The 131,687-nt window shown below is 40.9% G+C and overlaps 2 long non-coding RNA genes across 2 annotated transcripts; one reads left to right on the top strand and one right to left on the bottom strand.

Moving 5' to 3' along the window:
* Nucleotides 1-28,610: 28,610 nt before the first annotated feature.
* LOC121070427 lies at nucleotides 28,611-118,972 on the bottom strand. The gene is made up of 3 exons (XR_005820081.1): nucleotides 118,837-118,972; nucleotides 34,688-34,810; nucleotides 28,611-28,737 (listed from the first exon to the last, which is right to left on the bottom strand). It is a non-coding gene; the product is annotated as an uncharacterized LOC121070427 (long non-coding RNA).
* Nucleotides 46,094-55,673, top strand: LOC121070425. The gene is made up of 3 exons (XR_005820063.1): nucleotides 46,094-46,243; nucleotides 53,787-53,844; nucleotides 54,559-55,673. It is a non-coding gene; the product is annotated as an uncharacterized LOC121070425 (long non-coding RNA).
* Nucleotides 118,973-131,687: the final 12,715 nt, after the last annotated feature.

Below are 131,687 nucleotides of genomic sequence, written 5' to 3'. Positions count from 1 at the left end.
CAGAACCCGGCAGGCCTTTATTTCAGCAAACAATCAAAATAAATCTTTTGACTGTATAAGCAGTATTCAGAATGGCCCAGCATGCAGTAGCACCTCACAGACATTCGAACAGAGAGTTGCCTTTTCGTATGGTTTTGTTTTTGGTTTTATGGCTACGCATATAGCCAAATGAAAGCAATGATTCCTGGTTTGTGGCACACAGGACACTATGCCCATGTAATCTTCTGCCATCCCTGAGGGGCACAAGGAGCCAACATCATGTTCTACAAAATGATAGGGAAAATGTGTGATAATGTCAACATCACATACACTACCTTAGACCTGTGGTCTATAAATTTCCAAAGATTCTGGGCTGCTGTCCTACGTATTATCAAGGTTTATACAGATGTTTGTTTTCAATTATGTCAGGTTCCTGACCTCAAAATCTCTTGGTCACTAGCTCATTTGGGTTCATGATGTGCTGCACTAGTAAAGTATACATTTTTCAAGACATTGCCTTCAAGTTTCCAATTTATAAAAGGCATTAGAAAGTCTCTCTTTTTTCTTTTTCTTCCTAGCTCTTTAGTTGTACATTTTTGACTGTCACTGTATGCTGTTCATGTATTTTCAGCAAGTGTCTCAGATTTGCACACATCTTTTTATGAGGCTCTTCCTTTCAGGTTGAACTCTATGAATTTAAGTTGAATGCACAAAACAGATGGTTTAAAGGATTTGTATGTTAAAAACCATAATGGCTAGCAGGTAAAAGTAATATGTTAAAAATCCACATCACAGACCATGGAACAGGCAAAGACAAATAATAAGATTAAAGATTAAGAGTATTAAAAACTTGCCAACCATCTGTCTTCAAAGATTAAAAGTTTCCATAACCTCCCCTTTATCTTCCTCACCCAAGCACCTCCAACAAATGCATGTTTGAGGTAATAGGAAAAAAATGGATTCTACACAGAGTTTAAATATATATATATTAAAAAAAAAACACAACTTACAATATGGAAATTATTGGTCACATTAAGTCTTTTATTTTAAAGTACTTAAAACAAATAAACACGACAAATTTGTTAGCTCTGGAAATTGTTTATAATGTTTGTACAACTACTGTACATGTTTATGAAATGGCAGCCAAGGAGTCCAGATACAGATAAAGTTTACAGCCACCATCTTCCATTCAGTCCTCAATGATTTAGAAAACCTGTCAATTGGAGTTTGGGTTCTAAAATGCTAGATCAGCATCATGGAGTGGTTTGCCACACTATTTCAGTCACTTGCAAAAAATATATGTGTAGGTTAAGTATATAACATTTCATAAACAGATTAAGTTAGTAAATTTGTGACTAGAAAAGGAAGGAAGCATTGTAAGTGCAGAAGTGTAATTCATGGGTGAGTAGTACATTGTAACTTATAACGTTGCAGAAACCAGGAGAAACAGCGGGAATGTGCAAATTCCCCCAAGTGGTTTAGAAGCATGTATTCCATAGAAAATTAGGGATATGTGTATTCCTAAATCAAAGCACCATTCCATCAAAACACCTTCTGAGAATTGTCATTTAAGAACATGGCTGGACAAATGAAAATCTAGGAAGAACAACCAACCCTGAAGAACATTTCAGCTATTGTTACTCCTGTCTCCCATTAAAAATATTTGCAAACTAACTATGCAGAGTGCTGTTCAAATTCATATTTTCCTCATTTTGCTGAGAAACTCCAGTTGAAACTTGTCATTCTTGCAGGTGGCACCAATGGTAGAAAACAGAAGTTCTTGGTGAAATTTGTGATACGGAGAAGTACGTGTTAGACAGTTGGGCTAAGACATCAGGGAGACTCACAGTACATCAAGAAAACCAGTTTTAAAAGTGACACATAAAGGTGAAAAGTCACTCCACAGGAGACATAAGTGCTGTGGTCAGTCCATAGCTGGTGGGGAGCAGAGGCAAGGAAGCTGAAAGACACACAAGGTCCCCTCTTCCCTAAGGAGCTAGGCAAAACGTCTAGGGTGATTAAAGGCTGTTCAGACTCCTCATCAGTCTTTCCTGACCCATTCCCTTCCCTCTACAGAGAAAAATAATGGCTCTTCAGTTCTTAACTTGAGGTACTGAAGAAGCTGGCCAGAGCATCAGTACTTCAGCCTGCATGTGCCAGGGTGAGTGTTTCCTCAGCTTCTTCAGAGTCAGGCTGAATCTGTGATGAAGTCTGTAACAAAGAGCTGACTACAGGCCAGGTCCAGTGCTACAGAAAGCCTCTTTCAAATCAGTGCAATTACTTGCATGAGTAACGAGTGGGTGTACTAAGAAAGATTGCATGGCTAGCATTAATAACAAATTCAACAGCCTTCCAGACTTGTACCTGGTGTTACAGAACCTGAACGTTGTAGGATTTGCGCTGCTCTCCACGGGTAACCCAAATTAAAGACAGAAATAATAGAATTATCTCTATTCACAACAACAACAACAAAAAGGCTGCAGTAATTGATTTCTTTTCCCATCCCCCAGGACTGGATGGCTGTGTGGAGTATGCCTTGTAGCTTTGCTGGAGTAGCTGGAGAGAGAGGCATTGGAACAAGAGAAAGCCCAGCAGCATGAAAGAGAGCTCAAATGATAAATATGTATGAGTTCATGTAAAAAATAAACTTGATATTAATATGATCAAAATCTGAGATGGAGATCTGCTGCTGAGTCATGCAGAGGACTCTGCCAAATGCCTCAGCTAAGAAAGTATTCTGCATGAAGTTGAAAGCGTGCCACAAAACAAAGACTTCCAAATTCCACCCTAAAAAGCTGCAGTGATACCATGACATTCTGATCCTTCATTCTGTTACTTCAAAGAGATGTTAGCTCTTGCTGGCAAGTTTCCTAGGCACTTTCAAGTAAATGGCACAGAAAATGGATAAATAGGAAAAAGAAAGGGGATTGGTGGAATTCCACTGCAGAGTAAAACATAAATATTTTAAAGAACACATTCTTTGGGCTTACTCACCTGCTCACTTTGGTATGTGCTTTTATATATATTTATACATACGCATATATGTATATAATTTCTCTTTCTTAGGATGTTAGACACAAGCTTATTATTCTCCATTATTCTAGGCATGCTTGAGGCTATTTCAAAGATTTTTCAGCAAAATACTTAAAATTCCAAATGAAATAATCAGGGGAGCTCTTAGTTATGCGGATTATAGGGGATGCCAGTACGACTGATCATTTACATTAATCTTACTAGGACTCATTTATTTGCAGCTGAAACAGAAGATGGATTTTCAATGTGATGTATAAAGATTGCAACAATGGTTATGTGCATTGTTTTGATAACCCTTCTGAATAATTGCAAAAAAAAAAAAAAGCTGAAGGTCTGCAATAGTTTTCAAACACAAAATTAACCAAATATAATAACAAGCTTTTTCTAAATATATGGAGGTCCATATAGCACTGGTTCAAACACTGTCCTCACTCTCTCTGAAAATTAATGCATGATTTGTTCATGGCTTTGTAAGTAAGCAGTTGCAATAAATGTTGGCTTTGTTGGGTGTCACTGTGTACATGCATTGCATCAGCAGCTCAGTTATATATTTTTAAATGGTCAGAGTAGAGGCTGCTAAATACAGAGGGCAAAATTTAACTCTAAAAGGAGGTTTCCAGGCTTTCAAACAATAAACAAATACTCCTACAGGCTTAGAGTAACCACACAATGCTTAATGGTCATCTATTATTATAAATTTAACCTCTCAAAGTCTTTCAGAATTTGTATTTTAATGTTAGAAATTTACTGCATCTAGGATCCAAAATGCTATTTTTAAGCTGCACAGTGTTACACTGCTAAAAGCCCTGCTGACCAACCCTTGATTTTCTTGCAGTACTAGCCAAACCTGTCTATGTAGCAATTGTAGTAATGATTTAGATGAGAAGAATGATGGGAATAAGCAAAGCAGGATTAAAAATCTCTTAGTTAATCCTTTTTGTTTTTTTAATGTTAAAATGTGCGTGCTAAAAGAATAATGAAGTGGACCTTTCATTCTTGATCTGCCTTTCCTGGCATACAGCAGGTAAGTTTTGCAATTTCATAAACACTACATAAAGTTTGGGGGGGAAGAAAAAAAAAAAAAACTAATTTACAAATGAAAAATTAAGAGTGTTTACCAAAGCCTAGGACAAACAGGCACTGGGAATCAATGAAGGGAAAAGTAACAAATGCATTTCCTGTGGGATGATGAAATGCTACATCATTCTCAAGAATCAGCCCTTCAACAGCTGAGGCTTTCCTTTCATTAATGCCAGCTATATGCATTACTGGGTCAACTGACAATACAATTTTAATCTGAATCAAATATGCATGCACCAATGTGCTACTGTTTCTTCTGAACTACCAGGAGTGTGGGATGTAGTGTTAAAGAAGTTTTATACTTTTAGCTTACTATAAGTTGATTGCAAGCAAAAATAATAAATAAATAAATAAATTAATAAATTTAAATCATCATGTCCATTATAAAGCTGGCCAGAAAAAAAAAAAAAGCTACTGCTTTAAAACAATGTTAAATTATTAGGTGGGATGAGTTTGCACCAGACTTGTATTTTTTATAATTTGTGCTGGTATCTTTTCTGATCTGTATTTAAGTACCCTGAAGCCAGATTTACCACCCCATGGAACAGTGGCCTGGCCTCCATACCTGTCCTTTCTTGAATGGCTGTTAGGTAGCTGTAATAGCAAGAGCAATGCAAGAGAAATAGGTGATTCTTGAGAACACTTGAAGGAATGGCATTGATACATATGCTCAGAAAAGAAGTGTTCACCCCTTATTTACTGCTTGGCATTGTAATGATACTAAAATGGCTCTTCCAAAACTGGATATCATATACTGTAGAAGTCTATAGCATGGTCAGTCTCTGCCTCAAAAATGTTTATGAACCAAATAATCAAGAAAAAGCATATTCTAAAGAAAAGATCTTTATAACATTAAAGACTGAAAAAACACTTAAAACCATCCAACCTGCAAAATGTCTCAGTGGTGGTTTAACTGGCTAGAATATGTGATTAGAACACCAAAATCTCTTGTTGAGTTCGCCAGGTGATTTGGAGAAGCAAGAAATGGAAAATCAGGTGTGCTGTTTGAAGGTGGTATATTTTATTCATATTAGAAATTTCTGATCAAATATAGAGATTTCCCATAAAGAATAATGAAGAACAATGATTTTTTTGGTAGAAATTTGAGTTTGAGATTTTCAGGACAATTCTTATTTTTATAAAAATCCTTCCTTTTAAGCCCGTCTACTATAATCACAAACCTTGAAACTATAATAACAGCGTAGTTGCAAACATATAAGGTTAAAAATGTCATTTGTCTTTAGGATGAAGGTGAGGGTCATCTCCTGGTATGTTATTTGTCAGCTACCCAGCAACACGATGTCCACAGTGAGTCTAGAAAGATCACCCCTTTTATAGCCTGGCCCAAGGCAGAAGCGATGAGCAGGCATTCAGTGTTTCTTTTCAAGGCATTCAAATAAATCTTTCAATAGGTGTCAGATATTTAAGTCAGGCCTCTTGGATTCCTTGCAGACAGTGAGAGTTTTACTGCTGGCCTCAGTCAATATTCCTTCAAATCAATATTCCAGTCCACGCTAAGGGAAAAGAACTATTACACGTGATTCAGGGCTTTTCTGGTCAACCTGACTTTTGATCCCCATTAAGGACTGGGGTCTCTGTTAGGTAGGAACATTGTTCAGGACTCTGTTCTCATGGAAAGCCAGATAGTACGTACATGTAGATGTCACAGACTGTGTGAGGCCACAGCAGTGGGCCTGGGTGAGTGTCGCAACCAGAGTGACCCCAAGGCCCAGTTCTGAGGTCTTCCAAGAAGGCCTGGGCCTGCCCATAGACATGTATGGGATCTAGGAGGAAAAAGCTCAAGTCTATTGAGAGTCACAATCTTACACCTTAAGTACTGGGATACTAGATGGGGAGCTATCTCAGTCTCACTGGGGGGTTGCAGAGAAGGCCACTGAAACAGAAATGGGGCCTTGTGAAGTGCTGGGCAATTAGTTGTACTGAGTAATTTAGTGAAGTGATCCAAGAGTCTTGTGTTATAAAGGACCCATTGATGCTTAATTACTATTTTTATGAATGTAACAAAAAGCAAGTATTAAAAAGTACTCTCAGATCTGAGCAGAAAGGATGGTGCTGAATGACGTTACTAACCGGAAGTGTATTTTAGGAGTATTACAGAGACCTTAAGCTGAAGTTGCAGTCAGGAATTCAAACATCACATTGCAGATTGTTATTAAAGATGTTGGTTTCCTGACATCTGCTACCCTACTTACAAAGAACAAGTGCTGGCTACTGTAACTGTCGCTGCATCGTGAAAACATTTACAGATGATTAAAACAGGTCGGTCCATTTTTCTTTGCCAAGAGCCAGGTTATTTTCTACTGAGAGAAAGCTATGTAGAGGCTGGAACTTTGCACAGTTACTATTTGGTATTTCTCACTGACCACAGAGGATGGCTGGGATTTGTGGCTCTACCAGTTACACTCTTCTGCACCCACAGGGCAGTCAGACCTCACAACACCTCTGTCAGCCTGTGGTCACTGGGGCAGGCGTCTGGGGCTTCTGTGCTTTGCTCCAGAGGTATCCTCCAGTCATTTCTTTCTTCTTCCAGAGGCTCCCTCTGTCATTTCTTTCTTCGTGGTACCACTGGGAACACCTGCTTCATCCATGGTGGGTTATGTCTGAGAGCTGAACGAGGGCAGATCCTGGGGGCTGCTCCCCCATGACAGCATGCCTCCATCCAGTGACAACGTCCATCAGGCAACCCGCAAGGGGAGTGAGACTGTCACTAGATAAATCCCATTTCCATTCCATATAGCGAAGGATATTTCTTAGACAGAAATTTTTTGAAGCAAAGGCAGCCCAAGAAACAAAAATCCAATCATCCAATGCCAAGCAAAGATGCTGAAACAAAACTATGATTGCCTGATATACAGATTGAGCAAATGTGTCCCAGGGGTCCCGGCTAAAGCACGGGATCTCTGAGCCATCCTCACCCTTCCACCTCTACCAGTGCAACTCAAAGAGAAGACCACATGATGAGAACTAGTGCCTTTATTGAGTACCTTTTAGCATGCCATTTATCTGGAGATATTTTTTCTCTGTTTTTCCCCATTGTCTTTAGCAATTTGCATTTAATGAGTAGCCTACACTTATTTTTATGGCTGATGTTTCACAGCAGCAAATAAAAAATACTCAACGGCATCTGGGCAGCATGCAAGTGGATCCTTATCCTATATTGAACCGGTCCTGGACTGACTGCCTCCTGTTCTTTCTCCTCAGAGAGCGGGGATGGAGCTGCCAGAAAGGCCTGCTGAGAAAATAAAAGGCCGTTAGCCATTGTGGGTGAACTTGGTCCCTTTGAAGAGACATCTTTGCTGTGGACTTGAGGGACTGAGGATACTGTGCCCTGCACTCGTTTGTTACAGAAAGTTGAGACAGTTGAACAGTGCCCAACAAATTCCCGGGCTGCCGTGTCACCAACCTCAGCCTACCAGACAGCATGGGCGAGCATGCATCACATGCAGCACCCAGGCATCTCCACCCCAACCGCTTGTGTCAGCGTTGTTTCACATCACCTTTGCCCCCAGCTACATTCAAACACAATGAGGTCTTGTCACACGTGCATTTTTCGTTACACAAGCAATTGTTAGTTCATCGGCTGCCTTTTTACCCTCTTCCTGCCTCCTGAGAGTCTGCTGTGAGCAGAAGCAAACTGCGTTTTCCAGCAGCTGAGGAAGGCAGCGGTGGGACAGCAGGGACCTGCAGGATGGCAGCATGTCACTCAGTGTCAGAACTGGGCAACGAATGGGGGCGGTCGCTGCACAGAGTGAATGAGAAGGGCTATTTAGGGGAAATAACAGAAAGCGTTGGTAACAACAAGCATACTTTCAGTCACTGACAGTCAGAACTGTCCTTACATAACCCCCATGGAGGCCCCAGGGCTTCCTTTGCATTTGTGGAGCAATTAACAAGTTGACATCCTGGTCTAATAAATAACCTGGACGTAATAACATAATTCAGCCATACCATACTCTTATAATGCATATACATGCACAAAAGGGCTGATTTAAGAGGATGTGGGCTGTCTTGATTCCTGCATTCCCCAACAGCTGAAAACTTGACCATTTGGCTTTGGTAACGATCTTCGATCTTTCAGTGTGGTATTTTCTATGCACGGAATACATAAATACCTCTATCAGTACATCTGTCTATATTTGAAACAACAACAGATACGTTTTCTCCTGTCAGGTTGAAAATTTTTTATCTATTTACTTTGTTTGCTCTGCCATTGGCAATTCCTAGACAACGACAACAGAAATGTATTTCTCACTTGACATCCATTCAGCCTCTTTCCAGGAAGCTGTCAAAGACTTTTAAATGTACTCTTACTAATTCTTTTTCCTCATTCCACTGTCTTGTTGACACATAGTCCTATGCTCGTAAAGCAGGATGAACTGCTGTACGTGTAGCTTGTCCATCAGATGTGCAAAACTAAAGGCAAAATGGAGTGTACGGTTCCGCCAGTTCAGGAACTGTTCTGCTCTGTTCTCACTAGAAGTCAGTTGCCTACCAGAAGCACCTCCCCTCTTTGAACTTTGGTGTAAAGTTCAGTCCAAGTCTGTCTGCAGACCAGAGATCCCTAGAAAGGTACAAAGCCAAGAAATCTACCATCTTTCAAAATTATAGCCATAATAGGAAGACACAAAGAATAAGACTCAGGGGGCTTCTATAACTAGCTACAAATCTACTGTAGTCATTCTAGGCTTGCTGCAGCACACAGGCTGTGAGTCAGAGCTCCCGAGGCTTACAGTTAACAACGTCTCTAAAAGGGAGAAATGATCAATATCATTTTTCTCAGTGAGTGATTAAGACTGCTTTTAACAATGCAGTCATGCATGCCATGTACTAAAAGGGATGATTCATTAGTTACTGGGAAGAGGAGCATTTCTTTTCTCAATTCAAAAGCCAGAGGGATTAGCCAATGTCCCATTAGCATGGCTGATTAGCATGTAGAGAGGAGAGGAAATAGTGGCTACTTTTGTCCACATCCTCACATCTGCAGTGCTCTTCTCATCAATGCAAGAAAGAAATGTGGGAATTTTCTATGCAGCTGTGACATGGTTTGATTTGCGTAAGTCTGACACCAGAGGTGGCTGCTGGCAGCTCCCTCCTCTGCCCTGTAGCAAGCCCAGAGCGTGGTCCTCATGGCCCTGCCGAGTGGCCCGAACAGCCAAACCAGTTGCTCTGCCCACCCCTCTCTGATGTTGCCCTGGCTCGTACACAGGAAATTTGTTCATTCTGCTCTTTGTGGGGATTGCCTCTTCTGAAATTTAAAACAGTTACAGGTAGAACTGGCAAAGAGGACAATGGCAATAATGGATTTCTTCTTATTTGAACCATACAGTTGCTGAAATGAAATTTATATCAACTCTTCCCAACTTCCCATCACCTCAAGCATGCTAAGCATAACCTTCCTTTTTGAGATGGTGTCATGTGTACAGTAAATAATATGCCACTCCCAAGTATTTTTAAGTTTGGGTAGCTTTGCATTGTAAGGCACTTTGCAACGCCCTGGTGGTGCAATACAGTAGCGTGGTGGCATAACCATTTGAAAGGTAACGCTGGAATTTCTTAACATTCTTCCTCCCATGAGGAGAAATGAGGTTGTCAAAGCCTGCATGTGAAACAACTCCAGCAAGTGGAAACTGGTGTTGCTGTCTCTTCATCACAACACAAATTTAATCTATGGCCAAGTACAAAGCATTTTTTTTTTCTGAAAAGACTGATCAAAATTGTCACATGTAATCTCCTTCCCCCTTTCTTTGCCCAAACGGCAGATGCAAGTATGACTTACATGCAGCTCATTTTGCATGCTACTAACTGCGGTCTCATACAATAATCCTTTGGACACACTGTACTCAGCAAACTGGCAGCAGTTCCAAGATTGATGTATGTGGCAGACTTCTGGCATCAGCTTAAAGACATTCAGTGTCTGCAATGCACGTATACATACAATGCCCTTGCATCCAAACATAACCACCACTCTACTCCTAAGCACACTTACATCCTGGACTCCACCAATTGCATAGAAACCCTGCATCATTCATCCATGGGTAACCTGTTGTACCAATGCTTCTCTCTCTGCTTTTACTCAGTCTTTACTCTGACCTAATCCTGGCTATCCTCTATGCCTTTCACCCTTCTCCCCTGTCACAGGTTGCCTCCTTGGCTGCCACAGCACCAGCTATTTATGCAGAATGATTTATATTCTTCTCCCTTACTCGTGCTTCTAATTTTCTTGGAGCAGTCTGGGTAGGATGAAAGGAGATATAGCCTTCACCACCCACAAGAACCCTGGCCCATGTAAAGTGGTAGCAACTCCAAGGGGGTGGATAAACTACCCTTACATATGAGCCCTTATATCCCTATCCCTAACTTATAGCCCTTCCCTCCCCAACTATAATTATAGCTATATACTGCCCTGAACATGGTCCACCCTAAAATCTCCTGTGATGGCTGGCAATTATTACCAGCCTTTCATTACCCAAATCCCTTCTTATTTTGCCTTGTTGAGTGCAGAGTGTGCTTCCCATATTGATGGAGTTGAAGAGTCTCTGCAGGTGTCTGTCTAGCTGAGTTCTTGGTAGAATAACTGCTTCAACACCACAAGGACTTTGTTTCATATTATTAATTATGTAAGGGTACTTAAATCCTTGGCTACACAAATTCCATACAATTCCAAACGTGCAATTTGAAGCAAATATATTACTAGGCAAACAAGAAGCTCTTTGGAAAAAAAACAATATATATATATATATCAATTTTTAATGAATGTCAAGATAATATTCTAGTTTAAAACAAGGATTTTTTTTTATGTTTGAAGGTCAAAAATGTCTCTTGAAAAGCAAACAATTGAATTGAAACATGACCAAGATCTGTTTTAATTAAGTAGTGGAATATATTGACCAAAAGAAGGCTCTTCTGTGAAAGTTTCTTCTCTAGTCAAAAAGCTTAATCTCCTGAATATGTCTGGTGTCCAATGTGCACTGTGCATAAAATCATCCTCATAATATCTATCTATATAACCATTGAAGAACATTTTTTTCCATATTAAATCAGAGTTATAAATTCCATATGTGAGATGTTATGTAACTTACATTATTTTTTCTTTCATTATGCTTCAGCTTTCACTAGAAGCTTCAAAGACAAATAAATCGTTAGTCATTTAACTGGTGGTATATAGATTTGTCAACTTTGGCAGTGTTTTGCTTTTAAGCTTAAGTTAAAGCAATTCATTTGTGTCCTAAGTGACATAAGTACATAAACTTCACTGCAGCAGATCTCCAGTAGTGCTCAACACAGAACAAGGTCAGACCTGGAGAAGGAAAAATGAGCACAACACTGAATGACTGCTAAGATTTTTTTCTGTAACTCAAGCAAGCTTGTATGTTACTCTCCTGACATTTCCTTGGAAATGCCCTCAACATTTTAGCTAAAGCATTTCCTGCCTTCTCCCTTCTGATCCCTGCAATAAACAGCCAGAGCCATTTATTTATCATTGAAAACTTCTGAACAATTTATTTACATTTGCAAAAGTAAGAAGGAACTGAAAACAGTACCATTGCACTGAAAGAGTTTGTCAGTCTTTTCCTAGGAGTTAATACCTGTGCTCTGCATAATGGAAAAAGTGCCATTATTTTAATCAGTAATTCGGTGAGATGGTTACTCCGCCACTCTCTGAAAGGTCACCTGTGACTGTTAATATATAACTCACAGATGTGTAGTTCTTCCCTAACATGTTATTTCAGGCACTGCAGGGGAATTCCGTCTGATATCCACGCCAGAAAAGAAGCACACTGGCAGGTGCACTTTCACAGAGAGGGACTTCAGCTGCAACACCAGCTTGGGAACATCTTCCTCCTGTCCCTGCCTTGCCTCGGGCTGCTTCTGCACACTCATGCAGCTCTGCAACTCCTGTTGGGGCTAGGCAGGTCACTGGGCTGATCCAAATTACAAACCATCTTTTTTATTTACAGGATATTCTTAATCCAGATTGCTTTTGTTATCAGAGTGACACCAGAAACTGCAGTGTTGGTGCAACTGAGGAGGTTGGGCCCTGGGACGCAGTGGGGAGAAAAGCAGTCAGGATTGCTGGCACCACCAAGGAAGTGTGCCTTGGTTCGGATGGTCTCTTCCCTTAATAAAGGCAAAATGCAATCAAAAGCGTGTTGTCATAATACCATTAACAAACAGACAATTCACACCAAAAAAATGATAATATATTGGTTCAAAAAAGACTAGGATTAAACAGTAAAACTTGTTCCATATGTGGCTCCTGCAGAAAAAGTAGCTCTATACATGGGTGTTAGACAACATATATAAATACACAAACACTTGTCCACATATGTATACACATAAACGGTCAAAAATCATCTCTAAATTTAAAACAAATGCACTTAACGAGTTTTCATCAGCCTTCAAAGCCTGCATGTGGCTCTGATCCCCTGGACACCCAGCTCATGAAAGCAACAACCAGAAGAGCCTATAGAGGGAGCATGTCGCCCGCTTTTCCTGAGTGACAGCCGTTTTCAGCTTGTGATAACCCTGAGAGAAGGACAGCCAAAGACAGGGGATGAAAATGTCTTAGGGAGCAGTCCTAGGGCCAGATCGAGTTACCCTGCAAAGAGGGGGGGCAGCAGCAACACCTACCTGCCCAGGGCATGAGCACGAGAGCTGCAGCTGCCCATCTGCCTTATTTTCCTCCTTCACACATCTTCAAGTTCACACCTGAGCCCTTCAAGGAGTCAAAAATCGCTGTGATTTCCCTCTTCTGAAGTCATTGGCCTGTCCCATCCCAGCCTCCTCTCTGCACATTGCAGGATGGAGATTTCCTTGATTAGAAATGTAGAAGAATTTCATCCCCCAAAGCAATAGAGAACTGCCTAGAAATAAGGGAAGAATGCAGTAAGTAAAGCCTGCTATTCTGTTGAACAAAAAGAATAATTAGAAAATGCATAACTAACTGTATGTCACAGAAAACATAAGAGATGCAGTATGAAGCAGAATCAATATTAATGTGGCATTCAGAAGACAGAATATACAGAAATAGCACAGAGTTGTTACTGTGACTACAGCCTATACGCCTGAATTTCAACAGATCAAATATTATGTTTATTCTAATTTACATGACATTAAAAAAAAAAAAAATCTAAAAACCTTTAACCCATGGATACAGTTGTTGTCAGCCCAGAAAGTTATTAGTTATTTGTTCAACTGCAAAGCCCAGAATGCCCAGCCTAGCCAGAACTGCATTTGCTGAGCATGACACAGATCTGTACCAAGAGCCTTTACCTTACTTTGTTTTTTATTGTCCAAAAAAGAATAGATAAGGCTGTTTTATTTTTGAAAGAGATAGGGAGCTGTGACCAAAAAAGTCTGACAGAAAGTCAATCTTAGCAAACAAACCCAGATTCGATTCAGCCTTTGAAATCAAAGGACTAGCAACTGAAAAACATTTGTTTGGAAGTAATCACTTTTATAGGATGTGTAACTGAGCAGTATATGCATCCGCTACTTAAATGTAACTATGAAGAAATGAGAAACTGGCACACAGTGCATGGCAAACACACATGCTACTGACTGTGTCATACCTGTGAGTTCTCTGCGGTAAGACTGGCCACCAGAGTGTGCACCAGCTAACTTGTGTTTCTGTAAAACTTAAGAACAGGCACAGATCATACAATATTTATACATTAAAATTATACTAAGAGCTCTCCCCCCACGCACTAAGGTCTAATAATATTTCAGTGTTTGCCTCCTGGGGAGCAAGAGCAGGTTTTAGGATTGCAGCATAAATAGTTAAGCACAGGTCATGCAGCAGTAGAACAGAAAAGGAACGCTCTATGCCCTTCAACTCCCAGGCACTGCAGCATGAGACTTTAAAAAAAGACGGTGTTACTTTTAGTTAACTAACCCATGTAATGGGTTACATCTGTTGATACAGATTTGCCTTTTATTTTTTTTCCTTGCATTATTGGAGAGACACAATTTGAGGAATATATTCCACACAGTGATGTGATTCAGCAACTTTCTGGAAAACATAAACGCAGCCCTTTTTTCGGTGCACTAATGTAACACAACTGGCAATAATTTCCTTCGAATTGAGCTTAACTGAAAGCAGGCAATGTACGATGTAACCTGAAGCTCCGTGGTCTTGGATCACAGTATCATTTTTCATGTTCTTTTATATGACTGAGTATGAGCTGCACATACCCTGCTGCTCATACCAGGCCAATGACAACAAACACGTTGCTGTAGGAGCTGTTGTGTTACCCAGAGCAGCTCAGCAAACACATTTTCCTTTTAATCTAGATTCTAGGTAGCTTTTGTCCATACCAACACATGAGGCTGTTGGTTCTCAGTATCTCCCAAGGGCATATCCACAGAAAGGTTATCCTGCAGTTCCATGAGGGCAAAGTCCCCTGCCATGAGGTTGCCTTGTCTTTTTTTTTTATTTTTGCTCAAGGGCACAAGATTGAATGGGGCTTAGTAGCTCCACTGTAGAAACACTATATAATTTTGCATATTTGGTATTCTTTACCCAGAAGTGCTCCAAGTGTGAGAAATCAGATGAGAAATCAAAAAATATTTGCCTTAAAGGAACAAATTCCCACTCTCTGATTCTGTGACATGAAGAGCAGTATAAAAGAGTTTAGGGAGCCATAGCCATGGTACTTCAAGGCCATATTTCCCATCTAAAATATCCCAAGACTTGTTTGTCCATAGAATAGAGGAGTCCTGTCTCCAGGTGGGCACAATGTGGTAGCTAGCCCTGGTAAGTGCTGAGTGCCTGTGGTGGGATGCACTCTGCTTCTTCTCCACGCAACACGCAGGAGCGATGGGCGGCATATGTCCCGCATCCCACCACCCCCTTCCTGCCCTGTACTACCAGAGAGCTGTGGTGGCAGCTCTGCAGCACCCACAGCTTTGTGCAGAGCGGGCGCCACCACTGCTGTGATCAGCCTGGCGAGGAAAAGTGCTGCGCAAGCGTTAGCTGCTATTGTTCCTGGCAGAGCTGCGTGGGGCGTTTGCAAGCAGTGCCTGTGGGGCCGGCTAACCACTAACCAGCTGGAGCCTTTGCTCTTAGAAGCACCAAGCAATATTCACCAAACATATTCCCATTTGAAAAAAAAAAAAAAAAAAAAAAAAAAAGTCATTCTGACAACAAAGTCTTCCAGTGACTAAGCGACCAGCGCGTTCCTGGCATTAAATAGCTGGCAGAATTTCTATCATAAACACTGCTATCAGGCCATTGCAACTCAGCTGTAAAAACTTGCTCCAGGCTGATATTTGGCAAACAAGAGCCAGCAAGATAATCCTTTTTTAAACACATTATCCTACTTGAGTAATCTACAGACATGGGAATTGAGAAGTCTGCAGACGTGGGCCCCACAGACACCTTTGCTGATGTTCCCTGCTGATGCAGAGAAGGGCAACAGAGGGAGTGAGCACCTGGCCATCCCAGAGCTGTGGCACCAGGGCTTTCCTTTTACCTCCAAATGCCATCAGTGGTTGAGACACGGGTGCTGGGGAGGCACAGGGCAGACAGAGCAGACAAGCTGCAGCCAGTGAGGAGACCCACAGACTTTCCCCAGGAGAAAAGCCCATCTCCCAGGGATGCACACATACAGAGACACTGATCACCTTTGTGAAGAGAGCTGCTGGAAACCCAGAGTCCCACCTAGCCATAGACATGCCTTCTCCCACATCTGGTGTCACCAACTTTCCCACAGAAGTGATGGAAAAAATTGCACCTATTTCTGTATCAGAGGAAATGCCTGCTGTTACTTCAAAGCAGATTCTTGGTCATAATGCCACAACTCTACATTGGTTACCACAATCCTCTTTTATTTCAAAAGGTTTCCTGGACTGTGCCACATCTGACGGATGTTTTGGTTGAAAAAAAATGCCATCCACCAGCCCTTCTGAATGGGGTTTGGCAGATCTGGGCAGAATATCCTCAGGACAAAAACGTGGTTAAATGCAACAGGGCTGGAAAGCTCAGCACTAAACAAATGGTGACAATGTTTTTTGTGTCCATCTTAAAGTGTTCAGGATTTATAGTCAGGAATACTCCTTTCATTGATTTCATTATTAAAAGTCTGTTATAGCTAAGGTTTTTTTAAATGCTGATTCTTGTTTCCAAATGCCCTGAGGGAGCAACAGCCACAACAATAAAATTAGGAACCCATTACTGAAGATAAAATTAGAATAACTAAGCCCAACACTGTGCTGGGAAAATGCAGTGTTAAAATGTACGAGGTAAAATGCTTTCTAACTATCCCAATGTTAAACTTCATTTTGTCCTTGGAATGGGCAAGGGCAGAAATTTGTGACAAGCTACCACGTCATTAAATGCAACTGCATTTTCTGCAAGTTATGTGCTGATTCAATGTTGTTTTTTCTCAGCATAGCTAAAGCCAAAGAGGCTTAATGAGATGGGTTTCATTAATTTTTAATTAATAAGACTTCTTTCTTAATGCTTTAAATGCTTTTAACCCTCCCTTCCTCCAGGATTTGGATTCAGGGAAATACTGAGAATATAGATGGGTTAGCTTTCAGTCCTGTTTACACAGGAGATCTGGAGGGATGTCTGATGCAAAAGCAATTCCTTGGCAAGAGTGGAGAAGCCTTCGCTATCACAGCCACCTCAACGGCAAAAGCGGCACAAGGTGCCAGAAATCCACCTACCTACACTGGGCAACAGCTCAGAAAGATACTTTGTGGTGAAATTTCCTAATGTAGGTAGGAGCATGTTTCAGACCAAAAACATCTCCGTGCTCTGGATTAGACTTCCATTGTCACTCCTGAACAAGTGCCTCCACGAGACAGTCTTACACTGCCCACGTACAGGTTGGGCGGGCTGGAGGATGATAATTCTTCACAGTCACAGTGAAAAATGCATTGCCTTTTTTTTTTCTAGGAGAAAAAAAAATGGCATATTTGCAAAACCAGAATCGTGTCATAAAATCCAAAGTGGGATGGGAGAGGGGAGTTGCTCCAGTATTCTCCTTCATATGCGAGGTAATTCCCTCCCTCCTCCTCCTCCTCCAGCCTCGAATGTGTGGCTGTCACACACTTTCTAAGAAAATATTGTGAAATACATTCACCAAACATTCTGACACTGATGAAAAAGAATCACTGAAATGAAAAAATATTGAAAATATTTGAAAATATGAAAACACTCTGTTGAGAACATTGCTTCACATAACGAACAGCTCATTTGCTATTCCTGGCTGTTGGAGTCTAGCTCAGTGCTTTTGCAATAGATATTTTAAAATAAAAGCTAAATAACATGTTTGTCTTATATTGCATACTTGAAACATTTGTGGAAACAAACAAGCACCCTCTCTTTTCATGCAGTAGTGTCTATAGGTCTTGAAACTAGTAGATAGACCAAATACACAGGAGTTTCACAAACCATTCTCCAGCAAAAATCTGCGCATAGGAGCTGACTCCTTATCTGCACTTTAATCAACTGAGCTTATTGTTAAAGTTTTACAAAGCAACCCAGCAGCAAGGTGAAAGATGAAGAGATTATTGAATAATAGATAAGAATATTTTTAGTCAGCTCAGATGTATTCATGTAGCTGAGAACACACTGGGAAAAAGCCCGCAGAAAGGCACTGGCTGGATTCCAGCAGAGGCAAACCTGCTGTCAGTGCCCCACAAGGGCCGGGGGCCTCCTGGGGCTGGGGGCTCCCCGTGGCTCCACCAGGGCAGGGCCTGTCCCACCGCCCAGCCAGGAGCAGGGCATGGATGCACCGGACACCTCCCTGGGGATGGGGATGTTTTTGCTTTCTTTTCATTCAGAGCTTTATAAGCTCAGCAATCCTGCTCTTCAATTTGTAGCAGCAGGAACTGTAAACTTGTTCCCGAGCTTGTTCCTTCCCATCGGGTTTCATCAGCTAAATGCAGGGGCAACGCAGAACTTTTAATGCTCAGGAAAGGACCCTCCCCAGGTGCAAAAGAAAGAAATGAGCCAGTGGTCTGATTCCAGCACTGCTCCGCTTCTTGCCCTGCATCCTTTAACCAAGCTGGGATATTGCTCAGTTATCACAGCCTGAAGAGACAAAGATTTTTAAGGAACTTTTCACTGCCTGAGCCAGCCCACTCCCTATTGTCTCTCCATTTTAATGAAGATCACAGAGCAGTTGAAATCTTTGATCTCACCACAGATCCTGAGAGCCTCTGAAGAAGTGGAGGTATAATAACATAATTCACTTAAAAGATAGGGAAGTACTGACTGAAACTGCATCTACTGAAACAAAGTGCCAGTGAAAAATGAGAAGTCACTTGGATATTCAGAACTTCATTTATTACAAACCATTTCCGAAAGGAACTGGCTCTTGTGTCCCCGGGAACAAGAATAGAGGAACCCCTACACTAAATCAGGCTTGGCATCCAGTACTTGCACAGAGCCCATCCCTCCGTGACACTGCGCGCAGAGTGCAAATGCCCTCACCTCACCTCTTGTGTAACTGTGAGATTATACATAACAGGAGCCTGAAAATCTTTTGAAAGACAGTTGTAAACGGGGAAAGCTTATCTCTACTTAATACGTGAGAAGCACTGTCCATTACAGTGTAACGGTATGAATGCCTCACAAACACTGTACAGTGTGGAAAGACCCAAATTTTGGGAGCAGAGACGACCATCAACCCACACCACCAAGGAACTCAGTGCTGCTTCATTCACCCAAATGTTCTGGCAGGAATTTTTTCCTGAACTCTATGCTGCCCTGTAGCTTTACTGCTGAGTTAACAAGTTAGCTTGGATGTGTCTAAGCTGTACTTTGGGTCCTGGAGAAAAAAAGCAAGTATGAACTGGAGCCTGAGACTGCAGCAGAGATGTAGCCCAGCATTTTTACTGCTGTCCTGTCCAGCAAAGCCTTTCAGCACACACAGCTGTAAGGCTCGGAACAGACTTGGCAACTGTGTTAATTTGACAATGGTGAAGTGTGTTTTGAGCTCCCCGCTGGACTGGGAGTTATCTCCGAAGCATTTTATAACACAGTAGAGCTTCAGAAAACAGAAAACAACGGTTATTGAGTTTCTTTCCTCTCCACCCGGATGCATTGGAACTAGGATGTTTTGGCATAAAAACCAGACATATTAAAGCAATTGCCAGAGGACATCCGAAGTCCCAGCAAAGTCTTTTTTGAGGGGTATTGACAGGTACGAACAGGGTACCTATGCCAAGGCCAGAGAAGCCCAAGTGTGAGGTGACAGAAGGCAGGGTGCACAACTGCAGCTGGTAGAGCAGGGAGCCCCAGGTCATCTTCCTGTGAGGGCTCGGCCAGGTTGCTGTGCCAGGCACAGAAGGCTACTGCAAGCAGCCCCGCTTAGCAAGAAAATCGTGATTAATAATTTGTGGGTTATATTCTCCCATAGGATCTCACCACAGGTCTTGCAGATCACAAGGAAGCGTAGGACTCATCTGCATGCCGACCCACTGCTTTTGCAGCTGTTTTGGTCCACTGTCTGCATCTTCTGCTTCCCAGCTCCCCCCAAGTGAGGTTTTGGGATGGATGAAATACTGAAAATCTCCCTGTCTGCAGACTGCATTATTTGAAATGGCTGTGCTAGCTGATCTTCACCTCCTGTAATTGCACCATTTGGCATTTGAAGCTGTGTTTTTATTTCTGGGGAAGAATGCACATGCCTCAACTCCCTTTCTCAGATGCGCCACCCCACTACTTTTCCTTTCTTCCTTAAGCTACAATTTGGTATTCTTCTAAGTGTGCAAGATTGCCAACAAAGCAGCCCCTGCTTTCTCCCACTCCCACATCACTCCCAGATCATCTGTTTTACTGTGCCATCATAAATATTTGTGTGGCCACGTGGTGAACCAGATCAGGGAACTGATCCAGTTGAAAAACAGCCCCTGGGAAAAAAAAATTGCAAGTTTTCCAATATAGTATGCCATAGGGTCATATAAATGCTTGTGTTGCAATTTTTAGGAGCTTTCTGTAAGAACAGGAATGGCTGACTGCAAGAAGCAAGGGGAAACAGCCTGCTGTTTTAAGCAGCTCTGCTGGCCTTAATGTGGTGCCACCTTTTGGTGTATGCTTTCACCAGCATTTGTCCCCAGAAAGCACATACAAACCTCTGGTCTGGGGAGTGAACAGGCATAGAGCTACTCAGAGTTCCCAGCCCCTCCTGAATGCCTGGGGAAAACTTCTTTGCACAGTGATATCTCATTCTTGCCAATCTCATTTGAGGCCAAGACCATAATCTCCAAGACAGTGTCCTTTCATCTGAAGAAGAGCTTCCTCCTATCAACAACAAGATCAGGGATCCTTTGGAATCAGCCACTAGCATTTCAGAGGCAAGCAGAGCATTTCTCCTTATCTCACTCTCTCCAGATTTGAGGACTGATGTAAGAGAATGCTGCCTGGTTACCTATTCCACAGCCCTGCATTGAAAATTGGAGGAAAAAGTCTGGAAGTGTTATCGTTTGATTGCATTTTACCAAGAAGCCTTTTGCAAATAGCTCGCCTCCCCATTTAACAGGTTCTAATGAACTAAGCCTAAGCATAGGGACAGGAAGTCCTGACATGAGTTCCTTCATTTCCAATTATTTTTGTCTCGTTTTATTTGCTTAAAATAAAGCAACAGTTCCAGTGCAGATATTTCTCAGGATAGCTGTGGTAATCTGTGAAACACTTGAAAATTGTAGTGAAATACAAACTACTGCTAAAAAATAAAGCTGTGCAGAATACAAAAATGTCCTTCCTTTGTCTCCTCTAATTCAAAAAAGAGTCAGGAACTACTGTTTCCTCCCCATTGGTTTGTGGTGTGAGACAGCAAGGATATGAAACTGGCTGATCCCATGAGTGGGAAGACTGACTACAATGAGAAACCTTTTTTTCTTTCATTGTTTCCAACAACTGTACAATTAACTTAAATTGTGGCCATCTTTTCGGCAGGGAGTTAATGTATTCAGACTAAGGATAGTGTCTAAGTGAACATTACAATTTCCTGAAGAGGTTGCAAATCGGCAATCTTCCCTGAAATCATATACCATCACTTACCCTGCAGTAAACTAGAAACACGAAGGTAGTATGTTATCATACGCTAGGAGACTTCCTTCACGCAGTGTCTGTACCATGGCTAGCTTTGGGACAGAGCCATGACACGTAAGTTGATGGACATATTTAGCTTGAGGAGTTTATGCAGTAAACAACATGGGAAATTGTGCACAAAGACAACAGGAAGGAACTGATCCTGGACATCTCTACTATTTGAGAAGCCCTGCTATTTTTGGAGAAAGCAGAGCAGGATCTGGCTATGTAACAAACAGGCAAGCATTTTTAGATGTTAAACTGGTTTGAACTCTAGGAACTATAGAGGATGTAAAATCTACTGCTGGGCAGAGACTGCACAAGGAAGGTTTGTTTTTAACATATCCCTGAGAAAGAGCTGCTTTTGAATTTTTCCTCCAATCCAATTGCTGGTGCCCCAAATTTCATTCTGTCTCTACTTCTGCCTGTAATAGTGTTGCTGTTGGAGCTGTGATGGTCTCAGGATACAGGCAACATTTGTCAGGAGAGGTCTTATTTTTATTAGATTAAGCAGTATATTTGGGGGGGGGGGGGGGGGAGGGGAGGGGGGGGAGAAACAGCCAGATTTTCAGGTCCACAAGTCCATCTCTGCTCCACTGAAAAGTTGGTGTGCCTAGAAATGTCTTTGGACTTTTTCTAGATATATCTAACAAAAGATAATGATGTCCCTCCAGTGCCTCCCTCCTTGGTGGACATACAGCTCTCCCCAGTAAAGCCTCCCCTTACCCCCGTCTCCATTCTGATGGCACTCACAGTCTTGTCTGGACCCGCTAAGCTGTCACACACCCATTTCCACCTTTCTGGCCATTCTTCTCACCCTGCCCCACCGTCTCCTTTAGGCCTCTCTGAGCAGATCTTGTGGATGTCCCACCCTTCTTACATTGAAACCCCTTTGGCAGAGTCTTTTTAGCCCACAAAACTTTGTTTTCTGCAAGACAAAGCAACCAGACAGTTTCCTGTCCACTAACTACTAACTGCACCATGGGGCTGTGCCACTAACTGTATCAGTGCAGCAATCGGGAGAACAACTAACCCTCAGAAATAAAGTTCCTTTCGGCTTTCAGCATTGCAGTGATAGGGTTTCATCTGCTGCCTCGCACATGGCCGCAGAGGCAGAGCCGGGGAGGTGAGTAGGGGTGGGAATGAAAAGGGATTTTGCTCAGTGAGCTATCAAGAAATGAAGGGGGCAGTCCACCTGCAGACATAAAGGGGTTGGCATCACAGCGAGAGCCCACCAGGGAGTATGCTCCTGCAATTGCAGACCTAAGGAAGCCCCTGGCAGAAGGGTGCTGAGGTGAGCAGGAAGGACTGCCAGCAGCGCTCTGCAGAGCAGTGAATCTCCCCGTATTCAAATCGCCCAAGGGCTGCGGTGAAGGTGCCCACGCTTTAGATGGGACAAAAGGTGAAAAGTAAAGCCCCAGGTTTCTGCCCAGCCCAAACTGCGTGGACATTTGAGCTGCTGGTGAATTGACATGAATCAGCCCTCTTCTACCACAGAACATAACCATGATGTAAACTGAGGTGATGCAGCAGCTGACTCAGTCACCTTGCACGTCCAGGATGAGGCACAGCACCAGGGCAGCAAGCTGTCAGCCACCCCCAAATAAACTCATAAAGCCTGGGCAGCAGGCCCAAGGGATTTTGCCCTCTCTAGTTCAAATAACCAACACATATCATGCCAACCAGTAATTAGTAAAGGCTCGCTGACTTCCCTTAAAAGAGCAAGTCCTACTTGAGGATTGATTTCAGTCTCTTTGGTGAGGTCACTGACGATAAGCGAAGGCGCTGTGACATTGCCTGGCTCACCAGGCTCAGAGGAGAAGGAGCTTGTCGTGATGCTGTATCTCCTCTGAGGGCTGGCTGAAGGGTAGCCAGGAAACACGCAAAGACCTGAGTCACCAGCAAGAATGACTTGACTGGACGGGAATTGAAAACTAATAGGGGGACAAATGTAAGATACCTGGTCGGCCTCAGATACTCTCTCACTAAGCATGTTATTTGCACAAATGTTTACAAGTATCAGACCTTTCTTTTAAGCAATTTACGATCAATTCTTTACAATGGGTTACACTGAGCCTTTGAAAAATAGCTTTGTGCAAGGGTTGCTGGTTGAACCCCACCATGGACAACTGGCAGCAGAGCCATTTAAGACAGCAAGCAACACAGCAAAATAATAAAGAACACATTATATTTCTGTGGCATCAGTTTCCCAGTCCAGTCTCCCACATGGTGATATGAACAGCTGTGCTGGCATGGAGGAGGCCAACTGGCTTGAGATTTCGGTTGGGATCAGGTCTGCCACCAGGGAATTCCTCTTCAGACTACATCCCTGAGCTGCCCCTGAGGTCCTGACCCTACACGATACTTCTCTGAAACACTCTTGCTCTAAAATATCCTTCACATGCTGCAGATAACTTGCTGTTGGCTTCTGAGCAATGCAACTTACGTGCCTCTCTCTGGGTCAGAAGCTGTGTTTGCTGGCATGCAAGAAATGCAGGCAGAGCTGTCGTAAAAATTTTTAGGAGCATCCCTCTCCCAGACCATCCTACTGTAGTGCTTCTTCCTGCCTTTCAGATACCACCAGGTACCCACAGATCCCGTGTCTGGGCAGCACCAGCTACTTACAATCCCCTGCACATCCCCCTGCATGGATGCTCCCCAAGTTGTGACAGACAAAATTCATGAAGCCCTTGCACGATGTCCCTCTGCCTGGCACTGCCATGGCTCTGCATGTCAGTTTGTCCCTCCCTCAGTATGGCTAAGATCCAGACAGAGCTAAACAGATTCTTGTCAGTAGCAGGATGAGGCTCTCACATCTCCATATTAAACCTGGACACAAGTTAGGCCTGCAGTAAACCAGGGGTGATATTCATTTCACTAAAACTTTAGATGCCTTTAAAGTAAACAGGCAAATCTAAGCTAGTCGTCTAGACAACCTTTTTAATGTAGTGGAGAGGCACTTCTGGAGTACAACTCATATGAATTAATCTACATATCTACTTCAGAATGGGGTGACTAATGTATTAGAGTACTTATGCCTCTCCATTGAATCCATAAATGAATCCCCTTCTGGATGTCAAACAAGCAGAGCTATATTTGCTTGCACCATTTCTTACAAATGCCCGCTTGGATACATTTATATCACCCTCGAACTGGTTCATTCCAGTTTCCTTTGCATACTTGGAGTTGTTTCTCACTTAAGCCACAGAAAAAGTTTAGAATAGGGTCTCCCACATATATTTTCATGCATACTAAAAAGATATTTTTTTAAAACTAAAATTGTGCAGACTGCCAAAAAAGTCAGGCACAGCACCTTGAGTGCTTAGACATAGTACTCATCTTTGGCCTTGGATGTCTTTGTGCAGTAAACTGTGGTCTTGAGTGCTATCCCATTGGAAAATAGCAGAGGTTGCCAGAGCTGCGATACCCAGGGGTATGCATCAGATGTGTGGGATCTCCAGGTGTCAACACTTTCTCTGATATCTGCATTGCTGCAGCTACAGTGAGAGCTACACTGTCTTCTGCTCTCTGTGTTCTGTGCATGAGGCTGAGCAAATGAAAACGAACATCGGTCTCAACACCAGCATCACAGCACAAAAGAAGGAAACAGAGGTATATATTCAACATACCCATGCAATCTACTACCGACACACAGAGGCCCTGAACCTGAGAGTTGATAAACGGCTTTCAGGGACAGTCCTGCACCACTGAAGGCGCTGCCTTCTTTGCCACTTGCTATGCAACAACAGGCTCAGAAGCATGGGTATCACAGAGTTTGACAATAGAACAGGTAGAGGGTTGTCTAATGTTTCTGCCTAGACAACATCCTTTCAGCTTTTGCATCATTTACAATTAAGCTGTAACAAAACAAAATACAACAGTACTCACTCAGTGCCACATTCGCAACTCTTACTTAAGAAAAAGTAAAAAAGAATAAAGGAAAGTCACAAGTGTGTTCCTCTTACTTAAGAAAAACAGGGATGGATGTGTTCTGGCTTTTACTATGTTCAGCATACCAGATGGTCAGAAGGCCTCTATCTCTTTTGAACAGTAGTGATCTTAGCTCTGTCTTCATCTCTTGAAAAAATACGAGTGCAAAAGCATGTCGGATAAGTTCAAAAGATGAAGGTGCCAAATTTACAAAGCCAAAGGATGTCTGAAACAGGATTTAAGTTTGTATCATGGGACCACAAAATATTTCAGGTTGGAAGGGATCTCTGCAGGTCATCTAGTCCAATTCCCTGCTCGAAGCAGGTCCATTGCCAATAGTCTATCAGGTCACTTGATCAGGTTTGCCCTTGCTCTGAGAGCACTTTCTTGGGACTGAGGCTTTGGCAGCCATGATGTTTTTGCCAGCTGAAGCCATTCCTACTTCATGTCCAATCCAGCTTCTTGCACTGCCCTCCCAGCACAAACATTTGTGTAGTCTCCTAAGGAAGTGATTCAGCTGAAATATAATCTGAACCTCCGATATAATAATCTTTTTTTAGCTGGAACAGTTCCCCAGTCCAATTTATTCAGCAGTTCTACTCACAACTGTGCTAGCATGGTGGGGTGAGAGCCAGACAAGGACAAGCAGCCGAGTGGAGGGAAGGAAAAGAGGAGGAAGGAGGGAGGAAAATGCCTACCTAAGCCAGAGCTGCAGATTAATGAATTCTATGCCAAGCCCAACCCTCAGAGAAGCAAGAATCAGCTCCTGGTCCAGCCCCTTCACAACTACAATTTCCTCTTCTTTACAAGGGGAACTTCTGTACGAGGACTTAACAGAGTATGCAGATATAGATGAAAGGCATGGTAAGTATTGCTTATTTTCTATTTTCACATCCACTGAACTCATGGGGAAACTCTCTACCAAATATATAGGAGCCAGGTGAATCTGCACATCTGTTAGAAAGGAGAAGCTAGCATAAAGCTGGCCTGAGCAGAAGCATAAACGAAGCAGAATTTTCCAAGTAAAATAGCCAGACTGGCTGAGCTACAGAACCCAGGGTGTCTCCACCCAGCATCTTGTGGAAAGGCACTTTCTTCAGATTTAGATCAAGCCTGAACAAAGCTGGAACGAACTCACCTACTTTGGATCCAGCTTTCCTATTTTTAACAGTATTTTCATATTTGCCAAAAAAACTCAAAATGTTATCAAAATAACTGACAAAGAGAGCAACCTCTGATCAAAATATTCTGAGTAAATTCCATAGTAGTACTTGATTGCTACTGATGTGCTGAACACTTATTTATGCAATTGATCTTCATTAGCACTACTGCCAACGTGAAGAAAGAAAAAAAAAAAAAAAGACCTGATTCATCCCATCTAGCAGTAGGTATTTAATGCAGACATCTGAGTTGGAATCCCAGTCACACTAGTCTTTATGTGTAGTCCATGAAGAGTGATAAGCACCTGAGTGATAATTCATCCTGACACCTAACTTATCGATACTGTATGAGCCCAGCGAAGCTCAAGACTGCCCTGTGAGCACTACTCAGCTCCTCATGCTCATCATAGGCCAGTGAGAGGCTACATGCGACCTAAAAAAAGTCTGTGAGCAGACTTTTGAGTCCATTCTCAATCTCTCATTTCTGCTAGCTGGAGTTGAAAACATAATTTGCAAGCCAAATACAGAGTAAACTAAAACCTGAGGTGCCAGAGACTATGTTTATTAAAATCAACACAATAATGAAGCCTGAGCTGATATTTAAAACTGCATGACTGACACTGAACAACTCAGATCTGAGGATAATATTCCTAAACAGAGTAAAATATTCCCATATAGACTCAGCAGAAGCTGAAGTCTCCAATTAGGCCTGACCTTTATTGTTACTTCAACTTTAACATTAAATGTATCCCTGGAAAGACTTCCAGTCCTAACAAATGACAAAGAAAGAATAAGCTCCTGTTTCCTAATTGTCAAAATTCCTAATACATTTCAGCGGTTCCACACAAGCAACACAGAAAAGCTGCCTTACCAGCAAGGAATGGCTTTAACTAGAAACCTGTACCAAACTGTTAGCCTCTAATTACAGCTGTATCACTGATTTCAGGTTCAAATTAAGGGTGGTTACGAGAGCCAAGGCTCACAGATCAAAAATATATAAGTACATAATAGACTCATTGTACGTATGTTATACACAGACCTACACAAACCAAACTCTACTGACAATATTTCTCAGTTAGTATCAAGAACGTATTTGCATTTCCTTTTTAATAGAATACAGTATTTAAAATTAATATGTTCCCTTCCTAAAGTATTAAGAGTAACTTAATTTTCTAGGATTGATTCTATGGACAAGATCTATATAATTAAGAAAAGGGAAAATATCCTAATTCTACCTCACTGCTAAATCTCATCCCACAAATTACTGCCTTATTCAGAAAGCCAAACTCACCCTGCTAATTATAAATTCTTCTCCCCCAATTAGGTAATGGAAATAATAACAAGTGACTTAAGTAACTAATCACAGCTAAATAGCACAGCTTGTATTGTGGATACCAAGTATTCCATACTGCAAACATACTTACAGAATATGCACAAGGAAAGTGCAGTCTCTTTGCATGCACTGCGTAAGTGGAAGAGGCTACATTCTCTGAGCAAAACACAGCCAATAAAAATTTTATTTGAGGCTAATATTAAATGCAACTAATATGTTGTAATTTAGAAGCTTTCAGCTCCGATGTGTTACTTTATTTTCAAGGTGTTATATGAGCTGTTTACTGCCTTTGTACCATGCTACTAGAAGATTTTACAAGTGGGTAATTAAAGAGATCTTAGTATGACCTAAGAGTAGCACACTTCTATCTGACTTACTATATATACACGTGAACTGGAACGTCAGACTGGAAGTTGGCAACACTGCTTTTAAACACATCCCCGAGTGCCATGTACAGTCTGCACAGTGACTTTTAAGAGTGTCACATGATTATTATGTGGAAACAAGTTCATCTTCAGGGCATGTTACCTTAAGACTTTTAAACAGCAAGACATGTTTTCATATCCCCAGTCCTGACAATGAAGACAACTTTCATAAAAACTCCAGTTAGAAGCACTCCTGCATATGAATATGCTAAACAGGTTTTCTACACTTTGAAATCCAAGTGCTAGCACATTTAGCTTAGAAATTAGAAGACTGTTGCAGCTAAACAGACACAGACGACCACAGATGCTCACTAGTCAGCCTACAATGGGGCAGCAACAAATGGAAGGCAACTTCCATTTTACTCCCTAGCTGGCAAGATTATTTGCAATAGTTCCATAGATGAAAGGTTAGCGTAAGGATACCAAACCTCTGCTTTTGTAGCATAGTATTAAAATAACTCTGTATGCTTATAAGCAGAAGTACAGTTATCATGTAAGAGCAGGAATAAAGACGGATGAGGAAAGATTGGTTGCACCTCCTGGTAAGAAGGAATGGCCAGGGCTTCAGGCACTCACCTTGGGTTTGCAACACCCAATTCCAATTTCTTGCCATGTGTCAGCTCATCCGCATAACACTGGGAGACTCGCTGACTATGTGAGCATCAGTTTCTCTCCCGTAAAATGGCAACCATAGACCACCATTGCTTGACAGGCAAGGCTTGAGGAAGCCTGTGTAGAGAAAGAGAGAGGTGCTGAGATGCTAAGAGTACAGCTAGATGCACAGCGGAGAAGACAGAACAGCTGGTTGCATTAGGAAGTGGTGGTCCTGCTAATCCACTTTCCCTCTCCCTCTTCCTTGCGTCTATTCCTGTTCCCAACCAAACAGCCTCAACTTGTCTCTTAGTTTACTTCTGATGCTCTGACTGTACAATAAAGCCAATTCAAATTGCTAAGCAGCAAAAAGCTCTACTTAGTTTTTGATTTGGGGTTATTTTACTGCTGGGCTAACATAAGTCAGTTCACTGCACAGTTAGATGAGTAGTAGAGATTATGCAGAGGACAGCCAGAGCTCTGCAACAAGAAGAAGAAGGAGCAGAGTGAGGAGGTGGCATGATCTTCCCTCCTCAGCATCTAGATTGGGAGCTACAGCATGTAACTGCCCTTGATTGATGGGCACCTTAGGTAGCAGTACACAAGTACAGAGAAAAGAGGCAGCTGTTTACTGCAGGGAATTGTGTTCAACACCTGATCCAGAACTGATGCTAGAACTCCAACAGATTTGATTGACAAAGAGGTCACAGAGTAATGGAGCTGCAGCCCGACGTTAATTTTTTTAAAAAGAGACTGAAACTGTAGCAGCCCTACAATATAGCCAGGGAGGTTTAATGCCAGCTAATGAGAATACACTTTCTCTCTTCCTTAGCGCAGAAGTTGTGAAGTCTTGGTTTTGATTGACTGCACAGTACTAACCTACCAGATTAAATATTATAATTCAGTTTGCTTACAAATAGTGCCATTTTCCTAATCTATTTTGCTTTTACAGCAGGTTCCATGGGCAGCTAGTACATTTGAATAAGGGGGTACCAGGTAGCCATATTCAGCAAGACTAAGACTTTGGCCTGTGCAGCAGAACACAGTGAAGACTGGATTGGTGACTGGATGCACTTAATAATATTAATATTGTGAAAGATAAGGTTGCCACTACTTGAACCACAGAGGCTTTCTAGGCATGAAGCACACCGTGCGCCTTGCTGTGGGCGACTGATGATGTATTTCTGATCATTGCCGACTCTGTCCATAAGAGGGCAGTGATATGCATCTACCAAACACATCCACCGTCCACCAGTCTTGGGTTGAGACCTAGGTAAGTGCAGCTAAAGCATCTCCACTTCTGCAGAAAACAGCAGGGACAGTCATGAGGCCGTAGGGATCACCCCTGCCCACTTGCCAGCCTGAATGACTTAAGCCTTCATTTAAAACAGGATCCCTTGGGAAGCACTGTCAGCACATATATGGAGCAGGACTAATGCTAACCATTCTGGCTCTTTGGTCAGGTGTCCTAGTTGCTCTGCTACCAGGCCCCTGTGGGCTGACACAAATTACATTATTCATGGCTGGCTATAGTTGTTGGAAGCCATGAACCAGGTTTACTAAACAGATAAATGCACCAATCCCGAAGAATAATGTATACCTTACCTTTCACAGAAGTTTTCCTGCAGCATTTATCCCCAGCTGTGGTGGTGAATCACATTACATGAAGAAAGTAATCAGACCATAAAATCTGTAAGTATTCCTACCCAGTGTGATTAACAGAGGAAAAGAATTGCAGTTGTTCGTCTGCTATATACATTTTTCCAGATGCTCAGAAAGAATGGTAATTACATTTTGTCGTCTCATTTTAAAAAGGTAAATAAGAATATTGCCTGTCAAGCTTCAAGAGTAGATCAACCAGCCTTTCATTCTCAGGAGAATTCCAAAATATCATTATTCAAAGGGCAGAGAACACACCTAGCAGTATGTGCTGCACAGCTCCTGGTACACTAGAAGTATAATGAATAAATGATCATAACAATAAAGCTGTCTTGCATGTTGATAACAGCTTGCCTTGATGTTTAAATTTAGTAAGCACTATTTCTCACTGCATATCAGCTTTGATTCTCCTATGATAAGGCCAAACTATGAAGAGTTGTTTTGGTGATCTTAAGGTAGCAGTGCAAAGAATGGGAAGTGAAAACTAGGTAAAGACAGTTTATGAGAAGAAAATAAAATGTTCTTGGTTAATGAAGCCAACAGAAATTATTTGCTTCCATGATATTTCATAGAAGACTTGAGGTAATGTATTAGCTCTTTAAAAATTTACATACGAAGGATAATTGGCACCATGCAATCTTAGGCACCTCCCAAGCACATATCTCTGATGTCCAACAGATATGGGAGAGTTTCCTTTGCCAGTAGATCAGGACTTTCTTGACTCAGGTGTTCTCAGTTGTTTTGTGCAGGGGCCTCGCTCTATGCTACCTACAAAGGCTGGCTAATGCGAAGGCTGAGGCCACAGGGTTCAACAGCCAGCTGTAGGCTGGCTACAACCATCATGAACGCGTATCTTAAGTATCTAATGCTGAGCAAATGTGTCTTCCTTCCTCCATCTCTAACCAGATACTCCATTGGTCTTCACAGATTATTTCTCAAATTGGTTTTGAAATTGTCTTGGCTGTTTTCCTTTGTTTGTTTTGTTTTCTGAAGACTAATATGACTCATTAATACCCAATGCAGAAAACAGTCTAGTAAAATGAGAGGCAGGGTGAAACTGGTCTTTAAAGGAGAGCTATATTTTTCCCTCACATAGCAGCCAACAGGATCATAGCCTCCCATCAGGCAGTTTAAGAAACTTCAGACACTTTCCAGAAAAAGGAAGACAAAATGCAATGTCATTTTTAAGTACTAAATAATTTCCAGAAATTAGCTTAATTCATTATTTTTCAGAAAGTTTTAGTTTGGTTATGGAAATTGCTATATTATTCAGGGCTCCATTTTAGGACCAGTCCTCTTCAATGCTTTCATAAACAATTTGGATGAAGGACTTCAAGGTTTTTCGAGCAAGTTCACAGACGATACCAAACTGGGTGGAGCTATTCATTCTGTCAAGGGTGGTGAGGCCTTGTGGAGAGATCTGGACAAATTAGAGAGCTGGGCAATCACCAACTACATGAAATTTAACAAGAACAAGTGCCGTGTTCTGCACCTGGGAAGGGGCAACCCTGACTATATGTACAGATCGGGGGACAAGAGGCTGGAGAGCAGCCCCACAGAAAGGGATCTGGCAGTTTTGATCGACAGCACGCTGAACATGAGTCAGCAGTGTGCCTTGGTGGCCAACTAGTGTGCCAGGAGGGCCAACCATACCCTGGGGTGCATCAGGCACAAGCACTGCCAGCTTGGTCAAGGGAAGGAATTGTCCTGCTCTGCTCTGCCCTTGGGTAGCCTCACCTTGAGCACTGTGTGCAGTTTTGGGCGCCACAGTATAAGAAAGATATAAAATTGTTAGAGAGTATCCAAAGGAGGGCAACTAAGATGGTAAAGGGTCTAGAGGGCAAGATATATGAGAAGAGGCTGAGGGCCCTTGGTTTGCTCAGCCCAGAGCAGAGCAGGCTGAGGGGAGGCCTCATGGCGGCCTGCAGCTCCCTCACGAGGGGAGCGGAGGGGCAGGCGCTGAGCTCTGCTCTCCGGGGACAGTGACAGGACCCAAGGGAACGACATGGGGCTGGGACAGGGGAGGGTCAGGCTGGGTGTTAGAAAAAGGTTCTGCACCCAGAGGGTGGTCGGGCACTGGAACAGGCTGCCCATGAAGTGGTCACGGCACCGAGCCTGTCAGAGTTCAAGAAGCATTTGGACAATGCTCTCAGACACATGGTCTATTTTTTTTTTTTAATTTTTTTTTTTGGGGGGGAGGGGTGTCTTTTGTGGACCCCAGTGTTGGACTTGGTGATCCTTGTGGGTCCCCTTCCAACTCAGATATTCTACAATTCTGCAATTATAGAAATTCCACTTACTGCCCCCTTCCAATTCTCTGGTTTTGTAGTTTTATCTAGTACATTGCAAAACCCTCATGCAGATAGGAAAAAGTAAAGTTTTATTCTATTGAAGTTGGACTATCTGGAGTGTCCTAGGCTTCCTGCTCCACTGGGGCTGAACACACAGTTTTAACCCATGTCTACCAGCACATCTCAGATATCTCCATCTAGAACCCAGAAGCACGCACGTCTAATCTTTGGAATTATATCAAACCGATTACATAAAATAACGTCCAGTTTTATAGCTTGAACTATCACACAGAAACAGCTAAAAAAACTAAAGGTGCTGCCAGAAGATAAATGCAGTCAAATTAGAAAGAGAAGAAAACTTGACAGGTCTAGATGACCAGGGTGGACAGCATATTGTACAGGAGCAATAGAAGTGCAGCGTTCCTCCTCCCCCTTCTGTTTTACAGCTGGTTTAGGTTACTCTTTAATTTATACAGTTTCACTTTCTAGAGTTCTGTACTCCCTTTGATTCCTGGGAATACTGAAATCCAACAAAATGAAACAGATGCTCAGGTAATGGCCTAAGCAGGCAACCATGTAGAGCCACTAAGGGTTGCTATGCTCTTTAGAGCAGGGACAGATGGCAACACAGGAATGATCAGAAACACAAGCCTTTATATTCCCTTCTGAGCGCTACTTAGTTTGGCCAGTTTGTAGCTCATTCCTGTCCAAATCAGCTAAATTTTCTGGATGTCACCTTTTGCCAGATGTCACCTTTTCCAGATAGTTTTACTCACTGTTGTCACTGATTATCCACAGAAATGTGTTCTGAGAAACTATCTATTTGATTTGTTTTTACCAATTTTATGCCATTCGTATTCTGCTAATAATTGCTCCAAGGAACAATATTTAGCAGAACAGATTTCGTATAGTATGTAGCCAGTAGAAGCTGCTGTGTAATGTTGTTAAAGAGAAACTACTATGCCTGAAACAAGAGTTTTCATCACCAGCTTTCCGTTTAGCCATTGCTATTGCAAGAAAGACTAATTTCTTGCTTAGGTTTAAACCATTACCAGTTTAATAATACATTATCCTTTATTGCATATAAATGTAATTGGTTTGTTTCTCCAATTTAGATTCTCCTTTTTAAGAAACAAACAAGCAAACAAAAAATACTTTTTGGAACATTCTTCCTGATCTCTCCAAGTTCTTAAGAGCAACCTATTTCTCAAGAACAACTTAAAAAACAACCTATTTTTCATGCACTTTCAGACTAGATAACAAATGTGTTCCAATATTAGGAATGCTTTTTCTCAATTCTGTACTTTCTGTATTGTGTCCAAATTATATATAAAAAAAGTCTTTTAAGCCTGAAAACTCAAACTAGCACTGAACTGAAACTGAAGTAGGAAGCTTTTCAACATGCTTCTTAAACATTGTTTAAACTGGAATCATGACTACAATGTTTTTCTTGGCATAGTATGTTGCCTTTGAAATACACAGACCACTATTCTTGATATGTTCTTGTTTTCCTTGTATTTTATTTTAACAAGATGTGTCCCTTGGGAATGCATGGTGAGACCCTTTTCATAGAGTGGCTCTGTCATCTAACTGTGGCATCTCTCCACTGCTAAATATGCAATGTATATTTTTGTGAAGTCTTTATTGAAGTGAGGTCCAGACATTTTCAAAGACATAAGCTAGTGTTATGGAATTTGACACCAGATGTAACATTTAGTGACAGTCCCAATTATTTTGTTCCAGAGGAGCCAGGTAAGCACGTCTTGGATCTATTCAAATAATCTAAAAACCTGCTTGAAACTGCCTCACTGAATTCAATACTTAACCTCTTCATTACAAGCTGTTCAGAAATATTCCAAGAACCAATAACAAAATTCTGTTCTAACAAAATTTTGCAAAAGTTTTACTATTGCAGCCAAAGTTGGTTGAGAAAAGATACAGGAACTTGGAGAGGGAAGCAGAGAAGAACAAAAGAAGAAAAAGTAGTTTATAACTATAAGCATATCTTATCAGATGACAGTAATAATATCACATGGCTCATGAAATTCAACATAAAACTGCTGTCCTCTAAATTTTCCAATATCATGATTCTTAAAAATTAAAAATAAAATCAGTCTACACTGGCAGAATATTTAAACCTTGTCAGGAAAGCTCCAACACACTCAGTGGACGGAATGGTCAAATCATGCAAGCAGCTTGCTGGCAGCTAAGGTTCCAATCTTCTGTTGACACTTCTCCATTAATCTTTACTTAAGAATCTCCTGAAAAAAAAAATAATAATAATTAAGAAACAATTATTATGTTGGTGTCCAACTGTACAAACAATTCAGATTCTTTTTCCTTCCTTCATCCCTTGATCCAAATCCAAAGCACAGACCATTATCATGCAAAACTGTATTCTCGGTTCCACTTTGATTCAGACTTCTTGGGCTCCTGTTCCATCTAGAAATCCTGTGTGTTTCATTGTGTATCGGTCCCAACTTACAGATTCTATTGGAATTTTAAAACATTTACTAGAGAATTGTACTTTTGTATTGCTACACCTCCCGAGCTTAGTCTTCATTTCCCCTTTTTTTCCTTCTTTTCCTCCAAATGAACTGAGATTAGTAGTTAATGTTGCTGGTCATGAAGAAAACAGATTCCAGGGTTATAGGCAGAAAACCAGAAAAATTGTCCCACTTCTTGCATATATTATGTTAAATTTGTTACAGAGAAAGCAAACCTTCCAGGTTCTTGGCAGCCTAATTCCATCACTGCTTTCACAGATTAAAAGTGATGACCGGTGGTGGTAGGAGGGCAGGGAAGAAGAGTGGGTATTAAATTACATACCCTCGGTAATTCATTGCAGAAATTAAACCTAATAGGTACAGCTGCTTCGTGGACATGGGGACATTTCAAATGGCCAGAACTGCCCTTGACAGCAGGTGGTGTTTTGGATAAACAGCATCAGGAAGTAGCTAGCAAAAGGCAAAAGAAACACACTTGGAAAAACCGTGCTGGAACTTGATCAAAATGTTTACCAGACAGCTCAGCTCCTAAGAGACATGCGGATCATTTCAGATCAAAAGCAATATCCAGCTGGGGAAAACCCCTGAAGACAAAAAATAAAAAATAAAAACCACAGAAGTAATACTTGGTCAAAAGGGTTTGCGCTCTTTTTGGGTTACACATATCAGATGCTGCTTCAGCTTTAACACACAGATTTGAAGACCCAGTGTTAGACTTCAGCCTGAAGAAGCTGGAAATGATAAAGGAAAGGTGGGGACAGATGTCTCACAGCAGTCCACTTGCCAACTGTGGGTCCTCCTGGGATCACTGTAACCTGGGTCCTGCTGTCCTCCTCCCTCCCTGCAGTAGAACAGAGAATAAGCACTACAGATGTGAAAGGACACCCCTTTGCTGTTGTGAGAACCAGTTCTGAATAAATGCAGGTGTAAGTACTGTATTTAATCTGCAGTTTTGCTTTCAGTGTTGCGTCCTAATTCCTAGGGCACTCAGAAGTTACAGACCTTGGACACTTACATGAATGGTCACCTACAGAGAGAGACAGGACAAGGAAAAATAGACAGCAGTTTCATTGCTCAGTCACAGCAGGATTATCCATCTCCCAAGAAAAGCTGTGCAGAAAACAGAGCTTTCTCAGTAGGCCAGCCTAAAACTTTTGGATGAGTTCCCACTGAAATTATCCCCAGCACAAAGCTCACAATCTTCTACTCTGTGAGTCACATAAATGCATACAGAACAGTGTTCAGACAATGTAATAACTATTTTAAAAGACACTGAAAATAAAAAGAGCACAGAAGTCACCTTTGGAAAGAAGGGGAGAGAGAAAACCATGTGTAGCAGATGATAATCCCATCACTTCAGTTCTGGAATCCACTCAGACCCTGTGACGTGCAGCATATAAGAACCTAAACAAAACTTACATAACATTGCATTACATTGACATAATTTTCTAGGTAGAGTCACTGGCTGCAATTCATATAAACATATCCATGGAAAAATAATATCTCATCCACATGTACAAGATTTACCAAATAAGAAGAAGTATCACAGCACTTGACAATTATCATAACATGTGTTTCATAAAGAGTGGCTATGAAAAACAATATCCAGTGTTTCCTAACAGGAAATAGCTAATGTGGGTTGATGTGGGTTTTATTCAGTTGTTGTCTGCCTTGCAAGGTAACAATCTTGCTCCATGGATACTACACAACACACTTCTGCAGTGCCCTCTACAAGTCAAGGTTGATAGCACTCCATATTTCCGTTTTTGATGCAACACCAGGACATATTTCACATTGTCCTAATTCTTACTTTGCTTCAAGTAAAGCTATATCAGGAGCATTTAAACCTCAACATCCATAGTCAAAACCCCAATTAACATTTAAGCTATGAAGACAATTTAAAAAAGAACTACATTGCAGCTCTCAGCCTGCTAGGCAAAAACTCAGAACATTGAAACTGTATGTTAAACGTCATCAACAGCCTGCACTGTGAACATATTTAAGTATTTTTGCTCTTGAAAAGTAAAGCTAAACATTTGTTTAAAATCTAGCCCATATGATAACTGTCAGAAAATTTGCACATCAGCTTGGAAAAAAAAAATAAATAAGCCTAACATTTTACTGAGAATTTAGAAGCATAGCTTCCACTGTGTTTCAGATTCTATATACTCAAAAAAAGAGTTCTGCATCAGATCATAGTAAGTTCAACATAAACCCAGTGAGCAAGAGCTGAGCACTTCTTTTCATCTTTTTCTTCATGTGATGCAACAGAAGACACAAAACGCTTTCAGACAGCTCGATCCAAGTGGATAAAAGGAAGGAACTGAAGCAGTTTCTGCTATTACAACACACTTACTGTACAATTATTTTTATTCCCCAGCCCTTGATCACTTCTATTCAGTCCAGATACATATACTACTCTTGGCCCTCGTGCTACCTCAGCAATCTGCTCAGAGCATTCTTTCAAGTTGTGTCTATACAGTGGGAACCAGCAGTGTTTTGCAAATCCCAGGTGTATGTGTGTGTACCTGGCATGTCTTGTCTTGGCCTGTGGCATATCAAGGCTCAGGGCATGTTTTGGCCACTTGTTGGCATTACAGTTTGCAAGGAAAATCAATCTTTACAGACCTTGTCATCCCTTTTCCTCCATAAACTCTATTTTCTATAGGAAAAAAAAAATATTTAGGGAGCATGGGAGGCCATCAGAATGTGGTCCGCCAGTTGCTCTCATTTAGGTCTCTCAACTCACCTGAAAAGAAATGGAATAAAATCCAGCCTGTTAGATTAACCATGCCAGCTATCCATGGGTATGCTTTTAGACCACCCCAAATATGAGGTAACAAGAATCACATAGATATCTCTCAGAGGCTTAATCAAAGTCACATTACCTCACAACTGCAGGGGGCTAAGTGTGCGTACCCAGATAATTACCAGCCGTTAGTAAAGGTTTTCTGATGTACAGCATCTTTTCAAGCCACTGTAACCCAGACCTTAGTAACTGAGTTCAGACACAAATAATGTCCATCTTGAGCCATGCAAGTTACCATTTATAAACTGGACTAAGTGTCCAGGGGCGTAAAGGATATACATGTACAAGTGTGCCAATACTGCTAAGTTAGGGATAATGTCATTCACTTTGGGATAAAAACTGCACTTCAGCTTTCACCAACAAGTTGTAGAGTTCATTTTTAAAATTTAGATTACTGATAAAGCAGTAATTCTGAGAACATCTTTAAGATATGTATCTTAAATGGCATTCATAATTATTATCATCAAAGCTGAAGTGCCCACTCAGATCATCTCTTATAGAGCACAGGCACTCAGAGGTCTCAGCTCAGCGCACCAGCTGAGAACCATACAGTGCATTCTGCGTGCAGAGTGCAAGACTCTTCCTCCTGTTGAGCAACCTGAGCTATAGCTGAAGGCTGCTGTATATAACAGCCTCAACACACAGCTATCCAGTGCTCTCTGTGCTGCCTGCACCATGGGTAAAATCCATTTGTCCCATGTTGCTCTTCTTCCAGCAAGTGAAGGTGGAAAGACCAAGTGCACTACAAAGAGCTTTCTGTAAGAAAGATGCTCACACACACAGGGAATGGACATAAAACCCCAACACCAAGCCTAAGCTTTTCTAAAAGTCTCAGAAAGTTAACCTATGATGAATATTGCTGTAAACCATCTCTTTGTTATTTGAGGGGGAAGGTGGATAGAGGTTCTCTTGGAATGCCCATGCTTTTTGTCTAAATTCTGTATTCTGCATTCCATAAAAATGAGAAATATTTTCACTCAAGTCAAGAATCAATTGTACTTACACTGGGAAGAAACACACTGCTGTTTTTTTATAAAGGAACATGTTTAGCAAGCTTAACTCTCAGCAGCATTATCTTGGCAGCTTCTAATTCTACACCACTAGCTTAAAACAAGTCATCAGCTGTTGTATTTTGGATGTGCGCTATAAAGCAACCAGGTACTTATCACAGTAATACGTCTACCACACAGTTAGCAAAGCCACCTACATAAGTGCTCACTCAGCCTGATGTTCTTACAGTTCCTAAAGTCCCCACCCACAGTGTATGAAAGCTTTTGTCACGTGCCTTGGGTGTAAGCTTTGGCTTACGTTAGGGGGGGAAAAACATACCCATACAACTCTGTTGTTTGAATTCATGGTTTTGCACCGGTGTGGCCACAATGATTCAAATTCCAGTGCAGACACATATGGTCAGATTTATCTCATTCAGATCTGGACTTCTGAAAGTTATACGTCCAGATGAGATTTGTGTTAAGCATCCTGTGCAGCCAGTGGAGAAGGAATCTCCAGGGTGCATTCTCTGATTTGTCTCAGATATTTTACATACGTCTACTGAAGGTGCTATTTCTCGCTTTGACTAAAAGGAAGCCCAGGATACCTGATTAATTTGTATGTGCCTACATTTGGGAAGATGGACCCCACATACAGCATTAAAGAGCTTTATGCAGGGAGCATTCATTTTTCTTCTCAGACTAGAATAAAGTATGCCAGTATAAAAATTCCCATTTAAGTATAACTGCATCCCACTGGGAATTAGGCTGGTTAGAAGTACACTGCTCTGAAAAAAATGTCCAGTGCAAAAAAATTCTGTGGTATTTCAAAGTGCCTGTAGCCAGCTTCTGCCACTGGAGAAGGAAGCAAATACCATACCCAGGACTTTCCAAATCCCAGTCGTGAATAATTTATCATTTGAAAGAATGAATTTACATGGCCCCAATCTACAATAACTCAGCCAACAAATGTAGCTTGCACATAACAGGGGGAAAAAAAAAAAAAAAAGCAAGTCCTCTGTAGGACTCCCTAAATCCAGCTCCTTTTCCTCTCTTTCTCCATATTACTACCTTTTTTTCTTGGGATCCTTCAGTGTTTTCTACAAGCACTGCACCTTATCACAGCGTCTTCTACCATTTTACTAAAATACTGTAACAACAGGGACTGTAGACATCTTTCCTTACTAGCTCAGAGGAAATGGTGATGTAGTTATAAAATAGCAAGCTAATAGTCAGAGTCCTCTATCTACTATATCTGGGCTGGTTCCCTAAGAATTTGCTTAAGTCTCCACTACAGTGATTGATAGGATGTGATTTGGGTCATCCCTCCTGCTACGGGAAGAGACTCCCCAAGGTACATGGGCTGGCTCACCCAGCTTGCGGTGAAGCCCCTACCATTGCTGCATTGGTGCTACTGCACACAAGTTAACCGGAGTGCAGTTCCCTCAAGTATGGACACCTGACTAATAGTCACTCCTCTGGCCACTGTCTATACATACCCACTTTTTCAGCCTGTGAGGTGTACATTTCTGTAGTTCTGTAGTTTCCAGTCCTTCTCTTTCCCCACAAAGAACCAGTACGTAATGTTAAGTACCCCTAAGGTAAGGAACTCTGCTGCAGAAAGGTCTAGGTCCTTTCTTCTTCGGCTGTGAAGGCACTCCTTATTTTGTTATGAAGTAGAGCCTGAGCGTAAGTCCTCTTGTTGTGTTCTTACTGCTTTCCCACCGCAAGACTTTTGTTCCTCCTCCTCTCACAAAGGCTTCTCATTCCCATTCCTGCCACAGGATACCCACGTTCCATCCGGGAGACATCCAGATCCCACTACTCCTTTTGGGCTAATCCCCAGCTAGCAATTCTCTTTTTTTCCATTATCCCAGCCCAGTGAAAGTGAAAGCCCAGTGAAATCTCCACGAAAGCACAAACTGACCAGATAACCTACAGCCATTTTGCACTTCCATCTTCCTCAAGGCTAGTGGGCCAGCAGCTACTCCTTGATTTTTCTTTCACTTGTCAGGAAACTGAAGGAAAGAGGAACTGATAGTCTTAGGTTATTAAGCAGAAAAGCAGATTGTCTCCAGTGTGATGAAAAGCCTGGTATGGGCTGTTACCTCTGTGTGGGCTTTATGTTTGCCTCAGAGACCTACAGGTGTTTCAGCTCCCTAATCCTATTCCTTTCTAAGTTACACACAGCTCATAAAAACTCAGAACAGAAATTGCATTTTCAAAGCATTAAAAACAAGTAATAAGTGTCTGACTAAAAAAGAAAAATCCTACATTCCCAGCAGCAAACAGTTGTTTGTCTTACTATACTATCTGTTCCATTGCCTGCTCCAGAAACCAAATACCTCATTTTATTCATATTTCTGAGGTACTTTGTCCACCACAACTTAATATTTTCTTAGCACATAACTTTGTGAAATATGGTCATTCTTTCTTTTCATCCCAGTTGAATGATTTTTTGTGTTTTGATTAGTCTGAAGTGACTGATGCAGTCCTTCAGTTATACACAGTTCCCATATACATACCAAATTTAACCAAGACTTGGGACTTCAATGCAATCTATGTTTTTCTCATGGAAAACTAACATATATGAGAAGCATCAGGATACTTGTGTCATCACAAAAGAACAAAAAGATGTTTGTGACAGGAAGTGTAGAATTCGCCCATTCTAATCCAGGGGTTTAAAACCCAGATGCCAAAGTGGTGAAGTGGTGGTCATTCTTGAATCTAAGCATACTCAGTGAATATAAACAAGTACCTTCTCAAGACAGAAGCCCTCTTGCCCTAGCACATATCTACAGTCAGATTCATTGCTCCCTGGAGGGCAAACTCTCTCTTTTGACTGCAAAGAAAGCCCAGGAAGACCAGTTCAGAACTGGATGTTTAAATTTTAAGTATCTAAAACAGAGTGAGTTTTGCTTTGATTTGCAAGCAAATAACTCCAAAGTTTCAAAATTACTAAGAAAGTGACCAAGACAAACTCACAAATCCAATTACTGGATTTGGATTAAGAGGATTACAAATCCACTTAAAAACTTATCTGAAATGAGATAAAACGCCTGCAACATATGGCTGAGCAAACATAATCAGACAGTAAAAATCTATTATTATCTACTATTATATCTAATCTCAAGATCAACTAACAGAAACGATGGTATGATGCTGGCTCTAAGACAACAGGTTTCATGTCTGGAGTAGCAACAAGACTGCAACAGGAGGAACAGTGAGGTACAAAGATCCACGGATTTTGGAAATCACTTGAGTTTTTCATACCTACATGTTATTCAGAATTGTGTGATCTTAAATGAAGCTTTCACAAGCATTTAGGAAACACAACTCTAAAATGCAATTTATAAAATTGTCTAGATCATAACCAAAAATACTGTAGGTGTTCTCAAGACATGAAAGATAAACTGATAGATGTGCTACAAAGCACCTTTGTTGTTAAATAAGTGGACTGCTCCATAGAAGAGGCACTGGCTTTGCTTGCTGAGAAATGCCTTACATTATGTATCTTAGGTTGTGAAGGAAGAAATGAAAGCTCCTTATATAAGAGTCAAAAGTAGGAATAAAGATCATAACTCCCTCAACATAGTAGACAATCTGTCCAAAACTCTGTAAAAATAAAATATTTTAGGAACAGAAGGCCCAACACTTCAGAATGACACAATTCATTTCAGTGAATCCATTGACATGAAAGCTTCCAACATAATGTGGGAGCTAAATCATCAGCTGGAAATGCCTGAGATGCCTGAGACGAAAAGTTCCCAAGAAAATCCAAAAAGGACTGGCAAAGCCAGCTCTCCGAATTTGCTAATGTAATGTTAGCAGCTGCTCTATTGCTACATAAGGGACTTTAAAGGTATTCAGCCATTTAAATGGAAAGCTCAGGAATTATTTTTTCAAGAAGACTCAGAATTATTTACCATCTCATGATAGTTCCAAATGTGGGAGAATGTTAATTAAACAACATGTTTCAGCTATATGGTTCTGATTTCAGTCATGACTAATTGCCCAGCTTTATGTGCTGAAAGCCAACTGTTATCTTACAGAAAGTTATTGAAGCAAGTTCAAAAATATCTCCATTTGCTCAGCCAATCTAAATATCAGATTTTTTCCAGAATCATAAAAGTTGGTTTAAATTATTTTCCTGGGACTGAAAAAACAATGTTGTGAGCAAGCAGAGTATTAAACATGGTTTAACTTCGCAACAGGAGAATTACAACTCAACCAGCATAAGACTCTTGTAGCACTACAGCAAAACTGATTATGTATTGTTCCTCTCCAAAATTTTCATTGTTTGGAACTTTTTCAGATCTGTACAACATTCCTTTCTGACATATTTCAAAAACAATGTTATAATACTTATTTCTGCACTATGATTAAATTTGTCCTCTTCTAATAATGTGCAAGATATAAACTTCTGTTCTAAACTGTTATAACACCATTATTTTTGAGGCAGCTAAGGACTGTCAAAGGCCTGCGACCCTGGGTAGGTTCCCACACAGTACTGCCTAACTTCTTTTCTGGTTCGACTGTGAACATCAACATTTTTAAGGATTATTTCTGTTTCTTATATTTGAGAGAGAGAGATGGTGATTTTCTGCCACTCAAAATATTATCTACAAAATTCGGTGCAGCTCCTGAAAGGAATATAACGATCACTACATTATATCCCTTTCTTTTCCTTTTTCCTTCCCTTTCCCTCCCTTTCCCTTTCCTCTCTCCTCTTCTCGGCTGTCCTCAAACCACTCCAAACCATGTTGTTGCCTTACCTTACTGCTGTGATGGACTATGATAGTGTTTTGAGAGTGACTGTCACACAACACATCCACACAAATTTTGTCATGTTATTTACTCCATTCAGATGCAATGCAGCCTATTGTTATGGTATCTGGAAGTGTGTTGACTTTAAAGTGAATGAACTTTTACTAACAGTTGACCCAAACCTATCCCTGTCTATCATTCGTTCTGGTCAGTGTGATAGGATTGTTCTGATTACAGGACTATTTTAAAAACAATGAACTAATATTAAATTATTTCTTCTTGCTACATCCTAAAACTTGCATAGTTAGACATTTATGAGCAGCTACACAAAGAATCTTTGAGCTTTGAAGTTTCTTTCCCCAAAAAACCTGCAGAAGCTCCTCATGGACTTCATATGCAGAAAGTAGAGATTGATATGATGGGCTGAGTGAAAGGATCAGGCAGGATTCATGTACTAAAGGCCAAACACAAATCTTCTTCTTTTTATATGAAGAGCATAGATTTTGGTCCAATACTTTGTGGATAGACTTCCTCTGCCTGCCCTTTATTCAGAGAAAATACTGTAATTCAAAAGTAACAGCTGATCTTCCTCATCATAACTTCTGGGATAAATAGCACCTTCTATGAACAGAACTGGAACACCATGTATGCTTGTTGTTGGGTTTTATTAGTCTTAAATCATAGCTCTTATTTACTTTCTCTTGCCCATTCTTGTCATATTTGCTTCTTCAATGTCATCTTTTTCATCCTCCTCCGTTCCTAGGTTCCTTACACTCCCTGACATTGGCTTTATCCACACACTGACTCTGCTTCTTGCTCACTGTAAATCTTTCATCCTACTTCTGTCTGTGCACCTACTGACTCTGCTGGCGCTGACACTCTGGCACTCTGTCCTGCTCCACCTTCTCCCCCTGCTTTTCCTTCCTCTCCTCCCTCTAATGATTGCTTTCCCTAAATTCCAGTCATTGGAGAGGTCACGAACAGGCAGCGTCACAACCGCATGGAAAAGTGTTTCCTCTAATTCCCATTTTAAGATAATCTCTGTTCCAGATGGTAACAAGCATTACCTGGTTGAGAACTGCTAACGTGTGTTTGCTCTAAAATTAGGCAACAGAGCATAAGAGCATTAAATTGCAAAACAGAGAGAAAGACAGCAAAAATTGCCATGTTGGTTGTTACAGCTGCTTGCCACACCTATAATTAGCATTGTCTGACAATTCCCATTCTATGGTGGTTTTTTTAGTTCTGAATACTTTGCCAGATCTCCATCACTGTAGCTTAAAATTTCCAGCTGGACATCTGCTTTAAGAAACTATCAATCAGAATGGAGCAACAATGTCTAAGAATGAATTCAAAGAAAAGCCAGCTTTGCTCATATTTTGCTAATGTTAAAAAAATGCAGATTAAATTTTTCTTTGAAAACCTTTATGTGCCCATATTTGGGGACAGATTTTGAAGCTTAACAGGGAATAGCCTGGTGTGAGAGAAGAGCCTTTTTTCACATACACAGGAGGAGAGGAGAGGAGATGGGGAAGACGGTAGGCTGGGACAGGAATCTTAAGGATTGAAGTTTGGAATTAAGACAAATGGGCCAGCATAAGAAAAGTTAGGGTGAACAGGAAAAAATTGTCCACAAAGGGCAGAAGGATCTAAGTCTATTAGTACGTACTCCCCTTCAGAGAAGGTATCTCACCATTCTCCTGCTGCAGGAAACCCCTCAGCTCTTCTGAGTGCATTCATTAAGGAAGTGAGCATGTTCAATTAATCTAAAGGCTTCAAATGGCTTACAGAGGCATCAGCGTCACTGTCATGTTGATGAAATAGCTTCTGAGTGTTTAAAAATTGCATAAAGTAGACCTCATACTGTGAAATATTTTCTACTTGCTTTTCCAAGCACTGGGGAATGACACACAACAAACGTATCACAGAAAAAATAAATAAATAAATAAATAAATAAATAAAATAAAAAAATCTGATGCTTCACAAAAGAATTAGGAAATAGCACAGTTGCTTGCATTACCTTATTTCATCCCCTCCCACCCCCCATGATAATATATTTGCTCTACAATATAACCTTTCGGTGCAGGCACACACAACATTAATTTTGCAAAGACCCTGTGCCTTGCTCTGCACACACAAGACCCAACTCAGAGACTACTGGCTCTTCGGCCTTGCTTCTTTTTCTCCAGAAGCTGTAAAGTGTGTGGCAAAGTAGATTTATAACTTCCAGAAGAGAAAGGATCATTCCACAGATGAGTTCCAAGAATAAATGGATTCTATGTTTGTCTTTGTTACGGACTTCCACAAAAGGTACTTTATGGGCCTGTGTTGTTTCAGAGATATGTATAACTTCCCAAGCACATGTAAAGAGCAAAGTGCCTGCGGTTAATAAACCCCCTCGACTCTGTGTTTTTCAGCCTGCCTGCTGCCTTGTTCCCAGACACCTGAACTGAGAGCCTGAGCCCCAGCTAGGCAGAACACGCAGCAGCCAGAAGACTGGGAATCAGAGGTGGCTGGACTGCCATGTCCAACCTCCCGAAACTGTGGGAAGGACTCTGAGCGTGCAAATCCTTCAGTCCCGGAGCTAGGAAGAGTAGCCCCACTGAGATCCAGACGCTTCCAGTGAGTAAAGGTCTTTATGAAACCATAATAAGGAATGCACTGTGTACTTTTGTCTACCTAACTGCAAAGGCATAGCTAGAGACAAAGTACTCTTCTTATTTCCTGCAGCCAAAATCACCTCTATTTCCTCCTACTGCTAACACTGGATAGACATTGCACATGAGTCATCCTGTAGTAAAAACACACCTTTTTCTGCCTGTGTCAGTGCCCTGAGTCTACCAATCGATGTTGATACGTGCTGATGAACATCACTGGGGGCCTCTGCCCCTGCCTTGCCTGTGGCACAGGACACCAGCTCAGCTCAGCCATTGGTCCCTGCACCAGTGATGCCACAGGAGTGACAGTCTCTGTCCCTGCCTCCTGCAAGGACTCTAGATCCACATTGCAGCTTTGTCTCCATCCCTGTCTCTGGCCCCTTCTCCTTTTCCCCCTGGATGAACACCCTGGATTGACCCTGGACCCAGGTCTTCACTCCCCCTCTCTGGGGCTGTTGATGGAGCCTGGTACCACCACCTGGCTCTGCCCACCATGCTGTCCCCATGGGAGAGTGCCCCACCAGTGAGGGCACAGCCCGCACTGTGGTCGCTGTCAGCCCCAAGCTCCCCATACCCTCCAGGGAGCCTCGCTGCTCCTTTGCACAAAGGAGAACGGTGCTAAGAAGCACACCAGGCAGCCAACATTTGGATTTGCTTATAACACATGTAGTCTCCAGGCAAGAACTAGGTCAAGCTGTGACAAGAAATCATTCTCGTGAATACCAGGTTACATAGGCACTGCCCCTGGGACACGAGGTATTTTAAAATCCTTTTTTTTTTTCTTATTCTTCCATTTCATAATGCTGTTCACCTTCTACTAGAATCCTCTGGTGACTCAACATCCATGAGAGTCAATGTTCCTCATTCATCTCCCACATACCTCCACATTTTGCAGAGCATGAAGTACCACTAAAGCACCTTTTGCAACATACTTTGGCAGTGCTTCAGATTCCTCCACCCCCAAACACCTTTTGCTTTCAGAAACTGTATCTGAGTTGGACACTGGCACCTATAAAAAGCACTCTCTTGAGTGCCATCTGTCAATGAGTCTTCAGCAAGGCTATAAAACAAGGGCACTGACAAACACATGCCAAAACACAATGCACGTCAGTTTGAGTATTTACAAAAAATATTCCAGGTTACATAACCAGAGCAGCAGTCCTATACAGTTCCTCAGCCTCTTTTGCGTCAGCCTCCTATCAGAGCTGGCATTTGCTGTTGGCTTTGCTCCTTTTTCCGTCAGTTAGCTTTGACAAAGGGGATATCACCTGCCCCTTTGCCAGTTTTAACACCAGAGTCAAGATGCTGAGTGGCCACAGCACATGCAAACCCTATGCTGTGATGTAGTTTGAGGTAAGCAGAGATGATGTTTTCCAGGAAAAATGTATCCAAAGCAGATGTAAGCCCTCTGAACCTAAAGCATAAGAGAGTCTGTGGATTAGGTGATAGGAAAATGGCCTGATTAATTTGAATGCTTACCCCAGCTGTGCTCCTAAAATGCTGTTTGACCTTGAGCTATTTGTCTTTCTGCTCACCTCCATCCTTTTGTTCACCTCAGCTACTCCAGTTAGAAACCTTACACTTTCTCCAGATATATTATTTGACCAATCCTGTTCCCATTCCCAGCATTTTTTACAAGGCACGATCATCTCTGGTGACTTGGCACACTCCTGAATGGCAAATTTACACAAGACAATGCCATGCCATGCTAACACGTGCAGCTTGGTGGTGGTGGCTGGCTCCTGGAAAGGGAGTTGTGCTGTTCCTTGGCAGCAGCAGCAGTTCATGACTCTGTGCTGGCCAATGGGCAGGTGCAGGAGGAGGTATCTGGGTATCTGACAGTTGCCAAAATATCTACTTCCAGTCATCTCCAGGACAGACAGGAGGCTGGGTTTTGTTATGTGTACCACTTGGATGTAGCTGCAGTACTGCTAGCAGCTTCCAGCTCGAGGATGCTGGTGGCGGCCGACTGCACCGGTACCTGTCTGTAAGACAGGTCACTGCTGTGGAAGAAGACCTGCCATGTTTCCAACATCAGTCTGCCCCTGTCCCACCACACAGGACTTGTGAGCCCAGTGCAAGCTCGTTTGGCGCTAGCCAAGGAGTGCAGGCACTGCCTGGCACAGCGTGGTGCAGCCATACCCCCACCTTCACCTGGGAGGCCCTGGAAAAGACTGTTCTCACAGGGATCGGGCAGGCACAGAGGATGGGGGAAGCCACAGGGGAAAAGGCTACTGTAATCTCGGCAGCAGAGCACTGTGGGGAAATGTGGTACGGAAGTGGCAGCTAGTGACAGCAGGCAGTCAAGCGGCTGAAATAGTCAGGAAATTTGACTAATGATCTCGAGTGCCGAATCCATTTCCAAAAAGCCCATGGGAAACTCTTAAAAATAACTGTCTTGCTGAAGACAGTGAAGAAGACAGTTGTGTAGTTCCCCGTCTTTTCTGACTGCAAGGAATTAATGACTTCATTTTTATTCAGATTCTTAATACCAAGTGGGCAAGGAAGGAGTCATGAGGCAGAACAACTGTGAAAGCTGCCTCTACAGAAACATTTATTACCCATATCATTTTCTCCACTGGCTTCACAAGGAGAAAAGCCATCACTGGGAAAAAGAGACAAATCACTAGGTTGGCACCTGCAGGTCCCAAGACCTTTTCTCAGTGAAATGAATAATGCTAGTGAGAGGATATTATATGCAATGACATGTCTCCGGCTGTCACTATATCCAGCAATTCATGTCTGGGAGTAGAGCAGGGATGAAGATAGCTCATTCAGAGCAAAGCAGATGAAAAACTTGAGTTATAATCTGAGATTTTAGGCCATATAGTATAAAATCAACTATTCGAAACAGAATGGGCAAGTAATTACAGCACACTCTTCCATTGGACTATTTTGCCTTTATTTCAGAGTTTCTCTTTCCTTAAATAGAGCTTCCAAAATACTTTAGATATTTGAAGATTTACAGCTTCTTCCATCTCCTGTTTTATTTAGAGTCTTCTCAGAAGAGCATCAACAATAAAGAGTCGAAAAGAGAAGATTAACTGGGAAATTAACCACGATTCCCAAAATGGAAAAGGAAGAGATAGTAGTCTTGTTTCCTCACATGAAAGGTCCCAGGAGGGAAGGCAGTGGGCTTAAAAAAGAAAAAAAAAAAAAAAAACCTCTTCCTTCCAAGACATTTTTCAGTTTTTCCCTTATTTTTTTCAGGCCAAAATACTGTCAACATCAAATCATTCTCCCCAGCATTTTTTCCTTAAAACAGCATTTTCTAGTGGAAAACTTCTTCTGTCAAAACATCGTGACCAACTCTATTCAGTGGCTTCTGTTGCTGTGGAGACCTTCTCAAGGTTATAAACAGAGTATTAAGAATAATATTTTCTCAGCCAAGCTGCTCCTTGCTTACCCAGCAAAGGAGCTGGTCAAATCACTGCTCCCAAGAGCATTCACCTGTCAGGAGGGAGGGGCAGGGAAGTCTGAAGTGGGGATTGCAACATTTTCCAGGCAGACTGAGTCACTTGTGAGATTCTTAACCTACTTACAAACAGTTATTTCTGACTTTATTTTTTATTTTTCCTTCCTTTTCTAGATAAAGATATCTGGAAATATCTAGGCCATGAGTAAACATTTGATAATGTTTTCCTGTAAAGGTAATGTGCCTAACTCTCCACTTCTCTGCCTGCATTTTAAGCTGCACTTTTGCCATTGCCATGCATGCAGACAACCCCCTTACGCCTGTCTGGAGTCCCACACACTGTATAGCATTATTGTTCAGACTCAGAGCTGTAAGAACAAGTCCACGTATCTGTTGATTTTTCCCCTGGCGAAAAAAAAAAAAATAATAATCTTGTCTTTTTATGCCTTCAGTTTATATGGCTTTTATCTCTGTCTATTTTTAGAGAGCAGGGAACGGCTGACAACAGACAGCTGTTGATACCAGGTGGTACTGAGTGAGAACCAGGCTCCAAGGATGATAATTTTTTATTTTTTTTTAATATTTTTTTTTGAGTAGTGCTTCAAATCTGAACCTTCAAAGTATAGATCATGCCTGTCTAGACCCTTAGATATTAAGTTTCTCAAACAATGACACGGTCCTGCCTGTGTTTGTACACGCTGGTGTACACACCCCTTTACTCAAGTAACAGTCACGAGCTGCATCACCCCTGACCTGATAGAACTGGTGAAGTGGGGTGTTCCGTGCAGTGTGCCCGGGAGGAGTTACTCTGGGACAGGTCTGCTCAACAGCAGGCAAGAGCTCTCTTCACACTGCAATACAGGACAGACTCAGCTTCTGCTTTCATTCATTAATAAGAGACTTTCTTACAGCTGCCTTTCTGAATCCAGAGATCCCTTGTTCTCTCTCTTTCTTCACAGCATAGTTTTAATGAAGATTCTTGATTATCAGCTCCAAAAATAGCTCCTTTCCACCTACCAGAGAATTGTCTTCAGTACTCCTTGCCCTAAATTCACCCAGTCCCACTCTTTCTGGTCTACAGTTCTTCAAAAGTGTGGTAAATTCTCATCAGACCAAACAGGAAATGGATCAAAAAGTGCCATAGGACATTAGGCACTCATCCAGTATAAATTCACTCTGCTGGTTCAGATGCAGTAAAACATTTTTTATGGATTAATTTTGTGCGGGCAGATTTTATGCCAGATCAAGCTCTACCCACCTTCGCATGGCCAAGTAAAGCCTGAACAAACACACAAGGCCAGCACCCACACAAGATAGCGCCCAACAGAAACGCGGTCTTGTGCCCAGCCGCCACCTGGCTCGGGTCTGTACTGCTGGCTGACCCAGGGGGCAATGTGGGGCAGGAACAGCCACAGTACCAGGGCCTGGGGGAATTCATGCTCCACACAGAAGGGGAAGATTCTCCCCCGGATTACAGGATGATGACTTGATCCATGGAAACTGCCGCTTGGTGGAGCAACTTCTGCTTTTCTACCCAGCAGCAGTTTTGGTTTGCTTTCCTCCCAAGCGTGCAGGGCAGGGCCCGCACCCCAGCAATGCAGGCTAACTGGTTGTACCTTGAGGGTTTGGCCTCAGCCCTCTGAAGTAGGGCAGTTTCATCACCCTAATGAGGGGTGGACTGGACCACTCCTTAGTGACAATATCTGAACTCTTCAGAGCAGACTACTCACAATGATTAACAGAGTCTGTCATTCCACTTGCAAAGCTATTGATGATAGGTTATCATTCCTCAAACATGTCTTTATGTTGGAGAATTTTTAGCTACCTCTGGCTTTATAGCTTCCCCAACCTTTGGCCATGCTATGCTTAAGCAATTCAATAAAAATGACTGCTTCAGCAACAACTGAAGATAGGAAGTAGAGAATAATCAGTTTGCTTTCAAGACCTAAGTGCCCAACAGTGGAATAAAATACTTTAATCTCTTCACAGAGTGCACCTGGAAAGCTCTCACAGTGGCCTTACTGAGAAAAGCATCAGTTAAGCAGTGGTTGTGCAGGGCTCGGGTTCCTTTCAAGTAAGGCCAGCAAGGCACTACAGAGGCAGGAAAACGGCCTTGCTCTTTCTAAACAAGATGGGAAATCTGAGATCGTGGTTCCAGAGTAACAAATTTTTGGCAGGAACATCCCATCCAGAACTCCACCTTTACCTCCCATTGGCCAAGCAGGTCCTTCACAGCTGCCCTGTGAAATGCTACCCCTGATCCATGACTTCTGAGACCCTGCTGTGACCTCCACCAAGGAGCCGATCCCAGTTAAAAACAAAACAAAGGTTATTTTTTAACATGTGTTAGTTCTTTGATCTGGTTTGTGATTTCTGTGTTGGCTGAGGGTCTAGTTCTCTGTAGCACAGGGGAAGGAAACTGTATCTGGAGGCTGGAGGGTTAGCAAACAGCAACCCCTTTATGTGGCACTACCAACAGATGCCACATATTGTGGAACCACAGCCTGAGGTCTTAACCTCTATGAGGTCTGACTTCTTGGGGGGGGGGGGGGGGGGGGGGGGAACTCTTAAGAACAAAAAAAATCATGCCATTTTGTGATGTCTTGATAGGTTTGAATGTGGCACCCTTGCTGAACTACTAAATGCTGCTGGCTGTGTTGCTTGGTAAATTACACCTCCAATTTGTAATGATTTTGAGAACTGTCTCTTGATCAAGACTTCCTTTGTAAAAGAAGAGCTTTTCTCTAAATTACAAATACTTATGTCAATGGGAGCAATGTCAGGGAAATTGTGAGGAGAAATCAAGAGATACTTAGGAGCAGCTTGAACACAATGGAAAAGGGGATCATAAAAACCTAAGTTTGTTTCAATAAATAATGATAACAGAAAATTGTTAAGCAAGTAGGTGTTCTTCAAAGAAATCAGCATAGTGACCAAAATTCTCTTCAACTATAATATGATCTAGGAAAAACAAATAGGTAAACTGCATGTACAGTCCTTTCTAAAATCCCAGAACTACTGGGCATTAGTTTATCACTATTCATCATGTTTGCCTAAAGCTTTGAATTCAGCTGTATGGTCATTATAAAAAGGCAGTGGTCTGTAGTGACTACTCTCAGCAGATGATAAATTTTGCTGTGGGATTTCCTATCTCCAATGTATGTCATTTGACTAAGGTCAAGAAAAAGAGAAGATTTTTACACCAGCCCATCTCTTTCACGTCTTTATTGAAGAAATAAATCTGCCTTTAGCTGTGTGCACCTGTATTCAAAAACACAACAAAACCGGGAAATCAATCTTCAGTGTTACCCAACAAAGAGTATCTGCTTGTTCAAACCTGTCTGTTTTTGTAGGTCACTGAAAAACAATCAGGGAAGTGAAAGTGTAAAAGAGTGAGCTTGTGTTCTGAACATGTCCTGTGCATTAAATTCTTTGAATATTCCTGCTTGAACTCCACTCTGTAACAGTCTTGTTAGAATAGTTTATGAGTCATTAATTCACCTTGTCAATATTGTCAGAAGAGTTTTCCTCTGTAGCTTGCCAGTCATTCCTTGTTCAGAGAAAAGAAAAATGTGTCACAGTTGCAATAACCCCACTACATGGCTGTCAGTTGCCTTCATATCTGTGCTGACAATTGCTCTGTGGTTTGCCCTGCAAATTTTCCTGTCAGCTGCCCTGACAATATTTCTGAGATCTGGAAATTCTTGTGTCCACATAGGACTCTTCAGGTGGAGCAAATGAGACTTGCAGACAGACTAGCGTGAAATAAAAGAACAGTGCTTGAATCAAGGATGAGAAAGAGCCTCCCCTGCAGGGAGTTGGCTCCAGCCATCCACAGCCTATATGCTGATTTCTAGGCACCAGTGGCCATCTACTCCATTTTTGAAGAGTGAACTTAGAAACAGGATATGAAAGAGGATATGAATTCTCATTTGGTCTAGGCACACTCCTGCAACCCAGTATTAGCTAGGAGAAAGAAGTGGGGTTCACACTGTGCAATTTACCACTTCGTGTTTGATATTTTAGGTAGCTGCAGACTGCTTTGCATCTTAATCTGAGACACCTTTCTGTGCCTTTCCATGTATTGCACCAGAGCCATGGGGTCAAACAGCAGGCTGTGAATTCCACCCTGGGAGCCAGGACCCTACCAGGTAAGCATCACTTTGACAGTGCTGAAGTCTCCCCGTAGATGTAGCCATCAGGGCCTAGTCTGTGCCAGAAATAAATGACTATATTACTTTCAGCTGGCAAAGCTGCAGTAATAAATCCACAAGTTATTTTTCTGTTAGTTGTGTCAAGTAGCTTACAGCTACTCCCTGTGCTCCCTCCAGGCCAGATTTGTTCCCTTTTGATACCAAGGCATTTGCAAGTCATATTCTTCAGGGTCATAAGCTTCCCTAACGATTAAGTTAACAGCATGAAATTCCAGTGTGTAGGACAGACAAAACTGGACTTTGGAAAAACACTGTCTTTTTTTGTCCATGGGAAAAAGTGCTATAGGCATCATCCCACATGGAGTTGTTTTCTGGTTCATTTCATTGATCTGTCTGTCTAGCTTTGTGATTATTGGATAAAATATATATATATATATAATTACAGAGAAAAACTGTCATTCAGAACAAACTGAAATACTTTGGTTAAGGATATGAATTTTTTGACTGTGTTACATTTCACACTAACCCAGACAAAAAATAAAAGCCAATCTGTGCTTTCCAAAGATTACATAACCTTGCAGAAATAAAAGAAAAGATGTTACTGCACATTTGAGAAATAAATATTTGAAGATATACCTCTACTGGTGCATATGAAAATATTTACTGTGTTTTATCCATGTTCAGTGATCAAACAATTTCCTTCCATTTCAGAAGAGCACCCAGCAATAAGAGGAGGAGACCAACCACGCTCAGAAGCCCGTGTCAATCTTTATACTTGCATATGATAAAGACAGCCACATGAAAGGATAAGGGCATCAACTGGTTGATGATAGAGACTCAAGCCTCCTAAATTACATGGCAAAGATAAATTAGAACTATCTGCCACCTACATCAGATGGTGAAGGAGGCAGGAACACAATGCTCTGGATACCAATTAGTAGCATAATGGAGCCAGTATCTCATGTTCTAGTGTGTCAAATTCCAGCAGTGCCAGTGAGATCAGAACAGAAGTCACAGCAAGGTCACCACAATCTGTCAGCAGGACAGCTTCAGCTAAGTACCACATCCTAATCCCTGTCTGTTGAGAATCTAGTGGAGGAGAAATGCCTGTAGTTAGAAAGAAACCTAAAACGATACCTGCCAAGGGCATCAGGCTAAAAGATTAATTGTGCTATAGAATACAGTAAAACACAGTTAATTTTAACTGTTAAATGAGCACTTTTTGTTTTCATACAGGAATGGCTGAAGTCTGTTTATCCACAGAAATGGCAAGGGCGTCAACAGTATGGCAGAGGGAACACAGACACCTTCAAATGGCAAACAAACTTTTCTAGTTCCTGCTTGGAGGAGCTACCTCTCTATGGAAAGTTGACTGTACCCATACTCACCCCTTTGGTGGCTCATCCTCAGGAGTTAGTCAGTTCAAGATGTAGCAATTGTACTAAAAGTACTGTACAAATATTAATGGGTTTATCCTCCTAGCATCCCTTTCAGGCAGAGAAATAATGCACCTGCTGTGCAGTGCATGAAGCACAAAGCAAAAACCCTTGTATATTATTTTGCCAGTCCTCGAGGCAATTAATCAGAGCTTACCCATGTGTTTTAGCCTACCCTGCTACAGTATGGTCACACTCATAATGTTAGCATACTGTTTCATGCCTACCCTGAGGCTGCATGTAGCCACAGCAGGCAATACAGCTGCCAGAGCAAAGGCAGCAAGGAATACGATTTCTCCAACATGCTCAGAGTGCTTGGAAAGTAGGATGAAGTGGCATGTTTGGGCTGCGGTTCTTGGGTCGTTGCTTTGTATGCAGATAGAATCCTTATGTGCATGTTACAAAAATAAACACTTTTTTTTCCACATGCACTGAAAATCCTTGATGTTATAAAAAAGTAGCTTCCCTAATTTGGTCAAAGTATGTGCAAATATAATAGAGAGAATAACCCACTCCTGGGGATTAGAAGTCTTATTAGTTCTATCTTTGTTCTTCTTGAGGTCCGTTGGCTCCTGCTGTTTTTTTCATTCTGTTATTAATCTTCTGCCTGCTGAGAATTTTTCTTAGAGGGACTTATTCCCAGGGAAGAAGTTGGGAGTTAATTTTAACTTCTACTTATTCAAAACAGTTGCTGAAGGAGGTGGGTAGGCCAATTATTAGAAGACTCAATAAACCAGTGGTGGTTACGCTGTGCCCTTTCCAGATTTCAGCAACCTTCCAGCATGGTGTCTCATTCAGGTAAAGTTTCACTTTGCAGCTGGCCTGATCCAACAGCATACTGCTGCTACAGGGGGTGGGCTGCCTCCTCCATCATTCCTTTCTGCGCATTCCTGCTCCATACCTTGCATGGCTTGGCAGCTCAGCTGAGCTGATCTGGCTCAACAAATCCTCAGAAGAATATTCACTTTCTTGGGCTGAGTTAGTTCTTTGTGGGCTCGGTGAGGTGAACTGGCCAAGGGTAAGACAAGTGCCAGAAAAGAAGGTGGTGGGATCTGTGCAGCTCATGATGGGAGGTAAAGTAGAAAAAGGGAGAGAGGGAGAAGTGAAAGAAACTAGTCTTTTTTCACATGACAGTGACCATTACAACAGCTGAGCCATGCTGCAAGACCTCATCCTTAAACAATAGAAGAAAGAACAATTTATCTATGGTGTGACACCTTCCATTGGTATCATGGAAATGTTTCTTTGTTTTACACTGAAGGAGCTCAGTTAATTGAGTGACTAGACAGGGACTGCAAGCTACAGAAGCAGACGAGATGTTTATCTTACAGAAGAATTACTGCCTGTAAGTCTTAGCAAGTGAAAAATTCTGTCTTATTCCTCTCCAGAAAGAAACTAAAATCAACCAGGCAATAATCTGGTGCACAATAATACACATGATGTCTAAATGGGCAAGTGGTCTGAACAGGTAGGGACAACACGCAACCACCTGGCAGTTTTGATCTGATCAAGGGGTGACCACTATGTTTTAAGTCTACAACTAATTAACCTGCTAAGAAGTGCAAATTCCCTCTTTTTTTCTCCATATGCCAGCTATTTTGAAGTGCACAAATGAAAAAGGGATCCCAGAAATAGGTAGAAAAAAGTAGCACTTAAAACCCTAGCAAAGTCACACTTCCCTTCAGCCCCTTTATCTCTTCTCCACACTGATCTTTAGATCCCCCAACCCTCTGGTCAAACAGGAGCAGGTTGATATTTGGTGTTCCTCCTGCACTATTAAAGTAGCAGTTTTTGTTCTCTGCAGTTCAGACCATCATCGGCTGGGCACCCGATGGGTTCCTGCAGTCAAGCAACTGGTATGCAGAACTCTGGATTTCTAAGGGCCACTTAAAATGTAGAGAAGAATGAAAATGAAGAGATTAGAGGCAGGTCCTGATAATATATGCTAAGCAAAGGTTTTGAGTCTCCCGTTTCTGGCCAAAGATGCAAAGAAAGAGTCAGCACAGGTAAGTAGTACATAGGAATGACTGTCAGAAGACTTCTGGAAGGTGTTAAAAGACTGATTACCTCAGTGTGAGTACACTCCTTCACTGAATCCACCTGGCACTAACAGCTGATACAAAGCCACCTCAAGCTAGTTTGTGACAGTGCTTTCATTTCTGGCCTCTGACAGTGGCATTCGATTCAACAATGCATCCCATGTGGAAGGGGAAAACCCAGGTTACATGCAGAATTAGCACATAATGAAGAAAGGACCTGATGCTAGAATCTCTCCCAGTCGCTGAGTCTTCCGGCATTAGAAAGACAGAGGAGCAGAGCAGTGATATTCTTGTCACAGTGCTCAGACTAATTGAAAAGTGAGGCAATCAATTGTTAATTTCATAGCTCCTCTAGTTCCTATAAAAGGACAACTTTATCATAATCCATTCATGAGAGATTTCTCACTGGACCAGCACAGATCAATTCTTATGCCATTGCACTTTCACAAGGAATTAAAATCAGTAACACAGGAAGTCTGAGTAAGTGAGTATGAAAAACCATCAATAGCAGGGATAACACCATAGCGTAACACTCATCCACCGTGAGCAGCTCCCACCAGAGGAAAGATGTAATTTATAGCTGCTTCACTCTCGATTATGAAGACTGATGAATGAAGAAAGACTTCCTGCATTTGTGCTGGTATCTCTTTCCTGATGAAGCTATTGGAATAGAATACCGATCACTTGACAGGCTCTTCTTTAGACATACTCAGCAATTCATTTACTACTTAAAAGCTAGCTGATGCTGCCAAAATAAATGAGATTTTGGCAAATAACTTAAGACTAAGAATCTTCCCTCTAAGTTTAGCGCACACTGTGTTCTATTGTTTACCGCAGTGGACATTTATTGGATGGACTAAAATCCTAATATAGTAGGAACATATTTCAACATAAAATGCCTACCATAAAGTTATTAATATAAACCTATTTTTGAGAGGCTAAGGAGACCAGACAAGCAAAGCCTTCTGAAAATAATGGATGACTTCAGAGTGTGACACCAGCTATGTGCAGCTCACTCTGGTATATGGTTACACTGGTTATGTATTTTGCACAATAGGTCTCATGATAGGTAAGAGGATGTATCCACATTGAATGGTGTCAATTTTGGCTTCTGCACCATTACAGAAAACTGCTCAGCTGACCAGAATTATGTTGTTTGTGTAAATCAATCCCTCACAGAGGATGCCAAAAGGCAAATTACTTTGTGAGCAGCAAGTGTAAGTGCACTGATCAGTGCACAAGTATCCCACTAATCCATAAACCTCCCTTGTTTTCCCTGTTCACAGTCTGTCATTTTAACCAACCGCATCAGCAGGTTAGCAAGATAACTCCAGGACAGAGCCCAGAAATATGCCTGAAGATGGAGAAGTTTAAATCCAGGGCTGGGGACCAGGAATTCTCAGCCGTATTTCCTCTTCTACTGCATGGTGAAAGGTCACATGGCAAGTCATTACAAAGCACCATGCCTCCTGAAAAACAGATAGCTCATCTTCCTGAAGAAGAAAGCAGTTGGATTACCTAGTAAAGAAAAGTACTGAGAACATTAATTAGGGAACTATTTTTTCTGATCTCGATTTCAGTCTGCTCTATTCATTATATGATGGTGAGTCCATTACTGGCAAAGAGAATTTTACATAAGCAAGGAGAGAGAATATTAGAACATAAACCTCACTTCCAAATCATGGCCTTTTTCTTGTGTTTTCTTTTTTCTCCCCCTGTAAGATTAACAGAATCCAATCATTGTAGTTCATGGATGAGAGACTTAAAATACTCCAGAACAGAACAGGTCACATGTTTCAGCGAATGAAACAAAGTAGGAAAAAAAAATAAAATAGAAGACTCACATATGCCTCAGTAGAGAGAGTCAGAAGAAACACAGCAGCTATAGAGGAAAATTAAAAATAGTAAAGAGAAGCCCAGTGACTAAAAATGTGAGTTATGAAACAGACTCTCAGCACATACGAATGAATGCTTTGGCTTTCACAATGAAAAATGAAGTCCTTTCATTTCAAGATGCAGTTTTAGAATGATTGTTAAAAAAAAAAAAAAAGTGTTTATATCAATAGTTACTGCTTTCCTCATGTGAGCAAATGCATTTCTCCTTTAGTTTGCTGATCTTTAGTGACAATGCCAGCTTAAACAATTCCCACCAAACACAGTTTGATCCTATTCTCTTCTTGAGGGTGCAGGTTTGGGAGGCCCTGGAGTAAACAGGTTTGAGGTTGACTACATCTCCAATTCCCACCTGAACCCTGCTTTTTTCAGCTGGATCATTCCACAGATGGACAAAGAGCAAACTGGGAGACTAGAATAAGCTGCCTGGAAGATGGTGCTGGTCCCCAGAAGGTGCTTAAACAGACTTGCCATCAAATACCTTAACTCATGCTCAAAAACCACTTTGTTTCAGCATTACCTTGCTCTGCCTCCCCAAGAAGCAGTCCCGTATATCATGGGTCCACCTGCTCTTTCCCATCCTGAGTCTCCACTTCCTTTTAGCAGAGAAAGATGTTTTTCGTGGCCTTACAATAAACAGGATTGGGGAACTTACCCAGCTGAAAAGTAGATTTTGCCTTTGTTTTGCTCAAGTTAGTTTTTGAGGGAGGCATCCTCCACATATTGCACCTCATATGCACAAAGGCAAGGGCACTTGCAAGTGCCTGGGAAAAGGAACCACAAGACTGAATCCATCTGAGGCTGGCTTAGCCAGTTTGTGTGGCCATTGAACTACAGTGCTGCAGGCCCAAAGCTGTCCTTTGTAGCTATGCAGCCACTTGTTTGCTTTAATTGTGTACACAACAAGAATGCAATAGAATGAAGTAGCAACCCACAAATAAATAAACCACCTCTCATGTTTACTCCAGTCACTTCCAATTAATTTGATAATTTCTTAATGCGATCTTCCACTCTGAAAATAGACACCTGTGGAACCTTATCGCTCAGGGTCATTTGTAATTAAATGGACTTCAGTCAGCAAAAACGATCAGGTAATCTAGTCAAGTCAGCTATAGAAACATCCACAAGGAGACAGAATTTGCATGAAGTCTGAGAGGATGACCCACCACTCTTGCCTTTTTTAATGCTACTATCTCTCTGTCTAAAATCCAGAAAGAGGGAAAGCAAGGAAAAGTTTCCTAGTATGCTGATAGAAAAGACCATTCAGGAGAGCCCTTCTATCAGCCTGGCATGTCAAAGCACTAAGAATTAGCAAGGGCAAAGTAGTTGCATTGCTGAAAAACAACATAATTCTTCACAGTTGGCAGAGGAGTCCGTCCAAATGCAAAGAGGAGAGACGGAAAAGCTGTTCTTTGATCTAGCCTAGGTAAAGGGAATTTGAAAATATGAGGCGGACAAGTTCCCATGATCTTATGAAAGCAACAGCTCACAATGTGTTGGGCAAATGGGACAAACAGCTCTGCCAGTGCAGGGCAGAGAACTGGACAAAACAGATAGAGCTGGCACGGATCCTGCAGCCTGATCTGAGCCACGTCATGAGCCTGAGGTCTCGCACCCAGCCACCATGACAAGCCATGCTCTGTGTCCTCCACGGGTGCCATCATCCCTTTCCTCCCTGTCTGCTCCTGCCCTTACATCAGCTGTCGCACGCATGCAGCCAGGGGCTAATTCATAACAACTGGATGATCCAAATGAGGGCTCATCAATATATTTGCAAGGCAGAACCACTATTTTCAACAGCAATGTGGTCTTAAGCTCACTGTGAAACCATAGCTGAGTCTATAGCAGATGTCTGAACACCAAAAATAGCCTATAATATTTACAATATGATTGCAACTTACTCTTCCTCTGCAAGGAAATGATCTGGGATTTTAAGAAAGGCAGACTGCTTTTTTCCTGTAAATGTCTAATAATGGTAAGCTTCTCCTGTCCTAAAGCCTGCTGATCTGAAACTATAGCATATGTCTGAACATCTACCAAATGACTGATCAGCCAGCAGCCTGACAGACTTAAATATGTGAGCAATCTGATGGTGACTGCTGATGTCAGAGTGGGGACAATTTGGAAAAGGACACTGGATGGAAAAACAAAAATTGCTCAAGTTATCTCAGGATCCGAAAGATCTTTTTCGAAATATGTGAGTTTAAAAAAATAAAAGCAGGTCTACTATCTTTAAGCACATTCCTGTTAGTTTGGCTGCTGAACGCTGGGACCCCTCAGGGTCAGCAACGAGATATAACAGAAAACAGGCAGCCAGGGTGTGAGTCCTGTGGGACCCTGCAATCTGCCTCCTGCCTCGGAATGTTTCACCAGAATAAAAACTGCCAGGAGGCAGTGAATGAGGGCCAGAAGGTTTTAGGAGAGGCATATGCCTCTACCTCCTGGAAGCTGGGGAAAAATAAATATTAGTGGGTGCCTCCCGACAGGAAGATTTTCCTCATTTGTGCACAAGAGCAGAGGTTATCAGTCCCCCTCTGTTGTGTCATTCTTTATTTTAGCAATAAAGAAAAGATTACTACCGATCAGCTGTGAAAAACTTGGGCAGTTTTGCAATCTCTCCAGGCAGAAAGCCATCAAATGAGTTCTAGCACAAGCTGGTAACTGTCAACTGCACCTGTACCTGTTCCTTATGGGCACGACCATAGTACTTCCCTATGCTATTTTCTCATCTATTTTTTCACTAAAACTTAGCCAGCCTTAACCTCAACTTAACTTAACTGCAACACTAGCTGGTTCCCAGAAGAGTGAGAGAAGAGAGAGGTGCAAGGAAAATGCTAATAGAGGGTGAGAACAGAACCTGCCTTCAGAGGCTCAATCACGTAGCACTCGGAGGTTCCTGTAGTTGCTCATTTAGAAGCAATGGCTTGCAGACAAGACTTCAGTTTCAGCTGGCAAAATAACTGTTGGCTCAGTGCAGACAACATCACCAACAGCTCCACAGCAGTACTAGTAATAACACAAATCTTAGATCTGGTAACTTTGCTGGGCTGGATTTAAAAGACAAGAAGTATGAGACAAGCAAAGGCTTTTCCCTTTTCCCTTACCTTTTCCCTTTACAATAACCTTTCACGTATTTGAAGATTGTTATCATATCCCTCTTCAGCCTCCTTTTCTTCAAGCTGAACAAACCTGGTCCTCTCAGTCTTTCATCACAGATTGTGCTCTAAAGACTTCTGATCATTTTTACTGCATTCAAGTTGACCATAGTTCTAAAAAATAACCTTAGTCTAAGGAAATGTTGCAACGGATCTATCAGCGTGCTTCATCAATACGGCAAAAGCCTTAAGCAACCTCTAATTTTACTGCCAAACAAGCTCTGTAGCAATCAAAACTACCCAGAGAAACAAATCTTCCTGGGTTTTATAACAGCAGCTCCCTGATACTGTGCTGTTGTGGCACCAAATCAAAGGTTTCTGGCAAAGGGCTTGGAGTGGAAGAGGAAGAGATACAAGGATCTATGCTTTAAATGTACTGCAAATGAAAATATTTAAAATGTCTTTGAACCCACGAAGATGTGAAGTTAGGAAGACCTAACTACGAATCTTTCACCATAAGAGTCTGGAGAGGTATTAAAAAAAGAAAATAAAAGGAAATAAGGTGGCCAGGTCAGTCTATCCATGCTGAGGTAGGAACTAACACAGCCTGCCACCATAAAGGGACTTCACATGTTTCCAGTAGATAGTTTTTCACCATGAAATTTATTGTTTCCACTCAGATAAAAAAAACTGATCAGCCTACTCACACATGAAGAAAAGTTGCAGACAAATCTCACACTACTGAAGAAAATGTGTAGCTATTGATATTTTATGGCTTAATCTGTATTGCAGAATACATTGAGTTCAAAAAACAGGAATATAATTTTTTTTAAGTTACATATACATAAAACTCCTCACATCCTGATAGTCAGAAACACCAACTATCTACTTCTTCTACAATCCAAAATTCAAAATCAAAACAACAGGAGAAATCTAATTCTGGTAGTTACTGAAAACAAAATCCTTGTTCGGCGTTCTTTCAAGATGCCTCTGAAACAGGGAATTTGTAATTACTTAAACTTGCCTTGTAACATCCCATAATCCAGACACACTCATTAAAGTTGCAACTTCCTTTCTGTTTGGTAGGAAACAACCAATATTGTCTTCTCAGAAACCTCAAAGTATTTAATTCCAGGAGAGATCTATATTTTGCAACACCACCAGCTTTGAGGGCATGGCGAGGTTGAACAGCAGGTCGTAAGTGAATTTTATTTACTGAACAATTTGGCTTGTTCCTAAAATTTTAAGCAAATAAAAACATGCATTTGAACAAAAACTTACATTTTGTTCATTCTAGCAAAACCTGCCTATGTCAATACTTCTATTTTCTATAAATAGCCAGCTGAACTGAACAACAAGGAAAGAGCATCCATTTTTTTAGGATTGTTAGAAGGAAAAATACTTTATGGCTGTAGGAAGTACAGCAGAGACGATACAGCCATCACTTTAATAAGGCTTTTGATACTGTCTCACATGACATTCACATGATCAAACGTAACAGATTTTATATGATATGTGCAAAACATGTTGGAAAAATGTATTCAAAGAGTAATTTTCAAAGCTTCTTTATGACACTATAAGAGTGCATTAAATAGCTTTGTGTTAGACAGAAGTATACTGGTCTTATTCTGTGGTTTTATTACTCTCTTGGCTGATAAGGTGGCGAAGACACCTTTCAAACAAAGTTTGAAAAACAAAACAAAACGAAACAAAGTTTGTTTGAAAAACAAAGCTGCAAAGTGTTGCAAGCACCACGCAGTAGAAACAAAATTCAAAATGACCTTCAAAAACCACAGGACAGGTAGTCCGTAATTCAGTAATGGTTAAGTTCAAAGTGCTATACTCAGGGATAATTCATTGTACAAATTCTTAGTGAGGAAAAGCTGAACAGAAATTTTGAAAAATAAAACCTGGGACTATTGGAAACCACAAATTGAACTTGAAGCAGTCCATTGCCATGACAGGAAGAACACCATAGCTGTTGCAAGTTTTTCCTCAACAGTGTGGATAATACTAAGTAACCAGCATTTTTCTTAAAACTGCCTTCTGACACAGACTTCTAGATAGACTTGCAACAGCTGAGATCATGTAAAAGGGAAAAAGAAACATAAGCCCACTTATTTCTTTTAAAAATAATCCATTATAAACATAAGGAGTCCTTTCAAGGTTAGCAGGAGAGAAACTACATCCACCAGCTTGTGCATGAACCATTTTTCTCCCTTTTCAGCTCACCAGCTTATTTCTGAGAAGCCAATGCATTGTCTTGAGAATTTCAGAGCACAGAACCCACACTGCGCAAATGCCAACCTCTTCCATGAACATAAGTCTCACGTTCATGCAATAACAGTATAAACAAATGTAGTGCATGCACCTGCAGAGGTAGCTGGTGTTAAGTACATGTCTGAAGTTGCTTAAGACCAACTGTTTAAAAATAATGTAAGAATATCTCATTTAATTGGACAAGCAGTAGGCAGAGACAAACAGTGTTACTCGTGGAGATACTTTTTTCTTAGTCAATCAAACATAAATTTGTCTAAAAATATGCAAGCAAAAAGAAATCCAAGGGTTTTTGTACGTCAAGTACAATATATGAAAAATAATGCTTTTCCATTATTCACTTAGTCTCTTGACCCTGGAAGCAACTACTTCAAGGATGATTGTTTTACTTGTCATATCTGAAGTCTAAATTTCCACAGAGATCAGGATGACAAAGGAAAAGAAGATTTTCAATTGAAATTTGTGCAGCTGAATATATTGCTTTCAGAAGTGTTCACGTAAGACAAAAGTGAGAAAATGTTATTTAAATTAAATATTTGTACCTTATTTGAAGAGCAATGAAGGGAATCAAATTTAAGACAATCTTCTCTCTTTCCTATTCCATTTATTGTAAGCTACTGAAATGCATATTTTATTCTCTCCACTTCGAACAATTTCTTTAGTTTTGAAAAATAATCACATCCTTAAACAACTTACCACTGATCTGAATGATTAAACATATTTCTGATGTTGGAAGATATCCTCAATCTATCATCTACTTCAATTCAAATAATGACTATGGGTCAGAGGGAAAGCAAGACGGCAACTTAAATATTCTCCAGTGTCAAAAAGCTATTATTGAAGTGACTTCAGTTCTGCTTACTGTGAAAAATACAGCACGACAAGAGAAACCAAGGAATAACAGAGGATATAGCCGTTCAGCATGTTATCACTTGCCACAAAATTCAGAGCCTGCATCCAAACAGAATCATCAATATCATCCAGTAGCTCCTCTGCCAATACCCCTTATTCATCACTTGTGGCTGGATTCTCCTGTTAACAGCAAATGCAGGAAGCTGGCCTGAGTCTCTTGGGCATGGTTTGGCTGTTTATTAAAGGGGGCTGTAAAAAAGTCCTCAAGGTTCTTTGGAGGAGCAGATGAAATAATGGTGTTCTTAAAAACATAAACCAGGATTTTTTACTCAGTGCACATTATGCAGGACTAAATGATTTAGTGAAAAGGACAGCAAGATATGCCTGTGGTCTAAGCACTTCATGGCCGAGCAATAACAGATGGGTTTCACCTCTGCCACCAGTGCTGTTTCTGCTGGTTTCAGTAACTTCTCCATCTTACCTCCCTCTCTGCTCTGCCAGCCAAGCTGTTCGAGCAGCCATGCAATGAACTTGATCAAAGAACTGATCCATCTGTAAAACAACTCAGCAAAATAAATGGTCATTTGCAGATGGATCCATTCCCAGCACTATTAGGTGTTCAAGTGCCCAGAAAGACCTGACAGCACAGTGGAAGAAGCAGTGCAGTGACATGAATGGGAAGCCAGGAGCAGTTGATTAAGTTGGCAGCGACGCTAAAGAAACGCACACAACAGTTAAAACACCAGATGGATAAGAAAGCCTGCACAGTCACACAAATACACGTACTGTGACCCTGATCCCACAGCCTCACAACACATCAGGTCCAGCCATGAAGTCATCTCAGGAAGTCCCTGTCCCTCCTGTGACTGCCTGTCCCTCAAGGGGGCTGATCAAGCTGTTTCTGAGTTGAACTGAAGACCGATTCAACAACAGCAACTGGAGTAAAAATGATGTTAGAAAGAAAAGGAATCTAAAAAGGGTTGTTGGACCTCAAGGAAAATTCAGTCCAAGAATTATTTCCCATAGAACTTTATGTCAAAACTGCTAAAGTAGTTGCAATTCACATTTTCTACTGTGCGGTGCAAATCTGTGTGCCACTATGGACTTGTTTTAAGTGAAAAGTTCCCAAATATGATCTGGCTTAGGTTCTTTTGTATTGTTTTGCATCCACATAAAACTGGAAACTAAGGAGCAGGGCCAAGCAAAATAAGGTGGCTATGAGGTACTGTTTCATCATGCCCAGGGAAAGAAAAACAAGCCCTGGTACATACATCTCCAACACCTAGTCATGAAAACAAGCATTTTTCTTTCTCAATTCTGTTTATTTAAACAGGCTTGGGAAGCTGACCATTTCATAAAATAGAGAGGATAACAGGAAACCAGTTCAGACTCCAGAGCACTTATCCTTGGTTACCCCTGGAATACTGTACATGGTTTAAAGCAGATGACATGCACTGTTTGATTAACAACTCACCACTCTGCAGGACCAGCCCAGATGAGAACAATAGTTCTGATTAACACCAGAAACAGATCACATGAGCATGGGACAAAGAAAGCAAAACTACACGAACTCCACATTTGTGTTTGTAAAAAAGCACAAAAGGAAGTTATGTTCACAACTTTTTCTGAAAGTCAGTGGGATTTAGACATCTGGCTTCCCCACCCTGCAAAATCACCCTTTTGTGTAATCTAAATTACAACATGAAGTGACACCCAAGCTGGCCTAAATACACTTCAAACATGAATTCTGAATGATGTTGCAGCGGTCCAATAGCCCAGATATCACACTACCATTGTATACTTGCAGAACTGAAAACTCATTTAGTCCCTGTGAGACAATTCTGAGATCCCATGGATTGCATATGACAATCAAACAGTTATTTAGCATAATAAGAAAACTGAATTTTGAAAAGAAATTAATCCACAAGAAGCTTCGGCTAAATATGAAGTATTACCAACCACTTGAATTCTGTCCTGAAGTACTACAAAATGCATTATAGGACACTCTTTTGTCAGAAATAATTAACTGTTCCTTCTTATCTCTAATTTCTATGAACTAGAAGACAGCTTCTTTAATATATTGCAGCTTTTCGATACTTAAAGGGGGCTTACAAAAAAGATGAAGAGCAACTCTTTGCTCGGGCAGATAATGACAGGGCAAAGGCGGATGGTTTTAAACTAAAAGAGGGGACATTCAGATTGGGTGTTAAGAGGAAATTCTCTCAGAGAGTGGTGAGGCACTGGCACAGGTTGCCCAGAGAAGCTGTGGATGCCCCATCCCTGGAGGTGTTCAAGGCCAGACCGGATGAGGTCCTGGGCAACCTGATCTAGTGGGTGGCATCCCTGCCCATGGCAGGGGGTTGGAACTGGGTGGTGTTTAAGGTCCCTTCCAACCCAAGCCACTCTATGATTCTATGATAATACCTACCAGATGCCATTCTCATTCTATTAAACAAAACAGTATTTTTTTAATACTGTCCTTTACTAGACACACAGTGCATATACATCATACAGAATGCCAAATAAAGAAACAAACACACATTCCAAAAAAAGTATATATATAACACCTTACTGACCGGGATGTAAAAATAGTATTTTAAAGCGTTTAAGCATGTGCCTAAGTACTGTCCTGATGCTTCACTGAAATCAACTACAAGACACTTATATTCAAAATTAATAACTCTTAGATTAGGTTGTCTTGATAGATGTTACCAAGACTGGCATAACAACTGTGGGACTTGATTGAAAGCAGTAGCACAAGCACTATATGAAAGTTCCCTTCCAGAAATAAAAATATTGATTAAAACTATTTGAAATTAAGCACACATACTGCACAAGAAACTTCATCAAGCTGATTATATTTGTCAGCATTTAGGTTGTCTGAAATACATTTTCTATCTAGGGATCCATCCTGCATATGCATATCGAGTAGGTTTGATTTATATGACTAATTATTTCACAAAGGATTCCCTGAATCGTTTTCCTCCTAGCATCTGATACAATTATTTTGGATAATGTCTTTTTTTGGTTAAGAACAGTAATTCCTTCTGATGTTCTTAGCTGCAGAAGACCTCTTTATTTAAAAATGTTGTTATATATTGAAGAAAAAGGCTGTAGCCAGCAAATGACTAAAAAGCATCCTGTAAAACTCTGTGTACAAGGATGCGAACTCCCCCTAAGGTCAGTGATCATACTAACCAACCATACTGCATCAGGCTGTGGCGGATGTATGTGCAGTCCAAGCAACTCGACTTTGGTACATATTTCTGGTTGAAGTAACCATAGAAAATGCAAATGCCTTAGCTCTAAACAACCAAAACCATCATCCCGGTGTTATCAACATTACAAAACAGCAGTATGAGCTGATAGGCAAGCAGAAGACTTAAAATCATAAGCTCATGTTTAATTTTAGTTCTGCTACATGATTCACTGTATAACCATTAGCACTGAGTCTGTCTGTGCCTCAGTTTCCCTAGACAAAAAAACGGTTTTTTGCACAGCTTTTCACAGTGCATCACATCTGCTCTGCTCCCAAGCCCCTGTTAATAAAACTTCTGTGCAAGATGGAAAGAAGCCAGCTTCACATTAAGAGCAGGGGGCAAGTAAGGAGCATTTGCCAGCTACTGAAAAAAAAATCCAAAACTTCTTTAGCCAAGGAAAGCATGACCTAGTACTCTGCTCAACAGCAATTCTCTCTCTGTCTATATAAAAAGTATTAACTTTTGAACATCATTTCTGATCAATCCTCACATTTTAGAGTAACATAGCATTCATGGTCTTATTTTTTTGGCTGGTCCTCTGGGGATCCAGGAGTTGGACTCGATGATCCTTGTGGGTCCCTTCCAGCTTGGGATATTCTGTGGTTCTATGATTCTATAATGCCATCTCCATCTCAGCACTGACAGCAGTGGGGGGAAAGGGCAGCCAGTGGCACTGGAGACTGCTATATGGGATGGGGTCCTTGAAAAACAAGGAGCACGCACAGTCGCTGGCTTGGAGATGCATATCCTGCAGGCTTTTCCACCTGCTACTGCCACATGGCAAACACAGCCAGCAAGCAAGCAACACCTGAATGGACAACCTGCACAGAGCCAAGGAGTAGGAGAAACCTGGCAGTGCTGGGTGAAACTGGGATGTAGCCGTGAGAAGGCAACAAAAGTGGGTGTCAGCAGGTAAGCTCGCTGGGCTCTGCACAGCCGCATGCCCTGCACTGCCAGCCTTGCAATGGGGCAGGTACTCTCCCAGCTTGTTCTGGATTAATCTTATTCTCCATTTCTCAGAATCTCTTTGACAAACATTAAAGACAAAATGTTGAGAAAGAGAGACAGCAGAACCTGAAGACAGGCATTTGTTTCCTCAGTGCCTGGGTGAGCAGCTGCACAGACAGATACTCTTCCCCACTGTGATGGCTCTTCAGAGCAAAATTCCTGATCAGATGCCCACAAAGTTGCTGCAGGGCTACAGCTGCATGCAGAAGGACAGCATCAGAGTCTTGAGACACAGGATCCAAGGTCTAAGAGCCTACCTCCGTAACAAATGCAATTCAGAAGCTGTGTCTGACAAGCCAGCCTTAAAATCAGCGGTGACTGGGAGTCTAACAGCCTGCCTTCCTGTGCACAATGCAGCCAACGTTTCTCATCAGTCCAGCCACAACAGAGTCTTGCCAGTCCTTTACCCACAGTTTATTCAGATCAAGCTCTCTACCAACACTATCTGCAAGGGCCCTCAAGCCTTGTAGTCTACTGTCTCTGCTCCAGATTATAACCAGACTTTCCTAATGTTAATCTACCCATGAAAGCCTTCTGTCTCCACTCCTTTGGCATCTGTCAGCCCTTAATAAAGAAGACCTCATGATTTCCCATCAAAAGCAGATAATTTGAGAGGGCTGGCTGGACTCTAGCTTTTATCTGGCCATCCTGTTGCAGGATGCCTGTGCTGCATTTCCTAGTATTCTTGGGACTTCTTTCATTGCTGTTCCCATACATAAGAGTAGCAAGATGCATTCCCAGTCCTTCAGTTAAGAGAAATGATTTGGCTCTGCCAAGAGCTGATATTTGCAGCACAGGGTTTGGAAAGCAGCACTTTAAAGTGCAGGGTCCTCTTACCTCCCATCACGCTGGCATTCAAGGTGTTCAAAAGCCAGGCTCTGCTCCAGAAGTGAGGGACCCACATGCAGGGCACCAGCAACTTGTATTCACAGTCAAAATGCAGTGACCTCTGTCCACTGGAGAAAAAGAAAGCTTAGAGGGAGACCAGGAAGAAGAAGGTCAAGCTGTGCAGACTGTCCCTGGTTGGGCTCCACCAGTTCATCCCTACCCCTTTTCAAGAACAATATTGCCTGCTGCCTGGGACACTGAGCAGATAGCTACCCTCAGTGACAGCAAACGTCCAGTCTGTGCTCTGGCATTGCAGACACACAGATACATCCTATAAAAGGATGGGGTGTCCCATATGAGCAGCTTAGTGTCATTAGATCTCTCTAACACCAAATATATTAATCCAACTGCACTTAATCAGATTAAGAAAAACAAAAGAAAACACACAAGTGGTTTGGGGTTTGGGATAATTTCTTGTCACACAACTAAATTGTATTTAGTAGTAGACAAGCCACAAGACAAGCTCTGTTCATTTTCCCATCAGCACATGGACCAGACTCTTCAGGTGTCTCTAGACTTCCTGGGAGCAACAAATCGATCTGGAAATTGGAAAGGTCAGCCGTACTGAAGTGTTGCCAGCAGCATGCCTTGTTCTTCTGCTTGAAAAGTGACTCCTTCAGTGTTTTGTTTTGTTGTGCCTTTTTTTTTTTTTTTGACTTGACAGCACCAAGATCCCTGAAAATGATGGACAAGGGAGCAGAAGAAGGAAGAAAAGGCCCTAACACAGCTATACACTCTTCCTTTCAAGAACTAGGCCTACTACGGTTTGGGACAGATGTCCAGGCACACTATTCTTAGTCACTGCATGCCAACCTACAACCATGTTGTTTCATGCTGTTTTGTCGGGGGCTGGACTCTTTGTATTAGTCACAGCCACGCTCCCACAAAAGCTGCAGCATAACCCCACTGGAATCCTGTCTGACGATCTTGCCAGGATGTGGCTTCTCCCCATAACCCACTGCTGCCTCACCTGCCAGCCACACTGCTCCCAGAACCACTGCCATGCCCACGTGAGAGGTGTCTCCATGCACCCAGCATTGCTGGTGGGTGGAACAACTGCTGTGCTACACCCACCTCGTGCTTCTTATTGATATGAACATACTGCAGTTCAGTGCATGCAGACTTGTTTTGTTCAGACTTTAGGATGCTCCAGCTTCACTACTCTCCATGTGCTTTTCACATGGCTTACAGTGGGTCTGCTTTTCTTTTTTTTTTTACTGACAGTCACAGCTGAAAGGTCTTATTTGGAATTGTAAAGTTGAAGTTTTTTTCTGTTAATTTTTAAACTTTCCTTTACTCCCCCCTGCGCTCCCCTCATATCAATAAACATCTGCCTTCCTTCCTGAAGGCCACCCATGCTAGTGTATTCCAGCAAGATCCTGTTACAGGTCACAGCGCACAGCCCAGACTGTGCACTTGCTTTACCTCCACCCAAAGGGATTTAAAGAAATTTAACCTCCAGACAATCTGGAAAATCTAAGTTGATCATTTACTGCTATTAACCCCACAAAAGATTACACTGAGTTGATATGCACAGGTACTTGCAGCATTTGCAAGCACAGACCTCATCACTTGCCTGTGCCAACTGAACAGGACGTTTCCAGCAATTTGAAGACAGCATGCACTGCTTGAACTGTTGTTTTGTCCCCTTCCCCACATTATCCCTCTCCTCTTGCACACGTTCCACTTCTTCATCTTCCTCCCAAGACAGAACAACAGGCTTAATTCCTCTCACATCAACATCACAGCCTCAGGAGCTGCCCGCTGTACTCAGAATCACAGAATCACAGAGTGGTTTTGGTTGGAAGGGACTTTAAAGCCCACCCAGTTCCAACCCCCTGCCATGGGCAGGGACACCTCCCACCAGACCACGCTGCCCAAGGCCCCATCCAGCCTGGCCTTGAACACCTCCAGGGATGAGGCATCCACAGCTTCTCTGGGCAACCTGTGCCAGTGCCTCACCACCCTCTGAGGGAAGAATTTCTTCCTTATATCTAATTTAAACCTACCCTCTTTTAGTTTCAAGACTTAGCCTATCACTACACCCCCTGACAAGGAGTCCCTCCCCAACTTTCCTGTAGGCCCCCTTTAGGCACTGGCAGGCCACTGTCAGGTCTCCCCGGGGCCTTCTCTTCTCCAGGCTGAACAATCCCGACTCCCTCAGCCTGTCTTCACAGGAGAGATGTTCCAGCCCCTCTGATCAGCCTTGTGGCCCTCCTCTGGACTCATTCTAATACTTTCCTGTCCTTCTTGTACTGGGGACCCCAGAGCTCCAGAACACCCACATTCTGCAAAGACAGATCTGCAAGCACTTTCTGCTTTAATTAAACTGATTTCAAAATTAATGGGGAAAAATAATTTAAAAAATATAATAATAATAAAAAACACCACACAACCAAAAAACCTACAGACAGGAATCCAGCCCAAGACACCTGGTACTGCAGAAGGCCTAGTTCAATGGCGTCGATCAGCAATGTGTTGAGGACGGCTGACACACCATCAAAGGACCATCACCTTTATTAGTAAAAATCTAGAGCAGATGAAGGAAGATACTGGCAGTCAGGCACACTGCTAGACACTGCACACAAACACTATCAAGACAAGATACTGAGACTAGTGGAAGTCAAAAACAAGTTGTAATATGTCAGTACCTTATTGCTCACTGACACAGCCAGGCACTACAGTGTGGAAGTCCAGGAAAAAGAAAAAAAAAAAAAAAAAAAAAAAAGACCTATTTGGACCTCAGGATTCAATTTGTCAGCCGCTGCTTTGGATCAGCACTCCTCACATTTTTTCGGCCGTTCCTCTCTCTGACTCCTCCAGTTCATCTGTAGTGAGTGGATACTTCTACCTTCAGTTCCACAGGGAGCTTGCTCTACTTGTCTGAGATTATTTTGGCACACTGGTCGTTGCTGTTTCAGTTCACCTCCCCACCCAATCCAAGTCCACAAGCTCAGCAGCAGATTGCCCCATGTGTTTTGTCTCTTGCAGTCAAGAACTATGCAGAAAGAGGATGAACAAGGACTAAGCTGATAGGCATGAAGGCAAGAAAGGTTTTACCCTCCAAAAGCAATTGAACTGCCTAACCTGATCACAACAGAGAGCGTTTCAGATAATAGCACAGCCCCTCCACTGCTTTCCTGGACACCTCCAATGAAGGAAGGAACAGACTTCTGCCGGCACACCAGCTGGGATGAAAGGGATGAGTGAGGTGCAGACAAGAAAGTGGCCACATCTTCCTTGTCTGCTTCCCTGTGCCCTGACACCTTCTTCTTCCTGAATCTACCAAAGTGCAGAGGCTCTGTTTCCATCATTAGCAATTCCACTGAAGTGCCTCCTATGTCAGACAGCCCTGCTTCTCTTTCCTTTTGAGCTCTGAGACTTACAGCCCTTGCTCCACTTCCTGCTGGACAGCTTTTCTCTTCCTCACTGACATGTCCTCTTCCTGCTGTTAGATTCTTGCTGCTCCACTCTTTGGATTTTATTGACCAGTGCTAGAGCTTGCACCATAATGCAGTAGCTCCTCAGTGACTGCAAGATCATAATGTTTCAGAGCACAGTTAGAGGTAGAAAAGAGCTCTTTAACAGAGCCGTTCCTTGCAATTTGTAAAGAAAGGAAAAACAGGATGAATTAAGATAAAAAGTGGCGAGAGGAAAGCTGCAGTAACAGCCTCGTCTGTTCAGCCAGTACCAACCAGCCTCATCTGGTAACTGGAACGAGTTATGCAGTGCATTGTACTGCTTTACCCTCCTGTCAACGCGATCAAGCAAACTTAGCCACCTGGCCAGGCAAAGCTGTTGTGTTTTCAAACTATCTGCTCCCACAAATGCTTGACATTCTTGCTAAAGTTGTATCCTCTTACAGTTATTGGAGAGCTGTTGTTAATGTCTGTAGTATTTGGAAAAGGCTTATGTGCATCAGCTGCACATAACACTGCAACCTTGCATGTGCAATGAACTTGAAAAATGTTTGAATCCCCTTCTTAAATCCCGTCAAAACTAGGATTTCCAATTCCTAACATAACAGTGATTCCACCTGTTTCTAATCTCTTTGTTCTGGGTACTTCTTCCTGTCCCAGAGACACAAAAGGGAGGTTAGTGATTCTTTCCAGAAGGTGGAAGTGAATTTGTCAGTGCTACAGATGGCTCTATTGCTTTCCTCTGAAACACACCACAGAAGGGGTAATAGCCTCAGTGCTGCCTGCACTCATCAGCCCTACTTCCCACTTGGACAGAAAAAGCTGAAGAAATACATCAGTGCTAGAGAGGGTTATTATTGATAAGGTTCGACTACTTAGCTGTTGGCCATACTTACTGGTTATTTTAAATGGTCAGAAATACAAATAACTCATTTATTTCTTATCCCCCACCTTGACTGACAGTTCAGATGAATACTGTGCTTCTTTGCCACTTACTGGCCAGGATTAATCACTGATGGCTGTCATGCTGCAGTGTTAGGGAGCAGCATCCGTAAAGCAGCATCCCTAAAAGACAGGACTCGCCTGCCAGGGCACGCTGCCACAGTGTGCTGTGCTTCCATACAGCTTTTTCTTAGCAAAGAGAGAGCAGTGGCATCCAGCCTGCTGGGCCAGCCTTCGGTCCCCAGGTTCAGCTGACACAAGGACTTCTCGCCTTTTACAATTTTGGTCCCTTGAAGCCATCACAGGGCAATACCTATCAAGCTCTTATAAAGGGCCTTTTAGGAAAGGAGACCATGATCTTTAACCTCTGTTGCTTGCGCTTACTTCTACTGAACAGTTACCCAGGGGCAATCTCCTACCCCACTTCTATGACATTATGGAAGCCAACTGGTCTTGTGGAGTGCCAGAAATAAGCTTTGAATTTATGGCTCTTAAATAAAAGAAGTGGTAAGATCCAAATCCTCCCCCTGATGTTTTCAAAATATATCTCACCTAAAGTCATTTTCTCTGTGAGTCAAACTCAAAGGAGTGTTTTAGGTGAAGTAATTTCCAGCTCCCAGGAACATTACATCACCTTTGTCTGTCTACAAAAGTTTGGGCTCTGATCAAAGCTAATGCTCTGGTTAAAAGGTTCCTGCCCTCATCTCTCCGTACCCAAGCTGAGGTTCCCATTCCTTTGTGCCTGCTTATCTGTACACGCTCTGCACACAGTTCAGTCAAAATAATCCTGTTGAACCCACATCCCCTTTTCCACCCACGGAAATGGTATTAAAAGGATTCGCACTAACGTAGGCAGTTCTCACAGAACCACAACTTGAGTACAATTCCCAAGAAAGGCAATCTGAGTATATCTCACATCTTATGGCAACCAAAGGAAGGTGTCCCAGCTCCTTCTCACAGCATTCTGTCATGTGTTCTTCCTTCTCCCCTTGTGCTGCCCTCAGTGAACCAATTCATCTTACAATAGAGGCAGAAAACTAAACTAAAAAAAGAAATCATAAAAGCAGACTTCTTTTCTGTTGCTTTTGCAAGCAGAATCAGCATAGAGTCAGCTAAGTACCAGGGTCCATATGAGGGAGGAAGTGGCACCGTGCAGCCAGGACCAGGAGAGAGAAAATCATCACAGATGCTTTTGGCAGCAGTGTGCCAGCAGACCCCCACCCTGAGGCATCCCATTCCAAAAACACTGGGCAGCCTAAAAAACACAGGGCCTTTTGGCCTTTCCTCCCAAGCAGAATTGGAAGCCCAGGGATGGACACAAGGTAGTAAAATAAGACAGAAGACTGACTCTTTTACAAAGTTTCTTGCTATTTTTTTCATCTTAATCCATTCAACCATTCCTAGAGCTATTCACATTTTAGCAGGCAGTTCCCTGATTCTAAGCACTTCGTAGTTACTGTCACCACAGTAGACACCGTCCTCGAGCTGAACCATCCTAAGCCATTGAATGGATCCACAGTTTTGGGGAAGGGACAACAGCCTGAAGCTTCTCCAGGACTTCATGTCAGGCACTGTTTCCTAGATAATGCCTGACTCTGGGTGATACCCAGTTTCTATGATGAATCTGTCTGCTGGTGAGTTTTCATCCTGAACCATACTAAGTATGCCTTTCCCAGCCTCCAGTAGGTTATTTTCCAACATGATTCAGATGAAATCAGGATAGTCCAGCACCTACACATCAGCACAAATCCCATATGCTTTTCAGGTTTTGATACACTTACAACCCTTTTTGTAAGTTTTTGCATAACAACAAAGTCAAATTTGAGGTTTAGATTAGTAAAAAACAGGCTGCTTACATAGCCAAGCACAGGACTGAGAAAAAAAAAATAGCAGGAGAAAAGGAAACAAGGTTGGTAACATTGGTTACTTTGGTTTTCCTGCTCACAGTCCCCATTTCAGGAAAACCTGAGCTCCTGGCCTGCCTTTCCTCAGAAGGCACAAGGCAAAAACAGGCAGGTATTCCCCTTCCTGCTTACAAAACATCTTGTACGTGTTACTCCTTCAAAACGTCTGTTTGCACTCCTAACACGAGAAAAAATGTTGAGACTGTGTGTGTTTGATAACAGGCTGTGACCTCCGCCTTGGAATTTGGAATTTGGTCAGACACAGCTTCTTACACTTCCAAAACCTAGTCGCTTTGGAAGCTTCAATGAATTAAAGTCTAATTATTGTAAAATGAAATGATTCCTCCTCTGTTTCTGTTCAAGAGATGTTCACTGAAATTATTAAAGAAGGCTCATTAGCTTTGCCTCGTTTCTTTTTACTTTTTAATTACCCTAATGGATGAAATCCTAGCGAGTGAGTCAGAGTTTTTCAGCACAGGGCGGTGAGCTCATGAACACACTGAACGGCTCAGCCAGGCTGCAGCCCTGTCTTAACACCACCTTCTGGAGAGCCTCCAGCACGTGAGCAGGCAGTAAGCCACAAGCCAGGGGATGGGCAACCTGCACCCATGTTTCTTCTGAGGGACTCACAGCCCTTCCACCACCTTGCAACGTTCATCTCCTCTACATCCAGGCAGGTCTCCCCACCACAACAGACAGACACAAGGTGGGACGGCACATATGTGGATGCTAGGACAGATTTACAACCTCTGGATGTACAACACTCTGTGCTGTGAGCATGGGATGGAGCCAGGCTGCAGCAGCCATGCAGCAGGACACACGCAGCCTCCAGTGAGGTGACTCATTTCACACATACCTGGAGGTGCGGCAGGTAGATTCTGAGAACATGACATATACACGGCCACTTATCTAGCAGGGGAAGGGCCACACCTGCCCTTATCACACTGCTATCAGAAACTAGGAGACTGCCCTGGCTGAAAGCACAGGCACTGCTGCCTCCGAGCAATGCCAGTTATGGCAAACCCACTGCTGCTCCTACAGTCACACCGTTTTTCTCTTTCCCTGTTTTGCAGATATTCTCTGTTATGCGGTATAGTGTTCTGTATCTCCAAGATAACGAGCTAGTCCATTTTATTACACATTAATGAGGTTCAGTACAAGGTTTCCTATTATTTTCCACCACTTGTCTGATAGCGAACATTCTTTGCATAGTCAGGCAGAATGCCTCCAAGACATCCCAAGTCTCTGTTCATTCCTACAAACTGCTTATAAAATGACGATGGAGTAAAACTGCCAATGCAGAAGCAAATATGAAAATAATAGCTAAAGAAAGAAATATCATTGTCCTCCAGTGAGTATTGTTTGTTTTTTTATTTGCTTATCTAAAGTGTGATCTTTATTCGTGATCTTTCTTAAGGGAGGGGTCTTCCTTAAACCATGCAAAACAGCAAGAAGAGTGAAGATCACAGATCAGGGACAGGAAGGGCTGTGAAGCAGCAACCAGCCCCGTTAAGGATACGGGTGTTTGTCCTCTACAAATGTAATGTGGCATCTGGCATAAAAACACCTTGACAGGCTAAATTCACACCCAAAAGTTCAGTGGCTGGAAAACAACTGCAGAGGAAGTACCTTCTAGGCAAATGATCACCTTCCTTCCCATGCAGAATGCAGGGACTTCAAGGCAAGATAGCACAGCTAATTCTGTATTTGCTACTGCTTTACTGAAGCGGCTCTGGCTCTAAGTTTTCTCGTCGTTATGATGAAAAGCTGTACCTGGGGAATATGTTTTAAGCTATATGCTTCACGCATCCCAGAGTTGTATCGAAACAGTGACACCAGCCTGAAATGCAGTACCTGCAGGCAGGCGAAGTGAAAGAGAAGGCCTGTTTCTTTCTTTCAGGACAGGATGTCACTTTGAAATCCAGCTTAGGGCTTAGCACTAACCACTTACCCTCCCTATGCAAACCACTAATTTTCAACAAGAGCACTATAGATCCCAGGAGGTTTGTGGACCATATCTGAAGAATCTGAGAAAGGCAATGGTAAAGGCAAGATATTGCTAACAGAAATACCAAACAGGAGGGTACACCTCCAGGTGAGAAAAAAGGAAGATTATCCATGAATCAGAAAAAAATAAGACTCCTGAGTTCTCCCCTTGTTCACTCTCCTGAGGTTTTTATACTCTACTCTCCCTCCTCCTCTCTCAGAACTTCCTATCCCTGCCGCTCGGTCCAACATCTGCTCCACTACATCTCTTCTGCTTCATAAAAATAAATCCCTTCTCCATACAGATCCCTCCCCTCTCCCTTAAAATATGTAACTTTCAACAAGTTACCGAAAATCTCTTCATCCTCCTTACCTGAGCAGACACTGTACTGGCCAGTGAGCTATTTATCACATCTTTGGTGTGTGTTGCACTTTTAGATTTAAAAATACAGCATGACATTTATCTACACAACTATAATTCCTTAATGACTTTCACTGAGGCCTCTTCTCTTCTCTTCTCTTCTCTTCTCTTCTCTTCTCTTCTCTTCTCTTCTCTTTTCTTCTCTTCTCTTCTTTTCTCTTCTCCTCTTCACTTCTGCCCTCTCTCTTCTCTTCTCTTCTCCTCTTCTTTCCTTCTCTTCTCTTCTCTTCTCTTCTCTTCTCTTCTCTTCTCTTCTCTTCTCTTCTCTTCCTCTTCTCTTCTCTTCTCTTCTCTTCTCTTCTCTTCTCTTCTCTTCTTTCTCTCCTCTCCTCTCCTCTCCTCTCCTCTCCTCTCCTCTCCTCTCCTCTCCTCTCCTCTCCTCTCCTCTCCTCTCTCTTCTCTGTACTGAAGCAACTCTGTAAAATGGCATGCTACCTGATAACTCTGCTTGTCAGCTTCCAGGGTGTTCAGGGATTATTTTCTAACTTAACTGACATTAGCAAAATTTTTCTTTTGGTAGAATAGCAGAGATGAATCAGCTGGAGTGGAGAAAACTTAATTCTAGTCTTCTGCCTACAATCACAGGCCAACTGCCATAATTCCAACCTCAGACTTACAGTTCCTGTAAGGAGGAACTCCTTCCACCAGAAGAGGCTGTGAGATGTGGCTGATTCTCCCACCGCATCAAGTCATGGGACAAAGCCCACAGCCAGTATCTTGCCACAAGCAAGACCATGTTGTCCACTGGAGTGAGGTCTGGCAATGTGCTGAGGAAAAACATGATTTCTTCAGATGTTCTGCAGAACTACCATTCCTCTCCACTGCTCAGGCATCAAGCTAGCCATATGTGGCACATGAGGTCAGTCACACATATCATAACAGCATACAGGCAACCCAGGCCCCCAGAACAATCTGGGCACAAATATGTAGGCTAACGCTCCTCTTCCAGCAGCACTTGTCCAGCCTTATAAATCCCATTTTGGGATGATCCTATAGGAACATTGCTTACTTTTTTATAGCCCAGGTTGAATATGCTGGATTAGAAGCAGATACAGTAGTCATTGTGTAAATTGAACACAACTGACAAGAGAATAATAACTATAAATATAGAAAACTGTGAAGTCAGGTGCAGTCATTTTTTCTGAATATATTTAGACATAAAATGCACTTGCAAAATAAAAGCAGAAGGTTATGTCATTATTTTTTGTTCCAGTCCTGCAACAGCAGTGGCATCACTGAACAAATACTAGGACGTGGCCTGGTTATCACAAAACTGAAGCCAAATTATTAAATCAGTTTTTCTAATGGCTTAGAGATCTTTGCCAACCTCCAAAACCACCTGAGTTTGTGACATGATGCTGTATAAAGGATTATCTGTGTATGCTAAGTCAAGGTCTTAAAATACATGCTTACGTAAGGTTTTTGGTAGGGCCCTTGCCTTACTCTGTTTACATCAATTTTCTCTGGGACCAAATCCAGATTATATACTGATGCAGGCCACTCTTTCTGGACACACTTTTTTTTCACTATATTGTTCATTGCAGAAGTTGGCAAGTGATTAAAAGTGTACTTGAAGAAAAGAGAAGGTATCACAACAAAAGCAAATGAATGTGGCTTTTTGCCATGGGGTTCGTCTGCAGTGCCAGCCAAGCCATTTAAATTATACTTTTCATTGTTTTTTACCAATTGCATATTCCTCTCTTTCCAGTTGTGGCTTGAGATTGTGGGTTCTAAATTGTAGGAGAGCTGAAGTGGCGTCTTTCAGTCGATTTATGTGGATGCTTTTCTTTGAGTATCCGCAGTAATAAACACAGAGTACTCTGAAATATCAGCTCCTGAGCATCTCAGTCCTAATTTATTCTGGATAACAAAAAAGAAGGTACTAAATTCCCATTCCGTCACAGGAGTATTACGGAATAAATTCAATAGGGATAAACAAGAGGAAAAAAAAAAGTGAATTAGCAAATTAATCACTTGCATATAATTTCCTAGGCTATTCTCAAACTACAACCTGAAAAGAAGAGGAATTCCACACTACACCAACTCCCACGTGCCTCTCCTGAGTGCCTACCACGCATCCAGGATTTCTGACCCAAAGCACAGGTCTCTGTGCCCCATTCATATAAGCTGCCTTCCTGCTAGCAGAAGAAATTGCAAGGCATTTACTTTGTAAGGGGGTTCTACCAAAATTCAGTAATGTATACGGTAATTTAGGGAGAGTGGGTTTCACTGAGGAAGCAGGATGTGTTCTGACAGGTAAAATTCTCAGCACTCTTGTATTTAATTCACAGTGCCCAGCCCTTACTGTCTGTCCCTATCCATGCATAAATATTTTTGTAACAGCAGCTCTCTCTTGGAGGTCCATGCTTTCGCCTACCCAACTGTGTCCTCCTCTTTCTCCAGCAAGCCTCTTTTATTAGCCCCACTGTCATGGCTATGCCAGTCTCAGCTCTATCCCTCTGCCTTCCCTCCAGGGTCACTGCTTCAATATCAATATCCCAACAGCCTCCAGGCCCTCTCAGTCCTGACATATCCTCCCAGTTTCTTGCCCCGAAATGTACCAATTACCTTGTTCCTGCCTGGTCTTCTATGACCCTTCCCAACCTGCCTCTCTTTCAGATTTTTTCTTGCCACTAGCTCCCAGGCCTTCTCCACCCTTGACCCTTATATGTGTATACATCTCTACCTCCCCATGCCTAACTGATCTCCTTTTTGCCAGCCCAAGTCCCAGGTCAGCTGTTCTTCCATCCAGCCCTGGTTTACCTTCCTCACCTCCTCCCTCTTCTTACACCATTTCCATGCCTCCCTCCTGTTCTTCATTCTGCTGCCCCCCATTCCTTTCCCCACTCCCCCCAGCTCCCAGGCCAAACTAGAACACTGCAGGGACAAGCTGTCAAGAATATTTTTAAAGGAACAAAACAACATATTTTTTTCCTTAATCTTCTTTTCAGAAGTGGCTTGATCACCTGGTTGCTATTTGTCAGAATTGTCCACCTCAGTCAGGCATCAGCTATGGAAAAGTGCAGCCAAAATGGCCAAAGCTTCTCAAAATTATGAGCAGCTGGATACAAGGACTCATACTGGTACACGCTGTGCAACCTTAACAACACACACTGCTATCCACCACTCCTGGAATCTTAATTATATACAGGTGTAGTGCTTTCATTTAGAGTATTGGCTTGAGTAAATATCCATTAGCTCCATTAATTTCAACTTTACTTCAGTGAAAAGTATTGGCCCTGGTTAAATAAAGAGGGTGGTCAGCTTTAAGCACACAGAGTTTGCTAAAAATGTTTGCTAAAAATTCCACCCTTATGCACCTACGTAAAAGCCACCTTCAAACACGCAGCAGAGCATAGGTATCAAGTTTTAGATCATGAATGTAGCATTGATAATTAGATAACTACAGGGTTAACTCTTTTGCCAATGTTGTACTGTCACTCGGCTATCAAATCCTTGTGAAAAAATCATGCTAAAAAGAACACATTTAAAGATAGGCATTTGACTCTAGTATGCCTAAAAATTACATGGTCTGACATTTCCAGTATGATATTTGCTTGTTTCTTTGGTTTTGTGTTTTATCTGTATGTAATTTCCTTGTATCTTACTAGGAACTTTCAGTTAATTGCTGGTAGCTATAGGAAACCTGAGCCACGTGGGAAAAGATATGCATACAGACAGGTATGTGAAATTCTAAGTATTCACTGTCTTTCATTAAACAAAGACTATAAATGAAGTGCAAAGGTCTTTACAGACTGCACAGCAATAATGTTTTAAGCATTTCCTTCCAAAAACTTTGTCAAAAAGTAAACAAGCACATAAACTCTCACACAATATGATTAAAAAAAAAAAAAAAAAAAGTTAATTCTGCTTGTATTCTATTTTCTCTTGGAAAAGTACATTATAGAGAATTTAAGAGTTTTCTTAAATCTCTGTGTAGTTTTGGTAAGTAAAAACTACTTTCTCTTCAGATTTCAACAGACATAATATAAACAGTGCAAGTAAAATGCCAAGGACAGTGAACTCATTTTATAAATAAAAGTGTGAGCATGTACAATATATAAAATATATGAGTTCATATTTGGTCAGCTAATGTTCTTACACCTGTTCATTCAGGCTTTGGACCAAAGCTAGTGAATGATATTTGAACAGAGCTGGGTAAAAATAGATCTGTTCTTGTAACATTATCAAAAGGATCTGACCTAACAGGTGACGACATCTTATGGGATAAATTGTCTAAATTGGATGTTTCCTCATGTTTTAGGATTGGTTAATATTACTCAGCATGCATAAAATAGCTGACCTCTACTACAGGACACATATTTATGGATCCTCACCTACATCTTCAGTCCTACATCATGTTTATATTATACTCCCATATTCCTGGTTTATGGTATACTCCAAAACTTTCACCCTAGTTGTTTTATTTGCAACTTAAAAAGTAGATTCAACATAAGTTAAATTACAGTAGTACTGCAGATCTTTGGTAGACAGCAGTCTCTAAGCTGTCTTCTGTTTTCTAAATGTCTAATATGTCCAATGCATGTAGCTATATAGATAGCTAAGGAGAGTACTCTTTCCTTTATAGCTCTTTTTCCTCCCTAGATAAAAGGAAGATTTGATTTTTTTTTTTAATGGTAAATAGTTAAGACAATATCGAATGCTTTTTAGCTCTACAAGCCTGCTCTGTTACCATTTTTGCTTCCCATTTAGCTTTACCTGCATGACTTTGGACCATGCCTCCTCTCCATAAATATACATGGCCCTGACCACTGACCAGAGCCCTTGTTGAAATGGTCATTCATTGCAACTGGAAAGATTAAACCTATTCTCCACAGTCAGGGACACCAAGGAAAATAGCTTTAGAAACAATTTAAAATCATGCCACTGGGGATAAAAGCTGTACACATTTATATCAAGCGGGGAGGCAGGTGAGATGCTTGCAACTGTATGCTTACAGCCAATTAGTGAAAACACCAGCTGCCCTGCTGAGCCACCCTTAATCCATGTTTGATCAGCTTTTGTAGGCAGTGGTGAAGTTTAGAGACACGTGCATTAATAAGGCAAGTGCAGCAGTGTGCCTAATTTGCTCAAAAAACACCACATTCCCTGTTGACTCAAGTTTATGTTTGGTTGCACTGCATGCAAGACTTACCAACCTTGGCTTGAACCTTGGGTTTTGTCTATACACAGAAAACAGCATCAGCATCGTTTGAACAGCTTGTCAAGCCAGAAAAAAATCTGGTGGGGCACAGATGACTCAAGAATGACTTACTCATATTTGAACAATTCTAGTTGCTAATCAGCATAAGCTAAAGCAAAGCTAGGGCTTTGTTTCTGGGCCATTCGTTGAGCCACAGCACACTGCAGAAGGAGGGCTCATAATTAAAGATCGGTATTTGGGAAACCGCTCAGTTTTACGACACACTTTCTACATCATCATTTTTTAAATGTGCCAGTGTTTTCCATCTGCTTCTGCAGGAAAGTTGGGCTTCTGCTCTATTTGTAAATTTTGGCTGTTTAGGGCAGTGAAACAAAGCATTGTTACAAAGCTTAATATTAACATGTCTCATGCTCTTTTTCCTGCAGCTGTGACCAAAATAAAACTGTTAATGATTGTACAAGTACCTTAGAAACTGCCATAGAGAAATGTATCCTCCCTACTGTATCCTCTACCGCAACACCCCTAATATGTTAAGTAGCTAATATTGTAGCCTACATATCAGGTACTGTGAGATTGCTAGCACAGTATGGACTTTCCAGTAGCCAAGAAGTAGAAAAATATTGTAGGCTCTGCAGAGCAAGTGGTCAGGAAGGAATTCCCAGAAAAGAAAAAGAAAAAGAAAGAAAAAAAAAAGTTGAACAAGGTAGAAGAAAAAGAACAACTTTAGGCCTGACAGAGTCATGTAATTAAAATATGACAAACCTTCTAGCATGGGAGGGTATCATTCCTGTCATTTTCTTATTCAAACTGTGGTTGTCAAAATAAATTTGTCTCTTTTTCCTGGGTGGGGGGGGAGAACGGCTCCCAGAAGGGCCAAGGGCAGAACAATGTGGGGTGCTGACAATAACCTTTTGCAATGCACATATCACCACAGGCTTCCTGAGCCAGGGAAGGGGGGTGCTTAAACATCCCCAGTTGTCTCCACTGTGGAGCTAAACCAAGTGCCATGTACTGTCCTTCCTTTGTGATAAGCAGGGGTGAAACTCATTTTCCTTCTTTAATACTCCCTGCCAGAGAGATCCCAAAGGCTTGTTTCATATATATGAAACATAAATATATACAAATAATACATCATTTAGAAAGAGTTAGGATAACGAAGACTCCTATTATGTGTGATAAAGGGACAGGAAAGGAGAAAGCTCTTGCACTGCTTGCATATTTGCTATGCTGACAATGTCAGTCATGTTTTAGCTGTTCATCTCCCAGTGAGAAGCCCTCTATACAGTAGCGTATTCATCTTGCAGACACTTCACAAAATTTTGTAATGGTGCGTAAATACTAAATATAGCAACCAATTTAGAAATATGATAACAAGGGAATGAAGAAGTTAAGGAACTCAGTTCGGTTTATTCTGTAAGTCATTGGCAGGAAAGAACAGAACAACAAGGCTTTTCCAAATTCTCTTCCAGCCGAAGGTTAAACTAGCAAGCTGCAGGCACCTGCCATGGTCTGCATAGGCTCCTTGTGGAAGTTAAATGACTTGCATATGGCCACTGAGCAGCCTTGTATCATGGCAGCCTGATCCTTTCCACGTATTAACAGCTGCAACCTTTTACATGAGGAGTTTTTCATAAATTTAATTTGAACTTTCACTACCGTTTCTATCAGCAGAGCATTTAGGGGAAGACTGCCTTGCTCTTCAGGAACTCAGGTGATCTTTCATTTTTAGTTTATAGCCTTAGATGTGATACTATATTACAGGCAATCTGAATGTGTGCATTACTTACTGTACACAAAAGAGCTAGTCGTGTGACTGGATGGGCATGATGCCAGCCAAACTCATCTGTCAGGCTGTCAACACTTTACACTTTTTCTGTGGTGACCTATGTGGAAAATTTTCCTACAAACAGCTGTTCAGATCGTAGGCAGACAGCAGGTTGTCTTGAATCCACTTTCAACCGTGCATAAAGGTTTGTGAATTTCTAGTTTCATCTACAAGATAAACAAGATCAGGATGTTCTTTTGATTTACATTTATGATTTGTTTTACATTTTCTATTTGCAGAAATTCTTCTGGACCTCCTAGCTCTGTTGCCAAAAAAAAAAAAGGCTTGTAGTTCACTGACCTTTTCCATCTCATAAAAAAATAAAAATAAATAAATAAATAAATAAATAAAAAGAGAGAGAGATGTGATTCCTGCAGATGTAACTGAATAACTGAGTTCTCTTCCCTCCTTGTTCTTTTGGTATTTTTTTCTTAAGGGTTCATCAGCAGATGTGAAAAGATCGCCCAGAATCATGTGACAAAATCTCAGCAATGTGTACTGTCAATGTGATGAAGACTTGTATTTCACAAAACTGAAGTCCTGTATTATTAAATGAAGCAGTGTCTTTTTCAACAGCACTGAAAATAAACATTCTAAAAGTGCCAGAGTGACTGAGGACCCTAAACCTTTAGACTGCCACGGAGATTTAGGTCTTCAGCAACAGGACACATTATTTAAACATTCCCTATGTCCTTTGCATGTTTCCTTCTCGGCAAATCGAGGCTTTAAGAGGTGCCAAAAGAAATAACTGATTAATCCAACATTTAAAAAATAAATAAATAAATAAAATAAACTACATTCAGAAATTCATCCTGCTTACTCTTTCTTGCCATTTCATGTGATTCCCCTGACTGCACTTGATAACAGTACTTGCAATGCACAGAACATTCCTTCACAAAACGTGGGGGCTGGTTTTGTTTGTTTATCCTTTCCTTTACACAATTCCAGAACATTAACTTTGACATTCCATATTTTTGCTGAAATTCTTCTTTGTGGTCACAGAATTATGGACTGCAAGCTTAGTCAGAACTGTAATTGAGTCTGAAGTTAATCAAATACAAATGTTTATAAACCAGAGTTTTAAATGCTACGAATAACAACATTTTCCACCCTTCTTCAGAGCTCATTCTGTTCTTTGCAAACACCACATTGCTGATTCTTCAGCAATTGAAAGCTTTTATGAGTCTTCTTGATGTAAAGTTGTAGGCCAGTGGTAGGGGTCAGAAGTTTCAGTTTTGTGTTTTTACAAATATGACCTGAAGAAAGTCACAGTCACATTTCCATTCTACCAAGTGCATGACGGGGATTATAATATTCTCCAGAGTCCTTTTCTTTCTTTTTCAAAATGATTGCACAGAAAATCATTATCAAAAGAACTGATGTCAACAAACACAATGGTGTTAAATCAATTAGAAAAGCTACTGTGTCAGCATGAACTCAAGTTCATAACATTAAAAAACAATACAAAACAAAAAAAAAATAAAACAAAACTAACAAAAAAAACCACATGAGCTCCATGAAGGGATTGAGAATATTGCAACGAGAAAGATTAAACCACCTACTTGTCTTACATGTGCACCTTGCAGTTCTATACTTGTATACGTTGTGTTTATAGAATTGGGCTAGCTGCTAACTTTCTGACTTAGTGGATAATACTAAATAAACTAAAAAAAAAATAAATCTTTTTTTCCTATTTATGGAAAAAGTCTTGAGTACATGACAATAATCATGTCTCCTTAGGCAAAAGAATGTGTACATTGTCACTTACAAACATGTAAAACTATATATGACTATAAAATAAAAGCATGCATATTTAAAGGAGCTAGGCATGGAACAAAGCTACTGAGTTACTATTGGGAGGTGTAGCTAAATGAAATGGAGCAATGGAGCAGCTGCCTTCTCCCAGTTACCAATTGCTGTCCTGCACTGCAGTTCATGTCCCCTCAGTTGTACCCATACAACTGTTTTGGCGCTGGATCGCTGTTGTGTAAACTGCATCACTTAACTGATCCAGGCTAAGAATAACTCTGCAACTATTTTTCTTATTTTTCTTAATACAAAGCAAGCAAAGTAAGGAAGATGGCAACTCTGCTAGGAAGGACAGGTAGTGCAGAGAGACAAGGTCTTTTAATAGAGGAAGTGCTGCTCTCAAGAAAAGCAGATAAGTTTTCAGGACACAAATCTTTCTACAGATCCAAAACAGAAGTAGCAGACTTAGGCCAACTGCCTTTTGGCAACAATCTCGCTGAGATTTTTCCCAGTTAAGTTAACCTATTTGATAATATCACAGCAAAGAGTAATAGGATCAAGCAGATTAGATGGGGAATATAGCCAGAGGAATGAGGATAGGACTGCATGGTGAGAAATGAAAGACAAGTGATACCTCTGAACAAAGAAGGGAGCACTTACTGTGGAGGAAGTAGAAATGGGTGCATTAGTTTTGCATTTGTTGTTCTAGCACAGTTTGGTTCCACTAGTGATACATCAGCTTTGTGGGATGATTGTTTCTGATGATGAGTTTGGGGTGAGGTAGGAGTTATTTGGTGCCTTGCGGTTAGAAGCTTGGGGAGATTATCTTTCAAAGAGTGATCTTGTGATGAGCAATCCAGTATAACTGGAAAGAGATTAATAAAGGCCCAAACACAACAGTAAGAGTTTATCGGCTAAGCCGCAAAACCAATAAAATCTTAGCCTTTAGTAAAACAACATGATTCACTGCCTGCTAAAATTAGTCAATTACCTTGTGTTTGTTGATACAAACGGGCACTTCTGTGATTCCTGTGTTTCGGCAGACCTGCAGTAGCTTGTGCCTGGTCTCATGTTTCTGACTCCTTACAAGCACCAACCACCTGGGCAGAGGCAGACCCATGCTCTACAAGTGAGTGAGACTAATGGTAAGACCACTGTCACTTGTGCACATCCACTACATAAGGATAGTAACTTCAGTGCAGATTTTCAGGAGAAAAAACTCAAGTTTGGGTGCCTTCAGAGGGGTTCCAGACCACTGCTGGCTTTCTGGTGTGCTCATGTATGGTGCCAGCTTAGCCTGACAAGTTCTTATCAGCTGATCTTTCAAATACACAGAGGATCTCTTGTAACAAGAAAAATATACTGTTCTAGCATGCTAGGCTTATTCAGGTAAGCTTTCATGGAATGGTGTGGAAATAATTGAGTAGTTTCTGTAAAGAGCATTGCTTGTCTTTGGTTTGCAGTACTAATTGCACAAATGTTTGTGCACATTAGACAATATGCTCAGTGTTTTCAATATCTAAGAACCATGTTAAGAATAAACACTAATGACATATTTTGCAAGACACATAATCTGTTTGTTTATGTGACTCAGTATGTCTAAAGAGGAGATTTTGATTATTTTAATACAGTCCTGTGGTGGCTATTGTTGACTTTCCAATAGGCAAATGGACAGTCTGACAGTTAAATACTTGAAGAGGTTCCATATTTAAATATCTCCAAGAGCTGTAATTTTCCAAGTCAATTAGATCTTACATTTAGGTTAAGGTACTCAATAATCTAAGTGATATATTGATCAAAGAAATATCTTAGCTTGCTAACATGTAGGGAGCAGCTGGAAAAATAATAATGTATTGTCACCATGAATTTGTATTTTGGTCAATGCAAAATAAAACCCTTGCAAAACGTTAACTAAACATACATTCCAAGTATTTCTGTAGTTAAACTTCTTTCCTGTGAACCCCCCACTCCTCCATCAAAGCAAACAAACAGCAAAAGCAGATATATTACTATTTCAGAATGTACTTTTTTTAAAAAACACATCCCTTCATAACACAGAAGATTTCTAATTAATGTTCACTTTTCAAAAAGTTTGAATTCTCACAGGTAGACAAATCTACAATCATGCTCTCTAATCTTTCCACCTCCCTAACATCATGATACCAACCCATATGCCAGCATCCCATACACCGTATCATCACAGCCTACCTTAGCACCCAGACAAATGAAAGCAGCTGTCTAATTTTTCACCCAAACATGTCATAAATCGCACCGATTTCATCATCAACCTATATATCAGCATACTAAACAAACATCTTCTCCAGTATAAAGGCACATCTCAGGACAGTAAGATATCTCTCCTCTTCATCAGCCATCTTGAAGTGACTCTAGTTATACCCACACCTATTTCATTCCTAAGATACAAAGGTGGCATTGCCACCCAGTCTGTAAACAAGGACTAACTCGCTGAATTCTGTGACAAACTCAGCACCTACCCTCCTCCCATCAGACCTTTTCTAGAAAGCTGCTCAACCAACATCAACTTTCTAGACAACAAGAGGAACATCACTTTTGCAACTTACAAAATGGCGCACACAGAAAAAAACTCCAAATAATATACCTACCTCCCCAAACTGGCAGCCTTCCCAAATAATGTGACCTGATCTGTGAATTGATTATATGTTGAGTAAGTACAGTACAAGGGGCAAAACATGAACTGAATGGAAGGAGAAGGAGCCTCACAGCATGGCTGAATGCTTCCCATAATGTGCTTCATATAGAGAGTGATTGGTTTATAACATAAACCAGTAACATCTGAGAGAGAAAGGGAGAAAGTTTCACTGCTAGTGGTTACAGATTTCTGCAAAGGGAAATAATATCTGGCGGAGTAGGGAAACAATACCATGTGTGTATTATTTGTTTGTATCTATCCTGAAAGTAGTACTGGTAAAGAAAAAATATACTGCTATGAAATGTTATGTATTGTGGTTTTATTAAAAACTGGTAATAAATTAGAGATTATTCAGTGAAATTTTTAGCTAAGTTTTACTAACCAAGCTTTACATAGCTTCCTCAGTTAAATAAAAATGTAACACAAGCATTGCAGTCAAGGGAATTGTAGCATGAGATGGTGCGGGAGTACATACAAATTTGAAATTGTTTGCCTTCTTTGGGAAAAGGGAGTTTACAGAAAAACTCTATTTTGCTATCAAGGGGTTTAGATTACTTTGCAGCATAATATCTACAACGTTGAGAGGGTTTGGTGAAGTGGTTGCTATCCTTTGCAAATGTGTATCCCATGTACTCAAACTACAGGCAAGCAATGTCAGTTTTACTTAAGACCTGCTTTTTTCCTCACTAAGGCTAAAACAGCATACCATGGTTTCATAGAGAAGCCCCTGCATTTTTACTTGGTATGTGAGAATGACTTAATCTGGGCTGCTTCTTTAGCCATGAAACAGGATTGTATTTAAATAATTATACAAAAGTACAAGATTGGAGTACTTGTAGGCAGCAAATGGGCAGGCTGCATTCATCCATGCTCAGCACACTAAAGTTTCATATCTTCTCAAAAAGTATTGCTTTTTTCCTCTCACACTACAGGAAATTCAGTAATTAGTATGCTGTTGGTACCAGCTGTTGTGTTAACTGGGAGTTTTAAAATTAGACTAGATGATGGAAAAAATACTGAGGTAAATAAGATACCTTGAAATTGCAAGATGTGGACTCTGTGATCTATCAAAATGTTAATGATTGAAGGGACCTATAATTAACAATGATAGCACTGCAAAGGATTTGAATATTCTGTTGCTGCAAGACATGTCACAGACACCAAGTATTAATCATGACTTTCTAAATTTTTCTGTCCTCAGTGACCCATTCAAGTGTCACTGAGGAGTACATCTCCGAGGGAGTCCTCACCCTCATCATGGCTCAGTCTCTTACAGAACTCACTGGCATGATTTCCTTCCTACAGCAAAGTTCAATTTGTTTTTCAATGCTGCCTCTTCTCAGTTTGCAGTAACTGACAAGCCTTGCCCTGGGTAATTTTGTTCACTGGATATGCTCTCTCCAGGACAGTTTTCATTCGGAATCTTTCCAAGATGTGTCACCATGAGTTTGGCTTGGTTTTGGGTCTTAGGTAACTATTAAAAATTCACTACCACAGTGTTGTTTTTTCTTGTATCTTACTAAAGAAAGTTGTATACCATAACAGAATCCTGTCAATTCAAAAGAAAAGAGAAGCTGATCAACAATAAGCACAGAGCAGCATTGTCTTCTGGGCTATAAAAGGGCAATGAGGAGCAAGACAATCAATTCTTTTAACTAAACATGGAAGAAAGAACTTGAACAATTCCTATGACCAGAGCACAATTTCAAACCCACATAGGCAAACCAGTATATGCCCTGTAGAGGAAGATGTAAAATGAAAGATCGCCCTTCCCACAAAACCGTAATATTTTAATAAATTACCTTGGCTTTAAACTGCACCTTGCATTTAAAGGGTGGTTCTGTTCATATTTTCATCCGCAACCAAACCAATAAAAGAGTTTTCTGACGTCCTTTGTCCTTGGCAAAATGTTTTTCTTATTTGTGCTATGTGACTACCAGTTGGGACTGTTATTTAATACAATATGAGTTGAACTGTGAGAACTTAAGATAAGGAATGGGAATGGCTTTTCAACCTGAATTATTTCACTGATCAATTTATAGTAACAAAGACTCCAACAGCACAACTGAAAAAATAGTCAACTGCAGCACAAGGGTAGGAACAAGTGGCTTACCCGTTTAGATGAGAGCTGAAGGTGGATAAAGAAGTTACTTTCATAGTTCTCTGTCTGTAGGCTGATGACAAAAGACCTTCAGAGGCACAAACTAGTACACACAGCTGTTCCTTCCTGCTCCGCCCCTCTTTGGTTGTGCCAGTGCAAGTCTTTGTGGGGTTACACCAAGCAACAGATCAAGGAGCTGATCTGCATTACCAATAATGCCTTCACACAAGCCAGGTTTTTGGCACCACTAGGAAGGGTGAGCACTCCCATAACGCTGTGTTGCTGTCAACATCCCTTCTCATCAAATCACGTTCTTGCGGTGAATTTCTGTGTGTCAATGTTCTGGTGGGTTTTTTTGTTTGTTTTTTTTCAAAACATGTCTGGTCATATTTCATCATTTGTCTTTAATATGCATTGCAAATAATCAGAAATTAGCATTATGGGAAACACAGCTAACTGAGGAATTATGTTCTCTATCCATAAAACAAGTTGAATGTCTCCTTCAGACATGTCCAGTCTTTAACTTCTGAATGAAATCACCAGCACAAATACTGATCATAAATGGACTGTGGCAATGTGGCAACATAGGCAGTAGTGAGCTTAATTAGACTCTGTCCTTGAAAACCAGATTAAAGCCATGTGTTCACTTTGAACAGCACCAGGCAGACATAAACTAGCCATGGCATTTTAGTCACTAACTTAAACTGGTGTCTGTTAACCTCAGAGTTTAATACTTTCTTTTTACTGACAATGTGCTACATCTGCAGGACTGAAAAAGTCCTAGTTACATCCACACACTCCTAACTCAGTTCAGTGTGCTGGGGGTAGTTTGCTTCCCATAATTAAGCAGACATGACTGTAACAGGAGAGAAATTAAGTTTGCTTAAGTGCTATGAATTTAAATCATGCAGCTGGTCCATTGGTGATGGTCCCTAGGGGGCGAAGACAGATCATCAGAGATAGAAGAACAAGATCTACATGCAGAATGCATGCAGTGAAAACCAGCAAGGGCTGGCTGTCTGGTCACCTGTCCATGATGTTATCTGGAATCAGTTATTAAAATCAGAAATAAATGATTTTCTAGGCAGCGATAAGATAAAGAATCATTCCATAAGCAAATCTGAATTTTATCTTTCCACTGATAATTGTTTTTAAAGGGAAAAATATCCATTTACTTTGCAATCTCCATTTGTTATTTCATACTCAACTCTACATTTCTTACTAGTCCTACAACTAGCTCCAAATAAGGCACTTTAGGTTTCCCTTAGTTTTCTCCAAACCCTTATCTCCTGGTTTGTACACTAATACAGGAAGACAAGGGATGCCTTTCTATCTCATGCTGAAACCTCAGTTTCATTATACAGGGGATTTTAGTAATGGAATTTTTCTCTTCCCCTTCTTCCAGTCACTTATTTTGATCAGCACTGGAGCTCTCTCCCACCCCACATGTAGTGACACAATTATTTGCACAGGGTTTCCAGAGGTACACTAAGCTAAACTAACAGCTCCTTGAACCTATAAGCAGGAGATCATATCTCTTTTGTTTATCTCCTACTAGCTCTGGTACTCACCAGACCCGCCTTTGAGCTACTTTAACAGGCTAAAATGGCGGGGGAGGGGAAATAGGATTAACAGTTTTCTGCTGTTCTATGTAGTGAGCAACATGAGCTCTCAAAATGGTCTGACAAATATTGAAGCCATTGTCCAGAATGGGAGTAGAGCCACTGCAAAGCACAGGTCAGAGCAGCGAAGAACTACAAACCCCCCCTCTTTCCCCATAAATAAATTGGTACCTTCTCCTGCCTCCTTTTTGTTTGCATTATTTTTAACCTTACCTGGTTCCCTGATGCAGTTCACAGTCCCCAAACAGTTGTGTCAACAACTGAGTGAGTGACCGCCTGACTAGAATTTCTTCAGTTAGTTTCTCTCTAAAGGCCACATGTTGCCTGAGCAGTATTTTGCTTCAGGCAAGTCTATCAGGTTCATTTAAATAAGACTATGCGTGGAGGTGTTACCAGACATGAGAAAGATGGGAATCTGGTGCATTCATCTTATAGAAAGGTTCTATTAGTCTACTGAACTCTGCTCTACCAGAAAAGAAAAAATATCATTACAAATAATAGGCAGCTGGGACTGTGTGGTATATTCCAAAATCACCACTGTTCTCAAGTTTGTCTTCTTACTTACAAGGTTTAGTCCCTACATAAAGCTGAGACAAGTTTGTGTTCCTTATTATTGCTAATAAAGTTTCACAACAACTCTCTACAGATATAGTATAAAAGTTTTGCACTAAAGTTGCTATGATAATTCAGAGTTTATCTCACGAATCATTCCAGAAAAACACAAATCTGAACAGGAAGAAAGGACCCAATTTATCAACGAATTGGCTCCTATACTTGTTTGAGAGACCTTTAGCTTCATGGATGCATTTCAGAAAAGCACTTTCAGCTATCATCTAGGCTGGAAAAGACCTTCAGGATCACCAAGTCCAACCATCAACCGGACCTACTGAGTTCCATCACCAAACTGTATCCCTTAGTGGTATGTCCACGTGTCTCTTCAATACCTCCAGAGATGAGAACTCCACCACTTCCCTGAGCAGCCCATTCTAACGTTTGACCACCCTCTCTGTGAAAAAAATATTCCTAATGCCCAGTCTAAACCTCCCCATTCACAACTGGAAGCCATTTCCTCGCATACTATCATTTGTCAACTGAGGAAAGACACCAACACAATACAGCATGAGAAAGTTATATTGTGATAGCTTGTATTTCATAAGTAGCAAGATAAGTTTAATTCCTTCATTTGGTTGAGCATCACAAAGGCTGCAGAAAAGGCTGTGGAAATGCTGCAGAAAAATAATAGAGGTGCATTTACCCTGACTAGGATCTTCTGTGACTAATTAGAGTTCAAAAGGGGAAGCTTCTGCCAATGTATAGATGAGTTTGGGTGGCCACTCAAATGACATTTAGAAGAACGCCTCAAAGACAAGCCACCAGGACCCCAGCTATATAATCTGTGGAACCTTTCTCTCCAGTAGACTTCACAACTCTGTGGGCTGGCTAAACACAGAAGATCATAACTTGACACTGGCTTGTAGTCAACTGTTAGAGTCCTGCCTTTGTCAGGTATTCGTCTGTTTCCATATGCAACTAAGAGTTTATATGATTCATTTTACCCCACCCTTAAACCTTGCCCAATGCTAGGAGAAACTTCAGGTTAGTTTAGGGAACACAGGGCACTTGCATTTCACAGGGAGTGAAACCAATCACTTTGGTGATTCCACTTATCAAGTGATTGGCACTTCCAGAACTGCCCATCTTCCCCTGGAGATGCAACATGCAGACAACACAGCAACTACAATTTTCTTCCTTTATAAGCAGCAGGACAGAAGGCGAAAGACCTAATGGTAGGCCTCCCCATAAATCTCATTACAGTGGGTTGTTTCATCTCTAATCTGTGGAAGCAAAGCTAAACTATTTACAATAGAAGTAGCTATCTTCTCTAAAATAAATAAATAAATAAATTTTTAAAAAATGCATTTAAAGATCACTGGATTATTTTAATACAAAAAATGTAATTTTACTTCTTTGAGGTACTCCCACTTAAGTATTTATAGACTGTAAAGATCTATAGTTTTAGAAAAGAATGAACTAATGATCTGAGCCAGAGACCGGCAAGTAGAGAGTCAAAGCCTCGTTTAGGTCCTATTGCTACATTTCTCCCATTAAATTTTCTCTGACCTGCAAAAAATATACCTGTATCCTCAGCTAATCTAAGTCAGATGACAAATGTGGCCCTGTACCTACTAAAGTGAGATATTGTATTGAGAGATATTGTACTTTCAAGTGTTCCTTTTTAATGCAAGCTGAGGACTGGTAATACTGACTGGATTAGCTATATGCAAATTCACAAGCAAGTCTGACTGCTATAAAATTTTAATATAAAAGCTAGTAAAAAGCTTGAGATATCAGCCAAACATTTTGGGAAGTAGCACTGCAAACTGACACTGAGCAAGATCTGCAGTCATCACCATCTCTGACAGCCCAGCTCAGAGGGAACAGTGGCAGCTGAGGTGCAGCTGTCACTCGACACTGTGATGAAAATGCAGATTGATTATCAGACCTTATGTGACACTGACATTTTATCCTTCCAGTCTTTATGGATTTTAATGCTCATTTAAGTGGGACTTCTCAAAAGCCGTGAAAATTTCATTCAAACTGTGATATATATGACTATAGTTCCAGGGGTGCTTATCTTTCAGGGTGGCACTGCTGATCCTCCCCATTCGTGTCCTTATTCCACCCCTGCTTCGTCCCTGCAATAAGTCTGATCCAATAAGCCTCATTTCTGTTAAACACCTCTGTGAACTTTTAAAATCAGATTTGCTAAACATGATCCTCAGCTCTCCCAAGACTTTTCCTCACTAAATTACTGCCATTCACCCATCCGATGTGTTCTGCAGCAAAATTATAATACAGCCAATAATCTCAAGAAAGCAGCAGCAAACCTGTCCTCCAAGCAGCACAAAATTCTCAGTTGCAGCCAGACAGACAACAAAGAGCATGAGCACAAGGATATAGCCAAAATTCAGACCAATAGCCATGTACTAAGTGTAAGTTATAGTATCTAGAAGAAAGAAAAGAAGCATGCCTTAGGTCAGACATCTATATTCCTAACAGGTCAGGAAGCAAGAAATCATTTTATACTATTCATCCCAGACAAGAAATGAGAATCCCCTTAGAGCATATCTGCTCTAACAGAACATACTTTCTACCCATTCATTCTACAAACAGCACCCAGTGGGATGATGGAGTTGAAGAGGTGTGTCTTTTTCTCCTCTAATACTCCATTTACAATATTCTGGTGCTGGTAAGCATGAAGCACAAAAGGAAGAGCAGAGAGTGGATGCCAAAAAAGTTTATGAGTCTACAGGTTTTCCCTTCTTGTGGTTTAAAAAGAAACACAGAAGAGTGGGCATTTATTTATTTATTTGTTTATTTATTTTACTTGTCTCTCAGCAGTCCCCACGTATTCATCATACAATGCAATATCTCTGTGGTAACTCCAGAGAAAATACCTAATTGTTCTTCCCATAAATATGTTTGCTTTGTTTGGTTTATGTAGCCATTGAAATGAACCAGGAATGTTCTGGGTCTGTTTATCTAATTGCCATTGAAGGATTAGCCACCATACATGCAAAGATTGTCATACTTTTTTAGCATAGGCTTCAGTTTTGCTTTGTCAGAGATTTGCGAAAGTCTTGTCAAAATCATGCTACTCCTGCTTTGACTGGATATAATGATGTTTTCACAAGGGCAAAGTTTAGACAGACAAAGAGATAAAAATATAAGGTCACTTCAATGAGGCAATCTGAGCTGGAATGTACATTTTAAATGACCAAATCAGTAGACTTTGTACAAGGCTTTCCTCTCAGCTCTGTGCAGCCCTTCCAATAGAGAATATCAGTCTGGTGACTAAAGCACAGACTACAGAGTTGTTTTTTATTCCTGGCATGGATACAGATTTGTTGTGTGACCTCGATCAAGTAGTTTAACCTCTGCATTTCCTTATTTGTAAACAAGAATAATCACCATCTCTTACCTCACAGGTTTAATTCATGAATACTTGTGAAGAGCCTTGAGATTCTTGGCTGAATGTTGCTATAGAAACAAGAAGCAAAACTACAATGCAATCGTGTATGATACTTTATGACCCCAGTCACTGTAGTACTCAACTATTTCAGGCTTTCATTTTAATACACAGGTGGTAATATCATAAAGAGAGAAATAGCAGCCATGTCCTATTTCATCCATTTTTAATGATAGGGAATTCAAGTACAAACATTGCACCTACACAACATTTTGAGTTCAAAAGTGTGCTTTAGTTTAACTTTCAAATTCACTTATGTACCTGAGGTAGATATAGGGAAGACTGGGAAAGAAATCTTGGATCTAATCTCCCCTTAACATGGGTCCAAATGTACACGTATACAGACCATATGGGCACAGTGACCATGCTGCATTTAGCTGGCCACCAACATTTATCCTATCTACCCTTCTTGCAGTATAGCTGCTAAACACTTCCTAGGTGAGTTCATATATCGTCCATTGCAAAAGCAGATAATGGGATTTTTAGGCAGCCTAAGAGACCCACACACACTTAGCAAAGGGGTATCCAGTGGCTTCAGAGAAATAGGTGATGGATCAAACCAGCTTTAGGTTTCTCAGTATCACAGCCCACTCATGCACACCATAGGCACAAACACGGACACTTCCTACTCCACTTAAGTCAGGGACATAATCCACTTTGACACAAGTCAGTGAATTGACCAACTCAGAATCAATGAAGGAAACCTGCAGCAGGTCTCTCACTTCAGTCCACTGCCCAACCAGTCCATCCTTGTCCTCTATGTGTGGAACTGCCAATGGCATTGCTGGGAGTGCTGCACATTTAGAAGAGACCTATAAATCTGAGATCATCACAACACATGGAAATACTTCTACATAGTGCAGGTGGTTGTACTTGACATTCATGAACCAAAGTCAGTTTGTGCAGCAACTATGGAAATTATTTTGTTTCAGAAACTTGTATTAAATAGTTGGAAATGACAACTAAACGGCATTATTAGTTATTACTGCTCCTCAAAATTTGATACTGTTTGAACTATAAAAAGTTCTAATTAAGCCTTGGAAATTAACACATGACATTTGTGATAAGATTTCTATTAATAAAGTTTGTTTACTGACAGGCTTTTTGCTGCTCCTCCCCTGGCCACCAACATTACATGCAGCCAGTTTAATCATAACACTGCTAGCTGTGAAGTGGTGAAGTATCAATGCTTTAAGCCTGCTTATCATCATATGGCTTAACTTATTGACATAAAAGCCAGTATAGAATTATATGGTGAAAGAGTGTTTTAACATGCAAGAATTTATACAGTGACTCATTTCTTCTGATGTAGACTCAGTCACTCACTGTCAAGATGCTCAAGATGCATCTGCACCAACAGGAGTCAAGCGTGAAGGGACAACCTATGTCATTAGGTTATACCATAGTCAGCAAGCATTCTGTATTGCTGAGAAACAGCTTCTAAATCAAGATCATCATAAACTACTAGATTCTGAAGTTAAGCATCATCATATGCTGAGAAATTCTCTTATGACTGTGAAGTGTTTTGTGTTTTTTTTTAATTATATGCTGTATTTTCTTACAATACTTAGGGAAACGTTTCAAATTACTTTAAATTCTATTTTAGAAAAACAGCAACCATGCATAAAACATCTTACATAAAGCCTTCATAAATATTTTCCCTACAGTGATGCAATATAAGTGTTTGACCTAATGCTCCTCTTTCTTAGATTAGACCAACAAAACCTTGGCAGCAGTTTCTGGACACTTGTATACACAGCTGGGCTCCCCATGGGCCGGAAGATAAACTTAAAAAATAAGAGTCCATTGTAGATAATCTTCTTCCAGACCTTCTTCAGAACGTTCATTCTGAATATCCCAATGATGACAAAGAGACCATACACATTAGATGGGTCTTATAAAAAAGGCCTTTCTGCAAGCCCATCTTAGTTTGGCAAGGCCAACTCTTAGTATTGTTTTGTCTGTCTGCCAACACTCAGCTTTGCACTGAATGATGACCTTCAGTACGTTAGCTGAGGAACAGTCCAAATGACATGTTAGCAGCCAACCCCTACTGACTGGCATGAGACTTCAGCAGGTTTAGCTGGCAAGCTGCTGCTTGCTGGGTTAACACATTTGGGGTATTGTTTGAGAGCTCTGTGGCTGTGGAGTAGAATTTGTATGAATCAGCAAACACGGAAATATCTGTATAGATATGATATGTATAGAAGTCATTATTGGTCACTTTTATCAGACAGTATATCTTGGTTTTCTTTTGTGGTTTGAGTTAGACTAATCTGCAAGCCTAGATTAAAAAGAATAGTGAAATGCCGTTCCTTTAGGTAGCTACTGTTTATTGTTTTCCTCCCACCAAAGGAAAAGCAGGGCAGAGACAGAGATTGGATCTTACTCATTCAGTCCTACATGAGAAAGGAGAAATAAGGTGAGTGAAAAGAGGGTATGAGCTCTCCCTGTTGGAATTTTGCCAGGTGTTTCTCACACATCACCAGTTAGTGGAAAGACCAATGCCCAGAAATTCCACAGCCAGTCTCCCGCTATGTCCACTCCTGCCTGTAAAGATGACCCATTACTACCACAGAGATTGCCATAAGTGACCAATCCTGTGCTTTTAACACAAGAGGGGACCTCCCCTTTGCCACCACTTTTCATGTCACTTCCGGAAAAAAACGGGTCTTTGTTTTCTTTGTTTTCTTTACATTTTTAAAAGATGTTTTTAATACATTAATAAAGAGGCCTTCTGTTAGGAAAGCAGAAGGAGGGTCCTGACCTGTTATTGTTCCTTGTTTGCTAATAAAACTCTGCAGGTCAGCGTGATGCTGCTAGTTCAGAAATCAACAGTATGCCAAGCAAGAGTTTACTGGATGGAATCAAGGCACTAGGATGAACTCAAGGCATAACAATATGAATACAAATGAAAAAAAAAAATTAGTCTTTCTTGTACACATCTAAGGCCACATGATTGTTACAAATATAGTGCATCAGTTTCTTACACTTTTTTCATCATATAAACCACCAAATTTTGGTTATAGATTGCTATGGTTCCAATCAGGAAAAGTGCTGAGATAGGGTCAGACCCTTTCAGTTTGTATTCATTAACTCAAGCTTCAATAGGACAGCCTCATGGCAAAGATTCTACATCTGCAGTGCAGAGTTAATGTCATGGAAAGAGATGTAAATTATCTGCTGTGCAAAGACATTTAACTGATAGATGCAAATGAAGCAGAATCATCCTCTGACTCTGCCTTCTTTCCCACTGCTGAGTGCTAGTATTACCATTAGATGTCTAAGGCAGCATCATGCACTTTAAGAAGTGCAACTAGTATATAAAGTTTTAGTCCACATTTCACTTCAACCCGGCCTGAACTGAAAAAGAAAACAAAGAGATGTCACCTCATGAAAGCAGCTTCTCTTGACCCATAAAGAAAAGCTACAGTACAGAATACAACACTACCTGTTCTACTCAGATGTAGAAACCTCTAGTCACTAGAGGAAGCATTTGTCCCCACATCCAGACATCCTTTGGCTCCCAAGACTGCTAGTTAGCACATTGATCCTGTTTAACCGCTGTAGATTAGTCTAAAAGCAACAACCAATTATAGAAAGGCCTTATAAAAACCTGTAAATGCTAACGGATTCAGATGATTTAGGTGTTCTACAAGGTGGAAATCTCCATCTCTCCCAGGCTGCCCTTGCTTACTGCTCCTTCTTACCTCTGTAGACTTTCTATAGCCTAGTCTCAAGTTCAGGTTTTTAAAGATTTCGTGAAAGCTGCCATATTATCAAGCACTTCACTATCCAAGCTGTGAAAGCTAGCAAAGCTGTGGTTATCACTTCTCATATACTTAAAGTACAACAGCAGTTCAAATAACGAAGCAAGAGAATGCTTCAAAGAAACTGTCAGATAAAACCTGACCTGTAATAAGCCAGGCTTTACATGACTATAGGAACAGCTGCTGGGAACCAGTGCCTCCACATTTCCCAAAAAAGTCAGTGTTTCTATTGGGTAGGTGGGGAAGGGAGAGGAAGGAATGGTGGAGACAGGCAGCACCCCTCAAGGGAAGGGAGTGTGGGCTGCACTCTAGCTCTCCCAATGTGCAAACACATTTTCCCCTGGGAAATCCAGAGGGAACACAAACTATTCCAGCTGCCTGCTCTAAGAACTTCTGCATCTTAGATGACTGGCACAGCTCACGCTTTTAGCTCCGGCATATTGATCGACAAACAGGTCTGTCATCACATAAGCACTGCTCAGTGTACTAATTAGTATGTTCACATTGTCACTGTGTCTTATTGCCTAATTATTTCATAACTGAGGGCTATGTACTGCGCCAGATGCAAGTGCACAGTCCACACAGACTTCAAGGGCTCCCTTCATGCACAGGACTGCTGGAATCTACGTTTTTCATAACTTTATTTATCTGACCTGTAAATATTTTGGAGAACACAATGGTGCTTTTGAACGTTTGCGTATTTACCTTGACTACGCACTGAAGCTGTACTTACACATGTATCTCTTGCAGAATTCATTCATGAGGAAAACCATACAAGTTTACAAGTTAATAATTTTCCTGAATGTCAGAAGCCAGGGCAGATCAGGATGTACATTGTGTTGGCAGAGCTGCAAACTAGGCTGCTTTAGTATTAATAGTAAACTTCCAAGCCTCAGTAAGATTTTTAATAGTTTTTGCAGGAGGTTAACAAGTAGCCATGGATATTTCTCATAAGGAATTTCAAAGCCTGGGTAAAGGGCACAATTATTAAGTAAAAATGTCTTCACTTTTCAATTCAATAGGAAAAGAAAGTGTCCAGCACTTCCTGCTTCTGAGCTGAACAGATATTTTGCCACAGTAAGAAAGTACAGTGATTTCAAAAATCCACTGATCATCACCTTTTATAACCCAAATGTTGCAAATCCACCTCCTATAAGATTTTGTCACAACTGCTAACTGAGAATGTGGCTTAGTAGTTCACGCTACATGGGCTCAAGCGTCAGGTACAGTGTCAGTGAGACCAAAAAGGCAGCACTCAGCTGCACAGAGCAGTGGGGCACAGTATGCCTTAGTGGCTCCACCTCACCACCTGGCAGATAAACAAAACCCACCTTGAGAACCAAACTGGTGGCTGGGATGACTGACACGCTGACACACATTCTACCATCCTTGTTTTGGGGACATTTGGCAAGGGGAACACAACCACCTAAGCAAAAAGCTTTTCACAGACGACAGACTATTTTTCCAACCACCTTAGGTAGAAAGCAGTGAGATCCTTGCAATGACCTTTCAGACCCATTTGTCCCCGCATCAGCTACTGATGATAGCCAAGAGAAAGGGATCACTCCTCTGGGCTTACGTTTCGTCAGACAGTAGTATTCTTTCATCATTCCCCCTCACTCATGTTTTCTCCTGGTTACAAAATATGAGATTCAAAACACATGAAAGTTACTTAACATTCTGCCTCTCTCATCTGTCCCTCCAACTCCCCATTTTTCTCTCATCCTCAAATTTGCTTCTTGTGGTTCCTTACAGAGCATAAACAGAAAGTAGGTCAGACAAATGGGCACTGTCAGATGACTAGTTCCAATTCATGGATGTGCTGTTGTCTCTGTAGTACCATAGCAAGTTGTTGTTACAAATCCTTAGAAGTTTGTTTTAGCCTGAAAGGTTATTAGACTTACTCAACTGGCAAAGAAGAAGGCTTTCCACAGGAATTTCATCTGGTTATGTCAACAGAACTCTGCCTGCAGAGTACAGCTTCCAAACATGAGGCTCTGTTTTGTATAATTAATTCTTCCCTTTTTACTGTTAATAATGAAAACATTATTAAATACCTGAACAACTTAACAACTGGTTTTGTTTTCCCTTCTCCCCCGGCCTTTGCTCATGCACTTGAATCCCTCGGTCTCAATAAGTCATTTTAGTTTTTACTCATAACCAGTACTGGATGCATGTGCTTCAGATACCGATAGGCTTCACGCAGCCACATGACAGTGTCCCACCGTGTGACAAGGACTACACCAGAAGGTGCTAATGGGAGGGGAGTGGGGATAAAGTTCTTTTAACTCACCAAGTAAAAGCACCACCAGACAGTTACAGTGGCAAGTAAAATATTCTGACAGATGCTTGATCTAAGCCGACAGTGGCTCTCCAATGGTGTTCACAGTTTTAGTGAATTAATGGCAAGAAAAACAGTATCTGCTTGATTAGCTCCATGTTCAAGTAAGGCCTGAATGACAGTTTTAATAGTTTGATGTCAAATCATCTGTCAGAACAACAACCTGTTTCCCCCAGACTCCCATCATACGTGAGAAACTTGGTGCAGTAAATAACCCTAGGTTGGTATTCTGTTAGACTGTATCATCACATATTACAGCAGTAACTCTAATCAGAACAAATCCCTGTTCAGATTTATTGACCTAAGCAAAGGGGTAACCACTTCCTCTTGTTCAACAAAAAAATAAAAAATAAAAAACAAACACAACAACACATCAGGGCAGAAGTGCAGAGAAAAGAAAACTCAGTGTGACTGTAAACATACCACAAGTGAAATTCTAATACCACTAAAATCCATGGCTACAGGATTCAATGGGACCAAAACGTAACTCCACATGTCTGGTTTTGTGTTGCTTGGTGAAATTAACAGAACAAACACTGGTCATCAGTCCTCCCGTTCATGAGGAAGCCCTAAGTGGTGGCAGGCCAAGAAAAGGGAATATGTTATTAAATTGGGATCAGAAGTGGGAGGAAGTCAAAGTATAAAGTGATCCAATAATCTGGCCTATTCACTTAGGAAAAAATCCCTAGGAAACTGTTTTAACTGACAGAACATAGAGCAAAACTGGATGCAAAAAACATTCAAATGGAATGATGCCCCCTCCCCATTTATATTCCACATGTTATGCCCAGTGTAAAGTCTTACATTTCCCACTGCATATATCCTATAAATATAATGATACTAGTAATAATAATAATAAAAAAGTGTATTTGAACAAATTGTAAAAACCTATCCTAAAAAATAGAACCCTTCCCTTTTCTGAGAGAAGACACTGAAATTCCTACGGTGGCTACTACTTAGCATTTCTTACAGTGAAAAAATGCTAATTTAATTACTAGGGGTGGGACTCATCAGTCCTGAAGTATCTGTCTAGCCATGTGGAAGTTAGGTGCCTGTTCTAACTACGTGTAGACTCTGTACTAAAGGGAGGGGTTCTGATGCTTCAGCGGGATAATTCTTCCTATCCTAAAATAAGGATCTATAAGGAATGACACCTCTGGAGGACAATTCAGCCCATTTACTTTACATTATTTGCAACAAAGAGAGCCCAGATGACTAACTTGTATCCTCTAATTAGATAAGATTATATGAGAAGTATCTCATCCCAAGTCTTTGAGTTTATAGCATAGACAATCCAGGTTCTTTCCCCTTAAACTTCTTTTAGAAATTATTTTCTAAGTAAATGTTGCTGTGGCTAACATCATTAACTCTTGGATTCAAGTATCTCATAGATCCAAGTAAGGTCTTGAAATTGAGGGTCACATCTAAGAAAAACGGCTCCAATACTATTAAGCTGCTACTAGTTTCTTTTGGAACAGCACCTTATAAATGTTCTGGCTCATAAACTACTGGCACTACCTTTTGCATCTTATGCTTTATCATAACACATGGATATTTCTAATTTATCTGTGATTTTTCAGTGCAAAATTCTCAACAGCACTTGGTAGTATCCTCAAAAATTTCTTGGTTATCTAATAGCACTCAGCTCAGAAAACAGGGTTAAGTGTAGAAGTCAGCAAGAGACTTTCCAATTTAAAAAGGTCATCCCTGTTAATTAATTTAGACTATTAGTCATGTGCCTTAAGCAGCTATTAAACTTTTGGTTGATAGCTTTTCAATACTGTTCATTCAGTGCTTCCTTCCTGAACACAAGTATCTTCACTATTCTAAGGCAACAAATGTTACAGACAGATCTCTTTAGAAAGTACAATGCTAATGGCAGGAAAGACAATGTGTGCCTCAGCTGTATAGTTAAAAGCTTATTAATTTTGCAGTAGTCAACAGTCCTGGACGTGTACCTCAAAATTTAGCCCCAACTGTCTCTTTCTAACCACTAACATAAGTGGTATTGCTTTGCTGATACATTCAAAATTTAACTTCAGTGTTCAAGTATGTCTAGTTTTATGCCATTGGAACCTGGACGTGCGTCCATAAAACTGGTCTTCCTTCCATAAAACTCCAGACACACAAAAAAAATCACATAACATGTGAGCTGTATTAAGCACCTCAAAGTTATAGCGAGATGGAAACCATGACAGGAGCTTATTCTGCTTGCTGCTGTATAGTCTAATAGGGCATGCCTGCCATGATTTCCAGCAAGGTGTGACTGTATCTTATGAAAGTATGCCCAAATATGCAGACTGTGAACAATGTAGCACTGAAGCTACAGAACTTGGTGCAAACTGCAAAGCCTGCCTGAGAAGCAAATTCAGAAAGTGAATGTGCTGAATTCTTCTTTGCTACTGAATCTACACGGGTAGTAGTATCTGACTGGAGTTAATTAATTAAGGCTAATTTAAGTATTTTTAGGTAAGATGGAGTCATAAGGTGATTACCATGTGAATATCTTCATTGTAAGATATAGTACTTTCTTGTGATTGACAGAACTAAAGAAGGTAATATCATGGGAGAATAGGGGCAGAGTGAAGTCAGGTGGCTTCCTTAAGTTACTCCTAAAAATGGCATTCACATACTAATACAAACTGCCTGGTGTGAACTATAATGTATGGGTACAGGAATAGATCATTTCTAAATTTCAGTCTCAACATACTTCAGTAGCATTGGTTATGCCAGCCCAGTAGCTGATAGTTCTGATAGTTCTGATAGTTCTGATAGAAGCTGATAGTTCTTGTCAACTTTGCAAATTCACCCTTCCATTTCTGCAATCTGAAAAACAACAATAATTCAAAAGTTAGTAAAAGCAAGTCTGGCAATAGTATTAATGACAAATATTTACCTCCTTATTAACTCACTTTAAAGACTATGGAAGAGCAGCAGTATGTAGAAGAGTTATTTTTCTAAAAGTTCAATTTCCAGAAATCTTTTGTGTCTGCTGCCAGTTAGAGTTTCCCTCACACCTCTGCACTGCTGATTGTGTAAGTCACTTGGAAGATGACATCAGATCTTCACCATGAAAAAGTGGCAGCATCAAGTAATAGCTGACCACTACATTCACATATATACAAGAGGTCTCAGTTGTACTGCTGTTGTTACAGTCCTCCACATTTCTTACTTCTAAACAGAATCTTCTGATACGGTTAACAATAATATACAGAGGCTTCAGGTCAAGCCAGGGACTGAAAGAGAAAAACATAATGCAGTTGTAAATAAACAGTCAATTCAAAAATGCAACTTTTGAGGCTCTTTTGCTTCTTGATTCTTTTGTCAAGTCTTTCAACTGACTCAGAAAGTCACAACCACTAACACTGCCTTCAGACTCTACAGCTGAAATGCTAAAATTCCATATTTGAAAAACAAACCCTGGAAAAGTAAAATTGAAAACATTCTTAAAAGGTTGATTGAAAAACTATTTCAACACAGAGTTTACATAAAGAACTCAGAATGAAAAGCAAGTAGAAAAGACAGAAAGATTGCTAACAAACAGAAATTCATGTTACATCATGTTTTGATTTAACAATAAGTTGGCTAACTCTAGCACATACAAATCTGAAGTTTCCAAGTTTTCAGATTTGAAAAAGTCACACACTTTCCTCAGTCCTGTCATGAAATACCCTTTTAATTTAAGCCCTGCTTCACAGAAGTAAGTTGAAAATACGTTTTCATGTGTATATCCAATGCTACTCTGTTGATAAAGGAACCCAGAAAGAGCAAGCAGAAGTATGTCAAATTCCTCCGTCTGTCAGAAGACAGGAGTTCAAACAGGCATGTAGCAAACCCAGTATTCTAAGCACCAGTGAGACTTTGACCTGGTTACTGGATTCTCAAGGGTATGACACACCCTTGGGTGAATCCTATATAGTGAAAACATTGTGTTTAATGTCTAAGCATACAGTTCTAATGTTTAGGTCTTGAAACTAGATGTAAACTTTTCATACAAGGGAGCTCAAATCAGGGTGCTCATACTCTGATACTGTTTTCAAAATGCACATAGCAAAGTCCCTGAAAGTCTATTATACGATCTGCTTGTAGTATTGCCACAAGAACTCAGTAGGCTATCAGGGAAGAAAAGGCTTTACATGGTCATTAAGGTTACAAAATTGCTCCTATTGCCATAGCCCTAATTCCTACTGACTTCTGCTTTGGACTGGAACAAGTTCAAAGCTCCTAAACATCAGCTGTAATAAGTGACTATATTCAACTCCTTCTCTGAAAACTGTTGAGGTAATCTAACAGCAGATGAGCAAATAACATAATTTCAAAATACATACTGGGTATTTGTAAATTATTTTGTTACTTGAAGTTCTGAATGGCAATGGAAAGAAAGCAGAACAGCAGATACTGATACTACCAATCATTACATTCAAAAGCAATGAACTTAACCAAAAGTCCCAAGACTGTTTGAGAAGTTGAGAGATTTGTAAAATGTATTTATAGCTTTGTTGCTTTTTGCTTCGATCTTTCAGGTTTGCAATTTCTGCAAATACAAGTGCTTGAAACTTTCTGTCTTAAATACAGGATCTAACATCTAGCAGTTAATGTTCACTTGTAAAATCTGAAATCCACTGAACAACACGGGGTACGGTACTGTTGGTGGTCACACAGCCTCAAATTAAATAAATTCAGCAGGTACATCTTGTACGGAAAACATAAGTGGGATCTGTTCCTTCCTTTTCTGCTGTAGCTACCTCTCACCCTGCTTGTCCCATTTATCTGTTTTCCCATATCCCTGTCCTACAGCACAAGGTAAATAGATCCCAACAGCTTGATTCTTAGATACTTACTTTCATTCATTTAGCCCATTGTTTCCAAAAACTAAGAAATGAAGAGCTATTAGCACTTCTCTAAGAAAACAGAAGAAAACACACAAGATGTCTTGAGAAAGTGAAATCCAATACTTCAGAAATTAGGCAGGGCACAGTGTAGCTGTTCAAATCCTGGAAACAGAGATAATCAGCCAGTAGCATCTTCTCCAAAAATACCTACTGTGCGTCTGACTGTGTGAAGTCTACTTTCCTAACACTGAAAGACTCAACTCAGGAAGACAGGTTAAAACACTGAAGACTTTAGGCATAGATAAATTTGACACTTTATTCTGGAGCAATCACTACACAATGAAGAACTGTTAACCAGGACAAACAGCTTTCAAATAGCACAACTCTGTGCATTCCCTGCTCCATTTCCAGTCCCTCTGAGAAAACCAGGGGCAAAAAGCTGGGAAGACTAAACCAGTTTCCCCAAGCAATGCAAGTTATGTCTTGGCCTGCTGCCACTAAAATAAAAGGCAACCCATTACAACCAGCTTTAGTCAGCTGCCGCACACACAGTTAGAGCTGAAAGAGTCATCTCAGGCCTCCTTTAAAATGAATGGAGAAAATAGGCATTTAGGGAGTGATTCATCTGGTTTATTTTAGAGACATTAGGATGAGATAAATTGTTCTGCAAAATGAAAAAATAAAAATTAAAAAAAGCCCTAGAAATGCCTATTTTCCTCCATACACAATAAATGAAGACCAGACGAGGAATTGCCTGCATTTAGTAAGATGAACTCCACCCAGTAAGCCTGTGGCATACATTCACCCCTCTCAGAGACCTTTTGTTGTAGCTGTTAAAGTTTCTGTAGCTTCCAGACTACTGGGCAACCAGGCTCCCTCCACACAGACCTAGGTGGGCGGGGGAGTCACAGACACCCAAAGATATTCTAGGACTTCGAAGCTACCAGATCCTACTGGGGGGACTGACATGGATCTGGAGGGTATGACTTATTATGTGGAATAGTCTATGTGGTAAATGAGAAAGAAACAGACCAGAGAAGCCATCTTTCCTAAACTGGTGAGATAAACTCCCTCCCATTGCAAGTCTTGTAACAGCAACAGCAAGCAGCAACATAGCTGCCCAAGGAAGATCAAGGAACCATCTTATCTGCACAGGCAACTGAGTTAGCCAGGCACACAGCCTATCCACACAGCAGTCAGGACACTTCTGAATGAGCTTTAAAACTCCAACACTACCAAGTATTTTTCCTGCTGGACAATCATATGTTTTCATGTGTCCCCAGATTTAGCTCTAACAATGCTCTAACAAGTGCAGAATGAATAGTTAATGCTTTTGGCTTCGAGACAAGCACTGCGGAGCACTACAGACACAGTTACTGCTACATATATTTTGTCAATACAATCTGAAGCCATGAAGTATACTGCCAACAGAAGCAGACAAATGTGAATGCATTCTGCCAAAAGAACTCACTAGCTGCACTGTGCCAACAGACTGCCAGCTACATCTCCTCATGCAGAAAAGGTCTTGGATTTCCACTGTCTTTCATATTTTCTGCAGTCCCAGCAATCAAACTATCTTGCTGGAAAACTAACTGGTGCTTCAGGGTATTTGAGAGTTCTTTGAAAAGACTGTGGTTTTCTGCTGTTCACTGATCCAATGGATAAGGAATTTTGTGGGAATGTACTGATTCTGATTTAATTTTTTTTTTTGAGAGAGAGAGTTTGAAAATCTCTCCAAAGAAAAAGGAAGATTAGCCTAAACACGATCCCGTGCTGAACCACAGAGAAGATTAAGAAGAGATATCTCATTTGCTATTTTTCCTCAGCTTATGAAAGTGCCAGAAGGTCTTCAGCCTTTCAGACTCTTTCCTTCTCTTGCTCTCCACCAAAGAGCACCTGGCTCAGAATGGAATACTTTGATCACAACATATCCCATGACTATTAGCTTGCTATGTGATACCCTTCCCTAGGATGCAGGAGATCTAGACTGAAGCTGAGTGCAGACTAGTTCATACCACTACCTTGAGACTGTCTCCTTTATCCACCGTGTGTACCCTACTCATCAAGGTCGTCTTGGAGACAAGCTGTCTGGTTTGCACTGGGGATTCTGGTCATTAAAAGCTCCTTCTGATGAAAGGGTTACTGAAATCTGCACATTCCTATGAAGTTTTATAGTTTTGATGCACCAGCACCAAATGAAACATTCTTGCACTCCTCCTAAGGAGAGGATGATAGAGCAAGTACAGGACAAATACGTAGGCAGATTAGCCAACAGACTACAGGAGGGCACTCAAATACTGTGATTATGTGTACATACTAAAATGTGGGCTCTGTTGAAATAACAGAAGAGCCAATGCCAGCCATAAAGTAGCAACTGATTATTTATGCAAAGAGAAATAAGAAACTAATCAATTACAGATGCCATTTATTTTGCCTATACTAGGACACAATCAAACATGCAAAATTTTCCATGACGCCTATCAGAAATAAAAGCTCCTATTATAGCAATGTCATAGAGAAGTTGATCTTGCAAGCCACACAAGCAAAAGTAATCATTTATTCTCCATGTTAAACACTACACAGTGTTTACAGTTAGTATTAATACTGATGTATGAGAACTACTGGCATCCTGTAAAATTGATACTGGACAGACATACTTAATACTGAAATGTTTCCATCCGACTGAGTTACAGTCAATGGGTCCCACTGCAATGAACTCCACTTAGACATTCTCTGTTCAGGATCGCACAGCCAGGAAAGCTCTCCCCTTTCCAGATCTGTTCTGAATTAGATCCCATCAGTGGGTAAATCAAGTTGATCAAGACTATTAGGTAAAGAAAAAAAAAAAAAAAAAAACATGAAAGCAGCTGATGACTTAGAGAAACTACAGTCTACCACCTCTATGGCGGCTAGATGTTTCAGGAACTTTCATAATGTGGTAGGATAAATTCTGCTTACCTTAGGAAAAAAATCTAAAAGAACACTATTTCCAGGATGCACTGGCTAAGGAAGTCTCACAGCTAAAAATTACTCGGATTTCCTGCAGTAGCAATCTTGACAAAAGCTAGGGTGAACCTAATGATTGTCTTGAAGCCATTCAGTAATCGTTGAAGAAACATGAGGTGTCAGTCCACCACTAGACTGCCTAGAAAGAGCTCATTTAGACATTTAACTTCCAAAGGTAACAATGTACTTTGTAGCCTTGAAAGATGAAGTAATTCATTGGAAATCTATTCTAATTTTTAAAGAGATAATTCAAATGTAATACAGATATTTACCAAATACCATTTGCTTTCTGCAGGTCTTAGTTTTTTAAGAGGCATCAGCATAAGCAACCAAACTATTTTTATGTTTCTCTCCAAGTTTGTGCTGTAACAAACTAGCATTCTGAAGAGAGCTTTCTATTCCTATTATTCAATATACTTCTTTTCCATGTTCGTACATATTATTTGGTAAACATTTGCAAAGCCCCTAGGCAATTAGAAAATAAGGTTAGGCAAATATTATACTTTAAATGTAAATTGAATCATGTTTAGCATTTAAAGCCTTTCAGAAAACCTCTTTATCCACCTCATTTTACAGGATAATGAGAATTTTGCTTTTGACTTTAATGCTCACAGGATTGGCTCATCTTGACATATTTTAAGACACCCATGTTTTAGTGGATCTGTTACAGATGCACACATACTCACTAATGCTTGTACCTTCACTGAAATAATTTTTCTTTAAAAAGCAGTTACCACACAGTCATATGGATCATGTAAAAATACCACCAAAGTACAATTAAAGCTAGCCCTGTGACTCTTCAAGTCATTGAGCTTTGGTGTAGTTCTGGCCAAAAAATGTAACATTCAAGTTTCACGTTGTTTAGATCAACAGAGATGGATATTCTTCCCACCTCCTTATTCTTCCCACTTTTGTATCACTGTGTTAAAGTCAAAGGAGGTATTTCTGATCTCCACCTACAACGCACAGAATCTTGTTTACAGCCCTTCTAAACCTCAGAACTCCAAAAGATATTTTCAAATAATAAATAATGTAACTGTGCTTTTGCCTCAGGGAAGCAGTTTTCCCATTTATGCCTTTATTAAATTCCATATACAAAATGTAGGACAGATGAGGATATTTTGGAAGACTTCTTGGGGGTAATGTTACTGTAAAGCTCCACCTCCTCTGAAATATTATTTAGAGCACATCCTAAGCAGGTGCGTGTTAAGATGAGATTGAGACAACTAGTGGGGTATTTGTTCAGCATGCTTTTTGGCCTGGGGGTGGGCATATAGGGATGGCTTGGTGAATGATTCCTTGCTGAATAGTACACACAGAAAATGCAAGACCTATTATCATTGTCTTGAACAGACATCTCGTTAGCTGAACTTTTTAATGGTTATTTTGTGAGTGCAGTCGGCAAGCTTTCTCAGAGCCTACAGGCTTCCCCTCTTGTTCTAGTTTATTGTAAGGGAATAGGCATGTTATAATACATATCCGCATTTCTGTCAACTGAAAGCTTGTTTAGGCCTCAAGACATCAAGCTCAGGATGACATAATTTGAGCATGTGAACAGCCTGAACTGGATTTGTAAGCAATTTCTTTCTCTTCTTAGAAACAATGTCTTAGACTGGCTTTTCTTCCAAAACTGCATACTTTGCTAGAAGGACCTATTTTTACTAACTTAATCATTTGAGAAACTGTTCTTTCCAAAATGTAATAGAGTAAGTCTGAAACATTACTCAAATGATACAGAAAGCCTCCGTTTTAAAACAGAATACTGCATACAGCTGCGCTTTAATTTTGCTTTGGGAAGATGAACAGAGTTGTTAACACCTGTTCACGCCTTGTAGTATGGCATCTGAAACTGGCAGCACTAGTTTAAATTTAATTCTGTCAAAACTATCTAGCATAATTGGAGATGCTACACAATACTATCTGTGTGCTTATTCTTTCCAAGCTAAAACTCTGAAATCTTCATAAGGTCAAAATATTTGTATTTTGTGAAGTTTGGAAAGAAAAGATACAGTTTCAAATCAGAAAATGGCATATTATTCTACAGTGTAAATGAGCTCCCTGTGACTGCTTTGTCTCAGGGACTCTGTGAGGAGATTATTTATAATCTGTGAGGAGATTATTCTATATAACTAGAAGGTTTTACTAGAAGTGCCTTTTCAAAGCAACAAAAAATAGCTGTGAGACTCCTTAGGGATCTGCAAATTTTGTACCACCACTTAGGTGTTTAATCCAAAATTCCACGTTTTCCAGAACAAGACAGATCTGTATTTCATTTTTGCTGTTACCCAGACTCTTAACCATGGGACATTTGCTTTTCCACTCAAAAGTCAAGCTTTATTTTGCTTTTTAATTAAAAAGCTTTGGCAAAATTTTAAAAGTTTGGATCTTGTACTAACTTTGACCCACATCATTTCTAACACCATTTTCTAAAAGGATGAAATATGCTTTTTGTAGAATAATTACAGTCTCTTTAATTAAGGTACTGTTTTCTCAGTGTTTTCTTGTAATACCATCATTAATGCTTTTTTTGTACAGGCATAAATATATGCTTAAACACTTAAATCTATAAATATGACTTTAGTGTCATCAGCAGATCACAGTTAAGACAAGAGTACAGGACACTCATATCCTATGGCTGTTTCTGAACTGTCTGCAGAATCAAATATTACCCTGCACTATTGTTCTACTTACTTTGACTTCACTACAATCATTCCCTCTAATCAAGGGATTTCATAGAATCACAGAATTTGGATTGTGTTGAAAGGGACCTTAAAGACCATCTAATTCCAACTCCCCTGCCATAGGCAGGGACACCTCCCACCAGACCAGGCTGCCCAAGGCCCCATCCAGCCTGGCCTTGAGCACTTCCAGGGATGGGGCAGCCACAGCTTCTCTGGGCAGCCTGTGCCAGTGCCCCACCACCCTCAGAGTAAAGAATTTCCTCCCAGTATCTAGTGTAAACCTACCCTCTTTTAGTTTAAAACTGTTACCCCTTGCCCTTTTACTCCACTCCCTGACACAGAGTCCCTCCCCAGATTTCCTGTAGGCCCCATTTAGGCACTGACAGACCGCTGTAAGGTCTCTTCAGAGCCTTCTCTTCTCCAGGCTGAACAACCCCTACTCCCTCAGCCTGTCTTCACAGGAGAGGTGCTCCAGCCCTCTGATCAGCCTCGTGGCACTCCTCCGGTCTCATTCTAACAGCTCCATGTCCTTCTTGTGTTGGGGGCCCCAGAGCTGAACACAGCACTCCAGGTGGGTCTCATGAGAGCAGAGTAGAGAGGGACAATCACCTTCCTTGCCCTGCTGCACATGCTTATTTTGATGCAGCCCAGGATACGGTTGGCTTTCTGGGCTGCAAGCACACATTGATGGCTCACGTTGAGCTTCTCATCAACCAACACCCCCAGGTCCTTCTCCTCAGGGCTGCTCTCAACTCTGCTGCTCTCTCTCTGCCATTCCCCACCCAGCCTCTTTCTTTGCTTGGGATTGCCCCAACCCAGATGCAGGACCTTGCACTTGGCCTTGTTGAACCTCGTGAGGTTTGCACAGGCCCTCCTCTCAAGCCTGTCGAGATTCCTCTGGATAGCGTCCCTTCCCTCCAGCATGTCAACAGCACCACACAGTTTGGTGTCATCAGCAAACTTGCTGAGGGTGCGCTCAGTCCCACTGTCCATGTCACTGACAAAGATGTTAAACTGTGCCAGTCCTAATACCGACCCCTGAGGAACACCACTCATCACTGGTCTCCCCCTGGACATTGAGCCATTGACCACAATTCTTTGAGTGTGACCATCCAGCCAACTCCTTACCCACAGAGAGCTCCATCTGTGAAATCCATGTCTCTCCAATTTAGAGACAAGGATATCATGGGACTGCGTCAAATGCTTTGCACAAGTCCAGGTAGATGACATCAGTTGCTCTTCCTCTATCCACCAGTGCTGTAACCCCATCTTAGAAGAATACCAAATCTCTCAGACATGATCTGCCCTTAGTGAAGCCATGTTGGCTGTCACCAGTCACCTCCTTCTTTTCCATGTGCCTTAGCATAGTTTCCAGGAGGATCTGCTCCATCATCTTGCTAGGCACAGAGGTAAGACTGACTGGCCTGTAGCTCCCTAGGTTTTCCTTTTTTCCCTTTTTAAAATGTTTCTCCTTTTCTAGTCAGTGAACTGGAACTTCAACAGACTGTCACGACTTGTAAAATATGATGGACAGTGGCTTAGCAACATCATTGGCTGGTGCCCTCAGGACCCGCAGATGCATCTCATCAGGTCCACGGACTCATTCACCTTCAGGTTCCTTGGATGGTCTCAAACCTGAGCCTCTCCTACAATGGTCAGTTCTTCATTCTCCCAGTGATCAACTTTTTGTATATACAAAGAGTAATGAGTTGCACCTCTAATAAAAAAATTTTTTTGTGAATTCTATGCTATATAATTCTGTATCAACAACTTCGAAGGTAACATCTGTCAGTGTACAAGCTATTGCATAAAATACAGTAGATAATTTGTGGAATCAGTCTGTTCAGTTCTTGCTCTGAAAACATAAGGATCTTTACTTTTATCTTTTTCAGGGTTTTATTTCTAGCTGCCACATCTCTCCTCACTACTTTCCTTATGTCATTCCACTTTGTCTAAGTGCTGTTAACAGTTATTTCTTGGCTACTTATTGAAACTCTTTGCAAGCTCAACTTTAGTAAGGCTTTTGACACTCTCTCTCTCTCCCTCTTAACATCCTCATAGAAAAGCTGACAATGTACTTGCTAGGTAAGTGAACAGAGGTGGATTTAAAACTAGCACAACCAGTTGGAGGCAAGAGGGCTGTGAAGAGCAGCACAAAGTCCAGTTGGAGGCAAGTAACTTGTGGTGTACCTCAGGGGGTCAATACTGGGGCCAGAACCATCCAAGACTCTCATTAAAAATCTGTACAATGGGACAGAGTGTACCCTCAGCAAATTCACAGTTATTACAAAATTCTGTGGCATGGCTAATACAGCAGATGAGTGCACAGCCGATCAGAGGGACCCACAGAGGCTGGAGACATGGGAAGAGAAAAACTTCATGATGTTCAACAAAGGAAAATGCCAAGTCCTGCACCTGGGTACAAATAACCTCTTGCACCAGTACAGGCTGGCAGCTGACTGGCTGGAAAGCAGTTTGGCAGAGAAGGACCTTGGGGTCCTTCGAACCAACCACACATTGACCATGTGCCAGTAATGCACCCTCACAGCAAAGAAAGTCAACAGCCTCCTGGGCTGCATTGGAAAGAGCATTGCCAGCACATCAAGGGAGGTGATCCCTCCACTCTGCTATGCACTGGTGAGACAGCTGGAGAGCTGGGTCTAGTTCTGGGCTCCCCAGTACAAGACAAAGTCTTACTGGACTAAGCCCAGTGAAGTGCCACTAAAATGAATAAAGGACTGAAGCATCTCTCTCAGCCTCTCCTCTTACATCAGAGGAGAGGCTGAGAGAGATGGGACTGTTCAGCCTGGAGAAGAGAAGGCTCAGGGGGATCATATCAATGTGTGTAAGTATTTGATGGGAGGGGAACAAACAAGAGGAAGCCAGACTCTTCTCAGCAGTGTCCAGTGACAAAGTAAGAGGCAATAGACACAAACTGACACACACAAAACTCTGTCTGAACACAAGAAACACTTTTGTTTACACTGAGGATAATCAAACAGTGAATCAGGTTACCCAGAGAGGTGGTGGAGTCTCCATCCTTGGTCTTACTCAGGACATGACTGGATGCAGCGCTAAGCAACCTGTTTGAGCTGTCCTTGCTTAAGCAGCCAGAGTGGACTAGATGGTCCCCAGAGAGTCTGTTCAACCTCAGCCATTCTGTAAATTGTAAAACTGTGATACAGGTAATATTTAAAATACTGTTTCTCATTCTAAGAGCTACAAGAGAATAGGATGGAGAAGAATCACCTCAATACTCAGGTTGTCTTCTTCTAGTGTTTTCTGCACTGCCTTCTGAAACTAGTCAGACCTAAGTGAAGTTAGGGCTTTCATTCCCACACCTCCTACTTGAAGGTTAGGTAGTAAAAACCTTGTTTTAATTTACTTCAGCCTGATTTTATTCATGACTAGCTCACACCCACGTTTCTATCTCCACACTGTTCTTCAGCCTAAGTATATTCTCCCTCCTATACATTTATAAATATGTAGGCTTATTTAGTGTATGAAAACAAAGCCTTTATGGGCTCCTATAATAAACTGTCTACTCATCTGATCATCCTCATAGCCCTTCCCTGCACCTGTTTGAGTTCATCCTTTGCAAACACAAAAGAGCAAAATGGTTGAAACATTATTCCTCAAGAAATTGATACTGCTGCCTTCCTCTGTATTCTGTCCATTATAAACATTTTCCTAATTCTTTGTAGGTAGCAGATCAACTGATTACTCCTACCCGACCAAATGGCAGAAATTAATACAATAGAAGAACCAGGTCCTTACCTGCACTGTGTTTACAGTCCATATTACTGCAGGTAGCAGGCTGTGTGATAGATGCAAGGCACCTTTCTGTATCCTCATCACAAGATTCAAACAATCCTCATCACAATCAGAGAGCTAAGGCATGCTGGCTGCAGCCGTTTCATTAAGACCTAGCTTCCAGGCAAAAATAAGTTAAAGTCTTTATTACAGTTTCATTTCCATCCATGCACATTGTCTGATGCTGAAGGCTGCTTTTCCTCCAGAAATCTTCAGCAGCTTCTGTAAGATGTCCTAAGTAGTACAAAGGTCTTAGCAATGGGAGGATCTGACTCAAGTTAGTCCAACACATACCAAACTACTCAGCAGAGAGTAAGTGGGTTTGGCTTTCTTTAAACGAACAGTAAACCTGCATTTTAAAGCTTGTAATGAGAGATTTTTCTAAACTTGTTATCTACCTGTACCTAGTTTTCCGTGAATTTTCAAAAGTAGCTGAAGTGACTTAGGCTTGTAAGTCACTTATGAAAATGAGACCTCACAATTTAAAATTTCCGCTGTAAATAAGTTTCTAAATTAGAGAAGACATTGAAATAGAGCTTCAACAGTAGACAGGGCCATTGGATAAGCCAAAAATAGCCATTAGCAAAACAAATATAACTCTAAAGAGATGTAATCTATTTAGGAGAACTTTGGAAGGTAGAAGGTGATGGAAGGAGGGGAAAAGCTAATACAGAGATCACTTATAACTTATGGTGTAAATGAAATATGATTCCATGGCATCTTGAAGCTTGGGATATATTTGTTCATGAGATACAAGCTCATCATCTTCTATATAGAGTTAGGACAGCCTTGTTGTATTACATTTTTCTGCCCACCCTCCCTAACCTCTTGAAGGAGAGCAAGTCAAGAGTTGTTAAAAAACAAGGTGGGAGAACTTATTCTCTTATCCTGATCAATCTACCGGCTGTTCTGTGCTCTTTACTCCTATTTTCAGTTACATTTTTTCAATGAGACTTTATTTCTCTTCTACTATTTTTCATGCCACTAGAGCCATTAATATGTGAAGGCCTATTTTAAAACCCCTATTGCTATCACTCCTCCTACCTTCCATTTCTTGGAGAGAATATGTGATGTGAAGTATGCTGGGAGGTGATAATTTTTGTTTGAAAGTAATGAAGTCTACAGAACTGAAATAGGTTTAATAAATAATTCTCATTTTCTGTCTTTTCTAACCACAATTCCACCCAATGACTCAAATATTTTGCTATTTGGAGTGACCATTTATATTCATAGGAAGGAAGCAAATGACAATCCAATATTAGGTAGACTTACTGTAGCTAATATTACAGCATAATTATCCATTCACTGAAAACTTACCACCGATTCATTAGCAAATCTTATCGTCAGTATCTTCGTATGTATACACTGCCACATACTTTTCTAGTTCTCAGCAAAATGGCTTTGCCTCCTTTCTCATGTATGATTTTTCATTAGTCCTCCATAAAAATACAATCACTGTAAAGAAAGGGACGCTTACCCTTTGCTTTAGATTATATTTTTAGCCTGTCAGTTATAAAGATATACTAAAGCAGTAGCTCCCTTTTACTTGATAATAAACATAGCCCAACAGCTGAAAAGATATATTTACAGTCTTCCACCAGAATCCTCCCAACCCCTTACTGCTAAGAAAAACAAGTGGGCCATTGCAGCATGTCCTAGAACTATTTTGGTACTGGGGGAAGTGCAAGTTCCAAAGCAGTGTGGAAAAATGCCCTGCCAGCTGCTCCCCTCTCATACAAACTAAGGCTTAAGTGTCTTCCCTGATCAACTAGTAGATGAAAGAACCTTCAGATAAATTGTTTCTCTATCATTAGTGCTGCATCCACAAAGATATTTAGATGTCTGAAGGCTCAAAGGTTGAAATAAGTTGCTGGAAGCCAGTAAAGTATCACACCTCGGCTGACCTACAGAAATTAGCTGTGCAAGTCAACAAAAAAAATGCAATGTGACTCACAGCAGCTCAACCCCCTTCACTATGGAGTACGCTCACTCAAATTACTTGTGGCTGCCACATATTAAGAATACAGAGTATACAGAGCTATTGAGGCACAGAAACTTGTTACCTCATACCAACTGGCTCTGGTCTGAGTAATATTTGTATTTATAAATATAAATCTGCTTTCAAAGCTCTGGCACCTGAAAAGTCATTGGTGCTTAAACATTCACCAGTGAAGATAGCTGAGAGCCAGAAGGTCTTCTAATCTGCTGCCAAGATCCTGGGTTAGCTGAGCATTTCTAGGGCCTATCTGATGCCTACAGCTACTTAAGATTCACAAGCTATCATGCCTGTGCTTCGTCTCCTGATACCCAATAGACAGGCTCGCAGTACAAGTGCCACATCGAGAAGATCAGACTAAAGCACTGAGTATAATACACACACTTAGAAGCACATTCAAAGTAGGAAGTGGCACCATCCACCTTTTGCATAGCTGTGTAGAAGCTGAGAAAGGGAGGAATTAAGAGAATACTCAGCCAAGGGGATTCTTGGAAGCATGAGATCATCAGCATTTTAAAAGGGATTTATAATGAAGTCCATGTTTCTAAAGAAAAGTTTTAAAATGTGAACCTCCGGTGAGTCAAAACCTTGGAAAACAAGCAGAAGAAATCAGGTGCATGAGGATTTTTTCTAAATCTCATGATCTCCTGGAACACGATTCATATATGTGGCACTAACAACAAGTGGGTTACACATGTTGCATTACTGTTGATTCCTGGGTAGCAGTAGCTGACATGAAACATGTTGAAATTAGATTAGTCTGGAGGTAAAAAAAAAAAAAAAAAAAAAAAAAAAAGGCAATGAAAACAGTCAGATGATCTATATGAACTGCATGTTTACATAGCTTCTTGGTCAAGCTGAGAACAAAAGCCAGTCAGAGATGGTCTGGCTGCTGATGCTGCATCTTTAGTGATAACCTGTCAAGACAGTGCTAAGATCAGGCAAGTAGACCAAGATGAGATGCTGCATCCTTATTGATAACCTGTCAAGAAAGTCATAAGATCAAGCAAGTAGACCAAGATGACTGTGAAGTCATCTCTTCTGTCTTGACTATTTGTTTCTGCAAGTAGATATTTTTCGTTAGTATTACTACCTTACCTTTCTTCAGAATGAGCTTCAGGCTACATACAAGTTGCAATCAGAGGTAGGACTGAAGCTAACCTAATGCAAAACCCCATTAGCTGTAAGTAGAACGGCAGAGGCCTCAGTTATCAGATAGTACCAGGATCCTGCCCAGGTTTGTACAGCTGAAGCCAAATTCAGTGCTGTTGTAACTTTGCTGCTATTACCTAGTCTAGTTGGATCGATATTTGCAAAGCAGTATCTATACACGTTGCCATCACAGCTTTGAATGCACTGTAGATACAGTCACAGGTAGCCGTCATCAATGCTCTGCACTCACATAGATACCAAAATGGGCAATTTGCTTTATTGGTTATTTGAAACAATAAATTTTAGGAAGCAGGCTAGTTTTTATTAGAAACTATGAATCACAGTTGGAAGGACATTGCAAAGAGGTAAATGAGAAGACAAAACAGAGAAGCAGTGCAGGAATTAAATCTACGTCAGTGTGAACAAAAATTTCGAACAACAGATGCTAGATATTCACTGTGACACATTTTGATTACCTAACCTAATGCTCTCATGAAATTACATGAACTGAAATTATACTGAAACTTGAGGGGAAGCAGATAAGCCATGAGAAACTTCTATTAGCCTGCCAACATGAATTTTCCCTTTTGATGTACACAACAGTCTTGACCTTTTTCTGAAAGCAGTATATTATATCATAGCTATGTGTAATCGGTGATCCAAGCATCCAGAAGCTCGGTGATCCAAGCATCCAGGAGAGAACAGAGGGTAACAAAAAAACACCTGAAATGTCTTAGAATTTCTGAGATCTTCATCCTCTATTGAATTTCAGCCCTGATGCTTTTATAAGGAATAATCAAAAGGCCATCCTGCAGATGCAGAGGGAAGAAGTTTAAGAATAGCAGTGCCACCTTCCTATCACCTATCCCTGAGCATACATCCCCACAAAGAACAGCACTATCAGAAGAGCTACTGCCTTTGTATTACCTTTCATACATCCACACTGGTATAGTAAATTTCTTTTAAATCTAGCCCAGGCTGTTCTCAAGGGTGGTGTTTGTGTTTTGTTTTGTTTTGTTTTCTGCCAATATGCAAATTCTATCTTCAGTTTCCACCTTGAGGTAGAAGACAAAAGCTGGGAGCTTGTGCTACAACTTCCATCTGCAGAACCTCTTCTGTGCCAGCACCATAAGAAATTCTTCAAGGCAAATTGCAGCCCAGAAGATACTGATGGCTATGTTTGCACAGTGTAGTGACAGTAGATATAAATACTGCCTGAGCATGTTTTGCATGTAATTTCAGTACACGTGAAGTACGTGCATGCAGAAGATGGGATACATCTCAGAGAGGAAGATCTAGTGCCTGTCACCCCTCCTTTGCAACAGCTCTGGTTCTCAGTAGCCCTGCAGTAAAACCAGTTGGAATTTTTACATCACAAAACCCCCAGCTACATCACTGATAGGGCTAATGTGTTTTTGCACCTTGCTAACTAGGCATAAATAATTAGACCAACATCAGCCAGGACTCCATCTCCAGTACAAGGCTGAAAAACCTTGCTATAGTCCCCTCTACAAGTAAGATTATTGTTCTGTAATGTGTATGGAAAATCAGTGGATAAAAATTGCCACGTATGTTTGCTATGGTTTGTTAAAAAGAACTAGGGAAAGAATACAAAAACATCTCATGACATAGCTACAAAATATGCTACCACACAAATTCAGGATTTAAGCCTTTTTTTTTCTTTTTTTCTTTTTTCTTTTCTTTTCTTTTCTTTTCTTTTCTTTTCTTTTCTTTTCTTTTCTTTTCTTTTCTTTTCTTTTTTATGGGAGAGAGGGGAACAGTTAGATTTAATGGCATATAACTGCACACAAAAATCAAACTAAAAACAGAAATAAAACCAAGAAGCAAACTTCTCTCCAAAGTGTGTAATCTTTGCCTTTCTTAAAAACTAATGTATGCTATTGGTTACAGAGAGCATCTTTTTAAGTTAAAAAGTGAGAAACAACATACATCATACACCAAAACATCTGTGGCTGATGTAGGAATTAAAATATGGAAAGATGACACAGAAAGTAAGGAGTCTTTGCTCTGGGCTACTGTCAATGGAAAACTCAACTTGACTGTCACAAAGAACAAGCTGTCGGCAAACTCATCGCTGATGGTGGTCCAAGGGCTGACTAGTGCCCTTCAAACAATGGGTAGCACCAACATGAGAATGGAAGTGGAACCCAAAACGTGCTGGTTGATCCCATCCATCCGTGGTTCTTCCCAATAACATTGTCATGCAGCCTAGCCAGAAGTGCAAGCCAGAGTGCAAGCTGTGAGTGCCCTTAGGCACCCAATTCCTATTGATTTCAGTGGGAATCAGGCTCCTGATTTGCAGGAGTTTGTCAGGCATCTGTCACTGGATTTTACTGCCTTTGCCTTCCAAGAGCAGGGAGAATCTTTTCTACTATACCGTTTCTGTCTCAATACCTTGTCAAGAGAAAGGGGGAAAAAATAATACGTGTGCTTCTTACGCATGATTCATGTTCTTTTTGCAAGGAGATAACAACAGAACCAGCACAAAAAGATATATCATTATGTTTGGGTTTTAACAATATGTGACAGCACTGGTTGGTTACCACCACATTATCATAACTCTTTCAGAAACTCTGACAGCATAGCCCAACATTAAGGAAATTCCTAGTTCTCCTTCTCTTTCCTTTGGACATCTTTGAAAATTAGCCTTAAGGCTCCACATTTGGGTTATGTTTAACAGCTGTTTTATATGCAAAATGCATTAGGATAAACTTGGGTATAGCTACCACGGCTGTCAAGTAGTTTGTTTACATCAATTTATAATACCACAATGGAAGCTGAAGAACCGTATTTAAGGTGCCTCCCTTTAGAATTATGTTCTGTTAGTGTTCAACTCCATTTGTGAAAGGATATGATTGGGGAAAAAGACAAATATGTGTCAGCTATTACCAAAATATACAAAAATCACATCTTGTACTGAAACCCTGCATTCTGTGTAAGTTTCTTTAAGAGTAAAAATAGCTAAAAAATATATCAATTACATTTATTGCCTTCTGGTCTTTTTTTTTTTTTTTCCAGGCAACAGGACATCCTTGCTGGCATTATGAAGATCTGATATTCACTTAAAAAAAAAAAAAAAAAGTGCTAGAAATCATGAAGGTCAAACAAAATGGAGAATGCTAGCACATGCTGACCCTTGTTCTAGAGCATATTTGCAGAAAGACATTCCAATAACAGGTTTTAGTCTAAGAAACTCTGACCTGGAGCAGAAATTCTTACTGTTATGGCAACAGAGAAAACTGTGCTAAATGATAAACAGTATTTATAAGACTTTTAGTCCTTAAAGTCTTACATGGTTTATGGACAAACAACCATAGACACCACTTATTTTTGCATTCCACACTGTCATCACAGCTCTCTGGCAGTGACAGATGACTGACAATTTATGTCCTTTTGTATAAATGAGACACAGCTACTGGTTGGACTACTCTGTTCCCAAAGGCAAAGAATCAGAAAAGTTCTTTCTTTCTACAACAAGGACTCAAGAAAGTAGGACTTAAAATGTCACCCAGTCCATTCCTCTACTCCAAGGCAGGACTGTAAGGTTTTATACTATATTTTGGCATTTTGACTCCGTATCTAAAACAGCCTGTATCTGGTAACTAGAAGACAGCAGTGAAACCAAACCTTCCCCACCCCAGAAGAGCTTTCCACCCTGCAAGCTAATTATGGAAAAAAATATGACAAGAGATACTCCAGAACTTGCACTTGAATTGCATGGTTTGATATGGGGTAGGTTACTGTAATCTGCAGTGTTGTGCTTTTAAAGTGATGCTTTTAGTATGAAAATTCCCAAATGCAGGAATGCCTATGTCTTCAGGCTTTGCCATTGACCAAGAGCAATTTGGTATACTGTAAACAAATCAGAACAAGTAACAATGGTCTGATAAAACAATACAGACAATACTTGCTTTGTTTTCTACAGAAATATTGCACAAAGTACAGATATCAGATATAACAACTGACATGTCTGTCTTGCAGGTAAGCAAATATTCCCTTGTCACTAATGAATAAGGGAAATTAATGTTGTTTTTCTACCATCCTAAAAAACTTGATGCTTCATGTTCTTCCTGAAGACAATGTGACTTTAAGCCTGTTTATGTACAATGTGCAGAATGAATTTGTTCCCTTTTGAATAAATTTGTTTTGTTGCTGCAACTCTGCTGATGGCTTCTGTGTAACAAAAACCCCAAAGTGTATAAAAAAAAAATCAAGCAAATTTTCAGAGGCATTCTTCTGTTCAGTCATCACTAGAACAAAATGTTGGCTCCTTCTTAAGGGGGAAATATCACAAATACCATAAGCAACAAAGTTCCCAAAATGGTAGCTGGCAGCAGCAGTGAACTTAAAGCAGCAAACTGCCTTCACTGACGAAAAAAGCTATATCTTAATCCAGATGGACAAAGGAAATATATTTTTTACTAGCTGTGGCTGCAGCATAAAAAACACATTTTTTCTCTTTTTTTCCCTTCGTATCTACCTTTCCCTTTCACCATACCTTCCTTCCCTTTCTGTTCCATTCTTTTTCTTGATGCTCACCCTTATTTTAGTTTTCAGAAATTCTTTCTATAATTCTACTTGACCTTACTTCCAGATCAGCCTTGAACTCACTTCCTACCTACTGTTCTCAAATTATTTTGTTAAAAAAAAAAAAAATAATTTGCAACTATTTCAAGTCCTCTTTTGCACAGCAGCAGGGAATTTTAGATGTTTCTGCCACTGGAACACCTAGGGGGGAACTTGTTAAAAGAAAGTTTGAAAAATTTGTTTTTTTCAAAACAAAGTAAAAATTGATAGTTTTACTCAACCACTGAAAAGTAATCATTTAGGATTTATTCAAGCCAATCTGGCCAGGGTTACTGTTTGAAAAATGCTTGAAATTTTTCTTCACCGGTAGAATCAGCATAATTGGTTAACATGAGTCTGCACAACTACTTAAGTCAATTTGTAGCTCTCTTCTATGTAAGATTACCATTGAAGTCACAGAAATAATCCTACTAGATATGCCAGTGATCCTCCTCTTCTGATGTTTCCATGAGTACTTGTAAAAAAGAAATTATTCAAAGGAGGTTATAAGAAGCCCTGAAGTAACAAATTCTACAGCAGTCTGCCCATATGGGAATTTTCTTTTTAATTACAGAGAATATTTATTTTTACATTGAATTTTCAGACTTGATTTCAGTTACTTTAGGTTTCTTCATCTACATCAATGTAGCAAGACACATTACTGAAAATAGATGTATTGAGAACAGAACACTTAATTTTACTTAAACTTTTTAAGATATCCACATTAACTTTACTAAGTAAAGCCCTTCCAAAGTACAGATCATAGAATCATCTAGGTTGGAAGAGACCTTCAAGATCATCAAGTCCAACCATCAACCTGACCTGCTAAGTCCCATAACTAAACCATGTCCCTACATGCCACAACCATGCACCCCTTAAATACCTCCAGGGAAGAGGACTCCACCCACCTCCCTAGGCAGCCTGTTCCAATGCCTAACCACCCTCTCAAAAAATAAATTCTTCCCAATATCCAATCTAAACCTCCTTGTGCACAACCTGAGATCATTTCCTCACATCCTATACTCATCACCTGAGAAAAATGACCAACAACCACCTCGCTGCAACCTCCTTTCATCACCGTAGACAGTGATGATGTTTCCCCTCAGTCTCCTCTTCTCCAGACTAAACAGTCCCAGTTCCCTCCATCACTCCTCATAACTCTAGGTTTCTAATCCCTTCACCAGCTTTGTTGCTCTTCTCTGCATACGCTCAAGAAACTCGATACCCTTCTTGTAGTGAAGGGCCCAAAAACAAACACAATATTCGAGGTGCAGTCTCACCAGCACCATGTACAAGAGGACAACCACTTTCCTCGTCCTACTGGCCACACTACTTCTGATGCAGGCCAGGATGCTGTTGGCCTTCTGGGCCACCTGGGCCTGCTGCTGGCTCATGTTCAGCCGGCTGTTGATCAGCACCCACAGGTCCTTTCCTGTCAGGCAGCTTCCCAGCCACTCTTTCCCAAGCCTGTATCACTGCAAGGGGTTGTTATGACCCAGGCACAGCACCTGATACTTGGCCTTGTTGAATGTCATGGGATTGCCCTCGGCCCATCGATCCAACCTACCCAGATCCCTCTGCAAAGCCTTCCTGCCCTCAACCAGATCAACAGTGCCACCCAACTTGGTATCATCTGCAAGCTTACCGATGGTGCACTTGATACCCTCATGCAGATCACTGATAAACATGTTAAACAGAACTGGCCCCAAGAGTGAGCTGTGGGGAATGCCACTGGTAACCAGCCAGCAACTAGACTGAACTCTGGACACTTTCAGTACAGCCATTCAACCAGCTCTTGACCTAACTATATGTACACGGGGACCAGATCTGGGGACCAGATCTGGGGACCAGATAGTAACAGAAAAAATGAAAATGACCTTAAAGGCAAAATTGCTATCATAGATTTTCATCTGTCTAGTCATGACAGATAAAGAATATAGCAATCAGAATTATTTTTCTTGACATTAATGTTATTTAAATTTGCTTTTCTGAGATCTCTTCTTTATGCAGGACTTTTCAAAATCTAGCCCCATGACCTCTGACTACTGTATTTACTTCGGCTGCATATAAACTATCACGTATCACGTGCCAGGATCCAGATCCTCACTCACTATCCGGGTCAAGGACCGGGCTGAAAGTTTTGGCTTTAATTTGGTTACATGCCTACATTGCTGTTTTCTGGAAGGTCATGGGAAGAAGATTGGCTGGCTTGGGGGAGCTTATGTACACATGGCTTTTAGGCTGCAGCCAAAGTGTTCCTCTAGATCTGGAAGTTTGAAGATGGTTGCAGTCTCCAAGCTCAGATACAACCACATATTAGTCTGGTGCAACTGATTTTTGTGTTTCTTGCACTAGTTTTTCCTTCACCTCCTCTTCAGATACAAGGACATGCGTTTCTTTCATGCTCCTTCATTAGTAAACAAACCAGGATACATTAAAGCCTCTTTCTTCAAGTCAGTAAGATACCTGCCTTTGGTTTCAGTGAAAATTCAGGCCCTAACAACTGAAGTTTCTTCTGTATGGTGTTTCTTCTGTATAGGATAATTTCATTTCCCTTTTGAAGACTTACAAGGATGTAGTAAGAAAAGCAAAGGCATAAAGCAGTACCTGAGACATAGGCTACTTTTGAGCCTGCAGCAGACTATAGGTATGATATTATCATTTCAGAAAAATATGATCTACGTAATGTGAAGTGTTCCAGCATGCTTACAATCTGCCAAAGGCCAGAAAATGTGACCTTCATTTTAAGACTATGCAAAAAAAATAATAAAATAAAATAAAATAAATGAAATAAAATAAAATTAAGAGAAGGAATTTTTCCTTCACCTAAATTTTATTATTTTGCAAATCCTTCAGGTGTCCATAAGGAATTATGCCTCCTCCTCCCCCCCGCCCCCCCCCCCCAAAAAAAAAAGACATTGTGGCATAGAGGTATAATTTCAGTTCATACTAGAAGACATTCTTCTCACTGAAGTACAGTTAAGCCTCACAAAGTGCCAAAAAACCTGCCAAAAAGTAATGTATTTACAAGTTTGTTTTACATGTTAGCATTATTTACTTGTCTGGTCTTGTGTAATCAGCTGTTTGAGTACAATTCTTATGTATACATGAACATTCTCCTCTCCAATTTCCAACTTGGAGTGCAACATTTTTCATCATACTCTTAGACCAGGATTCTGATTCTAACAATGGTTCCTAGTGCAAATTTCCAGAGAAGAGAGAAGCAAACCAGTCTTGTCTGCTTTGAATGAGATGGAGATAGCAAACAAATGTAAATGAAGAAAATAAACCTGTAGGAATGTTTTCAAATAATTGTCATTGTCCAAAAACTTTAAATTGGTTGAATCCTTGAAAGTTAATTAATGTAAACTCAGGTTGCATCACTGAATTTGAAGTAGTAAGATAGACTTGCATCATTGCAGAGCCTCAGTCGCAGTTTAAATTGGAACTGCCTCTAACTTCACAAGAATGAAAGAGAAAAGCATATCTTTCTACCTTGTCAGCTACTGGCAGACCTAGAGAAAGAAAAAAAAAAAGTTGTTAAAATTAAAAAGTAATTTTTTTTAGGACATTTCACCAAATATGTAATGTTTAGTAGCAACTACAAATGAAAGTGAAGATGAAACAGTAGAAGGTACCTGCATGGCCTTAATTTACATGGCAATTGACAACAACCACAATCTGCAATGATTTATAAGTGCCTTAAACCATTCACCATTGAGACAGAAAAATTGGATTCCCATATCACTTAAGGGGAGTGCAATCCCTCTCAAAATATGAGAGTCTGGGGTACACTACTGAGTACTGAAAATCTTGGGACTAGGCAGCACCGAACTCAGCTGAGAAGGGAGGATGAGTCTCTTTGGATCTTTATGTGACAGACCTGGCCACAGCAAGAATCCCCTAGGACCCTTCATGAAAGGAAACTCAGATTTTAGCCCTAAGCAACTATTTTTAGAGACAGGTTGGGAACTGGTTCTTTTTAACCCAGGGTCCATTTCAACATCTTCAAGGCTAACGAAATGGTTGACTGCTCTGTCGAATCATGTTCCAGGTGGAAAAACTCATGTTCCTATTGACATAAAGAGCTAATGTCTTGCTTCTGTCCTAAAGATGAGTTTTTAATTCAAAAGTACCCCCTCCAAGATAAACAACTACCCTTACTTTGTGGGGCTCATATTCTGCACAAGAGATTTGTGACTTCAAACTTCATAATGTCTCCTCTCAATGAAGGAAGGAGGTTGCAGATATATAAAAGAGCAAGACAACCTCCAAAAATACATTGCATTGCCACAAAACTACTTTAACATATTCCTGCCAGTGCATAAACTCCTTTGCAAACCACAGATTAGACATTGGGGCTAAAAAGTGTGGAAGGCATTGTTTAACATTTTTCTGCATAATTCCAACTTTGTGAGCCAGTCTAGCTGAGATGACAGCTTGAGATCCCAACTGTGGCTTAGGATATACTGTGCACCATAGAACTTCCTCCCCATAAGACACCTTGTTTAGGAATTACATACTCTGTGGCCACCTTCAAAATATTCCTAGTGTTATGTGTTAAATCACATTGCCTTAATCCAGCTCTTTTTCAGCCACTGTTATTGACTAGAAAATATTTGGTTTGACAATTTATGGGATCTGGGACAGATAAATTTCAATTTATATTCACAGAAACAGGTGCTCCATAGTGACCTGAAAATGAAATAACATTATCTAAATAGCTGGATTCCCATCCAGCTTGTATCTTTAAGTGAAATAAGTTTAGAAGTTCATTTTCTAGCTTGTATAAAAAAGCAGTTAAATATATGTCAGTCTTCCAGTCTTCCTTCCCTCCCCCCCCCCCAACACACTACAAATTTAGTTTGCAGTATACACTGATAGTACAGTAGGAAAAGACTGCTGACCGTGATCCAAATTTTCCTGCCCACCTAGTGAGTTGTCTTCATGCACGTCAAAATCTGACTTCTATTGTTGTCTTATGCTGGACTTCAGGTGCAGAGTAATATATTTGTCTACTTTTCTCCTAAATGTTTACTTCATAAAACATTACTCAAAAGAAGAATAGTTTCTTTAGATC

The sequence above is a fragment of the Cygnus olor genome, chromosome 1 (assembly GCF_009769625.2).
Source record: "Cygnus olor isolate bCygOlo1 chromosome 1, bCygOlo1.pri.v2, whole genome shotgun sequence".
Classification (NCBI taxonomy): domain Eukaryota; kingdom Metazoa; phylum Chordata; class Aves; order Anseriformes; family Anatidae; genus Cygnus; species Cygnus olor.
Note: the sequence above shows the minus strand (reverse complement) of the source record. Positions and strands in the feature narration are given on the sequence as shown.